The sequence below is a fragment of the Esox lucius genome, chromosome 11 (genome assembly GCF_011004845.1).
Source record: "Esox lucius isolate fEsoLuc1 chromosome 11, fEsoLuc1.pri, whole genome shotgun sequence".
NCBI classification, from domain to species: domain Eukaryota; kingdom Metazoa; phylum Chordata; class Actinopteri; order Esociformes; family Esocidae; genus Esox; species Esox lucius.
Genome location: NC_047579.1, coordinates 35341034 through 35462929, shown reverse-complemented (window position 1 = coordinate 35462929; position 121896 = coordinate 35341034). Strand labels below are relative to the sequence as shown.

Here is a 121896-nt window from a genome sequence, read left to right as displayed (position 1 = left end):
ATGGAACTCTTCTTATTTAAGTGTCTCTTGCCTTCTCTTACCTAATGATACTGTTTTGTTTGTTTTTTGTTTTTTGCCTCTTATTTGCAATTTGGTTTATTTTTTATTTTGAATTAATAAAAATGCAATCATTAAAAAATGTTGAAACCATGTGGTGTGTTCACTGAGGTTTCAAGTGTGATTCAACTGTTCTTTAGATGCTATAGTCATCAGTCTAATAATGGATTTGATATAGCACAGCTTTTTCCCCTGTGAAATAATTTGGCTTTTCTGTTATTCTAATAGCCTCATTTATTTCTGTGTAAATAGAAACGAGTCGTCAATGCTGTGTTGATCATTTTCTTATAGTTTGATCTGCTGATTTTGTGCTGTGTTTTGTAAATAGGTCGGTCTAGAATCACAAATCAAAACCTACAGAGTGACATATAAGACTGCACTTAGTGTACATTGCCTGCCCCTCTTGGTGCTATGAGCAAGCTTCATTCATTTTTGAGTGGTAAAGATGAACCTGATGACTTGCACAGCCTAGGGTTGGTATACAATTTGCGGTTCGCTGCCCAGTACACATTACATTACTCTGGGTCTGGTGCATTGTCTGTTTTTGTGTTCCATTATTTTGTGCACTTCAGCGGTTTCTACCATTCTGGCCACCTTCTGACTGTTTTGTGTCGCAAGCAAGATGAGTACACTGAGGAACACTGTTTCTAAACAACTAGAACCTTGGACCCTAAGTGCTCTCCGTCTTCAGTTCTCATGTAACCTAGGATTCTTTGTAGTCTGAAGATATCAGTCCAGGCAGTCTTTGATGCAGAATACCTAGTTGTGTTCTTCAGACCTCTTCAAAAATTTTGTCAGCGAGACATGCTTGTTCTATTTTATGAAGCGGAAGAATTCGAAGCAATTGTTTTTGGGAAGAAAACTAGAGTAACAGTTAGTTTTTTATGTTTTTGGGCATATGGAAATACACTCACCTAAAGGATTATTAGGAACACCTGTTAAATTTCTCATTAATGCAATTATCTAATCAACCAATCACATGGCAGTTGCTTCAATGCATTTGGGGGTGTGGTCCTGGTCAAGACAATCTCCTGAACTCCAAACTGAATGTCAGAATGGGAAAGAAAGGTGATTTAAGCAATTTTGAGCGTGGCATGGTTGTTGGTGCCAGACGGTCTGAGTATTTCAAAATCTGCTCAGTTACTGGGATTTTCACGCACAACCATTTCTAGGGTTTACAAAGAATGGTGTGAAAAGGGAAAAACATCCATTATGCGGCAGTCCTGTGGGTGAAAATACCTTGTTGATGCTAGAGGTCAGAGGAGAATGGGCCGACTGATTCAAACTGATAGAAGAGCAACTTTGACTGAAATAACCACTCGTTACAACCGAGGTATGCAGCAAAGCATTTGTGAAGCCACAACACGCACAACCTTGAGGCGGATGGGCTACAACAGCAAAAGACCCCACCGGGTACCACTCATCTCCACTAAAAACAGGAAAAGAGGCTACAATTTGCACGAGCTCACCAAAATTGGACAGTTGAAGACTGGAAGAATGTTGCCTGGTCTGATGAGTCTCGATTTCTGTTGAGACATTCAGATGGTAGAGTCAGAATTTGGCGTAAACAGAATGAGAACATGAATCCATCATGCCTTGTTACCACTGTGCAGGCTGGTGGTAGTGGTGTAATGGTGTAGGGGCTGTTTTCTTGGCACACTTTAGGCCCCTTAGTGCCAATTGGGCATCGTTTAAATGCCACGGCCTACCTGAGCATTGTTTCTGACCATGTCCATCCCCTTATGACCACCATGTACCCATCCTCTGATGGCTACTTCCAGCAGGATAATGCACCATGTCACAAAGCTCGAATCATTTCAAATTGGTTTCTTGAACATGACATTGAGTTCACTGTACTGAAATGGCCCCCACAGTCACCAGATCTCAACCCAATAGAGCATCTTTGGGATGTGGTGGAACAGGAGCTTCGTTCCCTGGATGTGCATCCCACAAATCTCCATCAACTGCAAGATGCTATCCTAACAATATGGGCCAACATTTCTGAAGAATGCTTTCAGCACCTTGTTGAATCAATGCCACGTAGAATTAAGGCAGTTCTGAAGGCGAAAGGGGGTCAAACACAGTATTAGTATGGTGTTCCTAATAATCCTTTAGGTGAGTATACAGTCACAAATTACACTCAAATTATAATTTGTATTCATTTGTTCATCAAATATTAACAGAAATGCATTTTCATTGTACATAAAAAATAAACACACCCCAAGCTGCAATAGCTGTTGTTGCCCTCTTTGGCTGAAATTATTTAATGTAGTAGTTTCTTCTCTGTAAGGCTACATCCACTGGGAGTAATGTTTGCCTGTTCTTTCAGAATCAGAAACAGTTTTATTGCCAAGTCTCATAACAAAAAGGGAATTTGTTCTGGCCGTTAGTGCAACAATTTATACAAAGGGAATAAGGGAAACAAAACATAAGAACAGTGGACTGAGCATAAAAATTGTAGACTGTGCATTAATACATTGCTAAAAATAATAAGTATGTGCAAGATTTGGTCCAGTTGAGGGTTGTGTGTGTATGTGGGAAAGAGTTATAGATTTGACCAGTTGGGTGTTGTGTGTGTGTATTTGGGACAGAGTTATAAATTTGTCCAGTTGAGGGTTGTGTGTATGTTGGATATGCAGGATATAGTCAATTTGGCTCCAGAGGCACGTTCATGAGGCCTACTTCTGTAGGAAAGTGTTTTTGTGGCGAGAGGTTTTGGTCCTGATATGTCTCAGCCTTCTGCCAGAAGGGAGAGCTCTGAATAGTTTATTTAAAGGGTGAGAGCGATCAGCCCCAATCATTGCTGCTTGCGTCTGCGTGTGTAGGCCGTGTAGCCAATCACCCTGTACAGAGGTACCAGACGGTGATGGAGGAGGTCAGGATGGACTCGATGATGGCAGTGTAGAAATGCACCATCATTGTCGTTGGCAGGTTGAACATTTTCAGCTGCCGCGGGAAGTACACTCTCTGCTGTTCTTTCTTGGTAAGAGAGGTGATGATCCGCTCCCACTTGAGGTCCTGGGCGATGGTGGTGCCCAGAAAGTGAAAGGACTCCACAGAGTTGACTGTGGAGCCACCCAGGGCAATGGGTGGAATGGCAGCTGGGCTTCTCCTGATGTCCACTATCATCTTCACTCTCTTTAGGGTGTTGAGCTCCAAGTTGTTCTGACTGCACCAGGACACCACCTTTAGGCTGATTTGTCTCCATCAGAGATGACTGGAGATGCAACTGTACAGGGAGAATTGTAGAGGGCTGTGATGGTAATTCCATCGATACCTACTTCCCCCAAGGGCCACATTCTTAAGGAACAAAGGACAGATACTGGTCTGGTTTAGGCAGATAAACAGATGGTCAGAGTACGTAATAATCATTTCTCAAATGTACATTAGTTCAAGAATTTCCGTAATGGGACAGGACACAGTACTGCTTCAATTGTGTCATGATGGAGAGCTTTCTTGCATGCACGGCCTGCTTCAAGTTCTCCCACAGAATTTCAGTATGATTGAGATCTGGGCTGTATGATTGAGATGTGCTGTTATGTAACCTTCATTTTTTTCTTTTTGAGACATTGTTACAGCTTTGTTTGTGTTTTGGATCATTGTTCTGTGGCAAGAGCGGTGTTTGATTCAGATTTTTGATAGATGGCCTCAGTCTCCTCTAGATGTCTCTGATACAATATGGAATTTATTGTTCACTCAATGTCCATTTGGCAGGTCCCAAGGCAGAAAATCAGCCCCAGATCATAATGCTACCGCCCCCATACTTTAAAGTTGATACGATGTTCTTCTGTTCAAATAACGTTTCATTTTAACCAAACACTGTATCTGGCATTGCAGCCAAACAACTCCACATTTGACTTGTCTGTCTAGAGCACATGTTCAAGTTTAAGCCTTTTAGTCTTTAGACCAGGTATTGCTGACATATGTCATTCGTGTCTTGATATTCCTTTTTGTGAGCAGAGGCATCTTCCTTCCTGACTTACCATGTGGGCTTTCTAACTGACTCCTCCACTTTAACCTTTGATTGTGGCATAAGAGGCCTGTAGATCCCTTGATGATTCCCTGGGTTTCCTAGAGACCTCTAGGAGCATCTTTCAGTCAGCTTTTGGATTGAATTTGGTTGGAAGACCTGTCCAATGCATGATGTTACCCTACACTATTGTTAAGACCAAACCAGACCAAGTTCATAATCTTTATGGAAGGCTGCACCCTCCCAAGTTACTCTCTAAAGATTTTCTAATTATTTGCACCTGTTTTGGTGCTCCTGATTCAGATTTTTGCCATTTTATGTAATGTAAAGTTAGGGAAACTTTTACAGAGCCTACTGTGAAGAAGGACAGTGAAGAAGAGTGCTTCGCAAAGGTATTCAAAAGCTGACTAATTCTCTCATGGTGCATTGGATTTGTTTGACCAGTTTGATATTTTACTTTAAATAGGAACACTGGTTTGAATAAACATTTGGAAATATTTGTAAGAAAATAAGGTTGTATTTCAACCCCCACACAATATCGTTTGGTAGACTTACCTTTCATTGTAACAACAAATATTTTGGGGTATGCATGTACCAGCTTTGTACACAGTGTTGCAGTGATTTTGGCCCATTCTACTTGGCAGATTTGCTGCAGTTTCAGGTTGGTTTGGCCCCATTTTAGGCCCCACTTTTCAGTGCCAGAGATTCTGATTTGGATTGATTTCAGGACTTTGACATGGGCACTGTAGGACATTCACCTTTTTGTTCTTGAGCCTCTCTAATACAGATTTTCCCTTGTGCTTGGGATCATTCTCCAATCAAAAGGTGAATTGTACAGGGCCCGGGAGGTGATATTGAATGAGCTATAGAACCAGACCGTTTTAAAAACAGTGAGCGCGTTTTTGAAAACGCATTCTCGTTTTTGAAAATGTACTCTCGTTTTTGAAAACGTGCTCATTTTTTTTTAACTGCCCTCACTGTTTTTAAAACAGTCTGGTTCTATAGCTAGTTTGGAGACAGTCAAAATGAACAGACAAAATGAACATATGGTTAATGGACATTATGGTGTAGTCAAAAAGCTGGCTATTAAACTGTGGAACACCTGATGCCATGTTTTTAGCACCTCATTTGTGGCGTGCAGAAGACCACATTGTTCAACCCGATGATGATGACCTGAAGACATGCAAGCAGGCCTGCAAGTTCCTGAATTCCCATGTGATGAGGAGGTTTTTGATTTATGCACAGTTACTATGGAAGAAACAGGATTGACACACTTGAGTTACACATATTGTTAAGGGACATTCTCTGCCCCCCAGCTGTTTAATTAGGTTTCTGAGCTGTCTCTGTCTCTTTGTTTGCCTGTCTATCTCTACCCTCGCTGCCTGTAAAATGGAGTGCCATATCTGTGCACATCAAATGAACATGGTGACTTGTGTTTTCATCAGTTCATTCAACATCATTATATGTCTGCACTGACACTAATTGGATTGAAAATACAGTGATGCCCCAACTGTATACCAACATACAGTGACAAGAAAAAGTATGTAAATGCTTTGGAATTGCCTTTTCTGCATAAATTGGGTTCTGGAGAGGAGAATACGGCTGATAGTAGAACCTCGGATTCAGGAGGAACAGTGTGGTTTTCGTCCGGGCCGTGGAACACTGGACCAGCTCTATACCCTCTACGGGGTGTTGGAGGGTTCATGGGAGTTTGCCCAACCAGTCCACATGTGTTTTGTGGATTTGGAGAAGGCATTCGACTGTGTCCCTCGCGGCGTCCTGTGGAGGGTGCTTCGGGAATATGGGGTCCTGGGTCCTTTGCTAAGGGCTGTCAGGTCCCTATACGACCGAAGCAGGAACTTGGTCCGCATTGCCGGCAGTAAGTCAGACTTGTTCCCAGTGCATGTTGGACTCCGGCAGGGCTGCCCTTTGTCACCGGTTCTGTTCATAATTTTATTTTTCTATTTCTAGGCGCAGCCAGGGGCCGGAGGGTGTCAGGTTTGGGGACCACACGATTTGGTCTTTGCTCTTTGCGGATGATGTTGTCGTGTTGGCCTCTTCAAACCAGGACCTTCAGCATGCGCTGGGACGGTTTGCAGCCGAGTGTGAAGCGGTGGGGATGAGAATCAGTAGCTCCAAATCCGAGGCCATGGTCCTCAGTCGGAAAAGGGTGGCTTGCCCACTTCAGGTTGGTGGAGAGTGCTTGCCTCAAGTGGAGGAGTTTAAGTATCTAGGGATCTTGTTTACGAGTGAGGGAAGGATGGAACGGGAGATTGACAGACGGATCGGTGCAGCTTCTGCAGTAATGCGGTCGATGTATCGGTCTGTCGTGGTGAAGAAAGAGCTGAGCCTCAAGGCGAAGCTCTCGATTTACCGGTCAATCTACGTTCCTACTCTCACCTATGGTCATGAGCTTTGGGTCATGACCGAAAGGACAAGATCCCGGATACAGGTGGCCGAAATGAGCTTTCTCCGCAGGGTGGCTGGGCGATCCCTTAGAGATAGGGTGAGAAGCTCGGTCACCCGGGAGGAGCTTGGAGTAGAGCCGCTGCTCCTCCACATCGAGAGTGGTCAGCAGAGGTGGCTTGGGCATCTGTTTCGGATGCCTCCGGAACGCCTTCCTGGGAAGGTGTTCCGGTCCCGTCCCACCGGGAGGAGACCCCGGGGAAGACCTAGGACACGCTGGAGGGACTATGTCTCCCGGCTGGCCTGGGAACGCCTCGGTGTCCCCCCGGAAGAGCTGGAGGAAGTGTCTTAGGAGAGGGAAGTCTGGGCATCTCTGCTTAGACTGCTGCCCCCGCAACCCGGCCCCGGATGAAGCGGAAGAAGATGGATGAATGAATGAATGCATAAATTGGTCGTAATTTGATCTGATCTTCATCTTAGTCACAATAATAGACAGTCTGCTTAAACTAATAACACAAATCATTGTAATTTTTTACTGTCTTTATTGAATTAGCATAGGGTTCCTATCATAAGTACAGTGATTTGTTTGTTACTAGTTAAAGCAGACTCTTTTATTGTGCTCATGTCAGAGCAGATGCATGATGATCCTGAATGAACTTATTAAAATATGAGTCTGTAGCCCCTGAAGTACCGGCTCAGTAACGTTACAGCTAGGCAATTGGCTGCTCATCCATCTGAGTCATTTCCTTGAATATCTAATGGGGGGCTGGACTTGGTAGCTCCAATGTTTCTCCAATGACCACTAATGACAACCCGTTATCTGTGGCCTGCGGGGTAGGTCACTTTCTTCCTTGGTATCCATGTTTCTACTGAGGTAACATTAGAACTGGTCAAAGCAAAGTGGCCACTTTAACACTGGTAAGCTCATGTCAGATCCTTGATATAATTGAGCTAAGCAGGACTGTTACATTGTTTTCCTTAAAATGTGTCCTTATTGAGACAATATACCATTAGGTGATGTATTGAGTTTTATATTTGTAGATTTGGATATGTTTGCAATTTTACTTTGATGTCCCTGTGGTGTTTGCAGCAGAGAATACATTATACACACGAACACACACCAATAAAGGTTTGTAAACACCCGAGCCCATAAAGGTCTCAGGACTGTCGTGCCTGACTGCTCTAGTTGTCACAGCCCACCTTTTCCCCCTCTACATTTAATGCACTCAACCTCTCGGTTTTTCCATAGCTTATTCATGGAAAAATGTCTGGACATATACACTGGACCTATACACTAGTGTTTGAATTAATGCCTTTTCGTAGCTTATTCACTAGGCGATTTATTTTATTTTTTCCCAAAAACTCCTCTTGGTGTTAGGTCTTGTGGATCTTTTCATCTGGTTGCCTTTTTACTATCCATTAAGTGTAATTGTTCTGTTTGTACGCTTTTATTTTTTATTTGTACAGTTATGATTACAGACACTCCACCTCCATACACTTTTATTTTGAGTGTAATTAATTTGCAAAAAAAGAGAGAAAAAATATATTAAACAAAGTTAAAGATGAATTTGACAGAATTTTTTAGATACTGCGATAATATCGTTACCATGAATTATTTTGGCCACGATAATCATGTTGTGAAAATCTGATATTGTGACAGCCCTGACCACAAATGTATTTCAAAGCAGCTCCAAGTCTTTTGGGAATTACCCTTTGAAAGTTCATTACACCAACCAATGACAGGCTTGAAGAGTTGAAGGACACACCCTAAGAAAAGCCATTTAGCTTCTTTTCACACACTTAAACCAGGAAGGCACAGACAAGTATGCTCACTAGACTAATAACATGCTGTATAAAATAAATGTTATTATTATCCAGAGAGACAGAAACAATTAGGGTTGTTCGAAATTAGGGTTGTTTTCTGTTATGCAGAAAACAAGGTAATTCCAAAGCATTTACATCCTTTTTTTTTGCCACTGTATGGTATACAGTTGGTGTAACGACTCGTCGTGGTGTAGTGTTGGTTAGGAACCAGGCACAGGCAGTACTCTCGTTCGTGGGTTTTAATACTCAACAAACAAACCAAACACGAACAGAAAACAATACGATTAACCTACAAACAGCGACAATGACAGCAACAACGATCCACAATGTGGGGAGCAGAGGGGAAACATATATACACATACAAACAAGCTAGATTGGGACCTGGTGTGGAAGATTGGAAACATGTGACAGTCCGGGATGTGTTCGTGAGATATGGGAACTTGTGAAAATATGGCACGGTGGCGCTGCTGCTCACCGCACTATGACAGTACCCCCCCCCCCAAAAGGCCCGGCCACCGGCAGCGCAGTACCCCCATCGGCAGAACCGGCTGAAGATCAGGAGCCGGCGGAGGGTGAGGGGCCGGGAGAGCCGACGGAGGGTCGGTGGCCGGCGGAGGGTCAGGGGCCGGGAGAGCCGACGGAGGGTCGGTGGCCGGCGGAGTTCTCCCACTTAAAAAGATGAGAGAGGCCTGTCATTTTCATCATAGGTACACTTCAACTATAAGAGACAAAATGAGAAAGTTAAATCCAGAAAATCACATTGTAGGATTTTTAATGAATTTATTGGTAAATTCCTCTGTAAAATAAGTATTTGGTCACCTACAAACAAGCAAGATTTCTGGCTCTCACAGACCTGTAAATTCTTCTTTAAGAGGCGCTTCTATCCTCCACTCATTACCTGTATTAATGGCACCTGTTTGAACTTGTTATCAGTGTAAAAGATACCTGTCCACAACCTCAAACAGTCACACTCCAAACTCCACTATGGCCAAGACCAAAGAGCTGTCAAAGGACACCAGAAACAAAATTGTAGACCTGCACCAGGCTTGGAAGACTGAATCTGCAAAAGGTAAGCAGCTTGGTGTGAAGAAATCAACAGTGGGAGCAATTATGAGAAAATGGAAGACGTACAAGACCACTGATAATCTCCCTCGATCCGGGGCTCCACGCAAGATCTCACCCCGTGGGGTCAAAATGATCACAAGAACAGTGAGAAAAAATGCCAGAACCACACGTGGGGACCTAGTGAATGACCTGCAGAGAGCTGGGAACAAAGTAACAAAGCCAAAGTAACAAAGCCTGCTTAAGCCAGTACATGTACAGGCCCGTCTGAGGTTTGCTAGAGAGCATTTGGATGGTCCAGAAGAGGATTGGGAGAATGTCATATGGTCAAATTAAACCAAAATAGAACTTTTTGGTAAAAACTCAACTCGTCGTGTTTGGAGGAGAAAGAATGCTGAGTTGCATCCAAAGAACACCATACCTACTGTGAGATCTGCATGGAGGAATGGGCCAAAATACCAGCAACAGTGTGTGAAAACCTTGTGAAGACTTACAGAAAACGTTTGACCTCCACTTTTAAAAACGTGTTCCATAGTTCCATTATTTGTTGTGTGTTATCGCCACCTTCTGGTAGCTAATAGAAAATATTCCCCCATTCGATTTGCCATACTCGAAGCAGTAACAATAACGCTGTTTCTCCTGTTTTGTAAAATATCCAAACTACGTACAAATCATTTTACTGCATTTTAAAATACGATTTAGAAATCAAAAACCGCATCACAGCCGTGACATAGCAAATATGATAAAAGTTTTCTGTCAATTTGAAATAGATTAATCTAACATCGTGTATGAAGAAACTACGATTGTTGTCTATTATGAGTAAAGACGAGTAGGTTTATTCGAGGTGTCTTTTTAACAATTCAATTTTTAACAATCACCTAAATAAAAGAAAAAGGGTATCGTTGTCGGCAGGATTCGAACCTGCGCGGGAAGATCCCAATGGATTTCTAGTCCATCGCCTTAACCACTCGGCCACGACAACTTGTTACCATAAAAGTGTAAAAATAGAACTATAAACAAATCACCGATTGTAATGTCGAATATTTTTTTTTTATTGAGATTTCTGCAGTTTTTTTCAGTAGTTATGTTATTACTTTTTTACTATGAAGTGTTGGTGTTGTAGATAAGGTGACTGATATACGTACAAAAATACAACGGATGACTGCCAATCAGCGATCAGGATTCAAACCATCATGTTTATAGCAGACCGTATCCCACCGGTATGAAATCACATGTATGTTTACTATTATAAATGCATTGGAATAAGAGCCGTCAGGCATCTTAGGACTTTGTGATATTTTACCAATATACCACGGCTAGGCTCCGTGCCCAGGCACTCTAAGATACTTCCTGCTAAGAACATTTCATTGTCGTGGTATATTGGCCATATACCGCGTGTCCTCCAACCATACATGTGTCACAGCTATCAGCCAATCAGCATTCATAATCCTAACCACCCGGGTTATAATTTAAAACCTAATGGTGGTTAGGGTGGTGGACTATAAAAAGCAGGTCAACAACATTCATGAATGCAAGTAAAGTAATTCCCAAGAGGGGAAAATATGGATGAACAGATTTATTGTCCAATATGACATGATAAGTGATAAGCATTTGATGATTTGCAGTTCGATATTATAACCTAATCTGATTGTGAAATTAGCAAAGTAAATGGTCTGATTACACGTTATTATTTGAGATTTGATGGTCATCTTCCAGACCATCAAATCTCAAATAATAACGTGTAATCAGACCATTTACTTCTCTATGCAGTATAGATCAGAATTTTTTTTTAACCTTAATTATTAAAATCACGAAAGAAATACCATGAAAAATAAAGGAGCAAGGTATGCTTTAAATAGCAAATAAATGTCAACACTTAAAAAAGTAAAAATGCGAGAGGCCTAAAAATACAAAGCACGGTGTGATACTTTTCCTACACATAGATTTAAAGGACACTTTTGTTGAAAACATGTATATCTTTAATATTTTTTTGGGGTTGGACAATAGTTGCAAAGTTATATCTTGATTGAACATTGCCTGTCACATCTAGACTCGCTACTGTAGGCGACGAACCGTCACCACGTGACATCAGCACTGGGCCTGCTGTCTGTTTTCAGTAGTCTGAGTCGAAGAGAGGAAGAAAAATGGCGGCCGCGACGGATCCGAAGCAGGCCATCGGCTATTGGCTTTGAGCTTTCTTACTCAAAGAGAGACCGGGGCTTTACGGGACTTCTTCTTTGGAATCTACGCAAGTCAAGCTTTCTGGCGGTACCGGTTTTTCTAGGTTCTGTGGAGACTAAATAAACGCAAAAATTGAAAAAGAAAATAATAGATTTCATATATAATGAGGGGGAGAAGAGGCAGGCCGCCCAAAACCCTGCTGATGCAGGAGCCATCCTCCGGCTCGGAGCGTGGCTTGAGACCCAGGAGGGGGTTGAGGGCAAAGGGTAGAGGTAGTGCTGAAGTCGATTCCGAGAGTCCCAAGAGGGGAAACAATCCTTCAACAAGGGGCAAGAGGAAAGTGGGATCTACGGTATCTCGCGGTAGGGGAAGAGGCAGGGGTGGTGGTGGCGGCAGAGGAAGGGGCAGACGGTCAATCGCTAGGTCTGTGGTTTATGATGATCATGAAAGTGATGAAGATGATGATGCTGTGAGTTTAAGATCTGAGGAGGACGAGCTCATAGAGGAAGAGCCGATAACGGACGAGGAAGAAGAGGCCCTCAATGAGGAGTCAGACCCGCTTGAGGAAATACTAGAGGATGATGATGATGCCAGCTACTGTACTGAGAGCAGCTTTCGGAGTCAGAGCACTCATGGCAGTACTCCTGGTAAAACTGCAATTTTGATGAAGCTGCATTGATCATGTTATAAAACACAATACGATGACAGTGACACGAATTAGAATTTAGCCAGGCTTATTTTAATGTGTTATTTCTAATAGTGCAGGAGACTATTGTTCAAAATGGAGATCATGCACTGTAAAAACAGGCCTAGGTGAAATTCAAAATTGTCGATGGAATGGAAGCTTTGCTGTTAACGTGGTTAGTTATTTTTAGCTACACAGTGCACGATAACCGAATCCTACATTTGTTCTCTGAAACGTCCTTTACCATTAACAGTATTGCGTGAGATACGAAATTGTGTTTGACTGGTTTATATTAGACTTGACAATTAGAATACTGTAGCTAGCTCGGTTGCTGTATAACAGACCTTAGCTAACATTAGAAAGCTAGGCTAACAAGCTGGATCGGCTAGCTAAACCGTTGAAAATTACTTGGATTTATATCGCTTATCAATCAACTAAACTGGCCAACAATAATATTAACATTTCAATGCGCGTAACGTACTATAATAACAGAATAGTAAGTTAAACAACGCCAGAACATGCATAAAGTCTTGCAAGGTAATGTCTACTTAGCAAGTATCATTTAGCTAGCTAACGTTAGCTAGCTAAATACATCTGTCAAATGTGTCAGAAATAGTGAGTATTAATGAACCTGCTTTTGTTGTTTTTTGACATATTTGTACTTATCATATCATCTTCTGAGTTCCAGTATATATGCTAATATGAGAAGTAGCTGACTTCTGCCAGTCACACTGTAGAATTACAGCTAGCTATCTAGTTTTCTACATCAGCTTGAGCTAGCTAATGACAGGACTTCGTACCATGTGGCTCTTTGTTTTGAAAATAGGCGCCCTCAATTTCACATGTTAGAGCTATCTGTGGAGGAGGTTGAAGTAGCAAAGCACAATCATGTTTTGTATGAATAAATACATAAAGCACTGAATAACGTATTCACTTAGGCTGTTAATCATAATGTTTTATCCAAACCTAAAGAACTGTCATTTTCATGTTTCAACACACTATATAAAAGAAAATATTTCATTGTTTCAAATGTGAAAAGTGTTGATATATAAGTATATACGTTTTTTTTTATAACGTTTGTGTTAAATTGTTCTTCATTACAAGTCATTTAATTTTAAAATTCAAATTTAATGTAAGAACATAGCAAATGCAAACTTTTGTAACAATTGCAGTAAAATCTCCTGAAGATTTTTAGTAAACCACATTTTCCAAAAAGTTTAATAACTTCTCCAAATTATGAGAGAAATATGTTTGCTGAAAGAATCTGTTGTCAGCTATGACATTTGATAGAAATCTGTTATAGTTATTGAGTTATTTGGATTTACATCTGCTAGCAACTACATTAATGCAATATTATCCTTCGGTCCCTGATATATATTATGCAAAAATGCACAATGTTTAAATATGTAATTCTCATACTTCAAAACGTTGAACATCACAAATAGGGCTGTGCTAAAGTTAAGGCTAAATTAGTGTTGTGAAAGTTTATATATTTCCCATTTCCAGATTGGACTTTTCTTTTAAAGGTTAAACATTTCTCTTTTACATTGCCGTGGTTAACATTTGTTCACTTTCGTCATCAACTAGATGTTTAAAATGTTTGCATGATTTATGATTGTCATTTTGCTTTATAAAGGTTTTATTTTCTGAATATAATTTCAGTTTCAGTTAGTCATGGATTATGGCCCTTATTGCTCTCTCTCTGTTTTTCTTTTTGTCTGGCAGGGCGCAGAAGGACGCGGGTACACCGCCCACGCTCACCCATCTTTGAGGAAAAAGAGATCCCTCCTCTTGTGCTGCCTAGATCCTCGGAGGACCTCATGGTTCCCAGTGAGGAGCTGCTTAACGTCTCCTCCATCTACGAGGTGCTGCGGAACTTCAGCGCAGTGCTGCGCCTTTCACCCTTCCGCTTCGAGGACTTCTGTGCTGCCCTGGTGAGCCAAGAGCAGTGCACGCTGATGGCGGAGACCCACACAGCTCTGATGAAAGCCATCCTGCGCGAGGAGGATACCTCCAACACCACATTTGGCCCTGCCGACCTTAAGGACAGCGTCAACTCCACCCTCTACTTCATCGACGGCATGACGTGGCCCGAGGTGGTGCGTGCCTACTGCGAGAGCGATCAGGAGTACCATCACGTCCTGCCCTACCAGGAGATCGAGGACTACCCCTTCGGCCCACTGGACAGTAAGATCAAGGTATTGCAGTTCCTGGTCGACCAGTTCCTCACCACGAACATCGCACGCGAGGAGCTGATGTCGGAGGGCGTGGTGCAGTATGATGACCACTGCAGGGTGTGCCACAGGTTAGGGGATCTGCTTTGTTGTGAGACCTGCTCTGCTGTCTACCACCTCGAGTGCGTAAAGCCGCCGCTGGAGGAGGTGCCGGAGGATGAGTGGCAGTGTGAGATCTGTGCGGCGCACAAGGTGCCCGGCGTGGTTGACTGTTTGACGGAGATGCAGAAGAACAAACCCTATATCCGCCAGGAACCCATTGGCTACGATCGCCACCGGAGGAAATACTGGTTCCTGAACCGGCGGATAGTTGTGTAAGTTGCCGTTTTGTTGGTGTCATGAGCTATTTTACAGATGTGAGGAACTGCAAGGCAACAAATTGCAAGGCGTAGGATTATATAGCGCAGCTCTGTTTTTGGTTGTGATAAATGTCATATGTAAATATAGAAATGAATTGTCCCCTACTGGTCATATTTAGTAACGATAGACCACTGAATGTTTAATTGCAAAAACGTTACTGATATAATGTACAGTGTTAGTTTACAGGTCACTGATTAATAAGAATTACAAATGCTTTCCTTTAAAGGAGTTTAGATAGTTTTGTTGAAGTTAAGGCCCCTGCCAACTAGGGCTGACACGTATCAATCAATTGGACAATTGGTTGTTACTGTATGCTCTAGGTCAACCAAGATCTGTGGCCAGGCAGTTCAGCCTCCATCAGTAGGTCAGGCTCTATCAGTGGACGTTCATTGTCCACTTGCACTGACATTTGATAATTGATGACTAATTGACTTGAGTCTGCCATTGTCTTTCAGGTCAAAAAAGTACATTTGTACTGGTGTGGGGCTTCAATTATTTGTGTGGTCTGTCTTCATATAGCAATGCATTAAGGTCAGACATGTTTGTTAAACTGAATGATATTGAATGAAATTCCAATGTTGGAACAAAATTCTTACAAACATTAAGTATAGAATCCTAAGCATATTTTTGTAGATCAATGCAAACACCCACAGGAGTTGATTGAAAAGTTGGGGTAAAATATTACAAATTAAATTTCTGTGAGTCATAATTAATATTTATTTAGGTGGGTAAAGACAGGGGTGTTAAGTCAGATAACTCCAACCATCACATCATTGATTTTAAACCTAACTTATTTTCTCTGTGTAACACCCCTTAGTAAAGCATATTTGAGTACAGTTCTGTACATTGAAGCAGAACATTGTAAAGGAGAACTGGTTATAGTAGAGTATGTTATATTGAGGTGCAATATACCAGATTTTACATTTTAGTAATTTAGCAGACGCTCTAATCCAGGGCCTGGATCTGACAATCATAGTAAATACCCTTTCCTTCAGTGGAGCTATTAGTTGGCAAAGTCAGTGACAGAGAAATCAAAATTAAGTGATTTTTTTTGTTTTCGGGTTGTTAATTAAGATACTCATCAAAGAGGTGGGTTTTTAGCTTCAGAATATTGGCAGGGACTCCGCTGTCCTGGCTTCAAGGGAAAGTTTGTTCCACCATTGAGGTGCAAAGACAGAAGAGTTTCACCTTTGCTGAGTGGGAGATTGGAAGTACCAGATCATGAAGTACCAGATCAGATGGTCTCCTTTATTTTGGTAACATTATTTGACAATACTGTCCTTCAATTAACCATTCTCTAAAGCCGTTCATGAATCGCCTTCCAGACTCTTAATAAAAGCCACTAGGTACTAACTAATGAGGCAATATGAATTCCATGTACAGTATATTACTGTATGTTGCATTGGTGGTAAAAGAGGGGATAGGAAATAGTTTTGCTGGATGTAGCACATAGGGCCCCATGATTTCACATTATGTTTGTAACTAAACTCTCCTGAGTATTTCGTGCAATACGTTCATTACAGCACTGAATAGTTTTTCCACAAAAGTTATCCATTGTACATCATGGTGGGGATGGGGTTGGATGTATAACACAATCCCTCTCCAAAGCTAATAAGCACAAGCAAATTAATAACAATAATATCAAAATAGGCTTCTTTTGTTTTTGTTTTCTAAATTATCTTAAGCTCTAACCATTTCTCAGTGTGCTACACAATATTATTCACCTTAAGTATTATTAAAATAGTGATTGTGTTTTGTTTACTTTTCCCCATAGTTGTTGAGAAAATGTAAACACCACACTTTTATTTTAATGGCAACATATGAAAATCTGCAGTTTTATTGTTGCTGCTAAGTCTCAATGCTTGCATGACATTAATCTATTGTTGCTGATTGTAGCTATTGTGTTGTGACAGCAAGCTAGCTTGCTTCTTACCTTTGGTTGTCGCTCAGATTATGGCTACGTTTATATCAATGTGACTGGCACTTATTCACAGCTCCAACACAAACGTGTGCGTGCACAGACACAGCCAGTTACGTTTCTCTGACCTCACTCACTAGTTTGATACATTGAGTGCAGGACAGTGTTGCTCTGATGCTTGTGCGATAGTAAACTGCTCTCAGCTTGGAAAACAAATTGTATTCCATAAACATATTCTGTTTTCCTGTGGCGGCGCATCACATTTTAGCAGCGGTGGGACACTGCTCTTATTACAATAAGAGGGAAACACTGATGCACTGTGACTCTTCTCTAGTGTGCAGTACTATAAAGTATTGTATAGTGTTCTGCTCTGCTCGCTATACTGAATTTACCTTGCCCGTTATTAGCTCTATTTTCTTGCTGTGCTGTTTTGTATTCTTCATTTAACATTTTGGGGGAACAGGGAGATCTTGCTTGTGTGCATTGTCCTTTTCCTTTTCTCTACTCATCTTACAGAAAGCATACGTGCGGTACCTGAGTTTCCTGATAACGTTTTTGCCACTGATCTAAAAAAATTTTATTGCATAAGTAGGCTATTTGCCCATTTCAGTCAATACTTTGTAGAGACATTTTTGGCAGCCATTACAACCACCAATTTGGATCTTGAAAAAACTTAGCACATCAAGATCCAGCAATCTTTCCCAATTTTATTTGTAAAATTGATGGGAAACTTAGGTGAACAGCAGTTTTCAACTCTTTCCATATATTCTCAATGTGATTGAGATCCTATCTTTGGGCTTCTTTACTGTACGCTACATTTTCTGAGACATATCAAACAAGACACGTGGGTTATTTTTTGTAAACTAGCTGGTATCTATCTCGAGACGCCACCTTCCGAATTAATGTGTGCCACATGTTTAATAGAGCCCCCTCTGAGTTTCTGTAAGCCTGAAGGCAATTCTGTCAGAACTGTATCAAGTTTCTGTGCAGTGCGCATGCACGCTCAGTTTTCCACCGATTGGCCGACAGTCCCAATGTGGCATGTCTAGCTGGTGTAAATTCAAAAACGAAGGAAATTATGCAAATCAAGATACGTCTATCTGGCGTTTTGTTCTCTTTCGTAATGTAAATAAGTCCTTTGACTGGGCCACTAAAGGACATTCACAGATTGTGCCACTCCAGCGTTGTCTTGGCTGTGTACTTTTATTTGTGTGCCTGCATGTAATTATTTCAGAACAATTTGTAGATTAAATTTTTCACTTTAATGTTAAGCATAAGTGGTGAAAACAACTATTTAAATCCATATTTATTTCATTTTGTAACACAATAAAATGTGGAGAAGGGGTAAAAAAAAAAACTTTTGAGAACCACTGTAAGTTCCTATAAACTTTAAATGATGGTACTCGTGGGTGTTTTTAGATGGAGATGCCCAGAAGCTTCCTTGATGTGAAATTGTAATAGATTTCAATAACGACATAATCTGAGGGGCACTTTTCCCTACATGCAGTGGAATAAATCTGACAGGCTGTTTCCCATTGGGATTGCTGGTGGCAGTTTGAGTCATAAGCCGGCATAGTGAGGGTGCTGTGATCTTTAACTGTGCCCTTAGTGAGGGTGCTGTGATCTTTAACTGTGCCCTTAGTGAGGGTGCTGTGATCTTTAACTGTGCCCTTAGTGAGGGTGCAGCTTCTCCGTGTGCTCTTGTAGTCCACCTAAAGAGTTCACTGAACTGCTGCTGAAGTGTCAGCTTTTTGTTTGTGTTTTCCTCCCTATTTGAACATTTTCACATTGCTTGTTATCGGTCGGAATAATGTAATGGGTCCAGACTAACATTTTGCACTGGTTTCACTGATCCTTCCAGTTGCTGTGACCAGTATATGATTTGGTCTCACCCCAATAAGGCTGTTATACATACATTTGAGAGAACCCCATTTGGCATATGTTTGCATTTTAACATTAGATTGGATGTTTAGACGGCTGTCCGTTTCATCTGTGGTCAAACTACTAGCACCGGGACGTAGGCCTCTTTGTGTTGGAGATGCAGTCATGGCTAGACCTAATGGAGCAATGTTAAAGAACATCACTTTTTTCTTGGGGTGGCTTAGCTATTACAATACTACATTTTAGCAAATACCTTTTGCCTTGGCCTGCTTGATCCACACAGCCAATAAGGATTACGTGTGGGACGGTTTTTGACTGTTTACTGACTCTAGATCTTTGAGTCTTTCAGTGAAAAAAAACCCACACCTTTTATTTTTATTTTTTTTAATGTATTTTCTTTTTATAAGATGAGCAGCCACAAAACCAAGACACTAAAGTTACATTGATAAAAAAATAAAAAAATAATAATAAATGGAAGCATATCAGGATGTCTCTGCAACATATGAAAATATTCAATAAAAGGACATTATTTGCATAAAAGAAAAGAACAAATCTTTTGACTGATTTCATTCATATGATCCAGTAAAACCCAGAGCACCATTCTGGACCCACAGCTGGCAAATGAGAAACTGAGAACTCAGTTCATGATTCCATATAAAAGCCCCTCATTCAGATTCAGGCTGCTATTGCTGACATACTTTCAACTCTTACATGTGTGCTTTTTAACGAGTTCTGTTTCTAACTACTTGACAAACTGAAACCGGTAAATGACCAGAGACATGCCGCTCATTTGGCAGAGTATGCGGTACCAGTGATGTGGATTTGATTTACACAGGGGGCTAGTGCAAAAGAAGTCTGAATGTGTTCTTTGCCATGAGTCATTCTAGTTTTGGAGGATCTCTTATCATATTATAACAGCACCTAAGTATTGTTATCACTAGTTAATTAATTGTAAAGGTTATTACAACTGCTAATGTTGACCTGTTATTCCAGTGAGGAGGACGGGGAGCAGGACAAGAAAAACATCTGGTACTACAGCACAAAGGTCCAGCTGGTGGAACTGATTGACTGTCTGGACAAGGAGTACTGGGAGAACGATCTCTGTGCTGTCCTTGAGGAGATGAGGGAGGAGGTGCACACTCACATGGACATCACTGAGGACCTCACCAACAAGGCCCGTGGCAACAACAAGACCTTCCTCACAGCAGCTAACGGTAAGGCTGGAAAGCCTCCTGCTGGAAGTTCTAAATCAGTGGTTTTTTGGTTTTATTTGACAGATGTCCTCAAAGTGCGGTGATTTTCTTCATTCTTGTTCAGTCTGAATCCTCTAGAAATTATTTTGTGCTCAAAACTGTAAATATTTTAAAACCAGATGGCAAGCACACATTTAAGTCTCTTAATAAACTAATTTTTTCTAAATAATTTTAGATGGATCAATGAGTCTTTCTTTACATACAGTCAATCTAAACTTGTAGTTATGCTATCTCTGTTGATTTTGTTATCCACTCTCATTCAGATGTCATATAAAAAATATCCAAATGTTTCTTTCCACCCTATTTTAAATTGTCTGTGGAAATGTATGATTTGTTTCTTATGATTCTAACAGTGAACCTAAAAACGTACAAATATGATTGAGTTTAAACTGCATCTCCTAAGTTACCCAGAATGTTGAACCACTATTAATTTCATTTGTTGTCCTGTATGTAGAGGAGATCCTGGAACGTGTGCAGTCCAAGCAGGAGCGTCCGACGGGGGAGCAGGCAGGAGTGGCAGAGCAGGCAGGAGCTGACGACAGCTCAAATACGAACTCCACCAAGACTGACCGTGAGACCCCCCCAGAGTCCTCTGCACGACCAGACCACGGAGCGCTTAAAGACTCACAGTCCAAAGAGGAGCCCAGCTCACAAGGTAAGACAGGAGCTTCTCTGTGGGTTGTTTTGTTTGTGAAATTCTTTCCAGAGGCCTTTTCCTAAATGTCCTTCAGAGGATTTGTACGTATTAAAATATGTATACGTTTGTACATTTCTGTGCAATACTATTTGAGTAATACACTTCTTTCCAATGCCCATCCAAACCAATGAGGCTGTTGTGTGCTAAAGATCCAGAGTGAGTTTTCCATGTTTCACTGCAGCTAGAGCTCCTGCTGCTGGAAAAGATAGCACCACCATCCATCCTGAGCCCCCTGTGTCTGGCTCATCTACCCAGGACCACACTCTCCCTAAACCTGAATCCCCTAAGCCTGCTGAGGTGTCTCGCTCGGCCCCCTCTGGGAGCGGGGAGAGTGGGGAGGTGCCCATGGAGCCTGAGCAACAGAGGCCAGGTACAAGAGGAAAAAGCCCAGTGGCACACGTCTCTCCTTCCACTCACCTTGCTGTGTCTATGCATGTGTGCAAATGGCTGTTTCAGCATCCTCCACGCTAGCTGCAATTAATGTGATGGGATTGCTGTCACTGGGCTTTGCTTTGGAGTCATTGCTACAGGCTTTTGGCTGCCTCTTCTAGACTAGTTGATCATCTGTTAGTTGGCTACTCCTCAGTTTGGCCATTTGTTGATTTGATTATTTGCTGTCGTGTTTAGAAATAGGGTATTGAATGGGTAAACAATGGTTACGGTCTGCATCTCCGGTTGTCTACTTTTATACATGGATGATTTACAGAGTGAAGGACTGTTGGAATACCTTCCCCCAGTCCTGAGTAATGACCACAGCGTTAGACAGGGCTGTACTCCCCCACTCTATTCATCACTTCAGTATCACTCATTTATCTGACTGAAGCCCATCAGTTGTTGAACGTTCCTTCAGGGGTAACCCTCTTGCTTCAGTCATGCATTTTCCATCATCTCTTAGGCGGTGTGTGTTTTCACACTACATCTGCTAATGCATTGTGCTTTCAAGTGGCGTATTGTGTCAGATCCCATTTGGTTTTCATTGTCTTCTGTTGTGCTCCGCATGCAAGCATGAACAACGATCAGGAGGCTTTTGGGTTATTTTTGAGACGACCTGGTCCCCGGCTCGCATGTTCTGCTTCCTCGCTGTGTTGGTTGTGTGAGATGGACTAGGTGTTCAGGGTATTGTCTGGCCCACGCACTGTGAAAACGTGTTCACAGTTAATGGCGTTTCAGGCGCAGCTAGCCGTATCTGCTCTCACCACGCAGAGTCAGTAACAACTGAAACAGCCTGTTGTTCTCACTCCAATTCATCTGGGAAATTGGCCCCCATTCCTAAAGTGGAAACAAACAGCTGCCTGCCTGAACCTCTTTACCTGAACACTCCATCATACAGGGCAGTCATTCTGTTCACAGCAGGGCTATTTTCACTCTCAGCTCAGAAACTGTCTTCCTTCATTTGGTTTCGGCAGCTTTTTGCGCAGCTTCGATTGTGTTGCTTCTTGGAATGCTGAACCGCATGTTCTAGCTCAGCCTGATGTAATGGTAATTGTGCTTTACCATCAAGGAACAGGTGAGGTAGGGAGGCATGACGTCAAACACCTTGTTTGTAGTTTGCTTGTGTTCGTTTGTTCCCCAGTGTTTGCTCTGCGTTGCCGTCCTGATCTGTGATCCTTTGTAAGTACAGGCCGCTACTCTGGCACTCTTGTGGACAGTGTGTTTTCAGGCAGGGAATCCATGGGCAGGTGCCGCTCAGCTTCACACTGCCATCTTCTCCCCAGATAATAAGCCAGTAGACTCAGAGTCCCGCGGAGACCCTCCACCCCCGGTCCACCCTCCAACACATACCGCAGCGGAGAACAGCAACAGCAGCCACACCTCAGTGCCCGGGGGCCTCCGGGGGCCGGCAGAGCCCAACGCTGTCGACGGGTCGTCTCAGGTCTCCATCAGCAGCCAGGAAGACACTGGTATGACCTCACAGCCTGGCCATTCACTCACTCACAGACAGTGCCTGAGTCATTCAGTTTGTGTAGCAAGTGGCTTTAGAACTGTTGTTCGTATCACAGAACAGTGCCTTTCTGTTCTGTGATACGCCGCGCTGGTTTTTGGCCCCGTTGTTAATTGATTTGTTGTTCGTTACTGACGGTTTCTCTCCGTAAGAACTAAGATGGGTAATGTCGGATGGGTAATGTTTTGTGTCCTGCCACTGGCAGGTGAAGACAATGAGACATTGAATGATGAGCTGTCGGGACGGGGTAACAATCGCATGGTGACTCGTCTGCGTAACCCGGACAGCAAGCTAAACCTGCTGAAGACCAATGGAGACGGGAGCCCAGCACCCAAGGACAGCGTGGAGGTTTGGCCTGCTTTAACTCTGTCCTCTCTGTGGGACCTCACCCACTGGCTAGTCGCTCTCATTAGAAGGCAGGATTAGCAGGATTACGAGGAATTTGGACCAGCAGGGGGGGGGAACCGCAGTCCACAATCTGATTTGATCTAGTCTGCGCTAACGTGTGAATGTCTAAAATTAGATAAATGTACTTTTTATCCCACAAATTTCACACATGGGGAAACAATATGCAGCCCTCAGTTGGATATGGAAATCCGATGTGGCCCTCGAGAAAAACGTTGCCAATCCCTGATCTAGACTGAAACCCAGTCCTCTCTTCTGCATTGACTCACTTTGTTTGCACACCGATACACAATCAACTAAACTACCAATAGTCTCCCACATGCACAATCACTAGGAAATGTTCTGTTGTTAACTTCTCTTCTTGTCTGTTCCGCTCAGTACATTCTCCCTGTGCCTCTGTCTGTAGACATCTCTTCCCAGCTCTGAGAGCGAAGCGTCCCGTTTGGGCGCTGTGAGGAAAGAATTGGTGGGGAAGGGCAACCTGAACGGTTTCTTCAAGCTAGGACAGGAGGGCAAGTATCGTGTCTACCAGAACCAGTACAGCACCAACCCACTGGGCCTCAACAAGCACCAACATCGCGAGGACCACGACAAGCGCCGCCACCTCTCCCACAAATTCAGCCTGACTCCCGCCGGGGAATTCAAGTGGAACGGCTCCATCCACGGCTCCAAGGTGCTGACCATCTCCACCCTGCGGCTGACCATCATCCAGCTGGAGAACAACGTCCCTGCCCCCTTCCTGCACCCCAACTGGGCCTCGCACAGGTACTCTTCCCCATAGACCTCCTACTTTGGCACGGGAAAATAGGATTTACAGCTGTGTGAATGGTAAACCTGAATATTATTGGCCGCTAACGAAATCTAAGGAAACTTGTTTTGTCTATACTGAGGTGGTTGGTTTGTGATTTTCCAGGAACAACTGGATAAAGGCGGTGCAAATGTGCAGTAAGGCTCGGGAGTTTGCCTTGGCGCTGGCTATCCTGGAGTGTGCGATCAAACCTGTGGTAATGCTCCCGGTCTGGAAAGACTCACTTGGACACACCCGGTAAGAAACAAGTAGTACATCAGAGACATGGCTGAACTAAATTCCCAATTTGTTTCGCTGCTCTGCTGATATGTAGTCAGTCTTCACCGTTTAGTCACTGCAGATGTCTTTTGCCGTGTAGGGAATGTATGTGGAGAGAAACCTAGGGGTTCTGCTTATTCTTCCCCTGATTTCAGGCTCCATCGCATGACTTCCATTGAGAGGGAGGAGAAGGAGAAGGTGAAAAAGAGAGAAAAGAAACTGGAGGATGAGGAGACAATGCAGCAGGCCACCTGGGTGAAGTACACCATCCCCATCAAACACCAGGTACATCTGGGCTCACCCTTCCTGCTTTTACCGCTTTCAGCCCCTTGAACCGGCAGCCTTGTCGTCTTTGAGTGACTGTTTGTTTCTCTGTCTCTCTCCGTGTGTCTGCGTAAAGGTATGGAAGCAGAAGGGGGAGGAGTATAGGGTGACAGGGTACGGGGGCTGGAGCTGGATCAGTAAGACTCATGTCCATCGCTTCGTCCCTAAGCTACCAGGGAACACCAATGTTAATTACCGTCTAGCACTTGAGGGTAAGTGTTTGTTCTGTGCACCAGTTATCCCAGTGTAATATAAGTGTGTGGCTCCGCTCTGCTCAGTATGGATTAGATGTTTTGTGTGATTTTATGCTCTTCTCTCTACAGCCGCTAAACCTACCAAAGGAAATGCGGCGTCCGGCCCTAACAAACGAAAAGTGCTGCCTAAAGCAGTGATAAACTCGGAAACCCATGAAAAGAAAGTGTTTACTCCGGTTACTGAAGAAAAAGAACAGGAGCAACCCTTCACTATGGAGTCATCTGGAGAAGGCCGGGCAATGAAAGAGGAGGAGGATGAGGAGAACATGATCACAGAGAAGGTGGAGGTGGAGGAGAAGACTGAGGACAAGATGGATGTTGACCCTTCTGTAACAGAAACTTGTCTCACCGAGGAAAAAGGTACACTGATATGGTATTGGTTTTCATGAATACACAAGGTCCCCGGCTGTGGTTCAGACTAACAGGTCTTGACTTTTAGAGTTTGCACCTAACTGGAAAAATGAAGGTACATATATATATTTGAGGTACTAAAGCTGACATTTTTTATTGTAGGTGTACTGGTGCCATGGTCACATTATATTGTAATAGATATCATTGGGTTATTTCCCAATGCTTGCTATGATTGGCTGTAGTTTACTTTAATTCCAAGCTAATCAGATGTCTTTCAGGGCTCTTTGTTCAAAAACGTTTTTTGTTGTTCATTGGCTTCTATAATTAATAAAGATATTGCTCTCTTTCCCTCCTTTCTTTGCTTTTTTGCCCCCTTTCTTGTTTTAGGTAAAAAGGACAGCATAGGTTCCTCATCAGCTACTGACTCCGGTGTGAAGGAGGAGTACAGGGAAGGAGACAAACCCAAGCAGGAGGACTCCAAGGCCCATCTTCGCCCATTCAACTGGGATGTTGTCAACGTCAGCGAGGGCTTCCAGCTCCGCACGGCCTACAAGAGGAAGGTGAAGACGTCCAAGCTGGATGGGCTTTTGGAGCGCAGAGTGAAGCAGTTCACCCTGGAGGAGAAGCAGAGGCTTGAGCGGCTTAAACAGCAGTCAGCCCTGGCCAAACACACCGTCTCCAAAGAGAGAATCCATACAGGGACTTCTGCCGCTGTCAGAACTGACGCTTATACGGCAAACAGAAAGCTAGAGGAGTTAGCAGCAACACCTTCCCTTAGTCTGAAAGCTGAGGGGCAGGCAGAGCCAGTAGTTAAAGACTCTGTAGTTAAAAGGCTGAGCTTTGACCAGGAGCAGCAAGTAAAATCCAAAACCTCAGGAGAGACTGATAACCTGGATGTCAGATTAGGTTCTGTGTGTAATCCACCAGCAGCAGGAGCCTCCGGTCTTACACTCGGTGTTCAGGGAAATGGTTCATCACAAATGGAGCTGAATGGGACCTCCCAGAAGAGCATAGAGCTTAGTGGTAAAGCCAATTCCACATCTAAAGAACCGCCTTCAGATGTGGCCAACCCTCCCAAGGCAGACATGACAACAGCGGGAGAGAACGGTAAAATGCAGGGTTACAAGCAGTTAGAGCAGGACAGTGGACAGAGGGATAATGAAATCCTGGAGGTTATTCAAAGCAAAGCCAATCCAGCGCAGGTGAACGGGAAAGAAGTGGTTGACAACAAGGCTCCTGTGCACACAAAGATGCACTTAGACAGCAGAGTGGAAAACAAGACCCTGCTAAAGACATTAGACGACGAGATCAAAGCACTGCCAGTGAAGGAGCCTGTAAAGTCTCTTATGAATGGTACCATCCCGCAGGACGGGTTAAAGGTCAGCAGCTCTGTGTTAGCCACCAACACAGCCATGGCAGATGTAGAAAAGGTTGTGGTGTCCGAGCTTGACTACCGGCCTCCTCAGAAGGTTGCCAGATTGGAAAATAATGGCAAAATACTGGCCGACTCCACAGTCACTTCGTCACTTTTGGGTCCGACCCCTGGTGTGGTCACTGTGTGCAACAGCAACACATCTGAGCCAGTGGATATTGGGCCAACAGCACCAAATAACATCAACCCACCCCCTATCCCCTCTGCAGAGGGCTCCAGCTCGAGTAACGACACCACAGAGAACCACAGTAGTGGGTCCGTGAAGACTGTTTCCCAGACCACCACCACCACCGTGTCCACAGAGTCCCGCACAGTGCAGATCGCCCACGTCTCCAGCAGCAGCAAGCCCTCGGAGAGCCGAGCTGTGTCCACCCTCACCACCATGACCAAGACCACCACCACCACCCGGGTCAGCTGCCCAGCCCTCGGGGCTGCCGTCTCCCAGGAGACCAAGACCGTTGTCACGGCAACAGTGACCGACGCCAAGTCTGGCCCTTCCGGCACTTTGGTCGCATCCATGACAGTCAGTAAGGAGTACTCCACCAGAGACCGTGTCCGGTTGCTTAAGTTCTCACGCTCCAAGAAGACGCGCTCGGGCACTGCGCTGCCCTCCTACCGCAAGTTTGTCACCAAGAGTAGCAAGAAAAGCATCTTCGTGCTGCCCAACGATGACCTGAAGAAGCTGGCAAGGAGAGGGGGGATTAGAGAGGTGCCAGTCTTCAACTATAATGCTAAGCCAGCCATGGACATCTGGCCCTACCCTTCACCCAGACCGACCTTCGGAATCACATGGAGGTTGGTCATAGTAGTTGTCCCTTACTCATTAGGCTGCGATTTTTGCAATTGTGCTCATAATAGTCTTGGCCCTGAAACTGAAACACAAAAAGTAAACAGGGTAGGAAATTAACACCCGCTGCCTGCCAAATGTGGGTAAATTTTTGCTTTGGTGCATAGATCTGCCCACACTACCCGCAACTGTGGCGGGTAGACATTAGCCAAAAAGGCGGTTCAGAAAATTCCTCCCAAAAATCAGCTCCAATGAATGCATCCAGATTCTCCCTGATTGGACATTCAACCGTGTTTATCCTGAGTTTATCGCTTGGTTGGTTGGTAAGAGCTTAAAATCTACTGGCGTGTTGCAAAACAAGTGGTGATGCGGTGAGTAGTTATCGCTATATAAGAAAGGTAGTGGCATATTGCTGGGATTAAAAAGGCCAGCAGCTGTAAAAGTAACATCAGCCAAAGAAAACTCTAACCCTGTCAAAGCAAATAGATTTATCTTCTGAAAAGTGGCGATAGGTTCACCCTGGAAAAGTGTGGGATTGGCTATTGTGTGACAAACAGAGCAAATGTATTGTTCGCTGTTTCATCAGCATTCAGCTGACAATCGTTGTTCTTTGAAGTATGTGTTCAATACACGTTATTTGAAGATTTTGAAAGGCATGCATGTGTTTGTTTTCTGTCATTTATTTTGAGGTGAAAATGTGTCTGGTTAACGTTGTGTGGCTGGTCAAATTTGGGCCTCCACCAGCCACAGTGGCTGGGTGAAGCGACAAGTGAATTTCCTACCCTGAAAGTGAATACTACTGGGCCTGAAAACAGGGAAGCGTGTGCATTTATTAACACTCTGACTGACTGAGTTCTTCCACCCAGATACCGTCTCCAGACGGTCAAGTCCCTGGCTGGGGTTAGTCTGATGCTGCGGCTGCTTTGGGCCTGTCTGAGGTGGGACGACATGGCCGTTAAGCCCTCCCCTGCAGTAGCAACCACCCGCACTGGTGAGTGCGCAGTAATCCATACTATAACCTGTACCGTCACGCCTGCCCGATGCCGTGTAAAACCCAAACCCTCCCCCTCCGCCTGTCCCAGAATCCTCGGAAACCGAGATCACCACAACGGAGATAATCAAGCGGCGGGACGTGGGCCCGTACGGCATCCGCTCTGAATACTGCATCAGGAAGATCATCTGCCCTATCGGTGTTACCGAGGCTCCCAAAGGTAACAAGATGAGGCGGCGTCTTATGTTCTCTTAGGAGCCTGCTGTCAGGATCATTAAGTCGGGGTGGGGTCTAAACTTTGTACAAGCTATGCCCTTTGCCTGTCATGCTTACACACGTGGTTTGAGAAAGTTCACGGTCTGTCCTAGAATAGACAAGTTGACATGGATGGACTACGGTCAAAATGCAGAGTTATGTGTTATTTTCCCATTTCCCTTATTCTGTCCCTCATCCTCCCTTTGTGAGTAGAGACACCCACTCCCCAGAGGAAAGGCCTGCGGTCCAGTGCTCTGAGGCCAAAGAAGCCTGAGCCGGCCAAGCAGACTGGGCCCGTCGTCATAGAGACGTGGGTGGCGGAGGAGGAGCTGGAGATTTGGGAGATCAGAGCATTTTCTGAAAGGCAAGTCTGGCCTGAGCCCTGAGAGTGGGGAGAAATGGCTGCCACAATGCATAAGATCACATGACCTTCCAACCGTTACAATGTTTAAGACAGGATGTCAAACTGATTACATGGAACGCCACGAGTCTGCAGGTCCTCTCAGTTTAGACAACCATGTGAGGGGAGTACCTGCAGTTGAATGAGTTTGACACCTGTTCTTTGAAAGGTTTCTGGATCCCTGCCCAGGTCTGTTGTGTTGGTTTGTGTTTGTATGGGGTGTGACTGACTGGCCTGTGTTCTTGCGGCCACAGGGTAGAGAGGGAGAAGGCCCAGGCTGCAGACCAGGTTAAGGTTAGTAGAACACTGAAGACTGCAGAGGAGGTCAAGGCGCAGTTGGAGGCTCAGCTAAAGCAGCAGAGATTGGCTGCTCAGCAGGTGGGAAGATGAGACAAGTTTCCACCTTAGTGAAACCAAGCCTCCCTACAAAAATCCATTGTCCTTTAAAACCGTGTCTTTTTCCGACATGAAATGCAGTACCATTCAGGTGCCAAATGTTCACTCTGTGCTCTTACTCCTCTCTCCACCTTCCAATTAATTCTGCTTCTGTGTGGTTTAGCCTGGCTTTAGCATCTGAACCTTTGCATTGTAGAAACGGTTGGAGCAACAGAAGCCTAGTGCGGCCGCCACCTCCACAACCACCGCTGCCATCTCCACCCCAACCAGCACCCCTTCTACCTCAGCGTTTGGTACCCCAGCGTCTCAGAACAGCCAGGTCACCCCAGGGACTAAACTGGTCGTGGCCACCAAGCTGGGGAAACCTGTCACATTCCAGCAGAACAAGAACTTCCATCAATCTTTTGCTTCCTGGGTCAAGCAGGGCCAGGGCAGTCCAGGTGAGTTTAGGGGTTATAAGCTGCTCATCTAAAATCCTCATCCTCCGTTATGGCTCTGGCCACTTTGTGTGTTTGACATTGATGTGATCCTTGATTTGGTTTGAGATCAGTGGTGGAAATACAGATTTTTCGTGTTCATGTCTTAGGTCGTGCGTTTTTTTGTTTGCCAAAGCCACAACGTCATTTTTGTCGTTTGGATATTTATTGGTTATGTTGACTTGCCTTAATGGCCAGTGGTGTCCACTCTCTATAAAGGAAACGTTGTTAATTGTGGGTCTGGAAAGGATTCCAAAAACCTTTTACTGGTAGAGAATGTGGTGTTTCAGTCCGTTATTCAGTCCAAAATCACTTGCAACGTCTCTGGGGCGAAATTCCGTAAAACCCCTTAGTGGACACCACTGCTGTAGGCGTTGGCTGTTGTGGTTACACACGGGGTGTGACTGCGAGTGGCTGCGTGTGTCTTGCAGCCTCCACCGGCTCGGTTGCCACGGTGACCAACAGCATGGTCACCTCTTCTGGGCAAACGTTCCAGATCGCTACCAGCCCAGTGTCCATGGCTGGCCAGGTCATCACCGCCAAGCTACCCATCCCAGCCAACAGCAAGATTGTCACGGTCAACATGCCAACCACACAAGGAGGTATGAATGGCCTCGCCGACTGTCTGGTTCCCAGTCGGCACCGTGACACGCCAGGCATACCCCCACTCGGCAGCTTTAAACGCCAGGCATACCCCCACTCGGCAGCTTTAAACGCCAGGCATACCCCCACTCGGCAGCTTTAAACGCCAGGCGTACCCCCACGCAGCACCATGACACGCCAGGGGTACCCCCACGCAGGACCGTGACACGCCAGGGGTACCCCCACGCAGGACCGTGACACGCCAGGGGTACCCCCACGCAGGACCGTGACACGCCAGGGGTACCCCCACGCAGCACCGTGACACGCCAGGGGTACCCCCACGCAGCACCGTGACACGCTAGGGGTACCCCTGCTCAACTAATTGGTTTGAACCGCAAAGTCTAATCTGTTGGTCAGATCCTCCATTAAGTCCTAGGTCTGTATGTGTTAAAATATTAGATTGGAATGGCAAGTAAAGACCTAACCCTCTCTCATTCAAGAATTAACCATCTCTCATTCAAACTTACCAGCATGTCTGTGGGCCAAATCTTCCCTTCTGAAATTTGGAAGATGCTAACATGTGAATTCAGGATTTGGCAAAGGCACCAGAACTAATGCTTTCACACAAACACTTTGTTTCATGCCACTGGTTCATACAAAAGTACTCCAGGAAGAGGTTTCCAAAGAGTTTCCTTGTCTGACCACATTAATAAACACAGTAATCACTGTGATTCCTTAAAACGTTCTCCAGGTTACTTTGTTGGACTGTGTCCCAGACAGTCTATTCATAAAGGTCTTGTTCTACTTGACCAGCAGTTCATTTGGATATGCGATTCACCCTAGTATGAACTTTTAACCAGGTTTTTTCACTTCTTGTAAACGCCCTACTGTTGAGCCCCTGTTATATTAGTGCATGCTGCTTAACTCTCCTCCATTTACAGGTATGGTGCAAGTTCAGCAAAATGTCCTGGGTATTATTCCATCCAGCACCCCAGGTAACCAGCGGACCTACTCATCATTCCAGAACCGCACCGCCACCATCAACATCCGACCCAATACGTCCACATCCACCACCACTCAGCAGGTACAGACCCCACGGATCTCTCCTCTGTCTCACGCTGTTCTTGTCCCCCCCATGCTCTCCCTTGCTCTTTCATTGATGGAGTTTTAATTGAATGTAGTTACAGGAGAATAGTCAAGTGCATCCTTTAATTGTGTTGTTTCTTGATCCCAGGTCATCACCACTGGAGCCCAGATCCGTCCGGGCATGACGGTGATCCGCACACCCCTTCAGCAGGGTACCCCCATGGGCAAAACCATCATCAGAACCCCCTTGATGGTGCAACAAGGTACTCTTCCAGCCAGTAGGTTTCTACTCTGCTGTCTCCCTCCCAGCCTGTAGCCACATGGCTCTGATCACTCCTCAGCATGAACATTGAGGACTGCAAAACCGCTATCAATGATCATACATTCAGAGTATTTTTTTGTAACAATTACCAGAGTAGTGTAGTGTAACAATGAACATCACAAAGGTAACGTAGTGTAACAATGAATGTCACCGCGGTAGCGTAGTGTAACAATGAATGTCACCGCGGTAGCGTAGTGTAACAATGAATGTCACCGCGGTAGCGTAGTGTAACAATGAATGTCACTGCGGTAGCGTAGTGTAACAATGAACGTCACAAAGGTAACGTAGTGTAACAATGAATGTCACCGCGGTAGCGTAGTGTAACAATGAATGTCACCGCGGTAGCGTAGTGTAACAATGAATGTCACCGCGGTAGCGTAGTGTAACAATGAATGTCACCGCGGTAGCGTAGTGTAACAATGAATGTCACCGCGGTAGCGTAGTGTAACAATGAATGTCACCGCGGTAGCGTAGTGTAACAATGAATGTCACCGCGGTAGCGTAGTGTAACAATGAATGTCACCGCGGTAGCGTAGTGTATCATCACTGCATCCGATTGTCAATGATAGTTTTCCTTAGTAGTCTAGCAACCATTTAAGCTCATTCAGATTATTGTGGAAATACATTTATATCTTATTGTGTTTCATAGAGTTGTTTTATAAATAAACTAATGTTTTTTTGATTAAGTAGCCAAATTTAGTTTAAAACAAAGTATAGCCTAATCTCGATGGACTGACCTGGAATCAAACTCTCATTGGATAGAAACGTAATTGTGCTGACCACTGCATCAAGCAGCAGCTTGGCAGTGTTTAGGGCCTGCTGCACCAAAGTCTGTCATTTAGACCCCAAACCACATTTTGATTGAAAATAGGATTTTCTTAGCTTTCTATTAATGGTCATTCTGTGCTAAGTCAATTACATCCGGTTAAATCAATATTATAACTGAACAGTTATTTTGAGAAAAACTAATTCAGCGTATATGCATTTTGAATATTTATTCACACAGTTTAGAACAGCCATTAGAGCTTACAAAACATCACAACATAAAATAAATAGTAACAGCATGCTAAAAATGTGGGCACACACCTATAGACTTAAGTGTCAAATACATCACAATCCAGGTGCTGCATCACAACATAAAGGATATTGGAACATGGAGTTTCATTCTGTCTATTATGGAGACTTGAGATATTTACTGTGATATTAATGCAAAATGTCTGCAGATTAATAAAATGTCTGTGATCTAGCTAGCAAGCCATTCATACAGCAAAGATCATAGCCCGAATTCCATGAAAATGTCCCATAAATACTGAACATTTCCTAATTTCTGAAAAAACATCACACGACCCACCAACACACATTGGGAAAATCCCACGCATGCTACTGCAGTCTCTGCAACCTTATCTGACAGATGAGTCGCAGTGTTGAGAATTGACCTTGCTTTTGCTGTGGGGTTTCAGGCTGGGTATCTGTATTAGCACTTTGTCAACTGGTGACGTAAAAAGGGCCTTATGAAATAAATATGATTGATTGATGCCGAGTTGAATGGACTTCCTTCACACATAGTTGGAGATGCAAACTGTTTGTACATGTCGTAACTATCAGTACGAGTGAATTCATTTATAGGTACACAAACAGACTTGGGGGCTGTGCAAGGTGCTCATGTTTAGTACCGGACTCTGGTCTTTAGGTGTGTCTAACTCACTGTCTCTGCCTGCCCTCTAGGCCAGGTCATCCGAGGCCAGCCTGTCTCCACAGCAGTGTCCGGTCCCAGCCCTGTGCAGACCAACGCAGGCCAGCGGGTGCTGGGTACAGCCCCTTCCCCTCGCACTGGCACCCCTGCCCCAGGGCAGACCCCAGCACCCCCCACCCCCCAGGGAGCCCGGCCCCAGCAGGGCCAGGTTAAACTCACCTTGGCCCAACTCACCCAGCTAACTCAAGGGGCACAGGTGAGGAGCTGCATCTCATTTACACGACCGTAACCCCCTACTGTGACGTGTGCCGACGCACCCATGTCGGATGTATTCAATGTGTCGGACTGTGTTTGGCTTCCAGGGAGGGAACCAGGGTCTCACGGTGGTGATCCAGGGGCAGGGCCAGACCACAGGCCAGCTGCAGGTCATCCCTCCGGGGGTGACGGTCATCCCAAACCCTGGGCAGCAGTTAATGCAGGCCGCTATGCCCAACGGCCAAATGCAGCGCTTCCTGTTCACCCCCGGGGCACCTGCACCGGCCCCAGCTAGTGCTTCTGTCACACCTGTCACAGCCACTGCCACCACACCTTCAGTGCCAGGTAAGGACTAGCAACTTCAGATATCTTACACAAGGCTTTGTATTTGTGAGTTTGACCATCAATTTAATCTGAAAAACATTAATAATGCTCGTTTGACTCTCTCTTGCAGCTCTGTCTCAGCTTCAGGTTCAGACGCCTGCACCTCAAGCACAGGCATCAGTCCAGCCTCCTCTAAAAGCTGTCACTCCGGTCCAGCCCCCTGCTCTCACTTCTGCGCCTCCTCCAGTCTCCACAAGTCAGACGCAGCTCCCTCAGACGCAGCTCCCTCAGACGCAGCTCCCTCAGACGCAGCTCCCCCAGACGCAGCTCCCCCAGACGCAGCTCCCCCAGACGCAGCTCCCCCAGACGCAGCTCCCCCAGACGCAGCTCCCCCAGACGCAGCTCCCCCAGACGCAGCTCCCCCAGACGCAGCTCCCCCAGACGCAGCTCCCCCAGACGCAGCTCCCCCAGACGCAGCTCCCCCAGACGCAGCTCCCCCAGACGCAGCTCCCCCAGACGCAGCTCCCCCAGACGCAGCTCCCCCAGACGCAGCTCCCCCAGACGCAGCTCCCCCAGACGCAGCTGCCCCAGACGCAGCTGCCCCAGACGCAGCTGCCCCAGACGCAGCTGCCCCAGACGCAGCTGCCCCAGACGCAGCTGCCCCAGACGCAGCTGCCCCAGACGCAGCTGCCCCAGACGCAGCTGCCCCAGACGCAGCTGCCCCAGACGCAGCTGCCCCAGACGCAAGTCCACATCCCCCTCCAGTCCCCCCCAACCTTACCTATGCAGCACGTGGCCCAGATCCCAACTTCTCCACAGCAGGTCCATATGAAGTCTCTCTCCATCTCCACCACCGTCTCCAAAGCCACTGTGAGGCCCATCCAGGCCCAGGCTCAGATAAGGCCTCAGCAGCTGCAGCTCCACCCGCAGCCCCAGCTGATCACAGTGCCGGGGCTTCAGCAGCAGGTCCAGGTGCTGGGCACCATCCAGTCCCATGTGGCGGCCCAGCTCCAGGCCCAGCAGGGCGGGGTGGTGCCCCAGCAGATCAAGCTGCAGCTGCCCATCCAGATCCAGCAGGCAGGGGGTCAGGTGCAGGCCCACCAGATCCAGAATGTGGTGACCATCCAGACAGCCAGCGTGCAGGAGCAACTGCATAGGATCCAGCAGCTCAGAGAGCAGCAGCAGCTGAAAAAGAAGCAGCAGGAGGCAAAGAAAGAGCAGAGCCTGCAGGCCTCCAGCCCCGCAGACATCATCCAGAAACAGGTGGCGATGAAGCAGAATGCCGTGATAGAACATCTGAAACAGAGGAGAACCATGACGCCGACAGAGCGGGAAGAAAACCAGAGGTACGGCTTTCAGTGTTCAAATGTTGTAGTCAGAATAAAATGTGTGTGATTACTCAAGTAAAACAACTGAAGTGTTTTGTATGATTCCGTAAGTCTAACAAAAGGCCTCCGTTCCTTTATCCCCCATGCTGACCAGGATGATCGTCTGCAACCAAGTGATGAAGTTCATCCTGGACAAGATTGATAAAGACGAGAAGCAGGCGGCTAAAAAGAGAAAGAAGGAAGAGTCCGTGGAACAGAAACGCAGCAAGCAGAACGCCTCCAAGCTCTCCGCGCTGCTCTTTAAGCACAAAGAGCAGCTCAAGGCTGAGATCCTGAAGAAGAGGGCTCTACTGGACAAGGAGCTGCAGCTAGAAGTTCAGGTCAGTGCCATGGCAAAATAAGGACATGGTCAAGGGGTGGGTGTGAGGCTCAAGGGTATTTTATTAACAACTCCAAAACAAGACTGAGTTAAAACTAAACCTTTTCTTTTTTAACTAGTTGTGCTCCCTCAGGATTGTCAGTTGGTTGTTAGGCTGGTGCGTGGTGGTCTTCTAGGGCACAGACAGAAATAAGTGGATAATCCGTTTAGTGCAGAGTTTACCTGTTGGGCTGGTGAAAGGCAGCTGTTTAGGGATGGGGCAGGCCCTACGGGCCATCTCTGGAATGTTCCACCATCTGCCCGTATTCCCTCCGTGGTGTCCTTTCTGGTCCTGAATCTCTGACGGCGGCATGCTGTCACTGCAGGCTGGGCGCCACAATACACCAAGACATCTAGTGTCCATTGGCCAGTCATTCCTGAAATTGAGAACGCACTGATTGCCAACTATGAACCAATCTTTTTCTTTCCTCACCTCTCTTTCTCCTTGCCCCTTAGGAGGAGCTGAGGAGGGACATTAGCCGTCTGAGGAAGGAGAAGGAGAAGGCCCAAGCAGCAGCCTCTCAGGCGGCGGCAGCCGCAGCCCAGGCAGCTTCGTCCATCTCCCCCACCGTGGCCTTGCCTTCCTCTGCCTACAAACGCAAGAGGGACGAAGAGAGAGACTTGTCTTCCGCCAAGCCCAAGAAGAAGAAAATGATCTCTACTACCTCAAAGGATCACAAAAAGGAAGTCAAGCTCTACTGTGTCTGCAAAACGCCCTACGACGAGTCCAAGTAAGAAACCGCTGCAGCCAATCGCATTGCAAGAGAAATGCTGAGTTGAAACTGCAGCCTGAAACGTAACCAGTCCACGTGGTTTCAGGTTCTACATTGGGTGTGACTTGTGTTCCAACTGGTTCCACGGTGCATGTGTGGGCATCACAGAGAAGGAGGCCAAGAAGATGGACGACTATGTCTGCAACGGCTGCAAGCGGGGCCAGGACTCGCAGGATTCGGAGGGCGCCACGGAGGAGCTGTACTGCATCTGCCGGACGCCATACGATGAAGCGCAGTATGACCGCATTATACTGACAAGGTTAATAGCTTGAGTGGGATGATGCCATTGGTCCAAACCGCCCTGACCTGTACTTCCCGTGTCCTGTCTCTCAGGTTTTACATTGGCTGCGACCGCTGCCAGAACTGGTATCACGGGCGCTGTGTGGGCATCCTGCAGAGCGAGGCCACCCACATAGATGAGTACATGTGCCCACAGTGCCAGTCCACAGAGGACGCCATGACGGTCCTCACGCCGCTCACTGACAAGGACTACGAGGGCTTAAGAAGAATCCTGCGCTCCTTACAGGTATACATGGCCGGGGCCGCATTCATCAGTGTTTGACCTACACATTAGCCTAAAATGTTACTTACATATTGAACTCGTAATGTTTGTACGCAGAAACTGCCATTTATCAAACCATCCTGCAAGCCTCATATGTATACCGATTGGAGGTCATCATTCATAAATACTAGTTATTAGCTCATCCTGGGTGAGATAACAAAAGCCTAAGGGTGAGTAGTATTAGGATGTGCACTGGAATAGCGTGCATTCTCTTTGTTCCCCTTTCTAAAAAACTTAAACTTACATAAACAGTATCTGGCAAGCCAGTCTGCAAAAATGCCCCATTCGTTTTTTTTATTCACTCTGAAATGAAGCATGTGACATCATCTCAATCTGTTGTATTTTAATACTGGTTTTACACAGGCAATAATGAACGAACTCATGAACCAACAATGATTATTATCATAACAAATGCACTAAATGTGATAACGATTGTAAATAATATGGTTTTCTGCAGTAAGCCTGTTATGAAATATTGCATGAATTTATTATAGAAAGGTAATATTCTTAACATTATTTATTCTCACAATTTAATTCATGTTTTAAAAAGGTATTTTTTTCATACTAGGCTAGTTTTGACAAGCCGTTTTTGCTATTTCACCACTTGGTCATAGCGTAAATTTACGAACACTCAAGCAAATGTTCCTGTTGATAAATCTCACACTGTCGAAGTAATCACACATGTTGAATACAGATTTATGGTCATGCATGATTCATAAATGAATCTCACCTCAGTAGGGTCTTCCTTTGCAGTTTTATATGGAGTTTGGCAGGGCTGACAATGACTTGATGCACACTTTTAAAAACCACAAGAGTACGGCAACTTCCCAGCTTAACTAAATCTCATCATCTGGTGAATATCGATTTTTCTGTTAATTAACAGGCTCACAAAATGGCGTGGCCGTTTCTGGAACCGGTAGATCCCAATGATGCTCCTGATTATTATGGGGTTATTAAGGAACCAATGGGTAAGAACAGATCCCTGTAATATCTTTGACTCTTGCTATGATTTTAATATTTTTTGAGAATATAATAATTCTGAATGTGTTACTGTAGATAGTAGACACAATGTGATCATAGCACATTTTTTTGATGGTTTAAAAACAATGAATTGACTTTGATCAACCTTCTGTCTTACCCCCAGACCTCGCCACAATGGAAGACCGATTACAGAAACGCTATTACAATAAGCTCACAGAGTTCGTGGCAGATATGACCAAAATATTTGACAACTGCCGCTACTACAATCCCAGCGATTCGCCCTTCTTTCAGTGTGCAGAAGTTCTGGAATCATTCTTTGTACAGAAGCTCAAAGGTTTCAAAGCTAGCAGGTAGGTCTCAAGCTGTCATTACTCTCAAAGCTCCTGTCATAAGGTCTATCATTAGAAAATACCCACCCCATTCTCCACTTGTCTCCATTTTATATTTTCTTTATCGTGCTATGCATTTGTGCCACGCTAGTTGGCTTCTTACAGTCTCTGAGCATGTTGTGTTGCATTAGAATGCACTGCAGTAGCCTGACCTTGGCTGTGGCTCCACCCTCAGACCTACTGGTGGTCAAAGCCTACAAGTTCCGGCATCCTCTTGTTGCCTTAGTTGTCAATAGAGCTTTATTAGTGTGTTCCAGCACTCTCTTTGCCATGCAGATCACTTTGCATTTGTCTGTTTCATCTGTACTGCATGCATTTGATTTATACCACTCATTCTCTCTTTCTTGCAGATTGTGATGTCATATGTCTGACGTTATAGCTGGAGTCTGAGCTGGATGCTGGGGTCTCTAGTAATGAATCATGGAACTTGCTGTTTCATAGACAGTGGAAATTGTGTGTCACTATTTAAGATTAAGCACACAACACAAATGAGAAAAATCCGTACTTAAAAGTATATAAACCAAATTTCCAAAGATGCCTTTAGTGACAATCACAAAATGGCAGCCATGTTGACAAACAACAATTACGTAATCAAGGGATATGCTTTTTGTCCATTTTGTTGATTTCAAATCATATCGATTATTGTCAAGATAACCTACTTGTCTGGAAAGCTGTTACTTAGAATTGAGTGAATATGCTTTACCCCAAAATGCTAACAATGTTTTAGTGTTCAGTTAACTGAATAGGTTCTCTGTTGGATTGGAATAAAATCTGGACCACATGTGAAGCTGTACATTTTATTATAATATATTTATCAAATTTAGTTTTGTCTTGCTTTTCCTCGTGGCCTTCTTTCAGCTGATTTTAATATAGGGCACCGGTTTTGTAGGTAATTTCTAGCTGAACTACTGGTTAAATGTTATAATTTGGATGTTTTAAATCATTAATGAGGTAAAATATATATATATATATATATATATATATATATATATATATATATATATATATATATATATATATATATATATATATATATATTGATTGTATGGTATTAAATCCTTTTTTGAAGGTTATTTTATTGTTAAAATTAACAGTGGTCAAGGAATTTATTTAGACTATAAAGAAGAAACTGTCACTTTACTGTAGTGGACACCATATCTTGCTGCATAAAATACCTCAGGCTGTAGTAATGGAGCACTATTTAATTGACTTAATGAGGCATTCCCAATTACCCCAACATGGCTGCCTGTCCTTTCTGACCCCAAGGCATCCATGTTTGTATCACTGTTTTGTATGTTTTTGTTTATGTAAGTATGTTTTAAAAAATTCAGTAAAAAGGGTTTTCAATTGTTCCCCTTTTCCACATTCTATAGGTCTCATAACAACAAACTACAGTCTTCGGCCTCTTAGAAAACCCCACATATTTGTCAAAAATGCACTCAATGAGAATTGAGTTAATTTCTGAACAGTAAATCAGTCTATGCTGGAACCTGGTTCCTGTGCTTTGGGACCACCATCCTCTCCCTCCTGGCCCCTCTACAACCTCCCTCCCTCCAACCCCCACCCGCAAAAACAAAACAAAAAGGAAGACTCCTTGTTTCACAAGCAGCGCTACACCCACGGAACTGTCAGGTGATGCTGCTGCTCGCCAAGCTCTGCCACATGGACATTTTTGCAGGGAGTTAAAATGGAGGGTTTGAATAAAGGCATTTCTGGCGAAGGTTACCTCGAAGAAAAAACTTCCTATGGACCTCTCATGTTTAATTTTTGTCATTTTTTAGTTTGTTTTCATTCTTTATCACATGCTCTCACGAGTTGAAGAAATTAAGAAAAGCTCTTATACTTCCATGGCCATGCTCAACAAAAAGCATTTATGATGCCTGTTTGAACGTTGAAGCAATTTGAGCCGAGTTGCACTCAGCGTATCAGATTGCACAGTGTGTTTTCTCCCCTCAATCACTTTTTTGGAGGTGGTGTGAAAGATTGATCTCGTTGGGATTGATCTGCTTAAGTTGGACCTACCTGTTATTTGGAAACCAACCGTTTGAGTTTCAGTCGAGCTGTGCTGAAAGGAGTAAAGTATTTGGTATAAATTACCCAACAGTAATAACACCCTGAGAAGGATAATAACACAATGTTTATTAGACGGTATCCTGCCCTGTTTGTAAAACTTGTCAAATTTTGAATTGTTTTCTTTTTTCTTTTTTTTGTATTACAGCTAAATAAATATTGATGTATATGAAACATAATAAATGGAGAAGACTGAACTCTTCCACTATTTAAAGGGTCTGCATTGTTTTATGAAATACAATGAACAAGTTTTCCTTTTAAATGCACTTACAATTTTTATTTATAGATAAAATAGCTACACATTTTTACAGTATATCAGTTTGACTAGGCAATTGAGCTCAGTCGGGAGTTGCATTGTTCAGTGTCCATTGCATGCAGACAAGGATTGGGAAGCACAAATACTGTTTGAAGAAGTTGATATAGATAATGGATATGATTGAGAAGAATGGGATGTCTCAAGATATTCTTAGGGTTTTAATTCTTGATTCTCAGTTAGGCTTATCTTTTATGGACTGTTTACCACTGCTTGGTGGTTAATTTCAATTTATTTTCCATTCACCCACATTTCTAAGCTGATCCAACTCTTGTATTTACATCAAAAGTTTGGACCCCTAATCATTCAAGGGGATTGCTTTATTTTTACTATTTTGCACATTGTAGAATAAATATTGAAGACACATGAAATTGTGTAGTTACTGAGTGTTTAAGTAAAACTACAGTTGCATTTCAAATTCATCAAACACCCTTTGCTTTGATGACAGCAAACTTTGCATTCTCTCAACCAGCTTCATGGGGTAGTTGCCTGGAATGCATTTCAATTGTCAGGTGTTTCTTGTTAAAAGTTAATTTCTTGGGTTTGGGTGGATATACTGAAGACCATCATCAAGCCTGTAATGTTGTAATCATAATGTGTCAAATAAGCAAAGAGAAACAACAGACCGATTGGATGGTTTAGTGAGGTCCTTGAATTAGCCTTGCTGGAGTCCGTAACGTTCCTGACAGCGCAGAAAAGACGATCAAACTCTAGAGGAAGTAAAAGTCGTAGCATGGTTTCTGTAGGTGAATCTGCAGAAGAATACTTACCAGGTTGCCATTAAGGTAAAATAATCTGGATGATTTCTTCAAGCGCTATCACAAAAAAAGAAAACTGGCTCTCATGAGGACAACCACTGGAAAGAAAGACCCAGAGTTACCTGTGCTGCAAAGAATAGGTTATTATAAAGTCACCAGCCGGAGAAATCAACAATTAGGTGAGACTCAGGGTTGCAGACCAACTAAATGCTGCACAGACTTGAAGTAACAGACATGTCAACATCAACTAGAGACTGTGGATCAGGCCTTGGTTGAAGATATGTGCTTGGCCCAAAAATGTGAAATGGTCATTAGACTGGTGGCAATCTATCCTTTGGTTTTTATGAGTCCAAATTTGTGTGCTTCCCTCTGTGAAGCATAGAGGTGGTGTGATTTGTGGGTGTACTTTGATGGTGACTATGTGTGATTTATTTAGAATTCAAGGCACATTCAACCAGCATGCTTACCACAGCATTTTGCAGCAGAATTTGCCATCCCATTGCGCTTGCACTTCATTTGTTTTTCAACAGGACAATCAACCAAAACACACCTCATGGCTGTGGAAGGATATTTTAATCAAGAAGGAGAGTGATGGTGCTGCATCAGATGACCTGGCTTCCACAATCACCCGACCTCAAACCAGTTGAGATGGTTTGGGATGAGTTAGGCTGCAGGGTCAAGGAAAAAAGCAGCCAACAAATACTCATATGTGGGAAAAGCATTCCAAGTGACTCCCTCATGAAGCTGGTTGAGAAAATGAGGGTGATAAGCTGTCATCAAGGCAGATTTTGCCTACTTTTAAGAATCTACAATATGAAATGTATTTTGATCTGTTTAACTTTTTTGGTTACAACATGATTCCATATGTTATTTCTTATTTTTACTATTGTAGAACAAATGATTATTATACAGTATGAAAAATAGTTAAACTTAACAAATATCCCTGAATGAGTTGGTGTCCAAACTTTTGACTGGCATTTTATAAGCAAACACTGCAACATTTTTAGAAACGGGGATATGACAATTTTGAAACGTATGATCTCGCGATAGGTTTCTTCTGGTCTCTCTTCTGACAACACTTCCTGAGCACCCTGTGATTTTTCAAAACAGTCCAATAAGGGGGACGCTTTTACTCGAACAGACCAATCCTGGAGCTTTGTGGCAGGAATTTAAAGGTCTGAACGAAATTTAAATGCACCAGAATTTCTTTCGAAGGACTCGGTAAGCCTATATGAATTGGTCATTTGGTTTTTATATCAATATACTTCTAGTTATCATTACTTTCATTTAGCTTCGTTAATTTGTTCTCTTTTGTTTTTAGGTGTTTCAGATATTTTTTGATTCTTGATTAAACTACCTTGGCGGTCTTTACAAAAATGTCTGCTGGTAACGAAAACTGTGACCGTCTCAACAAGTTCAAGAATAAGGGAAAAGATGCAAATGTAGGTAGGCTAACATGAAGCGCAGTGCAAATGTTATTTACATTGATTTTATTAGACACTGTCTACGATTTTCTTTGCAGGAACTCAGACGTAGGAGGGTGGAAGTTAACGTCGAACTTCGCAAAGCAAAGAAGGATGATCAGATCTTCAAAAGAAGAAATGTCACCACTTTAGCGGACGAAGCAACCTCCCCACTTCAAGAGAAAAGCCAGAATTCTCAGGTGAGCTGAAATGTTTCTACCAAGTCTATCTACAGCCATTCCAATGACTATGAACTTGCTGCTCATATTTTGAAAGTATCAAGTTCACTAGGAACAAGTCAATGGATACAAACGAAGGTGAGTACAGTATGTGTAATGTCACTTACTGGTGTGTTTTATTCATCTACAGGCCACACGACAGTGGTCCGTGGAAGAGATTCTCACTGGCGTGAATAGTAGTAATCTTGATGTCCAGCTCGACGCCGCACAAGCAGCAAGGTAAAGTGTGTGTGTATTTTTCGCTTTGTACAAAGGTTTGTATTAAGAGAAATATTCTCACTACGTAGTTGTAGTGTGCGATGCCACCATTCGTAAACTTATTGTACTCGTGTGTGCATCCACAATAACTACCAATTGCTGCTAGGTCACACTTATGGCATGTATGGTAGTAAGATCCAGATCGAAATGTTCAATAATGCTTCCCAGATTGCTACTGGTGTACATTTGAGTATTGTTGCTTTATTTTCTGTCTAGTTGTATTTTTGTTTATATGCTCTTAACTCTCACTATGTACTGTAGTTGTCGGGTGCCATGTGCAGGATGACTGTTTTTCGGTGCATTTGACAAACCTTGAAACATTTGTAAAATTGTCAGGGGGAAATGCACTACTTGAAGTGTCTGCTGACATTGTTTTCTTCTTTGAAATAAAGGAAATTGCTATCACGTGAGCGGCATCCTCCCATTGAGCTTATAATCGGTGCTGGGCTGATTCCTAAGTTCGTAGCTTTCTTGGGTTTCGTGGATTCGCCGCCTATCCAGTTTGAGGCCGCCTGGGCTCTAACCAACATTGCATCTGGAACATCTGACCAGACCAGTGCTGTTGTGAAAGGTGGAGCCATTCCTGCCTTTATAAGCCTAATCAGTTCTCCTCACCCCCACATCAGTGAGCAGGCTGTCTGGGCATTGGGTAATATTGCAGGTGAGATATTACACACACACACACACATGTATATATACTGTTTCCACTTCTTCAGGTACCTAAAATAAAATTTCCTACCCTCAACATTGCATCCATTATTTTGTTGGTTAGGAGATGGGTCGGTCTACAGAGACATGGTCATCAAGCACGGAGCTGTGGCTCCCCTGCTCAGTTTGCTTGCTGTCCCTGAGCTGTCTGTGTTCTCTGTAAGTGTCCTGTTTTTGTTTCTAGGTTCAAGATGCAGTGACTCTTAAAAATGCAATAAAACTATGAATGTCTGTTTTTGGGTTGTTACTGTTACTTTGTACACTCCCTGGCCACTAGGGGGTGCTATAACTCAATGAATGAACACATTTTTACATTTGAGTAATTTAACAGACCGTTATCCAGAATGACTTGAAAATTGTTTCATTTTTCTTACGGCAAAGTGCATCAACTCTGAAGTAACTACACCTTAACCTGAAGTAGTTGTCTGCAAAGTAATAGATAATAGGAATGTGGGGGGTGGTCTAATGATATATTTCTCTGCAGTCTGGATATCTAAGGAACATCACCTGGACGTTGTCAAACCTATGCCGCAACAAGAACCCGTCTCCTCCTCTGGCAGCTGTGCAGCAGATCCTTCCCACGCTGGTGCGTCTGCTGCACCATGAGGATAAGGAGGTGCTGGCTGACACCTGCTGGGCAGTGTCCTATCTGACTGACGGACCTAATGATCGCATTGAAGTGGTGGTGCAGACTGGCCTGGTCTCCCGCCTGGTGCAGCTGCTTGGCTACCGGGACCTATCCATTGTGGTATGCATCCTTTTTTTTGTCCTGCAAGTGTGGGAAGGCTGTCATGTACAGTTATGAGGTGTTCACCCGTACCTGTGTTTACTATTACCCATGTGGCCCTTTTGTTTTTGACCTGTCCCCTTCATCAGACTCCTTCTCTGCGCGCAATTGGAAATATTGTGACTGGCACAGATGAACAGACTCAGGCAGTGCTGAATGCTGGGGCCCTTGCCATGTTCCCTGGCCTGCTGTGTCATCACAAGAGTAACATTCAGAAGGAGGCCTCTTGGACTCTTTCCAACATCACTGCTGGTAGAGACACTCAGATCCAGGATGTCATCAATGCTGGCCTTGTCCCTTTAATGGTGGATGTCCTCCGCAAGGTATGTCTGTTTTCTATAGTCAACTATTAAAAAAAATTGGAATAATTTGTTCTTCATGACTAATGAGATTTTCCCCTACTTACTCATGTCATGCAGGGTGACTACAAAACTCAGAAAGAAGCAGTGTGGGCAATAACCAACTTGACCAGTGGGGGCACTGTTGAACAGATTGTGTACCTTGTTCAAGCCAATGTGCTGGAGCCTCTGTTGAATCTGCTCTCAACAAAGGACAGCAAAACCATCCTTGTCATTTTGGATGCCATTACCAACATCTTCCTAGTAAGGGGTTTCACCATGAAGTATTTGTATTCCTAGTGTAGACAAGGATATGTTTCCTACAACTGCAAGATTTGGGTGATAATTTTTTTTTCTTGACCATCAGGCAGGAGATAAGATTGGTGAAGTAGACAAACTGTGTCTGATGATCGAGGAATGTGGTGGCCTAGACAAGATTGAAGCTCTGCAGTCCCATGAGAATGAGCTTGTCTACAAAGCATCCCTCAACCTGATTGAGAAATATTTCTCTGGCGAGGTAAGCATTGTTTTGCCAAGTCTAAGTGCATAGTACACTTAAACTTCTGTTTGCATGTTATAACATGGGTACCTAACAAATGTTTTTTTTTTTTTGATACATGGCCTTCTTTCAGTTCTCCCACCACTTTTCCACAATAAAATTTAGTAATTTGTAATAACATTTCAAATCTGAGATGTATGGTTTGAAATGCATTTTTTTCTCCCCGAGTCTGATTTACTGCCTTGTTTCTTGTCTATTTAGTTTTAGGTTTTGAAGCAAACCGTATACATGAAAGAACTTTCCCCAAAACTGCAAAATAGTTTTAAGTGTATTTTCTCAAGATGCGTTTAGTTACTAAATGGATACAAATGGAGTGATCAAATGTGGGGCATTGGTAAGGAATTGCCTGACATTTAGTGATAATGGTTAAAAAGAGGTTAGTGATGTCAATGTTTCATTGATTAGACCATAGCTGGGAGCCTGGGTTGTCTGAAACTTGTAAATACCAGTGAACTTCCTGGTTGAGCAAGTATTATGATTAGAAGCTGAATGCCTTTGTGATGCATAGAACTCTTTCCAGCCTTCCACTCTCCCAAACATGCTGTGAGATGGTGCAAGGCCATAATTGCAAATTGGACATTATGAAATTGGGAGGGGAGAGTAATTGATTGATCACTCCAGTGGCCAACTATTTTGCTACAGAAACTACTTTAACTGAATGCTCAATTCAAGGGTCTGTAGAGTCAAATCCTTCAGTATTATATTTTATAGACCTAAAAATTGCCCCCCTGAAGTGTTCAGTTTTGTTGTGGAATTTTTTTCCTAACACCCAATCCTTTATGTATATTTGAGCAAAAACCTTGAATCAGAGAAGAGTTAACCCTTTAATTTTTTATTTGAAGACTGAAATCATGCCCACACTGTTGACAAATGCCATTGTATTGCAGACTGTATTTGTATGTTTGGTTTGCTTCAGCCCTTTGAAATGTTCTGATTTGTAGGAAGAGGAAGACCAATGCGTTGCCCCAGAAACGACAACCGATGGCTATGCATTCCAGATCACTGAAAACCAAAGCACTTTCAACTTCTAAGTACCTCTTCGCTATGTAATCTCTACTTTATACTGTCATTGTTTGTGCTCTGTAATAAAGTCTAATTCTTTGTCTAATGTACATACCTTTTAAAAATCAATGTAAATAAAACTGTTGAAAGAAACCCATCTGTTTTCTTGTGGGGCTTGGGTAATATGGAAATAATTTAAGTAGCAACCCATTCACAACGGAATATGTTACGTTAGCATTCTGCTGTAACTCGTCTGAACATTGTGTAAAAAAAAAAAAATTACAAAATGATTAGATGTTTCTAGGGTTGTTCACCAAGGGTTACCGTTTAGAACTGGCAGATGGCTACCTTTCCCACCATGTCGTCATTGATCGGTTACTTGCAGAGTAGCCTCCCATAAAGTGGGATCTCTGCACTGAAGGGCGAACGAGCTCAACAGTTCAACGCTAGTCTGACTCCGAAGAGGGTTGAATTCCTAGGTATTCGCTGCTTTAACTGTGAAGTATGATTTAGGCTTGCGTTTTTTCATTTTATAAAGTTGGTCGGACAGAAACCGAATTAGCAGAAGTATTTGGTTAAAAGCAGTCTGCAGCATCTACAGTTAGTAATTCCCGTTAGTGGATGTGTGCGCGAGGGTGTATGTGTGTAATACCATGATGGTAGTGCTGTCTACATCCGGGCCACAATGCCTTGACTCCATTATTGTTAATTCTGTCTAAACCTGGCTAAATGGTTGATAAACCTTGTAGTCTATAGCGGCTATATGAAATATTTTTGTCACATGTAGTCAAGCTGGAAGCAAGTGGAGATGTCTAACCAAGGAGTTCGGCGTAACGGTCCTGTTAAGCTGCGTTTAACAGGTAAGTGACCTAAAATAATGTCCTTCAGACTTGCTAGCGCGAGCTAGCTATGTTTATTGTGTAGCAAAATACTGCACTGTAGCTCACTAAGGTTAGTTTGCTGGACATTAGTGTATTTGAAAGGGTGCTAATAGTTTGATAATAGTGAAGCTACTTACTGTTTTTAGTGGGCTGCGATATCTGGCGAATTGAACCATATCTTATTTTGAAATTCAAGAAACAAAGCTCCGAAAATACAGATTACTACTTGAGAACGTTTTAGATCTAATTTATCACGCCTGCAAATTAAACTAGCTATACTAAGCAGCAAACCACACGTCAAACAAAAAATAACTGAAAAAGTTTAACTTGGAAAAGTTATTGTTAGAACCAAGCTTACAATCTGATTTTCTCTGTGTTGTGTGGCGCGCGCGCGCAGCAAATGTCAAGAGATATTCATCATGGTCAGATCCACTATGTCTCATTTGACTTTGTGGGAAAGGATAATTGTTGTTTTTAAAGGATGGGTAAAATAGAATTTGTATATGTCACTGTCTGTCCCACATGCATTACTTTATTCGTTGTACTTTTCCACAGTGATCTGTCAGTAAAGTGCAATCGCGCTAGTGTTATATGTGTGCACCATTGTGCATCATTAAAATTTAAGAAAAGTTTGATAGTTAAATGGAGTCTCAAGGGGCTAGAATGAGACTGGCAGCGTTCACACAGGCCTCCCCATTCTGATGGGATTGGTCATCAGATACATTATTGGGAAACTATAAGTACTTGCCTACCTGTATAATCATAAGTCCAATATTTGAATCAGTGCCCTTCAACTCCGGTCCTGAAGGGTCAAAGCATTTCTGGGTTTTGTTTCTGGCTGGTAGTTAATTGCATTCACCTGATGTCACCTGGGCTGCAGTCCGAACAGGTGGTGTTTAGTCCCTATGCATTTTTCATAGACACTTACATGCTGGTCCATTTCACAAAACCTGCCCCTCAACCCATGATTTAACTTGAGGGGACAAATGAAAATGTTTGCTAATTTACAGGATTGAAATCACCCATGATTCAATGCAAACTGTAGTTACACATCTAGCCCTTGTGGCCGTGAAGTGGTAAATGTAATCAACATGAATACTTTGTGTGTCAATCTGGAACCTCACTCTTCAGACTCTTGGGAAGTACATAGCTGGTTTGCAAACTCTGTAGCAAGTTGTCTAACTCCGATCATCACTCCCTTGTTTGGGCCAGGGCACTCGTACATAGACTGGAACACGATGTTGTAAATCCTAATTTAAGGGCTTGGGGTGGAGGGCTAAGGGGATGTCTACTTTGTGATTGAAATGCATCCCTGGTGTCCTAATGTGTATTTAAATTTTTTATTAAAAGACCTATGACAAGTCAGAATGTTAACAAAACTTAATTTGAACATCTGTATGAGGTAATCTGAGACAAGATATCCACAAGGAAGTGTTTTCACGCTGATGAATATGGTTTTATCGTATGTACTGTGTAAAAGTCATTCTGAAGCAGTTTGCTTTCGTAGAATTATTTTCAGTTAATCCTGTGATAACTTCTTCTAAACTTGTGGGATTTGCCATAACTCTTCTTTGGACTTGGTCCAAGTGATCCCACAGAGTTTTAATCATGTTAAGGTCAAGGCTCTGAGGTGGCCAGTATTATACTGTAAGTGTTCCATCGGTGGCGTTCCACTTCAAGTAGGTGTTACTCATCTCAGGGAGTTTTTGGGGTCATTATCGTACTAAAAGATACATTTTCTGCCACTCATTCCAACATGGTGATGTCTTGTAAGGCTTCTCGTTATCGTCAATTCGTGTACCTTAATGCCAGATGACTGCAAGATGCTGAGGAAGCACTTAACTACATTTAATTCCATCCATCAAGGAAGGCGTCTTTACGTATTGTTCATCAGATGCAGACAGTTTGTCTTCCACTGTGTTTTCAGCCTCAACCTTTTGAGTTTCTTCACATAGTGACATTTCAAATAGCCACATCACAAGAATTTCTTGTAAGTTTTCATTCTAGTAATATTGTGTTATGTATCTCTGCCTTCAGCTGTTGTTTACATATTTGCATCAGTCACATTTAGATTTTGAAAATACAAACTGGACACAAGCTAATATGATCCAAGGAGTCTGTGTGTATTTAATCTCCACTTCCTACTGACTGAAGGACAAACAGGATGGACGACTTGCAAGGTACATTTCAATATTATTTTAATCAGTGTTTTGGCTTGTCACAGTTAGGGCTGCTTTTCTTGGGAGCAGTGTTTCAGACTGATTATCTAGAAACAATGGTAATGCTGATGTTTAAGCAAGTGTAAACGCAGAATATGTCCCACTTCACGTCATATTGCAAAGTGGAGATTATTTCCCTCTCGAATACTACTGTCTGTGACGCTAGCATAGGGCCTCAACACACTTTCTCTCCTCTCTCTCACCATTTCAACACAAACAGTGAAACGTTTACATGAGAGGACATTGTTTTGACTGGGAGAAGGGGATGACAGCTGCTGTGTTTGATGTACATCCAGGATCAGAGCTGAGGCAAATTCCAGGCCTTTCCATTCACCAGGAAGAGCCAAATTAAATATTTAAGCTAGCGTTGTGTCTGATAGAAATAAGTTGAAGGAAGGGGGGCATTGGTCCCTGGACTGAAATGAGAGAAAAGAGATTACTCTCAGTGCTTTTTTCCACAGCTTCTTTAAATCAATCATGGCGAGTTCTCACAATCTGTGAGGGTTTATTTTCTGCACAAATTCTAGATTGTCTCATAGATAATTTGTGATATTAGGTTAAAAACGAAGAAATTTTTGCTATGTTTTGTTTAAATGGTGGGCAACAGTGTTTTCTGTCACGTTTTCTAGGCTTCTTGATTTGTGTTTTACATTTTGCACTTTGAATGAGTGCCATTTCAATTTGAGATTAACTGCAGTGGTCTCTTGAAAAATCTGAATTCACTGAAGTGGGAGAGGAAGATCACATGGACCGTTTCACCTGGTTCGGATATAATCCCTGTTGGCAATGAACATTTGACAACACAATTTGTTTTTACGCGATTGTATAACATATTTTCTTTCTAATTTCTCACTGTATTTTACATGTCTATCTGTTAAACTGACGTTTTTTTCCCCCCCTTCCTTATCCCAGTTCAGACTTCATCTCCCCAGGGGGGCATTCCCTTAGGATGATGTAATCTTGTGCCATGTTATCCATATGCTCCTTCCACAGCCAGACTCACTCTGTTTACTTCCCTCCCTAACCCTGTCTGTTGAGCACTGCATTGCTCAGGGCGGGAGAGGAAGTCATTTAGGCAGTCAGCACCATCTCCCCTAGTTGACTTTCTGTAACTTGTTCTGCATCCAGACCAGCTCTCAGTGCTAAATTGCTTTGGCTGTTGATCGATGTAGAAGGTTGAACAATCTCAATTATTATTACTGTATTTGGACATAAACGTGCATGTTTCTGAAAGGCCACTGTGTCTCTTTATTCAAACTCACTTATCAATTGAAGGCAATGATTAAGGTCTGAGCCTGGGTCATTGTAGCAGATTGTTGTTGGATGTAACTGACTTTGTCACATTACACTTGATGAGTTTGTTATTGGGTAAGCTCTGAATAATGAGTTGTTACATGTGCGCAGTCTTCCTCTGAGCTTCTCACCGACATACCCCCATCCATTTGAAACAGATGTTGCAGCTGGTTGCCAGTTTTTAAACTGGAAAAATATGGCAGGCAAGCTGCTAAAACTAACACTTTGGGTGAGAATTGCCCCTTGAATACACAGGACAGGTTTCAATTATGTACTACGACTGATCACTCCTAAGTTATGTCACACAAACATGGTAAATGGCACAATACGTGATCCGTTAAGTCATAAATGACAGTATTAAAACATGGCTTATTTCAGAGCATATTATCTGATCAGCCTTAAATTGCATTAGTCTAACATCATTTATGACACAGTTGTGTCCATTCCAAACAGCCAGATGTCAGGACATGGCTCATGCCAAATTATGTCCACCATAAAACTGTCTTCTCCTTCCATTTTTTAATCCCCAGGTTTATACCTTTATATTTTAGTCAAATAGCAAACACTTTGCAGAAGGCTTTAGGGTTAAAAACAGAGTTAAGTGCCTAGCTCAAGCACAGCAAAGCTTATTTTTTATTATTATTATATTGATTTTTTTTTAAGAACCAACCAGCATTGGTTTACCAACCCAGTGCTTGTGACCACTAGTGCAGCCTAAGGGAAGACTTTTTTTTTACCTCATTCTGTGGTATCTGCCAGTTTCTAGTACAGTGTTTCCTGGGGATCCCAAGGGGTGCATGTTTTTGCCGTAGGAATCACACACCTGATTCAAATGTTGCCCTACCTCTCACACACCTGATTCAAATGTTGCCCATAACTTATACACTTGATTGACATAATCAACCTATCATCAAGTCTTTGAATCAGGTGTGTGAGTGCTGGGGCAAAAACATGCGCCCCTTGGGGTCCCCAGGACCAGGATTTTGAAGCACTGTGCTAGTATGTCTTTTTGCAGTAGTGGTGAGTGATTAACCAAAATGTCATTTTTTTTTTGTCACAAATAATGTATTTAACCTAGATTTCAGTCCATTAATATTTGGCTAATGACAAGTTCTGTCTCGACTCTGTTCTCTAGTAAATTAGATTGGAAATAAAACAATGACTAAGATGTAATGGCGCAAGCTGTGTAGTCCTTGGTGGAAAAAACAGGGATGTTTGGCAGCTCAGTTTCAGGGTATTTTTGCTTGTATGTCTTGTAGGTAAATTGTCTCTTTTTTTGTCAATGCAAAAATAAGTTTAGTAAATTGGTTGCAACAGCAATGTTCCTATTGTCTAGTCTCATGTATTTCCTTTAGATTTTTACAATGTCAATGTGCCATGTCTCTCAATAATGTAAACAATGTGCATAGGTAATTTTATTAATGCACATAAGGTAAAATACTTAATTGTACAAATCTATAGGTCATTAGAACAGACAACTCTCAGTCAACCAATGTTTTTTGTCTAGGGGGACAACTCTAGAAATTGTCAATCTCTGTTTTCACAGGAGATGTCAATACACATTGAGTAGGTACAAATGGGGAACTGTTGACTTCCCTACTGTTTTACAGAACCGTGTTTTGCTTAAAGTGAAGGAAAACAAAACAACCGTGGTGAACAGAAATAACAATTACTACGCGTCATCTGTAACGTTTTCCTTCCCCTGCTGAGGGCCTTCCAATATTTGAAATTGTTCCATCAATTCATTGACTGGGGTTGGCTTTCCTGTTGGTTCAGCTGCTTTTCAATGAGGACAAAGGCTTCTGCGGTCACACTCCAAAAACCCCGCCAGCAACGGCTCCACGGAGGCCAGATGTAGAGGGGGTGAGTGGGCAGTCTCAGAGAGGAAGCGCTCTACATATGAACACTTGTCCAAATGTCACCCCTAACAGGTTGGGTTCAGACAAGAAACTCAATTTGAGTACATTTGGATTGGATTTTGAGGCCTGTGCCCTTTACAGTTCAATGTGTTTGCGCTGTAGGGTGTGTGCCTGAGGATGAGCATGCCCATCAGATCCAGAATCATTTCCCAAATTTAGGCTTCATTCTTTTCTTTTCTTTGTGTGGTGTTGGCGTGTGTGTGTGTGTGTGTGTGTGTGTGGATTTCAGGGGATCTCATTGACATATCTCTTTTAAGTAGGATTCATGGATTGGTTTCTTTGTCTTGTTTAGATACAGAAAGCATAACCTAGTCACGGTACACTATCAACAGATGTCAGACAGGGTTGCCTTCCTATGGTCCACTTTAATGACTCCTTGCGATGGATCGGGCACTTCCAAGTATTATTGTGGTCATTAGCTCCTCGAAGCTCCTAGATTTACACAAACCTTCTGGTTGAGCAAGCTGTGATTACTTAGAATTACCTTGCGGGATGTGCTTATGTACCCAGTACTGTTGAGGGGAAGAAAAGTCGAGGGGAGAGCTAGACAATTCAAACTTTGCACAGCCTAGTATGTGCTAATTATGTCAGTTGTTCTTTTTATTGTTATTTTCATGCATTATTTCAGTGGAAAGAAGAACGTGCTCTTCATGATAATTTGCTTTGTGGAAGATGTTACTGGTGGGTTGGACGGGTACCTGTGGGAAACTGATGTGGGCATCTTGACATTTTATTACCCTGTTTGTAAAAATAATATTTAATTGCCTGTGATTGTTTTCTTTTAGTAGTTCAGGGTGGTAGGGCCTAATGGTTTACTCAGGTGAGCCAGGCATGTTTGTTCAAAGTCCAATTAATGAGGTGGTTACCCAGACTTGTTTCAGTTTCCAGGAAATGGTGGGAGTACCTAGAATGTTCCTGTGCTGGTATAGGAAACTAGAGGAATTCCTAGACATGCTGGCTGTGCTGCAAACCTGGATTGACACAGATTGATGTGATTAACCCTTACCTTTCTCTAACCTTGAGCAGATGGGGGTTTTCAAGGCATTCGTGTCATGGGACTGCTTTGTGCAGCGCTCATGCAGCTGACCCAGAGCGTCTGTCGGTACCCAGCCTGACGCAGAGTTCAGTCCTCTGAGGAGACAGATCATAGATGTTTAATTCCCACCAGATCACATTTCAAATGGCATTCCACATAAGTTAAACTAATATTCTTAGTTTTTTTTGTGAGAAAAGATTAGCACAGTATTTTAAAACATACAAACACTTAATACTTAAGTCTGGTTATAGGCCAGCTTAGTTAAAACATTTAAAATCTGTGTGCACTAGGGATTTGAATTTGATATTTTATTATTTGAATAGTTTTCAGATATTCAGCCTAATTTTATGTAGCGTTTGTAGCCAAGTCCTTTTCATAGGTAATTTTTGATTCCCTAAATGTATTCCATCTTCCCTTGAATAAGGTGAACTGTCATCCACTTGGTAACAGTAAATATTAAGCCTTTCTGACTGGGCTGTTACATAACTAGTGCTGCTTTGACTGACAAAATGTAAAAGTGTGTGAAGGAGAGCATTTCTCATGAAAGAAATTAGAAACATTAAAAAGATTTTTGCTCAATTAAATGTTATCCATATTTTATTTTGTGTAAGCTCAAGCTGGTAAACACCTCACAGCCTTTGTTATTCGTATTTACTTGCCAATAGTGCATGCATTAGGCAGTACCAGTTACTTGGATTACTAAATTATTTTTTAGAAACACTGTTTTTAACGTCTTAGAATATGTCTTGTACTCCTTAAACGTTTTTCATTCCATTTACAGTGAGGGGAAAAATTATTAGATCCCCTGCTGATTTTGTACTTTTGCCCACTGACTAAGAAATTATCAGTCTATAATTTTAATGGTAGGTTTATTTGAACAGTGAGAGACAGAATAATAAGAAAAAATCCAGAAGAACGCATGTCAAAAATGTTATAAATTGATTTGCATTTTAATGAGTGAAATAAGTATTCAACCCTTCTGCAAAACATGACTTTGTACTTGGTGGCAAGACCCTTGTTGGCAATCACAGAGGTCAGACATTTCTTGTAGTTGGCAACCAGGTTTGCTCTAGGAGGGATTTTGTCCCACTCCTCTTTGCAGATCTTCTCCAAGTCATTAAGGTTTCGAGGCTGATGTTTGGCAACCCGAACCTTCAGCTCCCTCCACAGATTTACTATGGGATTAAGGTGTGGAGACTAGCTAGGCCACTCCAGGAGCTTAATGTGCTTCTTCTTGAGCCACTCCTTTGTTGCCTTGGCCGTATGTTTTGTGTCATTGTCATGCTGTAATACCCATCCACGACCCATTTTCAGTGCCCTGGCTGAGGGAAGGAGGTTCTCACCCAGGATTTGACAGTACATGGCCCTGTCCATCGTCCCTTTGATGCGGGGATGTTGTCCTGTCCCCTTAGCAGAAAAACACCCACAAAGCATAATGTCCCCCCCCCCCATGTTTGACGGTGGGGATGGTGTTCCTCCTCCTCCAAACATGGCGAGTTGAGTTGATGCCAAAGAGCTCGATTTTGGTCTCATCTGACAACAACACTTTCACCCAGTTCTCCTCTGAATCATTCAGATGTTCACTGGCAAACTTCAGATGGGCCAGTACATGTGCTTTCTTGAGCAGGGGGACCTTGCGGGCGCTAGTTTGTTACCAATTGTTTTCTTGGTGACTATGGTCCCAGCTGCCTTGAGATCATTGACAAGATCTTCCTGTGTAGGTCTGGGCTGATTCCTCTGATTCCTCACTACGAGGTGAGATCTTGCATGGAGCCCCAGACCGAGAGAGATTGACAGTTCTTTTATGTTTCTTTTGCATTTGCGAGTAATTGCACCATCTGTTTTCACCTTCTCACCAAGCTGCTTGGTGATTGTCTTGTTGCCCATTCCAGCCTTGTGTAGGTCTACAATCTTGTCCCTGACATCCTTGGACAGCTCTTTGGTCTAGGCTATGGTGGAGAGTCATCAAGTTGCAGAATTTTTAAATTGAACTTGATTGTCTCTATGATAACAATGAATCCTTAAAACAGGAATAAGCAGACCTAGACCTGTAGAGCTGCAGACACAATATTTTTCATTCAACCAACCTGGAAGATCTGAGGGGTCTTCCAAAAGAAATGGCTAAACAGATTCAGGGTTCCCTGAACATATCTGGCTTCTTTTAACCACATTTTTGGTTTCAGAATGGCTGTTTCTAGTTTAATTCATTAAGCTAAGTGAAGCGCAGATTGGTTTATCCAACAACTTGCTGGTAGTGCATTTTAAAAGGTCTTCATGACAATTACTGAAAACATGATGGACATCTTGGAGAGAAAATATAGAGAATTATATTTTAATTGAGTGGAACAATAAATAATTGTTACCAACTACAGTAATAGATGATTTCTTCTCAATATATTTAGTTTATCTGCTGCCCAAATATTTTGGCTCCCAAGGGATACAACTATAGAATGTGTTGTCATGAAATTTATTAAAACATAATTCCTATATTGGCTATGCACTGGGCTTACCAATGCGGGTATGACATACTGTAGGCTTGACAATTTAATACAATTAGTATTTCAGTGATCTACAGTGGGGAGAACAAGTATTTGATACACTGCCGATTTTGCAGGTTTTCCTACTTACAAAGCATGTAGCGGTCTGTAATTTTTATCATAGGTACTCTTCAACTATGAGTGATGGAATCTAAAACAAAAATCCAGAAAATCACATTGTATGATCTGTAAGTAATTAATTTGCATTTTATTGAATGACATAAGTATTTGATACATCAAAAAGCAGAACTTAATATTTGGTTTACAATTACAGAGATCATATGTTTCCTGTAGTTCTTGACCAGGTTTGCACACTGCAGCAGGGATTTTGGCCCACTCCTCCATACAGACCTTCTCCAGATCCTTCAGGTTTCGGGGCTGTCGCTGGGCAATACAGACTTTCAGCTCCCTCCAAATATTTTCTTTTGGGTTAAGGTCTGGAGACTGGCTAGGCCACTCCAGGACCTTGAGATGCTTCTTACGGAGCCACTCCTTAGTTGCCCTGGCTGTGTGTTTCGGGTCGTTGTCATGCTGGAAGACCCAGCCACAACCCATCTTCAATGCTCTTACTAAGGGAAGGAGGTTGTTGGCCAAAATCTCGTGATACATGGCCCCATCCATCCTCCCCTCAATACGGTGCAGTCGTCCTTTCCCCTTTGCAGAAAAGCATCCCCAAAGAATGTAGTATCCTCCAAACACAGCGAATGTAGTTCAGACCAAAAAGCTCTATTTTTGTCTCATCAGACCACATGACCTTCTCCCATTCCTCCTCTGGATCATCCAGATGGTCATTGGCAAACTTCAGACGGGCCAGGACATGCGCTGGCTTGAGCAGGGGGACCATGTGTGCGCTGGAGGATTTTAATCCATGACGGCGTAATGGTTTATGACTAATGGTTTTCTTTGAGACTGTGGTCCCAGCTCTCTTCAGGTCATTGACCAGGTCCTGCCGTGTAGTTCTGGGTTGATCCCTCACCTTCCTCAAGATCATTGATGCCCCACGAGGTGAGATCTGGCATGGAGCCCCAGACCGAGGGAGATTGACCGTCATCTTGAACTTCTTCCATTTTCTAATAATTGCGCCAACAGTTGTTGCCTTCTCACCAAGCTGCTTGCCTATTGTCCTGTAGCCGATCCCAGCCTTGTGCAGGTCTACAATTTTATCCCTGATGTCCTTACACAGCTCTCTGGTCTTGGCCAATGTGGAGAGGTTGGAGTCTGTTTGATTGATTGTGTGGACAGGTGTCTTTTATACAGGTAACAAGTTCAAACAGGTGCAGTTAATACAGGTAATGAGTGGAGAACAGGAGAGCTTCTTAAAGAAAGACTAATAGGTCTGTGAGAGCCGGAATTCTTACTGTTTGGTAGGTGATCAAATACTTATGTCATGCAATAAAATGCTAATTAATTATAAAAAAATCATTTGATTTTCTGGATTTTTGTTTTAGATTCTGTCTCTCACAATTGAAGTGTACCTATGATAAAAATTACAGACCTCCACATGCTTTGTAAGTAGGAAAACCTGCAAAATCGGCAGTGTATCAAATACTTGTTCTCCCCACTGTATGAATTAAAAACATTATTAGAAATGTTTATTTTTATAATTAAGTCATTTTACATCACATACAAATTTACGATGTCAGTTATTTTCTGCCAGGCTTCATCTGGCTTTTAGGGCAGCAGTGGTCGTTACTTAAATCATTACTTGGGAGAAATTGCAAAGCAGAGTTCATAAAGTCAAATAGATGCCACAATCAGCTACATTAGACATGTTTGTTTTATTTTAGTTGTACAGATAAATGATTGACTGAAAAATTATGGCCATAGTAATTAAATAGAATCTTGTGGATAAGCGCTGCGTTTTATTCACTTGGACAGGATAAGATAAATCTAACCTAGTAGGTAATAGGTTTGTTTCAAAGCATTTGTTGCCATGGTTTCTAATCAGGCTACACTTAATGCCATGTTTCTGGAACCGAAAACACAGTTTGCTCAAATTCTAGTTTGACAGAGTTCGCAAGGTTACTAATGCAGCTTTCTGCAATACCCCTCTGGTGTGTTAAATTTAAACAATCACTGAACTGATCAACAAGCACTATTTAACTTAGTGTGGTGGCTAGCAGGGACAAATACCTGCAACACCCAAGGAGCAGGGTTGCCTATCCCTCTTCTTATTCATTGTAAAGGGATATAGCATAGGGATACCCTCTAATTTCTTGTGTTGCCTTTGAGGGATGGCACAGATTGTATTTAATTTCTCTTTGAGTAAAGAAAATAATCTGGGAGTTCAGTCATGGCCATGTGATATTTGGCATGGCTAAAAATGTGGTTTGCTCATGATTTAGGCCTCACAATGCTCTCCAATTAAATTGTATAATCTAAGAAACAAACTCGTAAGGATGAAGCTTGGAGTGGCAGCTTTACTGGTAGTTAACAATGCTCTGCTCCAGACCTAAGAAACCTCTATAACTGGTAAACAGGTTAGTAAAATCCCTCTCTTCTCAAGCTCTCCCTCGACCTCTCCTCCATTACATCAGTGTTCAGAGGAGCCAAAAAGCTTTAGAAAGCCATGCAGCCACTCAAAACTGCCAGGTCAAGCCAACAATGGTGCAAGCTTGCAGAAGCTCACTGAGTGCTCACTGTTTTGATTCCTCGCTAAGCAGCTGTGCTGTGGAAGACTTTACTCAACTGGATGAATTACTCTAAAGGCACATTGTATCACGGAGTGGAAAACATTTCTGCTAATGCAAGGATACCAAAAATGAAGCAAAAGTAAAGAAGATTGTGGATGTGTTCCCTCTCCTTTGTTCTCAAAGTAGTTGGTGTGGACTCTGTGTAATAACACAAGGCTATATCAGGAAGGAAAGCGTGATGTAATATTATTTAAATGTTGTCACATTAAGAATCATTTCAAGGTTCCATTTTCCAACTCAGTACAACTCTTGTGTCTCTGTATTGCTTCCCTCTTCGTCTTCATCAGTAGAATGGTTTGGTTTGTCAAAAAGTAATGCCCCCAACAATTTTTCTTGCCTTGTCTTAATACATTGTTGATAGGGCTATATCATACCTGTGCTCAGGGATGGCTAATTTTGGAGAGTCCTTTTACAGGGTTTTCCTGGCTGAAAATTTGTCAGAGGTGGTACCCCAACCCCTGCTACCCCGTGCTCTACCAGACACCTCTCGCTGATATACTTTATATAATATCTGGCCACTTGAAAAAGATAAATATTATAGTGTTAAATCTGCCCTGTTGTCCATGTCTACTAGAACACCTAATGCACACTACAATGTCCTCCCTAATACAATAGAAACAAAAAAAATAAGCAAAAAATCTATTCTTTACATATCAACATGTTAGATATTCAATTTTTTTGTGTAGGATTGTACCCTCGTGTTTTTTTTGGTTCTCCTCTGCCTGTCCAGGACTACTGGACATTTGATTTAAGTGCATCCAGCCTAATGTTTCTGCTTGGCTATTTTCCTAAGCCCCCAAACACATTGGCTCCACAATACTTCTGACATACAGAACATATCATTCCCTCTTCATTATGTCTGAGCCACCCGAAAAATATTTAGCCATTGAGCAGCAGAACTATGTTTATTAGAAGATCTAGGAATAACATAAAAAATATGAAATCACTCATTAAGCTTTATTATTAATCCCAGTCAATATTATTGGTGTCTTTTTTCATTTTCATGGATGTAGTTTAGGAATTATAAAGTTTTATTGAAATATTTTGACATGCTTCAGTGTAAAAGAATACTAGGATCCACTTGTTTTTCTGGCGTTACTCATATCTGCGATGTCGGGACCGGTCAGGCCCTGTATGCTAGGTTGCCAGATTATTGACAGTAAACCGGGAAATCCACATACTACTCAAAGAACACTGAAATGCTATTTTCTCTATACAAACCCTGTCTGTAAATCGACTTGCCCAAGCCCATTAAAAATATCCCAATTGTTTGGGAAACCTACCCATCTGGCAACACTGCCAATATGAAAAAAGGTTGGTCCTATGGTCACATTCTATGCAGTATTTTGCTGGTAGGCAATTTAGTATATGAGCACATAATCATGTTTTACCATGCTGACACAGAGGCCGTGCGAGATATTAGGAAGGCAGTCACCTTTGAGTTTCATATGCAGGAAAATCCCTGGTTACTACACTTGCACTCTGAAGAGTTTGGCTTGATGACTGAAATTGTACTCCCCCACCATAACCAACTAGACTATATTCAGGCATACAGTTAAGTGGTGGGGCAAAAAAAAGGGTTTGTCCAAAGCAGGGATGAGTGCACAAACAGTTGGGGAGTTTTGATCAGCCACAAACCGACTAGACACAGTTTGCCCATGCAAACAAACCACCACAAACATGGAATTGAAGTAACTTTGATTTAAAGTCTAGATCAGGAGTATTCAGCTCTTACCCTACAAGGTCCGGAGCCTGCTGGTTTTCTGTTCTACCTCATCATTAATTACACCCACCTTGTGCCTCAGCTCTAATTAAGGCCCAGATGAGAGGGTTACATACATTTTTTTTAGTGGAAGTGGCTTCGAAGTCCAGAGTTGCGATTGGGGGGTCTAGATCACAGGTGTCAAACCAATTCCACAGAGGACCTAGTGTATGCTGGGAAGAAGTGGTTTTGGGGGGGGGGGGGGGGCCTGCTGTGTTGCAAAAAGAACAGTGTTGAAAAAAGAGTGCTTAGTCCCAGGCCTGGAGTCAAAACAGGCAGGCAAGCAGGGAAAGCTGTGTGGAAGAGGGTCACCTTCCAGGGTCAGACCGGGATGGGGTCAGGGTTCCGGACTGGTGGAATCAGGGGGAAGGGGTACAGGCATTAGCAGAAGCCCTGTTGTTTTAGGTCCCACAATCTTTATTAAACTGAAAGAGGTATTTTGGTAAATCCAGACTTGGTTTTGACTTTTAGACAGGCTGGGAAAGGTTGGTTTTTACAAGGCAGTTCTCTTTCCCACACCCCCGCATCTTCCTCCACAGTCACTTGAGTGTGATGGTTAACCACAGAGCTGTACACTAAGGCAACACTGTAATCCCCCTTTTCCCCACAGCACCTATCTCCCATGGTCCGAGGCTTCTGTGCGTGCGTGCGTGCGTGCCTGTTTGTGTTATGGGGCTGTGTAGCCAAGCACCATGGGCTTATAGCAGATGCGTGCATTAACTAAAAGCCAGTGGCACGAATCCGATGAATTGGGTGTCATGTGACCTCTCCCTCCCCAGGTGGCCTGAGTGATGGGGTGCCCTGGAGCCCCGAACAGGGAGTCTCTTTGTGTCCGTTCCTGGGAGAGAATCTGACAATTCTCTCTACAGGTGGAAATGTAACTTTAAACCAAAGTCTCTCACTGCCTCTAGGAGCTGAACTGATTTCGACAGATAAGGCCGGGAGACAGTCAGGTCAAGAATCAATTGCGGTCTTTGCTGACCTTTCCTAGCATGCATTGCTAATCTGCTAAGGAGGCCAGTGATTCTGGAGGGCACTATATGTTTGCTGCATCTATTATTTTGTCCTGTCCCGGCTTGTTGGAGAACATTAATCCATATCTTTAACAGGATATTTTGAAATGACGCCTAAAGGAGAATGTGATTGTTTGTTTTTGTGTCCAGCTGCATCTTAAAAATCAAAGAATGTGGAGAAACAGTAGAATGTCTTAGCCAAAAATAGATTGGTTATTATTGCATGTGATCCCAATTCCCTTTGAAGCCTGTGTGGACAGCCTGGTGATAGAGGGAAAGGGCAGCTGGTGTAGCCATCACCAGCACTCAGGCTGTGATCTACCGCAGTTGCACAGCAGCTACGCTCGTCATTGCTCGCTTTGTCGCCCTCACAGACACCTAGGTCGACTGATGTTGCTGTGCCTGGTACAAGGCTGACTGTGTTACAAATGCACTTTGTCCATCCTGTCAGAGCCACACCCTTCTCATACAGCTGTTGTATAACAATCAGGCATGCCTGTGAGGCTGCCCGCATTATTATGTGTTAGTTTGTGTGGTATTCCGCTTCATAAGTGATTTCAATGTCATTGCTCGTTACTCCTTTCTTGTAGTGAGCAGCTCCGTTTTGCTGTCCTTCATCCCTGTCAGCCAGTGCTGCAGTTCACGGGACTCTGAGCTGCAGGAGGTGCGACCAGAATGAGAAACACAGGCGCACAGAGAGACCCTTCTCTCAGCGTTGACTCGATACTGCTGTCGCTATGGCGACAGGATTTAAGATGAGCCGAGATGCAGAGGGTTACGTGATGTTTTTCTGGAGTGTGTGAGTCATTTCGTGGAGGGAGACATGGTGAGAAATGTTTGGAAAATGAGTTTGCGCCACAGTGGTTTTCAGGGTTGGGTTTCTGACGGGCAAAGAAAGGCTGATATTTTCCCTTCTACATGGATAATAAGGTGGAATTGGTTGGAATTTTGGCTTAGTCTTCTGTTGTACCGTTAAGCTCTCCAGCTCTCTCCCAATCTAACCCCTTGCACCTTATTCGTTTTGGCAACTACATCATTTGGTAGTGCAAAGAGTCACCACTCAGAAGAACGGCATTTTGTTAAAAGCAGACATGGAAAATAAATTATGTGATGCGAACCAACCAAAATAAATGGGTTTCACATTTCCACTTTTTCCCAGGACTATGAGTGTAGGGCTGTTAATGTCTGTGTATTTAGGTGTCCATGATGTTGCATCTCTATAGCTACAGTGCCTTTGGAAAGCATTCAGACCCCTTCACCTTCTCCACTTGTTGATTTACCAACTTTTTTGGGGCTATCAATCTACACAAAATACCCCATATTCTGTACTTTGTAGAAGTGCCAGTACTTTGTAGGAGCGTTGATGATTCGGGTTTCCCCACAGATGATAAATGATGTTCAAGTCTTCGCATTAACTGGACTCTGTAGTGCAGCAGAGATGGTTTTCCTTCTGGCATGTTCTTTCATCCCTGCAGAGAAACTCTGAAGCTTTGTTAGTGGCACCTGTTTTTGAGAGGTTCTGTAGTTCTTGAGTACAATTTCTAACAAAACCAACATTATGAAGACAGGATTCAAAGCAAATCCGGAATAAGCACCAATAAGGGATAGGTTATAAGAACATTTTCAAGTCATTGAATATAGCCTGGAGAAGAGTAAAGTCCATTATTAAGAAATTGAGAGAATATGGCACAGCTGTGAATCTTTATAGAACAGGCCGTCCTCAAAAGCCGGGTATCCAGGTGAGAAGCACTCAAGGCAGAGATGCCACCAAGAGGCCAATAGCAACTCTGAAGGAGTTACAGTCTTCCATACCTGCGCTGGGAGACATTGTGCATTCTGCAATAATAACCCTTCACCAAAGTTGTCAAACATTGCACTTAGTGTTGGGGCCAAAAGGCTCTATTTTGGGTCTCATCAGACCATTGAATCTTCCACTTGTTCTCAGATACCTTCTGGCGATCTCTAGTCAAGATTTGATGTGATTTTGACACTGTCCCATAAAAGCCTCTTATGTGAAGCACCCGGGCTATAAAATCTACAAATTGTTCTAAATTAATTACAAATGAAAAACTGAACATAATTGTTTGCATAGGTATTCACCCTCTTTACTATGGCACACCTGAATGAGCTGTGGTATTCCAATTGTCTTTAAAAGTAACAGTTGTTGGGGCACACCTGTGTGCCATTAATGTGTTTTGATGATTTCAGGTTAAATACACCTGTCTGTGCGAGGTTTCACAGTTGGTTAGTACACAGATTCGCCACAACATTGAAAATGTGTTCGTATATCCTTACAAACATTTACAGAAAGAATCCTGGCAAAATAAAAATGTTAACATGATGTTAACCACGGGTTGCACTCGGGTTAATGCCAATATGATGAGCCAATGTATGTCATCTATATCTTTCAATGCAGTCAAATGTTTGTAAGAATTGCAGATTCTTTGGAGACATTCTATTGGCAAACTTAAGATGTCGGTGGTTGAAGTCAGATTGAGTGCTTATTTCTGTGTTCAGCGGACATCTGCATGTGACAACTAACAAACAGGCAATCTGAAATCCTTCTGGATGTGCATTGTTTTTAAAAGTCATATAACTGACAGTGGTTCTGGGAAATGACTCCGCTACTTAAGATTAGTAATGGTTCTTTCAGTGTACTTAATGCTTTAAATGCTTTGAATAACCAGGCTATGAAAAGCAAAATGCAATTCTGGATTCTTGGTGAGATTGGATGTGCCACCATTCTTTTCCTCCAGGATGGCCCAGTTTAAGGCAGTAAGATGGATTATTTGGTGAGATTGGATGTGCCACCATTCTTTTCCTCCTGGATGGCCCAGTTTAATGCAGTAACATTTATTATTTGGTGAGATTGGATGTGCACCACTTCCCTTCCTACAGGATGGGTATTCCACCCCCCAAACACGCAGTTCTCTTCCTTGTCCTACATTCAGTTTTCAATCTGTTCATTTCTTTTTATAAAGTGCTTGCAAATATGGAACAACATGAGAGGCATTAAACAACCATCATTGAGAGACCTGTGTGTATTGGGGGTTTGACATGCACGAGAAGCAGGCACTTCCCCACAATGGAAAAGAGCCCTTGAGAAATCACTAACTGAAATACATAGTCATGCGGTAACACTAACTCCTACTATAATTGCAATATAATTTTGACAATTTAGACCAAGTATATTTGTGATGAATTTGCTTGTTTGTGTTTGATAATGCTTAATGTTATAATTCAAAACAGTTTGAACAATTTTAATGTCCTTAAGAAAAGGCAGCTGGAATAAAATCCACCTCAAAATTCTCCATGGAGGTTGATCCCCCCCACCCCCCTTCAGTACTAGGCTTAATCTTTGTCCGCGAAACGGAACCTTAATGTTTATAATACATGAACCAGAGATGTTTACAACTTTTTCACTTGGCTTTTCAGGTTAAATTTGTAGTCATTAAGTCATATCAGTGCTACCTTTATGAAACAACTGTTTGTGGAAATGTTTTCACATTTTTCTTGTCCTGGTATCTAAATCTCAACTGTTTTTGTTTTAGTGAATTCTATGTGTGGCTGCATGTCAGCCATTTTCCCCTGCTCACTCACCTGTGCCCAGTACCTCAGCAGACTAACCAGCAGAGTATCCAGAACACACACGTTTAGACTCTGAACCAGAACTGGCAATTGACAAATAAAATGCACTATGCCCACTGTACACAGTGTGGTACAGCAGTCACGGGTAATTCAATGTTTGTGGCTGCATTAGCTAGGTTTAAGTAGAAAACCCTAATTCTGCAGCTCCAAACACAGGCTCTGCAGGGATAAGTATGTGACCCGAGAGGCTGCCACCAACGCTCTAGGCTTTCCGATGTAGTACACAGCCACCTGAACTAGTGAGGAAGCCGAGCGAAATTCAACTAGGTCTGTGATATTTCAAAAGAGATGCCACTTATGTTTAAGTTGTAATCATAGCATTCTACAAACAACAGGCCCCCAGTCAATCCAACATTGGCATGGTGTTATTGATGTCGTAAAGTCAGGATATAAAATAAATATATAACAGGTAGTTTGAATCCTAAATGTGACCCAGAAATGTCTCTACGAAGGAATGTGAGTTAAAAGCTCTATTAATTCAAGGATATTTCTTTGACTGTTTTCCGCATTGTAGAATAATAGCGAAGATATAACAAAAAAATAACACATCGAATCATGTTGTAACCAAAAAAGTGTTTAACCGACCACTTGTTGGTTGCTTTTCCTTCTAACTCATCCAAAACCATCACACTTGGATTGAGGTCAGGTCATTGTGTTTGGCCTGAATATTGAAACACATTTCTGCCTTACCTGTTTTTATTCTAAGCTTAGCTGGCTGGAACATATGGAGCCAAATTGAGCTCAAATGTATTGACTGTAAGAAAAGAAAAACGTAACCGAAATATGTAATAAATATGTAATCGTATTAAAGAATAAATTCAAGCCTGGAAAAATGCTCAAATCATTAAAAGGATTTTCACATCCGATCTTAAAATGTGTTTGTTTAAACAAGTTTTTTCCTCGTTCTCTTCTTACGATTACATTTTCTTCCCACCTTTGTTCGAGTTATATTTTCTCAAAACCAAGTTTTGAGCCTGTATTGACGTGGAGGCGGGGCTTTATCTGGGCATAGAATTCTCGCACGTGATTAGCCATGAAACGAACGTGGTCTCAGGATTGGCCTCTCAGGTGCCATTGTCTGGTTATCTCTGAATTTCCATTGCTTTGTCTTGGGTTTGTTGTTGTCAGAGCTGTAATTCTGCCTGTTCTATATTTTTTGTATGTATAGGTCTTTACCTCTTGTATAGATGCCTAGGTTTAATGTTTGCTCACAGGAGTCCTGATGATTCTGGGGTGATGAGTCACTTGCCTACTCAAGGCGGATTGGCGTATTATTTTGTCACTGGCTTTTCCTCTTTCGCTGTTGGCTATGATATTCACCATTGGCTTCACTCACTGATACGTTCATGTCCATCTGCTATTACCTTGTTGAGATGCAGCTTGTAAAATACAGAGAATGACCAGGTTTGAAAGTAAAGTTCTTTTAATGAAGTTTGCTGTTTTTGAAAAGCTTGGTTTTAGGGGCCCAGCATGTCATTCAGTCTTAGTTGGCTGTAAAAAAAAGTTTTTTTTGTCATTAATCTTGTTCTGGAGGCAGACCTGCTGCCAGTGCAGAAATTATGATCTTTCATTTCAAACAGGCGGCATGTCCTAAGAGCACATTTCACAAGATTTAGCGCTTATCCCTACCTATACATAAACGTAAGTCTTTGTAATTCCAGGAACAGTAAACCTATCAAGTAATTTCTGCAAGATTGGTGGTGAAAAACACCAACCTGCAAAAGAAACAAGGGAGACCTGAATAGAGGAACAAAGTGCCATAGTGTTTTGTCAAAACCTCTTACTGAATCTCACAGCTCCTTACACTCCCTCCCAGCTCCTTACACTCCCTCACAGCTCCTTACACTCCCTCCCAGCTCCTTACACTCCGTCCCAGCTCCTTACACTCCCTCCCAGCTCCTTACACTCCCTCACAGCTCCTTACACTCCATCCCAGCTCCTTACAATCCCTCACAGCTCCTTACACTCCCTCCCAGCTCCTTACACTCCCTCCCAGCTCCTTACACTCCCTCCCAGCTCCTTACACTCCCTCCCAGCTCCTTACACTCCATCCCAGCTCCTTACACTCCATCCCAGCTCCTTACACTCCCTCCCAGCTCCTTACACTCCATCCCAGCTCCTTACACTCCCTCCCAGCTCCTTACACTCCCTCCCAGCTCCTTACACTCCGTCCCAGCTCCTTACACTCCCTCCCAGCTCCTTACACTCCCTCCCAGCTCCTTACACTCCCTCACAGCTCCTTACACTCCATCCCAGCTCCTTACAATCCCTCACAGCTCCTTACACTCCCTCCCAGCTCCTTACACTCCCTCCCAGCTCCTTACACTCCCTCCCAGCTCCTTACACTCCCTCCCAGCTCCTTACACTCCCTCCCAGCTCCTTACACTCCATCCCAGCTCCTTACACTCCATCCCAGCTCCTTACACTCCCTCCCAGCTCCTTACACTCCATCCCAGCTCCTTACACTCCATCCCAGCTCCTTACACTCCATCCCAGCTCCTTACAATCCCATACAGCTCCTTACACTCCTTTACAGATTCTGACACTCCCGCTCATCTCCTAACACTACATTTTGCCTGTGAATAATGAATTAAATCACTAGAGCTTGTGTGAAGACCCTTTAGTTTCTGTAGTGAGAGCGATGACCGGCATACATGTGTGGAATAGATGAATACCAGATGCTTGAGTAATGAGGTGGGTTTCACTGGCACGTAACACATTCCCAGGGATGTTTGGGGAAATAAATTATTTGTCTTTTGTTGAGGATGTTCTCCATCCCCATCCTGCGTGAGGGTTTCGATTTGATTGGTTAATTCATCTTTTTTTTTCAAAAAAAAATAATACGTTTGCATGTGCTGAGTGTGTAGATGCCCTGTATGATTAGTGTGTGTAATTCAGTCCGCAGCGCTCCTGAATAGTGTTCTGTTCCTACTGCGTTGTTCCAGCTGAACTGATTTGGGAGTCCTGTTATGTGTCACTCGCAGTGTAAGCACTGCGGTTCTCCCTGTGTTTTTAGTTGTGGTCGGGGAGGCCAATGAATAGCGGCCTCTGTAGATTCCAGGGGCCAAGGCTGCAGTCTGCTCCTATATGTGTGTAAGTAGTTTGCGTAATTTGAAATGCACCCCTCAACTACAATAAAAATCCAGTGCACCATGACCTGTGTCTTTGACCTATAGTAGGCCTGAGGGACTGGGTCCAGGACGGGCTGACTGTGACTTAGTGTGCGGTGGCGTGACTTTGTGTGATTTTGTGTGCGGCTATGTGACTTATAGTGTGCCTCCATGTGGCCATTGAGCGTCGTCACCCAGGCCCAGTGGCGGGGGTTTACGTGGCTCTGCCTCATTTCCTCAGCAGCCCTCTACGGCTCTTACTGGGGACCTTCGCGATCTACTACTGTCGCCTGCCAGCTGGATGCTGTGTTGAAGAGTATGTCCAAATAGTTCAAATTGAATGAGTGTACCAAAATGTTGCCAACAGCTGCCCGAGCAATGTTGTTTTTTTAAAGCCTATTGTGGTTGAGTTGCTGTTAATCACCTACTATAGGACGGGTGTCACTATAAGGCATGCTGATTCCATACTGTCACTGAAGGACGGGTGTCACTATAAGGCATGCTGATTCCATACTGTCACTGAAGGACGGGTGTCACTATAAGGCATGCTGATTCCATACTGTCACTGAAGGACGGGTGTCACTATAAGGCATGCTGATTCCATACTGTCACTGAAGGACGGGTGTCACTATAAGGCATGCTGATTCCATACTGTCACTGAAGGACGGGTGTCACTATAAGGCATGCTGATTCCATACTGTCACTGAAGGACGGGTGTCACTATAAGGCATGCTGATTCCATACTGTCACTGAAGGACGGGTGTCACTATAAGGCATGCTGATTCCATACTGTCACTGAAGGACGGGTGTCACTATAAGGCATGCTGATTCCATACTGTCACTGAAGGACGGGTGTCACTATAAGGCATGCTGATTCCATACTGTCACTGAAGGACGGGTGTCACTATAAGGCATGCTGATTCCATACTGTCACTGAAGGACGGGTGTCACTATAAGGCATGCTGATTCCATACTGTCACTGAAGGACGGGTGTCACTATAAGGCATGCTGATTCCATACTGTCACTGAAGGACGGGTGTCACTATAAGGCATGCTGATTCCATACTGTCACTGAAGGACGGGTGTCACTATAAGGCATGCTGATTCCATACTGTCACTGAAGGACGGGTGTCACTATAAGGCATGCTGATTCCAGTCTGTTTTGAAGAGTATTGGAAGGGAACACAAGACTCTGTCATGTCATTGAGTCATCACACTCACCTTTCAGATTGTAGGGACAGGCGCAATGCAGTCTGGCTTAAGAGCCGCATTCAAGTGTTTCCTCTATCCCCTGACCATCACATTACTTAGGTCTTCATTACAAACTGGACAAGAAATGGCCCGGCAGGTGATATGTAGCCAAGAAAGTCCATCTATAGGGAGATGGAGCGCATTTCCATTCATGTCCATGAACGGCAGTGTATCAGAGCTCTCCCTTGGCAGTGCTGTAACCGCAGAAACAACCACCCGACAGCCTGTTAACATGTAATGCGTGTCTGTCTGCCACAACTACAAATAACACGCGACTCTTTTTCTCTCTTTCAGTCCTCTGCGCCAAAAACCTGGTGAAGAAAGACTTTTTTCGTAAGTAACCCAATAAAAGCTGTCTTACTGGTATTCAACTACACGTTTAATGGCCTTATAGTTTCATGGTCGGTGGGCTGAAAGACTTTGAAGTCCTGCACTGAGATAAGTATCTCATTCCCCCATGAGAAATGTCAAATTTCTCGTCCTGCCACCATACTAACACACTCAGCCAGCCACCACACTAGACTACACCAGCAGAGAGGACCAGGGATAGTAGTCTGTACAGATGCGTGATTCAATTACGTCACCAAGATATCGCTCATTATCAATAATATCTAGTATTTTTTAAGGAAACTAGAACTATTCCTTAATTCTTCTATTTACGATTCACACATTGAGTCTCACAGGTCTGAAATATCTAAGAATGCAACATCAGTAAAACATTTCTACAAACATTTACAATAGCATTTCAGTGTCTGCTAGGTGTCGGTAGAGGCCCCAGTGTTTGGGTGTGTTTGGGTTAGGCTGTCATGGAGAGTGAGCATGTAAAGGTCCCTCACTCAGGTGGTTTCTGTGGTGCCCATTCCTCCCATTCCAGCACTCAGGGGCTGAATAAACAGTCAGCCAGTCAAGGCCTCATGGAGAGAAGTCAGCGTTTGTGTGTGTGACTGTGTGTGTGACTGTGTGTGTGTCAGTGTGTGTGTCAGCAATGTGTGGTTGTCTGGGTTAGTGTGTTTTAAGCATTTGCAACAGTATGTTTTTTTGGTTTATTGTCGGCCTGTTGTGTGTGTGTGTTCGTCAGGGTGTATGTGCATGTGTTTGTGCATGATGACACATTCCAGGTTGTTTGCAGGTGATGCTTTGAGTCCATCAGATGCGTTAGCCCTTTTATGTAACACCAGAAGACATTCACTGTGTTGAAACTCTCTATTGGGATTGTCGAGCTGCGTTGCCTTTTGTGTGCCGCATGTGCTCATACTTTTTTTGTTTGCGGTTTGAGTTGCAAGTTTATGAACAATGCAAACTACAGCTAGCTAGTTGAACAGTAGTTTCAATAGATTAATTTGTTCGATATTTCAGTAACTAAAAAACTAATTAAGACATTGCCAGCACCCACCTTTCACTTTCTCCAAAAATATTTAAGATTCAACTGACCAGGTTGATAACTGTGTTACTAGCGCAGTGTTCCCCGTACCAATCAACGCGCTTTGATAGAATAGGGAACCCACAGAGAACTGGAACACTGTCCTCCGTGCTGCCCCCCTTTCTTCAGCCTTGGAAAACACATAGGTTTATAATGCAGGACTACAGAGCCAACAAAAAGCATGTAATTCAAAATGCATTTGTGACTTGGTGGACAGGCAGTGTAAATGCCACCCAACAGGTCACAAAGGCACCGTCTGTTAGTGGCAGTGTTAATGTCATTTCCACACGGATTTGTAGGTATGTCAGTCACCGTCTCCGGTTCACATCCTCCCCAACCCCCAACCAGAAACAGGGTGGTCGAATGTCTGTCTGCACAATGACAGAGTGAGGCCTGTAGCACTCCTTCCCTTGGCCAAGACAATGTGCTGAGGCAGAATGTATGTGTTTGTCCCACTGCAGGCCTCCCTGATCCCTTTGCCAAAGTGGTGGTGGACGGCTCAGGACAATGTCACTCCACAGACACTGTGAAGAACACCCTGGACCCCAAGTGGAACCAACACTACGACTTGTGAGTCCCTTAACCCAGATGATAGATACTTGACATAGTAGCCATAAAGCAGCAGCTGGGACACGATGGAACAGACATCTTTTCTACATTATGAACATGCCTATGTAGCAATGAAGCGGGATTATAGTATTGAAACAGCCACACTGTAATCATCACCGACGTCATGCAGGTGCTCCGGCCATCACTTCCCCCACTTCAGTCAACTCCATGACTTCCCCCACCTCAGTCAACTCCATGATTTCCCCTATCTCAGTCAACTCCATGACTTCCCCCATTTCAGTCAACTCCATGACTTCCCCCACCTCAGTCAACTCCATGACTTCCCCCACCTCAGTCAACTCCATGACTTCCCCCATTTCAGTCAACTCCATGACTTCCCCCACCTCAGTCAACTCCATGACTTCCCCCACCTCAGTCAACTCCATGATTTCCCCCATCTCAGTCAACTCCATGACTTCCCCCATTTCAGTCAACTCCATGACTTCCCCCACCTCAGTCAACTCCATGACTTCCCCCACCTCAGTCAACTCCATGACTTCCCCCATTTCAGTCAACTCCATGACTTCCCCCATTTCAGTCAACTCCATGACTTCCCCCATTTCAGTCAACTCCATGACTTCCCCCACCTCAGTCAACTCCATGACTTCCCCCACCTCAGTCAACTCCATGACTTCCCCCACCTCAGTCAACTCCATGACTTCCCCCATTTCAGTCAACTCCATGACTTCCCCCATTTCAGTCAACTCCATGACTTCCCCCACCTCAGTCAACTCCATGACTTCCCCCACCTCAGTCAACTCCATGACTTCCCCCACCTCAGTCAACTCCATGACTTCCCCCATTTCAGTCAACTCCATGACTTCCCCCATTTCAGTCAACTCCATGACTTTCCCCACCTCAGTCAACTCCATGACTTCCCCCATCTCAGTCAACTCCATGACTTCCCCCACCTTAGCCAACTCCAATGTACCAAGTGGATGTCAGATGTGTTTTAAACATTGATTGTGCAGAAATCTGCGTTTCTTTCTGTCCTTTCACCGATTTGGAGGCTAGCGATGACAGAACTCCACAGGGGAAGCTGGTGTGAAAACACTGGCGGGTTATCCAGTGTTTACCCAGCTGTCAAATATAACTAACAGAAAAGGGAAACACTTGTCTCCGTTTGTTTGGTTGCTCAGGATACCGGACTCTCTCCCAACATGGCCGTTTAATTACGTGTTCGTGTCATGTTTGACAGAAGGGAAACACACAGCTCTCAGTCAGTCCATTTGGGGAGGAGAGTGGGTGGCCTAGACAGGCACAGTGAAGGACCTGTGTTCCCTCAGACCCCGGTCAGTCTGGGTTCCCTCAGACCCCGGTCAGTGTGGGTTCCCTCAGACCCCGGTCAGTGTGGGTTCCCTCAGACCCCGGTCAGTGTGGGTTCCCTCAGACCCCGGTCAGTGTGGGTTCCCTCAGACCCCGGTCAGTGTGGGTTCCCTCGGACCCCGGTCTGTGTGGGTTCCTTCGGACCACGGTCAGTGTGGGTTCCCTCAGTCCCCGGTCAGTGTGGGTTCCTTCGGACCCCGGTCAGTGTGGGTTCCCTCGGACCCCGGTCAGTGTGGGTTCCCAGTCAGTGTGAGTTCCCAGTCAGTGTGGGTTCCCTCAGCCCTGGTTTGTGTGAGTTCCCAGTCAGTGAGGGTTCCCTCAGACCCTGGTCAGTATGAGTTCCCAGTCAGTGTGAGTTCCCAGTCAGTGAGGGTTACCTCAGACCCTGCTCAGTGTGGGTTCCCAGTCAGTGTTGGTTCCCTCAGACCCAGTCTGTGTGAGTTCCCAGTCAGTGTGAGTTCCCAGTCAGTGAGGGTTCCCTCAGACCCTGGTCAGTGTGGGTTCCCAGTCAGTGTGGGTTCCCTCAGACCCGGGCAGTATGCTCATCATTTACACGTCAGGGCCGCTGTGGTGTTGTCAGTGTTCAGACCAACAGACTAGCCTGTGACCTGCATGCCAAGGGTAGCCAACTGGCAAATCCTTGAGTCACTGGCAAACTGCCTCTTCTCCACTCCTAATCCAGCCCAGGAAGTTTGTAGAGCAGACAGACTGGACTTTAATATGGCTCTTTGGCCGTATTAGGGAGAAACGACAGGACAAACATAATAAATGTTTCTGCATGCTACATAACTGAATTTCAAATAAGTATGTGTCAGTGAGTGTGTAGTATGAGATACTAGATAGGAACGAATGAAAAAACCAAATGAAAAGTGTTGTGTAGCCATAGTCTGGCCCAGACCCCCATCCCTCTTCTCTCCAGCAGGGAGGGGGGATCTTGGGGAACAGGTGGCTGTGGTGTCCCCAGGCCCAGCTGGTCTTGTCCCACTCACTGAGGAAGTGGGACTTAACATGCGCCCAGTTCTAAGCCAAGTACAAACTCATCTATTCCTGGCACAATGTGGCTCCATGCAGCCTGGCCTGTCTTGCACCAACTGCCATGCGATATGGCGATAGACGCAGCCCACCACAGATGAAACAGAGCTGGCCTAAGGGGAGAAGCCCTGGTCCTCTTATCTGAGAGTATGGTATGTTCGGCATGTGCGTGCTGTGTGCAAACATCCAGCATCTTGTTTTGAAAAGGTTACTCTAACGTATAGTCTACTACACTTATTGGTTAATACATTAATATCCAGATCTGTGTTGCATGTAACCACCCCCCCCTCCCCCATCCCTGTCTGCCCTGCATTGTAATCTCAGCACTCCAGACAGGCATTTGGCTTCCACTCAAAATGTCCAGACGTCTTACTCACAGCACCATTGTTTCACATCCTTTTCGGTAAGCAGCATGATAATTACAGAGGGATGCGGTCTGCTAAGTGTATGGATGATTAGTTTTACACTGAGGGAGGGAACCAGGTCCAACAGATGTGCCATGACAGGGTCATGTAGTGTGAAGGTGAGTAGCCTGGCCAGACACGGACACACACACGGCACCTGAGAGTGGCAGAGGAATATCGTGGTTCAGATGTTCACGCTCACTCTTTTTTTTTTTTTTTATCCCGCCTCTCTTTCTCCCTCCACTCCTCCAACTCACTCTCCCCCCGGATGATTGGGAGTGAAGGGCTGCCTTGGGATGTTTAATGAATGGCATTCGTTCGCCTGCTACCCAGCCACTCGGGGTCGGGAGTTACACTGACACCGGGTGGAGAGGCTGCAGCCCTGCGGTGACAGTCGCTGGGCGGATGTGTGCCTCCACAGCCGAGACATCCGGGCGGAGCCTGGTGGAACACGACATTCACATGGGCTTTAGAAAACATGTAGTGACCCAAAACTGGTCCCCCCCCCCCCTTCTGTCCTCAGATACATTGGCAAGTCTGACTCCATCACCATCAGCGTGTGGAACCACAAGAAGATCCACAAGAAGCAGGGGGCCGGCTTCCTGGGCTGTGTGCGCCTGCTGTCCAACGCCATCAACCGCCTCAAAGACACAGGCTGTAAGGGTGATCTGATGGGGCTGCTGTGTGCCTGGGCATGAATGTGGTAGTTATCCCCTGCTCCAATTGCAGTGACAGATTCAGTTGTCCCCTCTTTCTGGGCACGCTTCCTTAGTTCTCCTGATGGGGCAGGGCCCAGGGGCTGCGAGGTAGGGCTGCACGGTTCAATTAATCACAATCAAAATCGCGATGTTGACACGATATCCAAAGTGCACAACTTCTGTCATTTTCGGTTTCAAAAAAGGTGAATGAGTCACACGTCAATCAAGTTTAATAACACGTTATGTAGGCTATGATTTCTATTGTCTCTATTTTGAAGTGAGATCATCAACACTGTTTACCCCCTGTTTGAGAATCACAATAGTTATAATAAATCGTAATTGCAGTTTTTGGCCAAAAACCAGCAAAAGCCTATGGGTGTCATGTCAGACGAGAATGTGTCTTACTGATTGGGGCAGTGCCAGCCGTCCAAACAGGGTCCCAGGCTCTACCTCCTAATGTATGGACACTGTGCCCATTGGCCATGCTGCAGTTTAGTAGACAGAAAAATGAAAAATACACCAGACCCAGTGCTTTTCCTAGAAACCCCTGACACTGTTGTTGTTCCCGGCGAGACACAGGAAACCTGAACCCAGTGCCACAGCTGTGAGTGGTTTTCCTCTGCATTTCCTCTCATCCCTCCCTCCCTCCTCATCACCTCCTCCAGCCCTCTCTCTTTCCTCCTTGTCTGACTAGCAGCAAGCGTTTGCCACAGTGACTAACCTCCATCTATCTCGGTCTACAAATCTAGACAACCGGTCATTTCACACAGACATGCATCATTTTACAGCTATTTAAATGTAAGCATAGATGTATGTCCCTCTGTTGTGGTCTTATTGAAGTGTATGTTTGTCATTCTTTTGCTGGTGCACTTTCCAGCTGTTGCATGTCCTGTCCCCAGACTTCCTGGGGGCTCTGGGTTGTGTGTGACTTTGTGTTAGTGTGCGCTCGATGGCCCAGCCTTGTGGCCGTTTGTTCGGCCCTGTTTAGTCTAGACGGACATCCTGAGCTGATCTGATTGACACTCAGACAGCAGTGAAAAGATAGTGGTATTTCTCATGCCTACAGGCAACATAGTATTCCTGAACTAATTTCTTGTGTTTTTATACCCCCTTGTCTTTCCCCCAGCCTGGGTCGAGAGAGTAGACAGAGTTTCCAAACCGGCTGGGTTTAATGGTGATTCTGAGTGGGATAGTGTAGGCTTTGTGCAGAGATTTGTCAAATGTTTGACCTCTGTAGTGAACTACAAGCTGCTCAGTACCAATGCTCAGTGGGGTTTTTTATGTCCCATTGCTGCTCCTCAGACCATCTGTTCCTGTGCATGTCCCAGGCCAAAGCCTCAGAGGGAGAGAGGAATTCACTGTGGGTTATGTAAAAGATACAGAGCAACAGTACTTGTCTGCTGGGAGAAAATCACTCCCAACACGTGCTAGTTGACGTGTCTCTCAGGACATGGTTACATTACACTGCATTTTCCGAGACATATCCAAGAAGATATATTGAAATGCAAGATTTTGTTGTGTGAACAGTTACTGATAGCTTGAGACGCCACCTTCTGATGTAGCGTGCACAACATGTTTGATAGAGCCCCCCCCCCCCACCCCCCCAAGTGTGAAGACAATTGTGTCAGAACTGTATTTCTGTGCCCAGGCACATCGCACGATTTTCACGCAATTGACAGCCCTAATCCTGTGCGGTACGTCTCCAACATGCCGGTGTAAATTCGGTCACTATGGCAGCGGTCATGCAAACTTGCCGAAGTCTACCTAGCGTTTTATTCTCTCTCTCGTAATGTGAACAAGCCCTCAGTCAGTAAAGCAATCTCCCTTTCCTGTCCTCCCTCCCCCTCCCACAGATCAGAGGCTGGACATGAACAAGCTGGGCCCCAATGACAGTGACACAGTGAGGGGTCAGATAGTAGGTGAGTACAGCAGCAACTGACCAGACTGGTAACGCCGAGGAGTCCTCAGTGCTCAGACCAAGACACCTCCCACCCCATGTGAGCTCCCCGCGGTAACCTGAGCCCAGTGACTCTGTGGTGTGTCAAGTGCTGAGTCCCGAGCGTGCCGCGCTTCTGACATCGGGCTTTTCGAGCACGTCTCTCAGACAGCCCACCCTGAGGTGTGCTCCACAGGGTCCGGTGGGTGGCAGCAGCGCCGCCACCTGATCCACCGGCATGTGCGTTCGGCAGCCCGGTGGTGACAGCGAGGCCGGGGTTAGACAGCCTAAGAAGACGTGGAGTCTGGCTTCCACACTCACTTGTTGGGTCTTCTCCAGAACTGACATTTGGGGACTGGTCAGACCACCGTCAGAGTGTAGACAGCTGGTACTTCTCGTTCCAGACACCACCATCTTGCCACCCACAAGAGGATTTAACCGTCTGATCTTCTTTAAAATGGATACCCCGTTTACCCCCAAATGAAATCATTACAGTATTACATTACAGCAATGTAAAAAAAAAATGTTTACAATAATAATAAGTTCAGTTGTAGCTTCTGGTATGCGAGGACATGAATAGAGCATGATTACCATCCAGTCCTCTGAATGTGGATGTGCCTGTGTTTCCAGTGAGCCTGCAGTCCAGAGACCGGATAGGCTCAGGAGGCCCTGTGGTTGACTGCAGTCGTCTGTTTGACAATGACCTGCCAGATGGGTGAGTGCTGTATCCCTCCTTTTTGAACTGTACTGAGTTGTAAAGGTCTTCACGGGCCTGTCAGACTCTTACCTCTTAGATCCAACCTGGGACCCAAGTCAAAAGCAGAAAGAGGTTTTATTGCCAAGTTTGACAACAATCTAGGAATTTGTTCTGGTCCGTTGGCGCAGCAATTTAGTACATTTTTTTTTTTTAAACAAATGGTGGACTGAGCATAAAAACAGTAGACCGAGCATTAATTAATGGCTAAGAAATATATTAAAGAATATGTAAGGTGCAGGATTTGTCCAGTTCAGGGTTGTGTGTGTATGTAGGGAAGGGTTATAGATTTGTCCAGTTGAGGGTTGTGTGTGTATGTGAGGAGCAGGCTACAGTAAGTTTAGTTCCTGGGGTATGTTCATGAGGGCAGGAAAGAAACTTTTAGGCTTTGGCAAGTTGAACTGCCACAGGAAGTACACCCTCTGCTGTGCTTTCTTTGTAAGTGAGGTGATATTCAGCTCCCATTTGATGTCCTGGGCGATGGTGGTGCCCAGAAAGCAAAAGACTCCACAGAGTTGACTGGGGAACCACCCCCAGCAATGGGGGGAAGGGCAGCTGGGCTTCTCCTGATGTCCACAATCATCTCCATAGTCTTTAGGGCGGTGAGCTCCTGCAGTCAGAAGTTGTTCTGACTGTACCAGGACACCAGATGGTCGATCTGCCACCCTGTAGCTGGACTCGTCTCCATCAGAAATAAGTCTGATGAGGGTGGTGTCATCCGCAAACTTCAGGAGCTTGACAGAGTGGTGACTGGAGGTGCAGCTGTTGGTGTACAGGGAGAAGAGTTGGGGGGACAGGACACAGCCCTGGGGGGGTCAGTGCTGATGGTCAGGGGGTCAGACAAGTGCTTCCCCAGCTTCACGTTTCCTCTTGTTGGACAGGAAGGTTGTGATTGGGTTTAGGTCTGACATTCTGACTTTACTCTTAGAACTGGGTCAGTATAATATAATTGCCACAGGTCTCGGGAATGTGCAGTTAAATTCTATTTACCCATTGGACTTTTTCTCAGTTCGTTTAATGTGTGAGGTGATGAGAAGTGCACAAGCGTGTTATCTGTCAGCAACTCAATGAAATGGGTATCCACCAATATAAATTGGCCAGGAATTTTAAATGGCCAATTATTTCAGACCCATTGTGGTTTTATCTGAATAGGCGTCCAATATACTCACGTGTGCATGTGTGTCTGTACAGTGGGGAAAACAAGTATTTGATACACTGCCGATTTTGCAGGTTTTCCTAATTGTTATCATAGGTACTATGAGAGACGGAATCTAAAACAACAATCCAGAAAATCACATTGTATGATTTTTAAATAATTAATTTGCATTTTATTGCATGACATAAGTATTTGATCACCTACCAACCAGTAAGAATTCCGGCTCTCACAGACCTGTTAGTTTTTCTTTAAGAAGCCCTCCTGTTCTCCACTCATTACCTGTATTAACTGCACCTGTTTGAACTCGTTACCTGTATAAAAGACACCTGTCCACACACTCAATCAAACAGATACAGAATCTCTAAGGGATCGCCCAGCCACCCTGCGGAGAAAGCTCATTTCGGCCACCTGTATCCGGGATCTTGTCCTTTCGGTCATGACCCAAAGCTCATGACCATAGGTGAGAGTAGGAACATAGATTGACCGGTAAATCGAGAGCTTCGCCTTGCGGCTCAGCTCTTTCTTCACCACGACAGACCGATACATCGACCGCATTACTGCAGAAGCTGCACCGATTCGTCTGTGTAAGGACATCAGGGATACAATTGTAGACCTGCACAAGGCTGGGATGGGCTACAGGACAATAGGCAAGCAGCTTGGTGAGAAGGCAACAACTGATGGTGCAATTATTAGAAAATGGAAGAAGTTCAAGATGACGGTCAATCTCCCTCGGTCTGGGGCTCCATGCAAGATCTCACCTCGTGGGTCATCAATGATCATGAGGAAGGTGAGGGATCGGCCCAGAACTACACGGCAGGACCTGGTCAATGACCTGAAGAGAGCTGGGACCACAGTCTCAAAGAAAACCATTAGTAACACACTACGCCGTCATGGATTAAAATCCTCCAGCGCACGCAAGGTCCCCCTGCTCAAGCCAGTGAATATCCAGGCCTGCCTGAAGTTTGCCATAAGTATTGAGGGGAGGATGGATGGGGCCATGTATTGCGAGATCTTGGCCAACAACCTCCTTCCCTCAGTAAGAGCATTGAAGATGGGTTGTGGCTGGGTCTTCCAGCATGACAATGACCCGAAACACACAGCCAGGGCAACTAAGGAGTGGCTCCGTAAGAAGCATCTCAAGGTCCTGGAGTGGTCTAGCCAGTCTCCAGACCTGAACTAATTTGAAAATCTTTGGAGGGAGCTGAAAGTCTGTATTGCCCAGCGACAGCCCCAAAACCTGAAGGATAACGTATGATCTCTGTAATTGCAAACAAAGGTTTCTGTACCAAAAATGTGGTTCTCCTTTTCTGATGTATCAAATACTTATGTCATACAATAAAATGCAAATTAATTACTTAAAAATCATACAATGTGATTTTCTGGATTTTTCTTTTAGATTCCGCCACTCACAGTTGAAGAGTACCTATGATAAAAACTACAGACTTCTACATGCTTTGTAAGTGGGAAAACCTGCAAACTCGGCAGTGTATCAAATACCTGTTCTCCCCACTGTACACCAATCAGCCATAACATTATGACCACTGACAGGTGGAGTGAATAACAATGATCTCGTTATCATGGCACCTGTCAGTGGGTGGCATATATTAGGCAGCAAGTGAACATTCTGTCCACAAAGTTTATGTGTTAGAAGCAGGAAAAATGGGAAAGCGTAAGGATCTGAGTGACTTTGACATGGGCCAGATTGGGATGGCTAGGGTCAGAGCATCTCCAAAACTGCAGCCCTTATGTGTGTTCCCGGTCTGCAGTGGTCAGTACCTATCAAAGTGGTCAAATTACTGAACAAGATAGTGCTGGTACTGATAGAAACGTGTCAGAACACACAGTGCATCGCATTTTGTTGCGTAGGGGGCTGCGTAGCCGCAGACCAGTCAGGGTGCCTATGCTGACCCCTGTCCACTGCTGAAAGCGCCTACAATGGGCATGTGAGCATCAGAACTGGACCTTGGAGCAATGGAAGAAGGTGACCTGGTCTGATGAGTCACATTTCCTTTTACATCACATGGATGTCTGGGAGCGTGTGTGTCGCTTATCTTGAGAACACATGGCACCAGGATGCACTATGGGAAGGAGGCAAGCCGGCGAAGGCAGTGTGATTCTTTGGAAATGTACTGCTGGGAAACCTTGGGTCCTGCGTTCATGTGGATGTTACTTTGACACATACCACCTACCTAAGCATTGTTGCAGACCATATGCACCCTTTCATGGCAACTCTATTCCCTGATGGCATTGACCTATTTCAGCTGGATGATGTGCCATGCCACAAAGCAAAAATAGTTCAAGAATGGTTTGAGGAACACAACAACAAGTTCAAAGTGGTGACTTCCAAATTCCCCAGATCTCAATCCAATCGAGCATCTGTGAGATGTGCAGGACAAACAAGTCCAATCCATGTAGGCCCCCACTGCCACCAAGACTGCTAACATCTTGGTGGCAGATACCACAGCACACCTTCAGAGGTGTAGTGGAGTCCATGCCTTGATGGGTCAGGGCTGTTTTGGCAGCAAAAGGAGGACCTACACAATATTAGGCAGGTGGTCATAATGTTATGGCTGATCGGTGTATATATACAGGTGCTGGTCATAAAATTAGTCACTAAACTAGTGAGTGTACAGCTTGTATAACAGTTTAAATTTGCTGTCCCCTCAAAATAACACAACACACAGCCATTAATGTCTAAACCGCTGGCAACAAAAGTGAGTACACCCCTAAGTGAAAATGTCCAAATTGGGCCCAAAGTGTCAATATTTTGTGTGGTCACCATTATTTACTAGCACTGCCATGACCCTCTTGGGCATGGAGTTCACCAGAGCATCACAAGTCCTCTTCCACTCCTCCATGACGACATCACAGAGCTGGTGAATGTTAGAGACCTTGCGCTTCTCCATCTTCCGTTTTAGGATGCCCCGCAGATGCTCAATAGGGTTTAGGTCTGGAGACATGCTTTGCCAGTCCTTCATCTTTACCCTCAGCTTCTTTAGCAAGGCAGTGGTCGTCTTGGAGGTGTGTTTGGGGTCGTTATCATGTTGGAATACTGCTCTGTGGCCCAGTCACCAAAGGGAGGGGATCATGCTCTGCTTCAGTATGTCACAGTACATGTTGGCATTCATGGTTCCCTCAATGAACTGTAGCTCCCCAGTGACGGCAGCACTCATGCAGCCCCAGACCATGTCATTTCTTCAGTGTTGATCATATCATTTATACTTTTTCTTTTAATTGTACTTATTTTTTGATAGTCTTTTATTATTAAAATATAAAGAATGCTGCATGATTGAATTAGCATTTGTTAAAGTTATGCGCAACATATAATTTGTTTTACTGTAGGTTAAACAGGTACAGATGGGTGTTTATTGATGGTAAAACACAGTCTTGATGTTTTTCAGTCTTTCTACTCTTGGCTCTAAATCAGCAAGGATTGTTTTTCTGTGTTACTTATTGTAAAAGGTCTGACTGTCCTCTTATTTATCCTGAATGGTTCTCTGTTCATTTGTTTCTCATTCATGCATATTCAATCTGGTCCAACAGTCCTCAGATCCATTTTGGAATGTATCAAACTTTTTAGGCCTGTGAAGATCTCTACTGGACAGTTAATGCTTGTCTTTTCCAAACTGGCTCACAAGCAGAGGTTTTACAGACAGCATGTGGTGTCCTAGACTCCAGTCCAAGTAGGCAGAATCTCTGCTGTTCAGGGACTTCACCAGCCCTCAACACTGAGCCAAAGATGTTGACTGGGATTAAGCAGTCTGGTCTGGGGTTGGTGTGCACGGTCTGAATTGGGTGAGCAGATGGGAGACTGTGCAACGAACCCAGTAAGGAAAATCTGGGTCACGTTCAGTCCGGAGAAAACGTTCTGAGTTAGGGAGGTAATATCTTAACTTGTTTCCAGCTGGGAGGAGCGGAGGACTGCGTCTGGCAGGATCCAGTACTTGAACCACATCACGCGCACTACACAGTGGGAGAGGCCTACCAGGTGAGGACATAACCTTATCCACTACCCAACCTCACACCCATGGTTTATCCACAGGCATGAAAATGTTGAACAGCGCCCTAAAGCCTGCACGTCTGTAGAGAGAGTTGCCGCAGTGACCACATGAACTCCCTATAGTCTAACACCAAACTTGTTGTTGTTTTGAGGGAGGACAAAAAGAAAACCAAAAGGCTGCATGACATTTGGTTCAAATACTAACATCTTTGTATTTTAGCACTAATAAACCTGTTTGTTTAAAATTTATTTGTGAGTGTAGCCAGGCAACTAAAAATAACTTTTTTACAGCTCACTCATCGTCTCAATGCTGTCTCAGTCAGGCCACCATGATACTGCAACAGGGCTGAAATAAACGTTTTTTAATCAATCTTCAACAAGGGAGTTGACAGTCGCATTTGCTTTCTAAGACATTCTGATATTCTGCTGGAGTATAAATGAAAGGTTCATTTGACCAGTGTTGCATAGTTACTGGCTAGGTAATGTATTCCACAGTGTCTAGGTAGCTAGGTGTGGAAGTTGAAGAAGGCAACAATATTAATCTGATTGTGTACATTTCCTGTTTTGTGTTTCTGTGGGTGTATTACCCCTTTAACAAAAATATATTTTAAGAAAAGCTATTTATTTTAAGTAATTATAGGTAATATTTCATAGTAATATTTATTTTTTATGTTTGGTTTTTTATGACTACCTCATATTACAAACCTCATTTTGAACCAGGAATTCTGGTTTTGACCCAGCCTCCCTGAGCTTGGTGTCCCTCTTCGCCTTCTCCCCGTTCCCTCCAGGCCTGCATCAGAGTACTCCAGCCCCGGCCGGCCTCTCAGCTGCATCGTGGACGAGAACACGCCTATCCTGAGCACCAATGGGGACACGCCCACCGTCCCGTGCGTGCCGTCCAGTGACCAGCGGGCCCAGGAGAGACGCGTCCGCTCCCAAAGACACCGGAACTACATGAGCAGGACACACCTGCACACACCGCCAGACCTGCCCGAGGGATACGGTGAGTGGGGAGGGAGTCCTGGCCACACGCAGCCTCCCGCCACCGTCCGCTCACATGACCCGACTGGAGCACTATGCCGCGCAACACGGCCGTGTGACTGATGCATCCGCTGCGCCTTCTGTTTTTTACACTGCCATCGTTACGAGGCCACTGCCTCCCTCCTCCATCTGGCCCCAGGCTCGGCTGAGTCATCCCGCTAATCTGTGTCCCCGTTCAGTCCTGCAGCCGCCGTGACTCTGCATCGCAGCAGCATATGGAGCCCGTCATGCCCCCCCCCCGTTTAAAGGCGTAATTGAATTGATCTGGCAGTTAAAGGCCTCCCCCCTCGTCCGTTCTTCCTCACACATGACCCGAGGGCGTCGCTTGATCCTCAGACACCGAGGAGCTGCTGAGGATTTAGAGGTGCGGGCCAGCCGGGTAAATCACTGTAGCTGTTTTGGAGCAGCTCTTCTGAAACCGCTGTCAGCTGCAGTGGCAAGCCAGGGTGGGACCCTGTCCAATGAGCTGGGCGCAGCCGCTCCCTGTCAAGGGAGGAGTAGAGGCTAGGAGGACAGGGCGTTGGGTCCAGAGGGATGCCAGAGAAGAGCTTCCCAGCTCATGGAAATCTCTCTGTCAAGCTGTGACCAATCAGTTTACCGACACGCAGACAACAAACCCCCCCCCCCCCCGACCCTCCACCCTCTGTCAGCCTTGCTACTGGGATCCAAACTGACTCCCTGATTTTATCTCTGTCCCTGTCATCTGTCTGTGCGTGCGCACACATGGACATACACACACGCGCGCACGTGCAGGCACACGCACACGCTCAGATCAAGACACATTGAAGCAACAATGAAAATGTTTACTGGAATGATTATTTAACTAAGACCTTTCTTTGCCTCATCATCTACTCCCATCTGTCACATGTCTGTCTGGGTAACCAGAGCAGAGGACCACGCAGCAGGGCCAGGTGTACTTCCTCCACACCCAGACAGGAGTCAGCACTTGGCATGACCCTCGGGTGCCCAGGTAAACCAAACACCAGTCTTAACACACACGCGCACACATTCTGGAAAAAGGATGATCTGGAATGCTGTTATATTTTGGATGAAGGTGTTTTTTATTGACAGTCATCCGACCCATCCTGTAAATTTCCCGTTGGTGTTGACAGACAGACTGGCTAACTCTCCCAAGACCTGTCTGACCCCCCGTCTGTCCTGTTCAGTGCTGCTTGGTCCGTTCTTGTAGGGATGGGCACTTCTGTTTTTAAATATCTTGATAGTTTGAATACGTGTTTTTTGTTACACTTAGTTTTAAACAAAAATAAAATGTTTGAACAGGAGTATGAGTGCTAGGGCAAAACCTAAAACGTGCACCCCTTTTGGTCCCTAGGACCAGGATTGGGAAACACTGGTCTAAATGGATTTTTAGGGTTAATTTTTAGTCATACTTTCTAACACCCTACAGTCACATTCTGGTCAAACATCACCAGAATCACAGCAGAAGCAATAGTAATTTTTCAAACTTTGACCTGGTTTCATCCAAATTCCATGCCATTTCATTAAAAGCATGATTTTGATCGTTCACAACCTTTAAACAGAAAATATTTCTCGAAGAAATTGGACTAGTATAAAACAGAATTGCTCTCCACAGACATTAAAGGAGTCCAGCTGCATGACAGCTATTAATCTAGAATTGTACTATTATTTCTGAATCAGTTCTCTTGCGTCTTTATGTCCCAGTTAGCATCACTTTAGAGGTTTGCTTCATACTCTTTATGGCCATGGCTACAGATCTGTCTTTTCTCTGACAGAGAGTTTGTACGGTCAAGGTACAGCCATCTAGTATCGGGTTGGACCCCTCCTTTCCCTCTAGAGCAGCCTGAATTCTTCAGGACTTGGGTTATTATACAAGGTGTCAGAAACATTCCACAGGGATGTTAGTACATTCTAACGCAATGGCATTATGCAGTTGCTGCAGATTGGATTATTATACATGTATGCTTCAATCCGTTGCATCTCCTTCCAAATGTGATCGTTTTGAATGAGGTCTGGAGACTTTGCAGACCACTGAAGTCAACTGAACTCGCTGTAATGTTCCTGGACCTGTTTTTGAGAAAGTGTCACTTTTTTCCGCTGTATTTGTTAAGCATTACCATGAAGGTACGCACCTGGTCAGCAACAATGTTTAGATGAGCTGTGGTGTTCAGCAGTACTCAGTTGGTATCAAGGGACCTAATGTATGCCAGGAAAATGTTTCCCATACCTTAACACTGACACCACCAGGCAGCCTGTATTGTTGACACCAAGCAAGATGGGTTCATGAGTGATAAAGCTTATACAAAATTCTGACTCTGCCTCGTTGGACAAAACCCAGTTTCTGTTGCGTCATGCTGATGGCAGTGTTTTTCCATTTCTCAACTATCCATTGTTGTTGACCCTACTAGGGCAACTAGTTGTACATTCCAAGACATACAACTTGATCTCCACACCACTCTTGTACTGGACTTTTATTTGCCTGTTTGGGGCCCAGACTGTTAGCCACCAAGATTATTGTGATTCTTGTGTTTCATCTGTGTTATATGTTTCGGGTTCCCAGAGACCTAAGTAATGTAAACTGTGAGGAGCTGGGTCCACTGCCCCCTGGCTGGGAAATTAGGAACACAGCTACCGGACGGGTCTACTTCGTCGATCACAACAACCGCACCACGCAGTTCACCGACCCGCGGCTTTCAGCCAACCTGCATCTAGTCCTCAAGTGAGTATTGGGTTGAAACGGGGCCACAGAAATTAAACAATATTCAGAGAAGGAAATGGAGCTAAGGAGTTCACTGACTTTCTGATAGTTTGGAAATTTAGGTTGTCGGACTGTTGTGTGACTGTTGAGTTTGTCGGACTGTTGTGTGGCTGTGGAGGTGGTCTGACTGTTGTGTGGCTGTTGCGTTTGTCGGACTGTTGTGTGGCTATGGAGTTTGTCTGACTGTTGTGTGGCTGTGGAGGTGGTCTGACTGTTGTGTGGCTGTTGCGTTTGTCGGACTGTTGTGTGGCTATGGAGTTTGTCTGACTGTTGTGTGGCTGTGGAGGTGGTCTGACTGTTGTGTGGCTGTTGCGTTTGTCGGGCTGTTGTGTGGCTGTGGAGGTGGTCTGACTGTTGTGTGGCTGTGGAGGTGGTCTGACTGTTGTGTGGCTATGGAGTTTGTCTGACTGTTGTGTGGCTATGGAGTTTGTCTGACTGTTGTGTGGCTATGGAGTTTGTCTGACTGTTGTGTGGCTGTGGAGTTTGTCTGACTGTTGTGTGGCTGTGGAGGTGGTCTGACTGTTGTGTGGCTGTATAGTTTGTCTGAATGTTGTGTGGCTGTACAGTTTGTCTGATTGTCTTTTGTTTTGTGCACTGTAGCCCAAGCCCTAACAGTTCCCGTGGCTGCATCGAAAATCAGAACAGTCAGATCAGGTGAGGCCCCCATCTCCCCTTCTGTCCTTTCTTCCATGACCCCCCGGAATATTTCACCATTGGAGGAGACAGAACAGACTACACACAGACACGCACAAAAAGAGACATTGACTCAGGGTCCCCCCACACTGAATGTTTTATAGGAAGGTGAAGTCCCATGGTGTGTTAACCACTTGTTGGCGTTCAGCTTTCACAGCAGCACACACACACACACACACTGCACGCACAGAGCTGAATTCCACCGCCCTGCAGCGATTTTGATCATACAGGGGTTTTAGAACACAATCCGTCACAAAGCTGGCTTTGGCTTGACATCAGATAACAATGTGGAAACCAAGACTTGTGTGTTTGTGGCTGAGGAGTGCCTTACGTCCAGGAAACGGAGCACACATTTGATGCCGAGTCTATGAATGAAGTGTGTGTGTGCGTGTGTTAGTGCGTGCATTTCAGAATTTCTCCACCCAGCTGTTTCAACACGGGCCAATGTTACGATAGCCACAGCATTAGCCACAAAGCAGTGCGGTGGGCGATGGGAAGGTGGAGTAGGGTACAGACGGCTTTGGTGGGCTTTCTCCATTTGACCTCATTCCTGCTTGGTGCCAGGAGAGACGGGTGCATTGATAGAGAGATCGGGTGTTTTTTCCCCTGCTGTTCAAAGACAGATCAAAGAACGTGTTTGGGACTTTGGTTGTTTCTTTTGCCGCGGTCCTCAGAACATCTAATAAAAACCCAATCTGGCACGCCTGGCATGTTCGTAATGCAGGAATCTTGTCTTGAGCACAATAATGTCCAGATGTATGAATAGCAGTCCGCAGCATTTCTGCTCTTTTAAAAACACTGGTCCGATTATTATTTTTACTTCAAAGTTAGGAATTAGAGTTTGCGGTTATTTGAGATGAATAACTGTATTGAAATGAAAGGTGCGTTGAGCCTAGAGTGTTTCCCTGGCCATTAGAATGAAGTAGATGTCCCAACCACATACCTTCCTTAAGTTCTGCTTTCAAGTGAAAAAACCTTTGGCTTTGACTAGGCTCGGTAGGTGTGTGTTAATGTAACACACATTGAGTGGTGGATCAGAGGCTGGGAGCATGCAAAGACAGGCTCTGCGGCCTGACCCAGTCTGACTGGATCTCAGATATTCTCAGTTTTCCTCTGGTGCGCCTCCCTCCCTGGGTCGGTGGCCTCGCTGACCAGCGTGTAGCAGAAAGGCTGGTCCCTGCTGAGACGAGGGGTGGGAGTGACATTCCAACCAGCGACAGAACTCTGGAAAAGATATCAGAAGGCCGGCATGGCTTTCCATCAAGACATCTGCCTTTTATCAAGGCAAAAGATTTCTCAAATGTTCACTACTCAAACAGTCATCCCACAAAAATGTTTGATATATATGCATCTTTCAAGCTGATAGTTTATAGCCCATTTTATTTGCTAAAGACATTGCCTCAATGGGCCAGAATAGGTTTTTGGTTGGACTCACCCTGTGATGCTGCAGTCTCCTGGCACTAAGACTGGTCACTGGACAATAAGTAACATAATCATCCCTGCTTGGCTGTAATACCTGGCTTCAGATCTGCCCTGTGAACTCTGCCATCAGCACTCAGAGGATCAGTTCCCATGGGTCTAGCATTGTCTAGCTTTACAGTGAGTTCACTGTTCTACTGGCTGAGCATATCATAATAGTGTCTTCAACAGGTAACACACACCACAAGATCTCATGCTCTTAAGAAAGGGGTTTCAAAAAAGAGGAATAATGTGTGCGCTTGGTGGAGGTAGGGGTCTGTGTGTGGGTATGGGTGTGTGTGTGTGTCAGACAAGGCAGGAATGTTTGATTTATGGGTGAAAGTGCATAGGGAGTACTGCTCTGTGGCTCTGTGCCTCTTCTCCCCCTGTCTGTGCATCCTCTGTTTGGGTGCTGACCGGAGCCAGCCCTTCCTGCCTCCAACCTCCTTCCCTCCCTCTGAGTCTAGTCTGCAGGAAATAAAGGATTGAGAGGGACTGCGGCGCCCTATGGGGCCCCCCTCCTGTGGCTTTCGGAGATAGCAGGAAGTGGCCAATCCAGCTTGGCTAAGAGGCAAAAGACAGGAGGACCCAAGGGCCGTCAATGCTCAGATGTGTTGCAGTCCATTGAGCGATATGTAGACTAGCGTGACTGCTACATGAGCCCTAATTACACCTGCCGAATGGTTGACCCCCATTTCAAATACACTCTCTCTGTGTCTCACTCACACCTACGACACAAATACACTCTCTCTGTGTCTCACTCACACCTACCACACAAATACACTCTCTCTGTTTCTCTGTCTCACTCACACCTACGACACAAATACACTCTCTCTGTGTCTCACTCACACCTACCACACAAATACACTCTCTCTGTTTCTCTGTCTCACTCACACCTACGACACAAATACACTCTCTCTGTGTCTCACTCACACCTACCACACAAATACACTCTCTGTGTCTCACTCACACCTACCACACAAATACACTCTCTCTGTGTCTCACTCACACCTACGACACAAATACACTCTCTCTGTGTCTCACTCACACCTACCACACAAATACACTCTCTCTGTTTCTCTGTCTCACTCACACCTACCACACAAATACACTCTCTCTGTGTCTCACTCACACATACCACACAAATACACTCTCTCTGTTTCTCTGTCTCACTCACACCTACGACACAAATACACTCTCTCTGTGTCTCACTCACACCTACCACACAAATACACTCTCTCTGTGTCTCACTCACACATACCACACAAATACACTCTCTCTGTGTCTCACTCACACCTACCACACAAATACACTCTCTCTGTTTCTCTGTCTCACTCACACCTACCACACAAATACACTCTCTGTGTGTCTCACTCACACATACCACACAAATACACTCTCTCTGTGTCTCACTCACACATACCACACAAATACACTCTCTCTGTTTCTCTGTCTCACTCACACCTACCACACAAATACACTCTCTCTGTGTCTCACTCACACATACCACACAAATACACTCTCTCTGTGTCTCACTCACACATACCACACAAATACACTCTCTCTGTTTCTCTGTCTCACTCACACCTACCACACAAATACACTCTCTCTGTGTCTAACTCACACTTACCACACAAATACACTCTCTCTGTCTCACTCACACCTACCACACAAATACACTCTCTCTGTTTCTCTGTCTCACTCACACCTACCACACAAATACACTCTCTCTGTGTCTCACTCACACCTACCACACAAATACACTCTCTCTGTGTCTCACTCACACCTACCACACAAATACACTCTCTCTGTTTCTCTGTCTCACTCACACCTACCACACAAATACACTCTCTCTGTGTCTCACTCACACCTACCACACAAATACACTCTCTCTGTCTCTCTGTGTCACACACACACCTTTATGGCCGGCTGTACTGTCTGGTGTTTATGACCCAGCTCGGGGGCAAGCGTGGCCGCTACACCCCACTGAAGTGCAAAAGACCTGTGTGCAAATAATCTTCCAGGCCTGGCTCCATAAAGGGCTTTTGACTCTCTCTCTGTGCGTGTGTCTGTCTGACCATTCTGATGTGCTTGCCTCAGAAGAGCTTTCCACCAACCCTGCCACGGTTAACAAGTTCACTCGTAGTCTACAACTACCCACTGGGGTGGTTCAGGGTTGACGTTTTGTATTCCGCATCAATTTCTGTATTCCTAAAGGAACTTAAAATGCACTTTCTCTAAATGAACTTTAATGAAGAACCATTCTGAAGAATAGCCGATGACAGGAGGTCTACGAACGACCTCATTGAACCGTCATGGCAGAAGACAGACACTATCTAGTTATTTGCATATATGTATCTTGCCATTGCTTCCCCCCTCTAGACCTGTCTATTGTCTTTGTCTGCCATCTGTCTCTGACCACGGTGGGACTAGAGTCTGGTGGGGCCAGAGCCTATTTGGGACCAGAGCCTGGTGGTTCCAGAGCCTGGTTGGGAGCAGAGCCTGGTTGGGAGCAGAGCCTGGTTGGGAGCAGAGCCTGGTTGGGAGCAGAGCCTGGTGGTTCCAGATCCTGGTTGGGGCCAGAGCCTGGTGGGGAAGTGGAGTTTCCCACTTAGGAATGTGTAACAGGGCTGTTTGTCTGGAGGGGATGTGGAGGAGGGCTCAGCAGCTGCACCTCACCTCCATCCTGTTAAAAGACAGACAGGAAGCCCAGGAGTCTTGGACACATTACTCGATTCTGTGTGGGTGGGTGTATGCATTCAGGAATATCACCCTCACAGTGTCTGTGGGCCCGTCGCAGCTTGTTTGAGTTCTCAGATGACCTCTGTATCCCTCTTTTACACCTTATCCACAGTCAGCAGAAGGGTGGAGACAGAATTGTAGCATGCCTGGATTTAATTTTATTTTTGGTGGGGGGGGGGGGTTGTTAAGGGTTGGTTTTTATAGCAGGTTTACTTTTGTACCTGTTTGTTGTTACTCCCCCAGTCTCAACAACCATCCATCTCCCTCCCTCCACCTCCTCCTCGCTCTGATTCCATCTCTTTCTCTCCGATCTCCAGCCGTCAGAACCAGCTGAAGGAGCAGGCACAGCAGGTGCTGGTGTCTCCGGGTAATCTGCCAGAGGAAGCAGAGTGCCTCACGGTGCCCAAATACAAGAGGGACCTGGTGCAGAAGCTGAAGATCCTCCGCCAGGAGCTGTCCCAGCAACAGCCTCAGGCAGGCCACTGCCGTATAGAAGTGTCCCGTGAGGAGATCTTTGAGGTCAGAATGCAAAATGAGTGTTATAATTGTCATTTGTGTACTGGTTGGTTTGAATTCAGACTGTATACCAACGGGTATGATCTCACAGCACATTCTACAGATCTTATTTTGTTAGCAGCCAGTTTATAATCTCAATAAGGCGTCTCAGGGGTTTGTGGTATAAGGCCAATATACCACGGCAAGTCACTGTGTCCAGGCATTCTGCGATGCATCGTGCCTTGGAACAGCTCTTAGCCATGGTATATTGGCCTTTTACAACACCCCTGGTGACACCTCAAACACACATAATTCGTTTCCATAGCACCACTGCATTTGCCTTGCAGAGGCAAATGTGTTCTTTATTCTATGGATTGGATCAAACCTCTGCAATCTTACGTGCAAATCATAGCAACAGGTGGATGTTAACTTTTTGTTGCACATAGACCCAGACAATGCGTATTTTCTATTCTGTGGAATGACATTGTAGGTATGATTGAGGTGTTAATCACAACCATGGTTATTTAGTATTACTATTACTGAAGTTGACTGTCCCTATCTTAGAGGAAAGCATCAACTTTAGAAATGTCCCTCTGGTTTACACCTGCAGCAGTTTATGTAAAATGTTGTCATTTTGAAACCTACAGCAAAGACTTTCCAGTCTGTATTTCCCACTCCGCAATGCTTGTCACACTTCAATCACAGCATTATTTGACACACTAGGGTTGTTACTTATTATTTACGGATGACGATTTACAGCTTTGTGGACGGTGGTGAAACCACAGTGTTTTGTTCTATTTGCCCTGGTCTCAATCGGAGTACACAGCGCAGTGAGACACACCATGATTTGCTCGTTTTAAAATGGCCATTTGAATATGACTGGTTGGCTCTTTCATGATCTACCACAGACTGAATCTCTGGGCCTAACCCAGTTCCATTTCACAAAGTTATTGTTGGCTCACCGTAAGGCCCATCATTCAGCCTGAAACCCAATAACTGCCAAACAGGCAAAGACAAGCTTTTCTTTCCCACCAAGTCAAGCCGTCATTTCTGATTTAGTGTGGCTGAACTGCCTCGTTGATGGTATCCATATCTGGATAGGGACACCTGGTCTCTGTTGACCAACACCATTCCACCTCCATTGAGAAAGCGCTGACAATCACTGGCATGGTTGAAATCCATGTACCAGTTTGGTTGCAGATGAAGGCAGGCTTTACATGAAAGCTGAATTATAGTAACAATGCAGCAAATGTGCTTACCCAGATTATCTAGAATGATTTTTCTTTCTTATTATTTCACCAGGTAAGTAAGTATGATAAGAAAGGCATTCTTATTTACAGCAGCAACCTGGGATCAACCGGGATCAACTGCCTTGCTCAGGGACAAAACGAGAGGATTATTCACCTTGCTGGCTTGGGAATTAGAATCAGCAATGTTTCATTTACTGACCCACAGCTCCTGACCACCAGGCTACCCTGCCAGCCAAAATCTGCACTTGATTACTTAATCTTCTTAAAACATGGTCAGATTTCACTGATGTTTTCATGTATGAGAGAACGCATATCCATTAACAAAATATTTGTACACTGCCAAAATAAGTAGGCAGTTTAATTATTCCTTTCAAGTATTTTTTTATCAGGAATATCCTAATATATGAGCAACTCCATTTATATTGTTCCTAGTTTTTAAAAGTTGTTAACCAAAGTGTTACCAGTCTTTTACATTTTACTGACCAACAACCCTCTCCTTTTGAACCCCACTTGAGAAGATGTACTATGCTATGAACTGTTTTTGGGCAGAACTATGGGATAATGTTTCATTGTAGACATTGCCCAACCCCGCACCAGATTCATCTATGATGTGTGAAGATAGTATGTTCAAATCCAAAGCAGACCTCTGATGTGCACTCCCCAGTGGGGGAGGTTTTGTAGTCTGGGAGGTGCAGAGTCTCATCAGAGCAGCAACACCTGCAACAGACTACATGACCTTCATAAAGTATGTGATGGAATGTTCTGGAACAGCCTCGTCTGTTAATCTGAAGGTAGACATTTTTGTTGGCTGATCTCAACACGAATGGGAGAGGGGGCAGATGTTAAGGCTAGACATAACTATCACTTTCCTAGATTTGCCAAACTGTTAGAAATCATGCGATGTGGGCAAGTGTCAGCTGGTTGACTGTCAAGCTGTCTTACTAAAGCGCTACACTAGAGCAGTGGTTCCAAACCTTTTTCAGTTCCTCTATCACTGACGGAAATTTGGTCTGCCTGGAGTACCCCTGAAGAACCCCCTCATGTTAATTTCACTAGTAAGCCTATGGTGTCGTGAGTGATTTCAAGTACCCCCTGTGGAGAGGCCAAGTACCCCTGGTTGGGAACCACTGCATTAGAGCCACCCAGAGTCAGGCACTGCCATCACCTGTTAAGGAATGAAATCCACAACAGCTGCAATTATGCTCGTGTTCCATCACGTCCGTTGGCGCCATCCAAACGTCACTAATCGGTGAGGTTTAATTCTTGATGGCTGAGGCGGGTATTCATTCTGGCTTGAGAATGGACAGAGTTGATTTTGGTGACTTTCTGGTGTGGCAGGTACAACATTACATTGATACAGTGCTGATTGCTTTTGGGTTAGTGTGTACATTCTATCAAAGACATGGGCATTATTTGTTTATAATTATGATTATATCGTAATCCGCTTTTAATAGGACTGGCCACACACTTTGTTGGCTTGAGCCTGTGTCGGTAGTGCCAGGTACATGAGGTAAAACACGCCTACCCAACCAACTCTCCCTGAGTGCCGTTTACTGATCCAACACTGTGTTGAAGAGTAGGAGGTTTCTTACTAACACTCTCCTCTAATGCTTCCACCTAAGTCCCCTTTGGCGAGTGAACATGAGTGATTCCCATCATTTCAGGACCGTTCGGTCTGGGGGGGGGTTCACTCCTTTTTGTCCTCTGCTTTAAGCAGTTTATAATAGCTCAAGTCATTGTTTTACATGTTGAGGACAGGCAGACAGACCAGACTTAGCCAGACTCGTGCTTTGTGCATTCCTAATGACTCATTGACGCTAGGGCCCTTGTGACAGTAGTGAGACTGTCTTATGAGACCTCCTCTTGAAATGTGTTGTCGTGGTGAGACGTTGTCTTCCCACCTCCTGATAAGGCACTTTAATTAATGGTGGACTGGACACTTTTTGCTTTAACAGTGTTTCCATCGTTGCTAGGCAGGCCGAAGCCAGCTAGGCTGGTTCTAAATGACAGAGCAGCATTCATTACAATACAGACAGATGCCTCTCTTTGTCCATGGGCCTGGATTTTACAAAACCTTGCTCAATAATAATAATTACATTATCAGTAATTAATTACATTATCAAGTAATGAAGTACAATATTGTAAAAAAATATATAATGTAACTGTAATCTGGCTGGATTACTTTAAAGATTCTTGAAAACACCTGATTACGTACAAGATTACTTAAATTTGATTTAAAGCTATAAATTAGATTCTTTTCATTTTAAACATTTAATAAAAATATGAAAATGTGTTTTCAATCTTGTTTAAAGAATACATTTTTACCCACTGGTAATTCAGACAGTCATCTGGACAAAACTAAAGTCCTGCTGGCTGCTTTTTAGATATCTGCTTTCACTGTCTGTCCTTTGAGCTCCAGGTAGCAGGAAAGGACAATGCTTTCTGATTGAGAAACATTTCCAAATACAGTTGCAGGAAATAAAGATTATTATTGAAAGCATGCTTATGGCTGCAGGAATATTTCATGGGTGCTGAAGTAAAACAGACATACCCTTTATAGGATAATATTTTGCCTAATAGCGTTTGTGGCATTCAGTCAAGCAGAGATTTAACAATTTCTGCACGTTTTTGCAGGACCTGGAAACGACCCCCCCCCCCCCCCCCCCCCCCCCCCCTCACACACACACAAAAGTTATTTCACAAACTGATATCATGGAGCTCTACAAAGGCCATTTCATGCAACATGTGCATCATGGTTTTAGTGCCACATAAGTGACAGAAGACTGGGGTTGATACAAATAACCTGCTGTAAAACACTACCAAAAGCCCCGGCCAATGAAGTGAAGGGACAAACATACTGTACAATGTTTAGGTATTATAGGCTTCAGTAAGGTACTAAATAAAAGTTTCAGTGGCGCTGATTAGTCATGAAGATAAAGACTAAGCTATTACACGATGATGGTATAGAGCAGGTTTTAGGAAGCTATTGATCTTCTGTGGCCAAATGATCCTTTCTGGTGTAGTATTTTGAATGAATGTTAATGGCAAACACAATACAATATACAAAGGATTTTGTTGCTGATTACTTTTCAGTAAACTAGAACGTGATGTATTCCTCCCAGCTGTGGCTGTGTAGTACTGTATTTGCCAGTAGGTCTTGGTTGACATGATCCTTGTCCCGTTCATGACAACAGTGTGTCTGTTATATGTTATAGGAGTCTTATCGACAGGTGATGAAGATGAGGCCTAAGGACCTGTGGAAGAGATTGATGGTGAAGTTTAAAGGGGAGGAGGGGCTGGATTACGGAGGGGTGGCCAGGTAGGAATAATCAACAAAGCCTGAAAAGGCCTTTTTAAGACTCACTTCTGCATTTTTCTTTTACTTTTGAACATTTGAATAGACCGAGATACCATCAGAACAGACCACCATGTTTCTGATGCTTTGTCTTCTTCTTTGTGTACAGGGAGTGGCTGTATCTTTTGTCCCATGAGATGCTGAATCCATACTATGGCCTGTTCCAGTACTCCCGTGACGACATATACACCCTACAGATTAACCCAGACTCCGCCGTAAACCCGGTGAGTCGGAAGCCCAAATAGTGCCGCTCCCCTTGCTGTGACCCTCACGACCTCTCCCTTTTCTGCTCCATATACCGCCCTCCTAAAGGTCTCAACATTCTGGCCATATTCACAGTTTTGTATTCACAAAATCAGCCATCCATGTGATTTGTGTGGATCCCTAGCTGTAAGAATAGCAGAAAGTTATTATTCACTAAGGGCACCATGCTGTTTTGAGACGTGTGGGGAAATCTGATTTATTGTGCAAATCTCCCGAAAACCATTAATGACTTGCAAGCAAGTTTATTTATATAGCACAATTCATACATAGAAGCAATTCAATGTGCTTTACAAAGAAAAATACAACAGCATAAAAACAAATAGTCAAACGAAAACGTAAAAACAACATCATTTGCGCTAATGTTTGAGAGTCATGCATGCAGCTCAATTCCAATACTAAAATGGTCTAAAATGAGTCCGTCCAGAATTAGTTTTTGTTCTCCGCCGATCGGTTGTGACTGCGGTTGTTTGTGCGTCCCTCCCCAGGAGCATCTGTCCTACTTCCACTTTGTGGGTCGTATCATGGGCATGGCGGTGTTCCACGGCCACTACATCGACGGGGGCTTCACCCTGCCCTTCTACAAGCAGCTTCTGGGTAAACCCATCACCCTGGGCGACATGGAGTCCGTGGACCCGGACCTCCACAACAGTCTCGTCTGGATCCTGTGAGTAGGAATGAAACCGTAACCAGCACTCGGCCAGACCCAGGTGCTCTCACACCAAAAAACCAACGTGGTTTCTGGGTTTCTTGCATTTCCGTCACGTGGAGCGGTGGCTTGTTGAAATAAGTGTAGATCCATAAAAGATGTCTATTTTTTGACGATTTATGTTCTGCCGTACAAATATGTTCTTGTCCAGCACTGTCACTCTGTCTGACCCACTCGTCCCTCTGTTCCACTCACTCCACTCAGGGACAATGACATCACAGGAGTGCTGGACCACACCTTCTGTGTGGAGCACAATGCCTACGGGGAGATCATACAGCACGAACTCAAACCCAATGGCAAGAGCATCCAGGTTACCCAGGACACCAAGAAGGAGTATGTCAGGTGAGTGCCACCGTCTGGCTGTATTCATCAGAGAGTGGAGGATGTGGGCGAAGGCCCCTGTAATACCCCTCATAGAGGCTCAGAACTATGCTGATGTGAAGACTTGATGTTCCGCTATCTCTGTCCCTCACCAGACTGTATGTGAACTGGCGTTTCCTGCGAGGCATCGAGGCCCAGTTCCTGGCCCTGCAGAAGGGCTTCAACGAGGTCATCCCACAGCATCTTCTCAAGGCCTTCGACGAGAAGGAGCTGGAGGTCTGACAGGCAGCGCTGTCCATTCACATCCAACCTAGTAGACTACTTCCCTCCATTCCAGCCCACAGGTTCCCTTTGGTTTGACCTTTCCTGTCGTCTTCAGCTCATAGTGTGTGGCCTGGGCAAGATCGACATCAATGACTGGAAGTCCAACACCAGGCTGAAGCACTGCACCGCTGACAGCAACATCGTCAAGTGGTTCTGGAGGGCCGTGGAGTCTTACGACGAGGAGCGCCGGGCCAGGCTGCTGCAGTTTGTCACCGGCTCCTCCAGGGTGCCCCTACAGGGCTTCAAAGCCCTCCAAGGTACCCTCTTCCTCCTTGGGCTTCCGAGCCCCTCCTAGCCCTGGCTGATCCCATGCACGCATGTGTTAATATCGATTGTTGTGACGTTCATTGCGACGGCGTAGCGTGTAGATACCAGAGGAGGACGGAGGTGGGTGAGGCTTGTCCGTGCTCTCACGTAGCTGAGGCAGCTCGGCAGTCTTGACCTAGGACGGGGCCAGGTGTTGACGTTTGGGCTGAACCCACTGCGCGGAGGCTCAGCGTGGGCCAGTAGGTCCAGTCTGGCACACTGTGAACCACAGCTCTTCCTGTCTGACGTGCAGCTTCCCTCCGCTCCTTCGCGTTACGTAACGCTACTGCCAGTGTATGTGTCAGTGTCAGTGCAAGCCAACAACAACGATATACACCAATACCGTGCGCTGTATTCGGGGCTCCTCCTGGTGCCCGCTGAGCTGGCTACACTGTGAACTACTGTCTTGTGTGTGACTGAGGTGGGCACTCTGCTGTTGAGCTTCTCAGTAACTCCGCTGATTAAATGCAGGTGCAGCGGGCCCACGACTCTTCACCATCCACCAGATCGACGCCAGCTCCAACAACCTGCCCAAAGCCCACACCTGGTGAGTGTCAGCCTTCCCTGAACCAGCAGCCTGACCTCCAGGCACAATGTAGGGCACTTGGTATACTAAGATGAAGCTTCAGGTTCCCAGAGTAGTTTTGCCCCTGACTTAATTGTCATTAATAAGAATCGCACCACCACAAACGCTGTGTTATCAGCGACTGTTAATTGTTTTTGAAATTGGAACATTGACAGTCCTTTAAAACTGTTTTGGACTGATTTGTAGTCATGTTTCAGTCTAAACGAAGTATGGTTCAGAGGTATGGTTCTGTTTGTTACAAGCCGATTTTGCAGCTACTGGAGGTTAGAACGTGGCTGAGTTAGGATTCAGTTAATGTATATGCTAACCATGAGTATAAAGAACTCCTAATGCCAAAGGCTCGTATTTAAGTTAATCTTGCCTTCCTCTCGTTGTTCAGCTTCAACCGGATCGACATTCCTCCCTATGAGCACTATGACAAGCTTTATGACAAGCTTCTCACTGCCATCGAGGAGACGTGTGGCTTTGCTGTGGAGTGAAACGCTGCTAACACAGCAGTCGGCAGGAATAAGGAGCGAAGGAATGGCCCCACCATCCAGTCCACCCAGGGAAAGAAGGGGCGTCTACGGTCCCATGGCCCAAGGAGGGGAATGTGACCAGGCCGAGAGGGGGAGGCAGAGGACACCAGAGCTAGTTATCTGGTCCTGTCCAGTGGTCTCTCCTCATGTCCCTTCTTTTTACAAAATAAAAAAAAACATTTTCAGCTGCTAATAATTCAGACTATTTACTAACTTGTAGAACCTGCTTAAATTGCTGGCTCTTCCCTTTTTTGTGTAAGTTCCTTTTTAGCGTTTTAAAACCAGTCAGTATTCCATTTAACACCCGACCGTCGTACCAAGCTGTACAGGAGGTCTACACCTGAACAAAACAATGGCCACAAAAACAACACTAGTATCACTGGTTTGATGGAGTACAGGGTTATACACAACACTGAACTATGCATGTATGTTTGGAGGCACCCAGGCTCTTTAGTGGGGCCTGAGTCCACCTCTTCCACCTAAGCCTCTCGTGGGTTACCTGTCATCACACAGAGGCTGGATTTTCGGGGAAACATGTTCAGAACTGGATCTTATGGAGATAGGCATCCAGATCCCCACTGTCTATTACCCTCCAAAGAAAGCAAGGGCCCCTTCTCAGGCGCTTCCAAGCAACCAGTGCTGAAGTCTGTCCCACGTCTGACACCTAAGCTTTTTTTGAAAATGAAATGGATAAATAGCATGAAAGGTGTTATTTTTATATAGCGGGAAAATTTAAAAAATAAACACTAAAATTATATAATATATATAATTTATTGCTGTTATTCCAGAAATCTTTGCCATTATTCCAGAAGAAAAATACTAACGTTTTAGATGTTCAAAGTTTAACTGTTTATATTAGGGACAAGTTGTGAAAACAGAGTTAGGCTTGAATTCAGTTCACCTAGATTGCTGTGTGGGAGATCTTTCCATGGCCTGTCTCCTACACGGTAAGTGTACGGGTGGTCTTAAAGGCAGATTGTCTTTTATACACACAGTCTTCTGAGTGCCATTATATTTTTCAGTTGTTTAGATATTAACTGAACCTTTAAATTCTGGGGACATCGTCCTATAGGTACATATGGTAGTGTATGCGCGGTGTGTTGCACGGGTCCTTCTCATGAATAGGCAGACCGGCGAAAAGTTCCCTGCTTCTCTCATGCATGTTGTTAGGTGGACATTATACACAACATACATTTTTCTAAGTGCTACATTTGCCATTGTGGCAAATAACTACTTCTGGTTGTGGTCTTCTGGTGCTAAATACAGTAGCTAATTTATTTCATGAGATTGGCAAAGTTGGTGCATGGAGAAGCAAACAAAAAAACTGCATCGAATTGAACAGACATCACTCAGACTTAAAGATATAATCTCAGGAGATGTCATATTATTTGTTGTAGAACTTCTGAGCTGACTTGGTCAGATACAAAACATTTTCCTCTAATGGTTGGATGTCTTATACAGTACATTGTGTTAAGGGGCTAAGATGTCCACTCGTCATTTGTAAATGTAACCTAACAATAGACCTTGATGTGTTTTTTCAGTTTCCACATTGAACATAAATATAAATGCAACAATTTGAGAGATTTCACAGAGTAACAGTTCATATAAGGAAATTGAAATGAATCCATTAGGTCCACTTGTGAAATACGCTTTTTGTAGTTATGGAGTATTTCCAGGATATTTTCTTTCAGCTCATGAAAAATGGGACCAACACTTCACTTGTTGCATTATTATTTTTCTATATGTATATATCTCCATATTGGCTATAATTTAAATCTAAATTAATGAAATAATCCCCAATTTCTACTTGCCTGAGTCTAGCTCTCCCTTTTTTACGCTGCCTTTCTACAGTAGCAATCTGACCGTGGACTGTTCTATAAGTTTGGATACATTTAAAATGCTCATCTATTCTTTTTATTTGTGTCTGCTAAGTGAACATTTCGCCATTGAAAATGTCATCAGATGGTGCTTTGTGTTATGATTTGAAATTGTTCATATGTGGATCTCAACCTGTTATTTAAGTAGAAATATTCTCAAAAAGAATGCACACAGTTTCCGTATGTAATGGTTATATGTCTATTTTACGTACAAGATAGCTTATGTGCTGAAGGATTTTATATATAACATTTACTCTACAGTCAATTGCACACTGATCTCCTTACAGTCTGTTTGTTTTTACATCTCAGTTTGCATTACTCCATAGCTGCTTCTATAAAAAAAAATTGAACCTTTTATTAACAAGTCGAAGTTGGGATGCAGCTTTCTGTTGCTTTGTTTTTTAGCATGATCCACTAGCAGAACTATATCTCCTATAGCTGACTGATGCAATTTGATGTACGTAACACTATCATTTTTGTAAGAGTTTTATTTTTGTGTGTAATTAGTCAAATTAAACTTGCTTTTGTCTACTGATATGACGACTTGTACATCGTGTCTTTTCTCAGTATGCTTGAGCATCCCTATCTCCTGGATAGTTCAGCGCAAGAGTTGTGTTGTCTGCCAATGTGGCTGTGACTTTGGATCAGAAGAATTGTTACTTGAGAAATGGTGAAAGTTGACATTGGTCAATTCACTTTAATAAACAACTACCTGGTAAAGTGAATCCATGGCAAAAAGGCTGTTATTAATAATACCGCACTTACATCTTACGGCCTTGCTTACAGGGACATAGTACAAACAAATGGGAGTTCATCTAAATAAGGAAACATTTTGCTAGAGGTTTGAGGAACATGCATTGGTTTAGGGCAGATACAAGCACTAACCCTGATCAAAAAGTAATTGTTAGAGCATCCAGCCTGTTTAAAATGCACACTCCACCCTCTCCTTTGGGTAAACCAATACCTTTCATTTCTGCCTTCAGGGCAGATCTGTCTCAAAAAGTATTTGAGTGAACTCCGAAGTGCAGCTGGACACTATTGAAGCATATTGTGTCTTCTGTAAGGTGATTATGTAGGTAGGAATGTGATTATGTAGGTAGGTTGGTGATTATGTTGGTAAAATCCAAAAATGAGCTGAAGTGGACACAAGTTTTGTAAATGTGTCAAAAACACCACTTTGGGCTTAGATGGGCTGTCCAAACTGAGACATTGGGGCCACATTCATATACTAAGAGATTTGTTTTCATTACAAAATACAGCAAATATGGACAACTATTAACTTCATGACTAACTTTGATGTCGTTTTTAGACATCAAAATAATAAAATATATATTTATGTACAGTTTGAGGTTAAAGAAATGCCACTGACCACCATTATATAGTAAAGACAAAATGTAGGTTAGCTTTCTAAATTAAGCCAAAAAGCACAACTAAATGACTTAGTGTTACTAAACCAATAACTATTTTAGAACAAATTGTTCTAAATAAATTATACGTGTAAAACAGAAAATAAAAAGGCACGGCTGAACTAAAGATGAACTAACATTAAACAAAAAACAGCAGAGGCTTGTGGCCTCTATATCCCAGACTGACAATTACTATTGATGGCAGCATCTGATGCATTTACTTTTTGTCATGGCTTAGCCTTACTGCAACTAAACTTGTTTGCTGCCACCTGGGGGTTGAAGTGTGGAAGTGTTTTTCCTGCTGACCCTAACCATCCCATTAGGTAACTTAAGTTAAATGTTCTCCATATATAGTGTAGAGAATTGTCCGCCATAATATGGATGTGTCCTTTTCCTACAGTAAATGGAACACCACATATTCCTACATAGGTAAGAATCGTTTGTTAAAGGGTGAAGTATGGTCCTGTCCTTTCTGAAAATCCGATAAAACAATTTTATTAATCTATTGACATTCTTTTTATATTAAAATGAAACAATTTATATACATAAAGTTCTTAATAAACACGCCCCGTCAAGAAAGTCTGTACTAAAAACTGTTAGAGCCTCTGGTTCAACTTTGAACTATCTTAGTGAATCCAACATAAACACCTGCTTTGGTACATAGCTTTTGCTTCCAAGATCCCCTCTGATAAGCAAGGAATCAGTGCTCTCCTTGCAAAAGGTGATGACCAACTAAGAATGGCCAAGACCCAAAACCAAGAAACGGGTGAAGCCGTTCCTGGGCATTGCAGGTTATAGCAGGGAATTCATCTCTAATTATGTTCCCATAGAATCCCTGCTGACATAGCTCACAATCAAGAGACTAATGCTATAAAGTTTAAGTAAACCCGGGGCACAGAAAAGGGGTTTCAGATTCTGAAGGAAGGATCTCTGCTTCAAGTATTTGCATCGGTTTTCCCCAAGTGCTCACACCATGAAAGCGGTCCTCAACTCCTCTTACCTACAATCCCCCAAACAAAACATTTTGTTTTAATTCAAAACCAATGAGGTCTACATTTTCACAGGGACGATGTTAGCCTTCCCTAACCATCTGAGACTCCCAAGAGTCAATCAGCTGTGCAACGTATATGGCAAAACTGTGAAGCAGTGTGCACTCAGAAGCATGACACTTGTATCACATGTGAGAGGTCAGGGAATCTGCTATGGAGCTTATGCTTGGAGTAGTGACAATGTCAATGTACAAACTCAAATGTGCACTCTGGTCAAATAATAATCCATCTGAAATCCCTTTCCAACTGAAGTCTCACCTTGCAAACCAATCACTGGTTTAGAAAACAAAACAACAATCTGATACTCGACCACTAAGAGCGGTGCAGCCCTCTACTTAAACCAGTCCTCTCCCCAAACCACCCCTCTCGCCTGCACATCTGAAGGTCATTATGATAGGGATTGGTATTCATACGTTTGTCACAGGCCGAGTTCACTTTTAAAACCTTTTTACGTTGTTTTTTTTTGGAGGAGCTTGGCAATTTCATTGGGTTGATCAGACCGCAACTTTACACTGTATTGCTTCTAAGCAATACTGTGCATCCTTTATTTTGTGGATTCCCATCTTTCTCAGGTGATTGAAAGCACTATTGAGGTTAGAAGGAGCTAAGGAGGGCATTCTCACTATCAAGAGCATTAATGACAGTGGTCTTAGGGCAAAACACTTGTCACAGTTTATTACTGTGGTGCACCTGCTGCCATTCAATATGAGAAAGGCTTAGACATGGATGCGGGTTCTAGTGATTTGCAATGTCAACAGACAAATATTGTAGCAATAGACCAACATGATTAGTCATGCACCACATATATCAATTCCTCTATTTAATTATAATTTAATTGTCAGTATTTTATAACTTATGGCCCAAGAAACAATTGAACCTTATCAAAGGAGTGTGTTCCTTTAAAGGTTGAGAAAGAAGGGCTTTTCTGTATGAAGGTACAGAATATATTCTGTCAATTGATACTTTACTGTTTTAATGTAAAATGTGATTCCTGTATCCAGTAATTGCAGGGCACGTTATGATGCAAAACAATGTATAGAGATGCACTAGGAAGTGGAGTTTGAGAAAATTATGGAACCATACTAGATTTTTCTCCCAGATGTCTGTCTGGTTGGTATCCTTGGATGTCTGTTGTCTGCTTGCATCTTTGTCAATAAAGCATCTCGTATCCTGGAAGCCAACCTGACTTTTCTTCATTACTGACCTTCCTCAGTATGATGGGATTATGACAACATAGACGGTAAGAGACATATACACTGTGCCAATAAAATGGGGATGGCAATCCTCATGCTTAATTCTAGGCCAAATTAACTATGCCAGGGCATCATCGAGCCAAAACGTGACTGCTACGACTTTTGCAAACCCATACTAAAATGAACCTCTTGCAATTTCAATCTATGTAACTGTTACTTACGTCTGTTTGTTTTTTTTTATCACAGATAAGGTAATTGACAGTAGACACCTGATGTTCATAAAAGGTTGTGGGTCTGAATATGAGGATATTTTGGAATAGATAAAAGAATAGGGAGATAAACACCATCTTGATGGCGTAAAGTCTTTCCATCAAGGGGATTGGGAATGGGCTCCAAAATGGAATGTTTGTTTTAAGGTTTTCCATTAGCGAGAGAACGTTATCTTCAAGTAATGAGGAGTATACTGTGTATCTGTAACTTTAATACCAAAATAAGTGAATTTCTCTGAAGAAATCCTAAAAGGCAAATATGCAAAGAAATTAGGGGCTTCTGTGTCTGCGCAGGCATTAATTAACTGTTTTTCCAATTTATTTTCTAACCAGAGAAAGGGTCAAACAGCTTTGGCACATTTAGTAAAACAGACTAACTGATTGTAGGTTACTTGCATAAGGAAGAGCGTCAACCACTTACAGATACATTCTACTCAGCGTGTCTTGGTATTATACAGTAGTAATATATTTCTGATGGTTGGGAAGAGGAGTTGAAGAGGTTCGTTAACAGGACCACAAGTAGGACCACATAACTTTGTCAAAGCTCATCTCTATATTGAGATTTAACAGTAGGATCTGCATTAAGTCATATTGATGAAAATAAAAGCTGGAGGAACAAGTTTCCATTAGGGAAGGAGTCGTTGTTATTTGAAAAGACTAATTTGCCCACCCACAAGGGTAAGCCAAAGTTTTTGCTGAATTTTCAAAAAATCGGTGAGATAAATATATTTTTCTAACACTACTTCTTCCAGATCCCTGCCTTTCTTTGTAAAACTCTAATGACAGCCTTATCCGGAGTAGGTGGCAGTGCTCCCTCATCCTGTGTTGCCGTTGGTTTTAAATAAAATCTACATTTTAGCTTTCAAATAATCACCAAATTAGGGTTATGTGAGGAGTTGAGGAATGAGCCCCCATACCCTGTCATTCTATACAATGTCATCCAGTCTCTAGGAGATGATAAAGGGCTGTCATCAGCGATTACAACATCCTTGTTATTTTACATCAAATTGATTACCATTCTTAATATACAGTGGATATAAAAAGTCTACACACGCCTGTTAAAATGCCAGGTTTTTGTGATGTAAAAGATAAATCAGGTCAGAACTTTTTCCACTTTTAATGTGACCTATAATGTGAACAATTCAATTGAAAAACAAACTGAAATCTTTGAGGGGGAACAATGAAAAATAAAAACCTTACAATAACCTGGTTGCATAGGTGTGCACACCCTCTTATAACTGGGGATGTGGCTGTGTTCAGAATTAACCAATCACATTCAAACTCATGTTAAATAGAAGTAATTACACTCATGTTAAATAGATTAATTGCCATCATTTAAATTGACTCTGATTAATCACGAATAAAGTTCAGCTGTTCCTGACATTTTCTTAGTTGCACCTCAGAGCAAAAGACATAGTCTGGAGAGAGCTTCCAAAGCATCGATATATCATGGAACACAGTGAAGACAGTCATCATCAAGTGGAGAAAATATGGCACAACAGAGACATTACCAAGAACTGGATGTCCCTCCAAAATTGATGAAAAGACAAGAAGAAAACTGGTCAGGGAGGCTTCCAAGAGGCCTACAGCAACATTAAAGGAACTCAATCAATCAAAATCAATCAAAATTTATTTATAAAGCGCTTTTTACAACAGCAGTTGTCACAAAGTGCTTTACAGAGACACCCGGCCTTAAACCCCAAGGAGCAAACAACAGCAGTGTTGAATTTCAGTGGCTAGGAAAAACTCCCTAAGGTCGAATTTTAGGAAGAAACCTAGAGAGGACCCAGGCTCAGAGGGGTGACCACTCCTCTTCTGGCTGTGCCGGGTGAAATATTAAGAGTCCAATTGGAATAATAAATAAATTTCTCTTGGCTAAATCCAGAGTATATTCGATTTTAGACTAGGTCAGAAGTATGACCAGGTGGACAAGGACAGGAACAGCAACGGTCCCCCCAAACCAGGTAATCCGCAGGTGTGGACCAGGACCTCATTTCCTTCTAAAATTTAAAATTGGAGGAAACTGAGAAAAGTTAGTAGTACATCCCTCATGTCCCCCAGCAGAATAATATAGCAGCGTAACACCTTGGAAACTGAGACGGGGGGGTCCGGTGACACTGTGGCCCTACCCGGGGGAGGCCCCGGACAGGGCCCAACAGGCAGGAAATCAATCCAACCACATTGCCAGGCATCAACCAAAGGGACACCCACCAACCGCAACCCCCCTGAATGAGGGCCGAGTATTGCTAGCAGCGTACAGCCCAACTGCACAAGTGCGCAATAGAGAGTCAACAACAAGCCAGTGACTCTTCCCCCGAAGGGCATTGGAGGGAGGGCATCCCAGTGGCGACGAGAGCCCACCTGGCAAGACAGCAAGGGTGGACAGTATCAAGCCTACTGGTCACCTTCACGCCCCCGGGCCAGGCTACACCTAATTATAAACCGTGCTGTAGAGATGAGTTTTTAGTAGACACTTGAAAGTTTGCACTGAGTTTGCATTTCTAACCTTAATTGGCAGATCATTCCACAGGAGTGGAGCTCTATGAGAAAAGGCCCTGCCGCCAACTGTTTGTTTAGAAATTCTAGGTACAATTAAAAGGCCTGCATCTTGCGATCTAAGGTTACGTGTAGGTATGTATGGCTGGATCATTTCAGCAAGGTAAGTAGGAGCAAGTCCATGTATTGATTTATAGGTTAAGAGTACAACCTTAAAATCAGCCCTAACCCTAACAGGCAGCCAATGTAAGGATGCCAGGACAGGAGTAATGTGTTAAAATTTTTTTGTTCTAGTTAGGATTCTAGCAGCTGTGTGCAGCACTAATTGAAGTTTATTTATTAATTTGTCTGGATAACCAGAGAGAAGAGCATTGCAGTAATCTAATCTAGAAGTAACAAAAGCATGAATTAATTTTTCTGCATCAGTTTTTGATAGAAAGTTTCTAATTTTTGCGATGTTTCGAAGATGAAAATAAGCAACTCTTGAGACATATTTTATATGTTCTTCAAAAGAGAGGTCAGGGTCAAGGGTAACGCCAAGGTTTTTTACAGTTTTTTGGGATACGACCATGCAGCCGTCGAGGTTCACAGTGAGATCTGCTAACAACGCTCTTTGTTTTTTGGGTCCTAAAAGGAGCATTTCTGTTTTATTTGAGTTTAAGAGCAAGAAATTCTCTGTCATCCACTTCCTAATATCTGAAACGCATGCTTCCAAAATAGCTAATTTAGGGGCTTCTCCATGCTTCATTGAAATATATAACTGTGTGTCATCAGCATAACAGTGAAAGTTAATATTGTGATTTCGGATTACATCGCCCAGAGGGAGCATGTATAGTGAGAAAAGTAATGGGCCCAGAACCGAGCCTTGAGGAACTCCAAAGCATACCTTTGACTTGTCAGAGGATATGCCATCCACACTAACGAACTGATATCTTTCAGATAAATAAGATTTAAACCAGGCTAGAACATGTCCACGTAGCCCAATATTTGTTTCCAGTCTCTCTAAGAGAAGGGAGTGATCAATAGTGTCAAAAGCAGCACTAAGATCAAGAAGTAACAGGACGGATGCGGAACCTTTGTCTGAGGCCATTAGAAGGTCATTTGTTACCTTCACGAGTGCAGTCTCAGTACTATGATGAGATCTAAAACCAGACTGGAATATTTCATAAATGTTTTTTGTCTTTAGGAAGGCATTCAGTTGTTGGGAAACACATTTTTCTAAGATTTTTGAGAGGAACGGGAGGTTCGATATTGGCCTATAATTGTTTAATATGTCGGGATCTAGATTAGATTTTTTTAGAAGAGGCTTAATTTCCGCAATTTTTAATGAGTTTGGTACGCATCCAGAGGAAAGGGAGCAATTTATTATGTTCAGCATTGGCTGACCTAGCACAGGAAATAACTCCTTAAGTAATTTTGTAGGAATCGGGTCTAGCTGAGAGTTTGTGGGTTTAGAACTCATTACAAATTTTGTAAATGTGTCGAGCGATACAGTATCAAAAAACTCAAGTGTCCCCATTGACACCTGATCAGGGAGGTTCCGGAAATTTTTTGGACAACTGAGATTTTTAGGACCATAACTATTTAAGGATTCAGTTATTTGTTTTCTAATGGTGACGATCTTTTCATCAAAGTAGTTCATGTATTCATTACAACTAAAGTGAAGACCCACTTCACTTGCTAAGCTTTGCTTTTTTGTTAACTTTGCAACTGTATCAAAGAGAAATTTTGGATTGTTTTTGTTCGCCTCAATCAGGTTGGAGAAATAAGCTGATCGAGCAGACGTGAGTGATTTTCGGTATTGTACTGTACTGTCTATCCAGGCTAGTCTAAATACTTCCAACTTGGTGGAGCGCCACTTTCGCTCCAATTTTCTGGAGGCTTGCTTAAGTGCTCTAGTATTGTCGGTGTACCAAGGAGCAAGTTTCTTATTGCGTATTTCTTTAGTTTTTAGTGGTGCAACTATGTCTAATGTATTTCGCAGTATTGAGTTTAGATCCTCGATTTGATCGTTTACAGATTTATTTACTCTGTCATTTATGAGCGAACTAGTAAGAATATCAAGGAATTTATTTGTAATCCGAGAATTTATAGTACGGCTTTTGAAACTCATTGTTTGGGGGGCAAGTGGATTTCTTGTTTTAACGGTAAATGTAATAAGACAGTGATCCGATAATCCAGGATTTTGGGGGTAAATTATTAGATCTACAATATCTATTTCTCGTGACAGGACTAAATCTAAGGTATGATTGTGGCAATGTGTTGGACCTGAGACATGTTGGATGAAACCCATTGAGTCGATTATGGCTTGAAAGGCTTTTTGAAGAGGATCATTGGGGTTTTCCATATGGATATTGAAATCGCCAAAAATTAGAATACTATCTGCCATGACTACAAGGTTAGACAAGAATTCTGGAAACTCATTGAGGAACAATGTGTATGGCCCGGGGGGCCTATAAATAGTAGCTATGTAAAATGATTTATCGGCCTGGTTAACTTTCATGAGTAAAACTTCGAAAGAATGAAACTCTGTGATATGTTTGAGAGTAAGTTTATATTTACTGTCATAAATATTAGCGACACCCCCTCCTTTTCTGGACGCACGAGGGATATGATCACTAGTATAGCCAGGAGGAGAGGCCTCATTTAAGGCAGTGAATTCATTAGGCTTTAGCCACGTTTCACATAAACCAATAGCATCTAGTTTATGATCAGAGATTAATTCATTTACCGCAACTGCCTTTGGAGCAAGAGATCTAATATTTAGGAGTCCCATTTTGAGATGCGAAGTGATACAATTATTTTTATTTTTGACCGAGGTGGAGGAAGGCTTTATCTTAATAAGGTTGTTTTTGTTAGCACTACCTTGTTTAACTTTTCTCAGCCTGGAACAAGTCACAGTGACAATAGGTAAAGCTGTACTAACTACTCTGGCTATGCTATTGACAGACTCCACTATGCTAGCAGGCTGGCTATCAGCCTGCAGCCTGACCTGCACCCTATCTCATGTTAAAGCTATAGGAACTGCAGGAACTGGCTGTGTGCTACATGTGACTATGGGCTATGGGGTAGGGTGGCAAGACGGAAGCCTTTTCTTAAAAAGAAAAACATCCAAGCCCGGCTGAATTTTGCAGAAGAAATTGGGAAAATGTGTTATGGTCTGATGAAACCAAGGCTGAACTTTTTGGCCAAAATTCCAAAAGGTATGTTTGTCGCAAAAACAACACTGCACATCATCCAAAGAACACCATACCCACAGTGAAGCATGGTGGTGGTAGCATCATGCTTCGGGGCTGTTTCTCTTCAGCTGGAACTGGGGCCTTAGTCAAGGTGGAGGGAGTTATGAACCGTTCCAAATACTAGGCAATTTTGGCACAAAACCTTCAGGCGTCCGTTAAAAGGCTGAAGATGAAGTTCACCTTTCAGCACGACAATGACCCAAAGCACACATCCAAATCCACAAAAGCATGGCTTCACTAGAAGAAGATTAATGTTTTGGAATGGCCCAGCCAGAGCCCAGACCTGAATCCAATTGAACATCTGTTGGGTGATATGAAGAGGGCTGTGCACAGGAGATGTCCTCGCAATCTAACAGATTTGGAGCGCTTTTGCAAAGAAGAGTGGGCAAATATTGCCACGTCAAGATGTGCCATGCTAATAGACTCCTACCCAAAAAGACTGACTGCTGTAATAAAATCAAAAGGTGCTTCAACAAAGTATTAGTATTTAGGTGTGCACACTTATGCAACTAGGTTATTGGTTTTTAAACAGGGGTGTGTAGACTTTTTATATCCACTGTATGTATTGAAAAAATAATATTTGTCTTCACACTTCAACTCCAGGGGGGCTCTATCATCCTCCAGAGAATCCTGATTCTAACTAGGTTATTTACGTTTCTAGTTCAAGCCATTTGGTCATGGCGGCTGTTTATGCGACAATACCACTGCCAGTGACGACTCTGGGCGGCTATATTTGTGGCTCTGTGTGTCTGATTGAAAAATGGCAATGATCAGAGTGTTTTCCTTGCTGTCTTCTTTCAAATTATGAAAGGTTTCTGTCACAAACTCTCATAAACACCTGAAACCACTGTATATTTCATTTAATGTTACATCAAGGTGATTTTACCAACAAACATGCTCCTCATGGCCTGATTAGCTCCATAGATTTCTACCTAGTGGTGGCTAATGTTAGCTGAAGTTTTCCTTGGCTTGGCTGTGTGAAAGTGAAATGATCCTTTAAGATAACTGAGATGAGCTGTGAAGAAATGGATTTATGCTGACTTATCACAGGGAACATTTGCACCTACATGCTTGCACACACAAACCATATCATTCATTAATTCACATGATGCCTAAAACCTGTTGTTTGTCAAAGTCTTTCTGTCTCCAACTATTCGGTTAACAAGCTCCCTCTACTGTGTTAGTAACAGTGAGGCATTTAACATTTAAAAACATTTAAGCACATACATCTCACTTTGTCCTGTTTCGTGTGAGTATGTATTGCTATAGTGTTTTGTTTGGTGTTGTCTAGTCAATTGTTTGCGGTTCTTGAGGCAGGCAAGTTCATTTCATTTCTTGGGTCCAGCTCAGCCTCCTTTCCCTAACCCCTTTACCGTGTGTTTATAATAAAGGTTTTATGTTTGATGGTAGCTTTGGTGGTGTGTGTCATTTGTTCTCACAGTGTACACTTGTTCATGTACACTACATCAATTTGCATGAGTTTTATGTTACGGGTCTCCGTACCATCCACCCTAGACTGCTAGAGCCACAGGGTTCATAACGAGCATTTATTTGAATTTGAATGAGTCTTGCAGGTCCTGAGTAACAAGTGTGAACTGAAGTGGTTTCATCAATGACAAAAACAGGTGAGGGTAGAGGGACAGGGGAAATTGGACAAAGGGTCTATTTACATTCATGAGAGCTATTAGGACATTATTTAAATAATATGTAGATACAAATGTGAAAAGAAAAGTGTAACAATGATTTATCGGGCAAACAGTGCTTGGCAACAGGCGCTAACAATGCTTTCAAATTGCCCAAGTCTGAAAATGGAACTGCACCCAAACAATATTAATGTCATGTAAATTTGGTGGGGGAAAGATGTTAGAAAGATTGTGAATCTATTCTATCACACACATCTACTATTTGAATGTGTATTTCACATGTTGAAGATAACATCTGTGTATGTCATACTATGTTGAATTTTAATAAGTATCCTTTTAAAATAAATGAAGGCATTACATTGGTAAAAACCTAATTGAATCAATTATTGATAAAAAAACTAAACAAGTAGAACTTTGTAGAAATGGCATCCACATTGTAAAATGAAAATGTTGTGGTTAATTATCTATTTCATTGTGGATTTCTGACATTTGGGTTATAGACTTGTTGCAACAACTAGCAGCCACCCGGAAAGTTTTGGCTAACCAGGTTTTGACCTATATTGACCTTAACAAGAACCCCTGGAAAAAATTGCTATGGGGTTAAAGAATAGATTCTATACTTTTATTTTAAGGTGCTTGTGAAAATATTGGTATTACCATTTAGAAATTACATCCTTTTTATACATATTTCAAAACACCAAAGTATTGAGACAAAATGTTTCTGGTTAATTAGGGGTGCTCTGTAATATCATTTGTTCAGGCCGAAGAGAGTTGTCAATGTTTAGTCTTGATACTAGGATTTGCCTTTAGAGTCTGCAGTTGGTTTCTGTCAACAAAGAGGTATCAATGCAAGTCATCTTAGTTCTGGAACAAAGATAAACATGTAGAGTGGTGGTTCTCAAACCTCCCCTCAGGGAGTGGCAGACCCTTCACGTTTATTTTGAAATAGCTCATCCTTGGGTACGTATGGCTTCCATGAGAACTGATTGATGATGGAACTGCTGATGACATGACCAGAATGAATTGGGGCTGATTCCACTCACCCTGGAAATTGACTTTTCAGAGCCCTCCCCTCTGGCAGAAGGCTGAGGTTTATCAGGACCAAAACCTTTCGCCACAAGAACTGTTTATTTCCAACAGCAGTAGGCCTCATGAGCCCTGGAACTAAACTGACTATAGCCCGCTCACCACATGCACACACAAACCCCAACTGGTCAAATCTATAACCCCTCCAAACAGACACACACAACCCTCAACTGGACAATATCTTGCACCTTACATCTTTTCTGTAATTTATTTATGCTCAGTCTACTATTTTTATGCTCAGTCCACTGTTCTTATTTGTTTGGTTTCCCTTATTCCTTTCATATAAAGTGTTGCACCAACGGCCAGAACAAATTCCTTGTTTGTTGTGAAACTTACTTGGCAACAAAACTTTCTGATTCTGAAATCTGAATTGTATGAAATGTCTTGTCTGCTCAAGTAAAAGAAAATGCTTTGTGTATTCAGTGCCAACTATTTCCAGATTTAAATCCAAATGAACACACGTTTCATTTGCTGAAGATAACATTTAAGTCAAAACAGTCCTCAAATCTAACAACAACTTAAGATGGCTGCAGTACAGGCTGGGCAAAGAATCTCCATTGAATATACAATCCAGACACACAGCGTCTGGTGGTTTGGATTCCAAATACTTTGGTGCCCTGAAACACTTTGGTGCACTGAAACAGAGGGACAAGATATTATTATTATTATTTGCTATTTATAAACGTTGAAACCAGTATGTGCACAAATACCATGAGATTTTCATCTACTGTATAACTTATACATAACTATAATGTTTCATTACAGGCGGCGCTTTCATTGAGCACTGACCAATGGTATAAGAAACTGAAGCAACCGAATCACTACCTTTTTTTAAAATGCATGCGTTCGCCTTGCGTGTTTCATTAAATAATCCCAATCGATATACTCAAGAGTCATTTTATTCATAAAAGGGATCTGGAAACACATTTATAAAGTATATGAGGATACACCTAAACTGATAATATTCTATAAATAATATGGCACAGTATATTTGAGATATTACACTTTAACAAAAGTTGTGAGCATAGTAATAGCAGTTTGTGTATTAACTATATTACATTTGGAATTGCAGATAGTTTATATGAGACGTCTTAAACATTACATAAACATTGCGGCACATAATGTACCCATCCGTACACAATTTCGCGAACAACGTAAAAGGCACACGCTTTCATCACAGCCTTGACCATGACTTCATACCAAGTCAGTTCACGGCGGATTTATATTTCACTCAGACATAGCGTGACACTTCCTCATGCAATAAAAGCCGAATCTCTTTTTTTGCTCACCGGCATTTTAGCATCATCACTGCCGGTTGGGGTTGATATTGGATTCGCAGGCATAATTTATTTATCGTTTTTAATTTATACACTTTGTTTACAAGATGCCTGGCTTTTCCGACAGAGATCGTGGTAGAGATAGAGGGTAAGTGTCTAAATGTATTTATTTTAGGCGAACTTACCACCTCGTGTTGTCTAGCTAGAAATGGCTGATAACGCGAGGCAGCACGGCCCGGTGTGACTACTGTAGGCACCAAGGCATACCGGTATTTCGGTTTCTTTGAATTAATGCGAGAAACTGTTTCGTTTATTTTCAGTTGAATCTATTTACATGATTATATTAGTGAGTTATCGTTAACGAAGTTCTTTACAATAATAATTTAACAGCCAACGTCACGGTGAATGCGAAATCAGATTCGAACAAAGATGTTCGGCTAACTACGTGTAAGCCACCAAAATGCGTACAACTAATTATTTTAATCTTTAGTTAGGTGACAATCTTTAGTTAGGTGTTGTTCGTTTTATGTATCGAATGTAATAGTTAACGGCCTACTAGCCGAAATGCTAACAAGCTTGCCGGGTTTTTAATCGGCATGGGATGATTTTAAAGTAGCTACGTTTTGAATTTACCGACTATAAGTTATATCGACCTAACATCAATTATCATTTACTTGACTCGTATAGGGTATCAGACAATCGACAGACCAACGTTAGCCTGCTGAAGTTGGTAACATTGTTCGCCATGTGGCATCGGTAATGCTCGGTTAGGTAACATAGAATGCGGATACAAAATGCCGGCCAGTTTTTCCATTGTCCCTCTCTGCGGATAGATTTAAGATGGCAGTTTCTTATTTGACTCTGCGTCACGTTTTAAAACACTACGAAACTATGTGGTGGTAAAATAAAATTCGCTTATTTTCTGCTCCGGGTTTTCTAGTTTGGTGAACCACATGGATAGCTACATTGATTGCCTTGACTAACGTTAGACCATGTTTTAATTTCCTCAGTTATGGCAGCGGCCCACCTCGTTTTGGAGGTGGAGGTGGTGGTCGAGGTGGCGGAAAGTTTGGTAATCCTGGTGAAAGACTGCGCAAGAAGCACTGGAACCTTGACGAACTCCCAAAGTTCGAAAAGAACTTTTACCAAGAGCACCCCGATGTTACTAGGAGATCTCCGGTATGTAATCATCTCACGTGATCGACATCCAGATGCAGTGGAAATCTTACGTAATGTGCCCTTGCACATGTTCCTTTGTTCCATCAGAGATGGCAATTTGATATAGTGGTACGTTGTATGGTCATGTTAATGCGTGTTAATTTTCATTTCAGCAAGAGGTTGAGCAGTACAGAAGAGCCAAAGCTGTTACAGTGAAAGGGAGGGACTGCCCAAACCCCATGATGAAGTTCCATGAAGCCAGTTTTCCAAGTAAGCTAGCAGGTTCCCTTTCAATACCTAAAACATCACCCATATTTCTGAAGCTGCTTCCTCCCTTCAGATTAAGCTGTGTTAACTATTTCATCATGATTGTTTTGATTTTATGTACAACATCCTGTTTAGTCTGTCTGAGTTGGTACCATCTTGGATCAACTGAATATTGTTGTACTTGGCTGGTTTTGGATACTAAGATGAGAACATATGAGTTTACGCCATCTTTGGCCCATTGTTTCAAACATCCTTGCTCTGATCCCTGGGGGTTAAAGTCTCATGTTCAAGTAAGCAATGCCTATATCCAGAGTGACCTAGAATTGGGTTTGGTTTTCATGGGCTTCCCCCTCTTCACAGCCTACGTGATGGATGTCATCAATAAAGCAGGCTGGACAGAACCAACGCCTATCCAAGCCCAGGGTTGGCCACTAGCTTTGAGTGGGAAGGATATGGTTGGCATTGCACAAACTGGCTCTGGAAAAACTCTCTCAGTAAGTCACTGTTTGTCTTTACAGCTATTCTGTCTGCAATTGATAACTGCAAAACATTAATTCATGTTGATTTTCCTTCCTGTAGTACCTGTTGCCTGCAATTGTGCACATTAACCACCAGCCTTTTCTGGAACGTGGTGATGGACCCATTGTAAGTACTAATGGATATTAAGACCTGTTTATCATTGTTCAGCCATCCAACATGGTCTTATTGAAGGCTTTCCTTTCAGTGTCTAGTGCTTGCCCCAACCCGTGAGCTGGCACAGCAGGTCCAGCAGGTGGCAGCAGAGTACGGCAGAGCGTCCCGGCTCAAGTCCACCTGTGTTTATGGGGGGGCACCGAAAGGACCCCAACTCCGTGACCTGGAAAGGGGTGAGTTCCACGTCTGTCTGTTTTCCTTGGCGGAATTGAGTTTGTGGAATTGTTGCACGCTGACATTTTCTGTCTTCTAGGTGTTGAGATTTGCATCGCCACGCCTGGCAGGCTCATTGACTTCCTAGAGGTGGGAAAAACCAACCTGCGTAGATGCACTTACCTGGTCCTGGATGAGGCTGACAGAATGCTCGATATGGGCTTTGAGCCACAGATCCGGAAGATTGTAGACCAAATTAGAGTAAGTTTTCCTTTGGGTTGTTAGACTGTTGGTCTGCGTAGAATTATCTGGTCAGCCTGTTTACTGATGCCTCCCTGCCCTCTCCAGCCTGACCGACAGACACTGATGTGGAGTGCCACATGGCCCAAAGAGGTGCGCCAGCTGGCAGAAGACTTCCTCAAGGACTATGTCCAGATCAATGTGGGCGCCCTGCAGCTGAGTGCCAACCACAACATCCTGCAGATCGTGGATGTTTGCAACGATGGAGAGAAGGAAGACAAGTGAGTGGTTTCTGTCCTGTTGTGTTTATATTTTTATGTAATGGAAAAATAATACAAACCTGTGTATATATGTTAGTGACCAAATCCTGAACTCTCTTGAAAGATGAAATGGCCGAACTTGTAATATGTCTCTCAGTAACCTGGCTGTGCAGACATGGTTGGCTAAATCAGATTCCTATCTGGTTGCTAATGTATTAATGTGCCTTGAGAAATTGCCCGTATCAAACAGTCAGTTGGATTTTGGTTATTGGATTAGAGTTTTGGTTATTTCATATTGCCTGTTTAGTTATGTCACCAATTGACTGAATTTGCCTTTTGCAGACTCCTTCGCCTGCTTGAGGAAATCATGAGTGAAAAGGAAAACAAGACCATCATCTTTGTTGAAACCAAGAGGCGCTGTGATGATATCACCAGGAGGATGAGGAGGGATGGGTAAGGGGCATCAATACTTCCTTCATTCATGTATGTATTGTGGTCTTTAACTACTTAGTTAACACTTTGTTACCTCCAGGTGGCCAGCAATGGGTATCCATGGTGACAAGAGCCAGCAGGAGAGAGACTGGGTGCTCAATGGTGAGTTTGACATACATTAACACTAACATACCGTAGGTCTTTTGTATATGGCCTGTTAATAATGTCATTGTATTTTTACAGAGTTCAAGTTCGGGAAGGCTCCAATTCTCATTGCTACAGATGTCGCTTCCAGGGGTCTAGGTTAGTTTCATTCAGTCTTTGGTCCCTTGTACCAACTTTTCTCTGAAAGAAAGTGCATTGCTTTCTTTAACTTCTGCCTTCTGAGTTTCTCCCCTATCTGAAGGAGCAGAGTCCTTTGAGGCAGGGCCTTGGCATGACACGCCTAGGTCTCCAGAGGGGGAAGGAGGACTCTTGGAGGTGTCCTGACTGGGACGTCACCCAGTCACATACAGAGGTGACCGGGCCTGAGTGCTGAATATCGCGCTGGGCTGCCTAAAAGGGGGACAATGAGGGCTAGCCGCCGTACCCCTGTACATGCATCTGTTCTCTGGCATCGGTTTGGACTGCTTCACACCCAAGCTCACGGTTTCACCAGGCTCTGCTGTTTCCATGTCTTGCATGTCGGTTTGGGCATTGTATTGCAAGTCATTGAGTTCTGGACGGTATAGCTTTTCTCAAAGCATGGGTGACGTAAATGTGGCAGTTTCCTAAACTTTTGTTTTGAGAGCATTTGTAAGTCTAATTACTCGTTCACCTCTGTAATGATATGGCTACTGGCGATTAGTGTCAGTGGGTCATGTCAGTTGGCTGGGGACAATCTAAGCTCACACTCCTCCCTCACCTGCGTTTCAAGTCATGTCGAGACCTGCCAATGAGAGACATTTGATCAAGTGAACACAGGTTCTGGGAATATCTTGCCTTGATGAGACTGGGGATGCACTTTTGGTTCACAGGAGTAAAATGGCTCTGTCATGATGGCTCCCCCAATTGCGTTTAGTCTTTATGGTCTAGGCAAGACATTGCAGTGGGGCCTTTATAGAAAGCTTCTCATGAGTGTGCAAGAAGAAGGGGCCTTCGTTTTCACCATAAGGTCCTAGTTTTGGCACATGAGGAGGCACCAGTGTTTATAGCGGCCTTACTGTGTAGAAGCACCCGGAGATCACTTGACATTTGTGAGGTGCTTGCTGCAATGGGAATGGACTAGTGAATGCATACTCCTTTATGGTAAGACTTGTGATCCCTTGTTTTTGAGGGATGTTGAGATTTGAGGGGTTGTCTGGATTGGGAGCATTTGGAGTGTGCATTGGTTCTCTCTTCCCACCGTAGTATCCTCATGGATTAAGTCTCTGGCGTTGTCTAGTGCTGTTTCCAGCCTTGTGGAATAACCAACTCCATCCTCTGAATGGTATATCTAACTGTGCTCTTCTGGTCTGGCTGTGGTGTGCATCCTTGTGCACTCCCTCTGCTTTTTTTTTTTTTTTTTTTTTTGCCATACTGCAACACACTCTACAGATGTTGAAGATGTGAAATTTGTCATCAACTATGACTACCCCAACAACTCTGAGGACTATATCCACCGCATCGGCAGAACCGCCCGCAGCCAAAAGACCGGCACAGCCTACACCTTCTTCACCCCCAACAACATGAGGCAGGCCAGTGACCTTGTCTCTGTGCTCCGCGAGGCCAACCAGGCAATCAACCCCAAGCTCCTCCAGATGGCGGAAGACAGAGGAGGTAAATCCAATTGGTGAGATACAGGAACTGTGGTTCAGCTGCAGCCATTTTCTTCCCTTTTTTTGTTGTTTTTATTTGGACGTGGATTGGTTTGACACTGTCAAAGCTATTTTACCATTATTTAATTTGTTAGTTTACCTTTCTTTACCCATATCATTACATTTTCCCTATGTATCCATTTAATCACTCAAAGATAGATGATATCAGTGACTCTAATGAGTGTTTTGCTTCCTTTCAGGTCGTTCAAGGGGAGGCAGAGGTGGTAGTGGGTTCAGGGACGACCGCCGGGATAGGTACTCTGGAGGAAGGCGGGACTTCGGTAGCTTTAGGGACAGGGATAACGATAGAGGTTTTGACAGTGGACCAAAGAAAGTCTTTGGGACAAATTCACAGAACGGAGGCTATGGGGCTAGCAACTATGACAAAAGCAGCAACGGTTTTGCCGGGGGTGGCTACGGCAGTAACGGACAGTCAAACTATGGTGCCAGCCAGGCGGGGGCGTTCCAAACGCAGAACTTCCAGGCCCCACAGTTTGGTGCCAACCAGGGCGGTGCCCAGAATGGCATGAGCCATCCACAGTTCCCCTTCCCCCAGCAACAAGCTCCCCAGCAGCAGCCTCCGCCCATGGTGCCCTTTCCCATGCCCCCTCAGTTCCCCCAGTAAACACGCACATCAAAGTGAAGTCAGTAACTTATTGCTTTTTTGTCTTGTTTAGTTCTATATGCTATCCAGAATTGTACTGTTATGTTTTTTTTACACAACAGGGTTAAACCTATTTGAACCTCTAATGAGTCTGGGGGGGGGGGGGGGGGGGGGGGGTCTGCAGTGCAGCAATAGTGATGGCACACCTTTTTGCTTTTACTTATTTAATTTGTTACATTCCTCGGTAATGTTAAGTCTTGTTATTTTGTACTAGTTAACTGCAAATGTATTGGTTTTTCCACCTGTACTGTTTAAAGTGATGTCTCTTACTGGGAGGCACTGCATGGCCTTTCGACTGAATAAAATCTAAAAAAATAAATTTGGTGTTCCTTTGCTTTCTTGCCCCATACA

At 43.7% G+C, this 121896-nt stretch overlaps 4 protein-coding genes and 1 non-coding gene across 14 annotated transcripts; 4 read left to right on the top strand and 1 right to left on the bottom strand.

The window, feature by feature from the left end:
- Positions 1 to 10219: 10219 nt before the first annotated feature.
- On the bottom strand, positions 10220 to 10301 carry trnas-aga. The gene has a single exon. It is a non-coding gene; the product is annotated as a tRNA-Ser (tRNA).
- Positions 10302 to 11421: 1120 nt separating this feature from the next.
- Positions 11422 to 40604, top strand: bptf (bromodomain PHD finger transcription factor). 7 transcript variants are annotated; one of them, XM_029123183.2, is made up of 31 exons: positions 11422 to 12147; positions 13911 to 14733; positions 19572 to 19792; positions 20286 to 20486; positions 20710 to 20898; positions 22244 to 22429; positions 22676 to 22818; positions 23282 to 23640; positions 23789 to 23920; positions 24097 to 24226; positions 24342 to 24477; positions 24589 to 24879; positions 25258 to 27097; positions 27956 to 28080; positions 28172 to 28300; positions 28549 to 28699; positions 28990 to 29029; positions 29328 to 29571; positions 30039 to 30209; positions 31131 to 31273; positions 31424 to 31553; positions 33323 to 33546; positions 33653 to 33890; positions 34000 to 35215; positions 35352 to 35577; positions 36072 to 36346; positions 36435 to 36623; positions 36722 to 36914; positions 37834 to 37918; positions 38095 to 38281; positions 39694 to 40604. In XM_029123183.2, the coding sequence occupies exons 1-31, from the start codon at positions 11664 to 11666 to the stop codon at positions 39728 to 39730; spliced, it is 9138 nt and encodes a 3045-aa protein (XP_028979016.2). In that variant the 5' UTR covers positions 11422 to 11663; the 3' UTR covers positions 39731 to 40604. The 7 variants fall into 7 exon arrangements, with proteins under 7 accessions (XP_028979016.2, XP_028979014.2, XP_028979013.2 ...); XM_029123181.2 differs by having other exon boundaries at positions 28990 to 29113; positions 31424 to 31538; XM_029123180.2 differs by having other exon boundaries at positions 28990 to 29113.
- A 1974-nt stretch (positions 40605 to 42578) lies between these two features.
- kpna2 (karyopherin alpha 2 (RAG cohort 1, importin alpha 1)) lies at positions 42579 to 46964 on the top strand. Its single transcript, XM_029123166.2, has 11 exons — positions 42579 to 42682; positions 42783 to 42903; positions 42984 to 43124; positions 43294 to 43382; positions 43814 to 44082; positions 44194 to 44288; positions 44614 to 44877; positions 45006 to 45239; positions 45336 to 45518; positions 45622 to 45771; positions 46755 to 46964. Exons 2-11 carry the CDS (start codon positions 42838 to 42840, stop codon positions 46842 to 46844), a joined length of 1581 nt encoding a protein of 526 aa, XP_028978999.1. The 5' UTR covers positions 42579 to 42682; positions 42783 to 42837; the 3' UTR covers positions 46845 to 46964.
- Positions 46965 to 47211: 247 nt separating this feature from the next.
- Positions 47212 to 102722, top strand: smurf2 (SMAD specific E3 ubiquitin protein ligase 2). 3 transcript variants are annotated; one of them, XM_010874499.4, is made up of 20 exons: positions 47212 to 47675; positions 70472 to 70510; positions 72059 to 72167; positions 75492 to 75625; positions 77520 to 77585; positions 78233 to 78317; positions 83417 to 83500; positions 84253 to 84515; positions 85439 to 85523; positions 87093 to 87251; positions 87891 to 87944; positions 92501 to 92702; positions 97144 to 97247; positions 97393 to 97507; positions 98033 to 98211; positions 98458 to 98595; positions 98730 to 98850; positions 98954 to 99155; positions 99676 to 99751; positions 100170 to 102722. In XM_010874499.4, the coding sequence occupies exons 1-20, from the start codon at positions 47624 to 47626 to the stop codon at positions 100267 to 100269; spliced, it is 2367 nt and encodes a 788-aa protein (XP_010872801.2). In that variant the 5' UTR covers positions 47212 to 47623; the 3' UTR covers positions 100270 to 102722. The 3 variants fall into 3 exon arrangements, with proteins under 3 accessions (XP_010872801.2, XP_010872802.2, XP_019906619.2); XM_010874500.4 differs by having other exon boundaries at positions 47217 to 47675; positions 84301 to 84515; XM_020051060.3 differs by lacking the exons at positions 47212 to 47675; positions 70472 to 70510; positions 72059 to 72167 and adding an exon at positions 72174 to 74716.
- Positions 102723 to 115950: 13228 nt separating this feature from the next.
- Positions 115951 to 121861, top strand: ddx5 (DEAD (Asp-Glu-Ala-Asp) box helicase 5). 2 transcript variants are annotated; one of them, XM_010874498.4, is made up of 13 exons: positions 115951 to 115991; positions 116854 to 117022; positions 117175 to 117271; positions 117629 to 117762; positions 117848 to 117913; positions 117993 to 118134; positions 118215 to 118375; positions 118463 to 118635; positions 118957 to 119067; positions 119147 to 119208; positions 119290 to 119349; positions 120622 to 120843; positions 121082 to 121861. In XM_010874498.4, the coding sequence occupies exons 1-13, from the start codon at positions 115951 to 115953 to the stop codon at positions 121504 to 121506; spliced, it is 1863 nt and encodes a 620-aa protein (XP_010872800.1). In that variant the 3' UTR covers positions 121507 to 121861. The 2 variants fall into 2 exon arrangements, with proteins under 2 accessions (XP_010872800.1, XP_012991307.1); XM_013135853.3 differs by having other exon boundaries at positions 120622 to 120856; positions 121082 to 121228.
- Positions 121862 to 121896: the final 35 nt, after the last annotated feature.

What these genes read in the sequence shown, in the direction of transcription:
- bptf (XM_029123180.2), top strand. Translation starts at nt 11,664, where the DNA reads ATGAGGGGGAGAAGAGGCAGGCCGCCCAAAACCCTGCTGATGCAGGAG. An exon ending in AGAGATTGGCTGCTCAGCAG is followed by an intron (nt 29,114 to 29,327) that starts GTGGGAAGATGA and finishes TTTGCATTGTAG; the next exon opens with AAACGGTTGGAGCAACAGAA. An exon ending in CACCACACCTTCAGTGCCAG is followed by an intron (nt 33,891 to 33,999) that starts GTAAGGACTAGC and finishes TCTCTCTTGCAG; the next exon opens with CTCTGTCTCAGCTTCAGGTT.
- kpna2 (XM_029123166.2), top strand. Translation starts at nt 42,838, where the DNA reads ATGTCTGCTGGTAACGAAAACTGTGACCGTCTCAACAAGTTCAAGAAT. An exon ending in GGCATTGGGTAATATTGCAG is followed by an intron (nt 44,083 to 44,193) that starts GTGAGATATTAC and finishes TTTGTTGGTTAG; the next exon opens with GAGATGGGTCGGTCTACAGA. An exon ending in AGAAATATTTCTCTGGCGAG is followed by an intron (nt 45,772 to 46,754) that starts GTAAGCATTGTT and finishes TCTGATTTGTAG; the next exon opens with GAAGAGGAAGACCAATGCGT.
- smurf2 (XM_010874499.4), top strand. Translation starts at nt 47,624, where the DNA reads ATGTCTAACCAAGGAGTTCGGCGTAACGGTCCTGTTAAGCTGCGTTTA. An exon ending in CAGACTCCGCCGTAAACCCG is followed by an intron (nt 97,508 to 98,032) that starts GTGAGTCGGAAG and finishes GTCCCTCCCCAG; the next exon opens with GAGCATCTGTCCTACTTCCA. An exon ending in ACCAAGAAGGAGTATGTCAG is followed by an intron (nt 98,596 to 98,729) that starts GTGAGTGCCACC and finishes GTCCCTCACCAG; the next exon opens with ACTGTATGTGAACTGGCGTT.
- ddx5 (XM_010874498.4), top strand. Translation starts at nt 115,951, where the DNA reads ATGCCTGGCTTTTCCGACAGAGATCGTGGTAGAGATAGAGG. An exon ending in ATGTTACTAGGAGATCTCCG is followed by an intron (nt 117,023 to 117,174) that starts GTATGTAATCAT and finishes TTTTCATTTCAG; the next exon opens with CAAGAGGTTGAGCAGTACAG. An exon ending in GAGAGACTGGGTGCTCAATG is followed by an intron (nt 119,209 to 119,289) that starts GTGAGTTTGACA and finishes GTATTTTTACAG; the next exon opens with AGTTCAAGTTCGGGAAGGCT.